General features: G+C 42.7%; 8 protein-coding genes across 10 annotated transcripts; 4 read left to right on the forward strand and 4 right to left on the reverse strand.

Moving 5' to 3' along the window:
- Positions 1-622: 622 nt before the first annotated feature.
- Positions 623-46,346, reverse strand: jak2b (Janus kinase 2b). The gene is made up of 24 exons (XM_024400048.2): positions 46,209-46,346; positions 43,748-43,993; positions 36,798-36,921; positions 36,576-36,693; positions 15,244-15,389; positions 14,664-14,955; positions 13,836-13,955; positions 13,522-13,679; positions 13,302-13,413; positions 12,940-13,126; positions 12,166-12,290; positions 11,843-11,977; positions 11,527-11,614; positions 10,938-11,065; positions 10,556-10,694; positions 10,102-10,253; positions 9,824-9,974; positions 9,336-9,472; positions 8,920-9,109; positions 6,084-6,208; positions 5,696-5,868; positions 4,399-4,516; positions 1,628-1,741; positions 623-1,357 (listed from the first exon to the last, which is right to left on the reverse strand). The coding sequence occupies exons 2-24, from the start codon at positions 43,977-43,979 to the stop codon at positions 1,250-1,252; spliced, it is 3,372 nt and encodes a 1,123-aa protein (XP_024255816.1). The 5' UTR covers positions 43,980-43,993; positions 46,209-46,346; the 3' UTR covers positions 623-1,249.
- Positions 46,347-46,932: 586 nt separating this feature from the next.
- Positions 46,933-74,998, forward strand: LOC112232818 (tetratricopeptide repeat protein 16). 3 transcript variants are annotated; one of them, XM_024400052.2, is made up of 14 exons: positions 66,675-66,767; positions 67,931-68,121; positions 68,247-68,337; positions 68,505-68,648; positions 68,810-68,910; positions 69,485-69,614; positions 69,846-70,060; positions 70,291-70,583; positions 72,282-72,423; positions 72,800-72,965; positions 73,328-73,464; positions 73,677-73,748; positions 73,864-74,023; positions 74,275-74,998. In XM_024400052.2, the coding sequence occupies exons 2-14, from the start codon at positions 67,931-67,933 to the stop codon at positions 74,440-74,442; spliced, it is 2,010 nt and encodes a 669-aa protein (XP_024255820.2). In that variant the 5' UTR covers positions 66,675-66,767; the 3' UTR covers positions 74,443-74,998. The 3 variants fall into 3 exon arrangements, with proteins under 3 accessions (XP_024255821.2, XP_024255820.2, XP_042176392.1); XM_024400053.2 differs by lacking the exons at positions 66,675-66,767; positions 67,931-68,121 and adding an exon at positions 46,933-47,012; XM_042320458.1 differs by lacking the exon at positions 66,675-66,767 and having other exon boundaries at positions 67,365-68,121.
- lcn15 (lipocalin 15) lies at positions 47,747-50,628 on the reverse strand. The gene is made up of 7 exons (XM_024400054.1): positions 50,465-50,628; positions 49,761-49,900; positions 49,363-49,439; positions 48,908-49,018; positions 48,685-48,786; positions 48,482-48,507; positions 47,747-48,374 (listed from the first exon to the last, which is right to left on the reverse strand). Exons 1-6 carry the CDS (start codon positions 50,555-50,557, stop codon positions 48,482-48,484), a joined length of 549 nt encoding a protein of 182 aa, XP_024255822.1. The 5' UTR covers positions 50,558-50,628; the 3' UTR covers positions 47,747-48,374.
- LOC112232817 (solute carrier family 2, facilitated glucose transporter member 8) lies at positions 51,529-66,539 on the reverse strand. The gene is made up of 10 exons (XM_024400049.2): positions 66,155-66,539; positions 65,794-65,956; positions 65,371-65,577; positions 65,041-65,140; positions 64,089-64,300; positions 63,528-63,677; positions 58,357-58,465; positions 57,728-57,895; positions 52,823-52,968; positions 51,529-52,491 (listed from the first exon to the last, which is right to left on the reverse strand). Exons 1-10 carry the CDS (start codon positions 66,244-66,246, stop codon positions 52,348-52,350), a joined length of 1,491 nt encoding a protein of 496 aa, XP_024255817.1. The 5' UTR covers positions 66,247-66,539; the 3' UTR covers positions 51,529-52,347.
- A 9,480-nt stretch (positions 74,999-84,478) lies between the features above and the next one.
- Positions 84,479-111,130, forward strand: LOC112232785 (ADAMTS-like protein 2). Its single transcript, XM_042321272.1, has 19 exons — positions 84,479-84,563; positions 87,950-88,052; positions 88,557-88,699; positions 88,834-88,909; positions 89,993-90,095; positions 90,212-90,357; positions 90,543-90,666; positions 90,960-91,040; positions 91,495-91,670; positions 91,979-92,297; positions 99,432-99,750; positions 107,426-107,529; positions 107,621-107,747; positions 108,066-108,279; positions 108,512-108,667; positions 108,810-108,980; positions 109,184-109,360; positions 109,659-109,803; positions 110,256-111,130. The coding sequence occupies exons 2-19, from the start codon at positions 87,951-87,953 to the stop codon at positions 110,375-110,377; spliced, it is 2,805 nt and encodes a 934-aa protein (XP_042177206.1). The 5' UTR covers positions 84,479-84,563; position 87,950; the 3' UTR covers positions 110,378-111,130.
- Positions 111,131-112,567: 1,437 nt separating this feature from the next.
- On the reverse strand, positions 112,568-120,082 carry LOC112232782 (protein FAM163B-like). Its single transcript, XM_024399997.2, has 3 exons — positions 119,576-120,082; positions 114,022-114,137; positions 112,568-113,881 (listed from the first exon to the last, which is right to left on the reverse strand). The coding sequence occupies exons 2-3, from the start codon at positions 114,112-114,114 to the stop codon at positions 113,465-113,467; spliced, it is 510 nt and encodes a 169-aa protein (XP_024255765.1). The 5' UTR covers positions 114,115-114,137; positions 119,576-120,082; the 3' UTR covers positions 112,568-113,464.
- Positions 120,083-132,132: 12,050 nt separating this feature from the next.
- LOC112232814 (natterin-3-like) lies at positions 132,133-135,154 on the forward strand. The gene is made up of 3 exons (XM_024400046.2): positions 132,133-132,220; positions 132,767-132,881; positions 133,935-135,154. Exons 2-3 carry the CDS (start codon positions 132,767-132,769, stop codon positions 135,029-135,031), a joined length of 1,212 nt encoding a protein of 403 aa, XP_024255814.1. The 5' UTR covers positions 132,133-132,220; the 3' UTR covers positions 135,032-135,154.
- Positions 135,155-135,434: 280 nt separating this feature from the next.
- Positions 135,435-140,470, forward strand: LOC112232815 (probable peptidyl-tRNA hydrolase). Its single transcript, XM_024400047.2, has 5 exons — positions 135,435-135,971; positions 138,997-139,216; positions 139,364-139,463; positions 139,564-139,609; positions 139,842-140,470. Exons 1-5 carry the CDS (start codon positions 135,786-135,788, stop codon positions 140,103-140,105), a joined length of 816 nt encoding a protein of 271 aa, XP_024255815.1. The 5' UTR covers positions 135,435-135,785; the 3' UTR covers positions 140,106-140,470.
- Positions 140,471-144,179: the final 3,709 nt, after the last annotated feature.

Raw genomic sequence — 144,179 nt, forward strand, 5'->3', positions numbered from 1 at the left:
TAGAAGAATCTGTCATAATCTTTGAAAAACGTCAGTAAACCTGTACCTGGGTTTATTCACTGACCAGTTGTGACCCCTGGATTTGATACACTAGTTTGTAACACTCCCATTTTGTAATGACGTGGGGAGAAAATGCATGAGATGTTGCAATTAGTAGCTCTAGGAAAAATAAAGTATCTCTAGGAACTTAAAGGCAAGTGGTGTCAAGTATTTGAAAGGGATTGTGTAGGACTATACACCATAATGTCTTGATAGAGTTCAATGTTAGCTGACAAACCCAACTAGTGAAATTGAAGAGCTCATGTCACACTAATATTATACTGATAGTGTGACCCTATACAAATGAAAGAGATCTTGTGATTTGAGGAGTGATATGATGAGTAGCCTGTTCGGTTGAAGGGATATTTTTAGAATGGACATGGGATATGGAAGGAATGAGTGTCACACACTCTCAACTACTTTTGAACTATCCTCAAGCCGAGTTCTGCCTGTGTACAAAGTATCAGAAGAGTCCTATAATCTGTACTGACCTTGAACATAGTATTATTGACTGTAAGGCCAGCAGAAGAAATTACTGACCCCACTAACGGGTTTTTGAAAAACATTCTACAACCCTTTTTCATATAGCATGGATATATATTTTAATCTTACAACACCTGCTTCACAATGGAATTTTAAATCAATGGATTTTTAAATCTCTAAATGTACTTCATTTACACTGACTTCTTGTCTAACATTTCAAATACAGACTGCAGTGTATTCTTTTCATTTTATAAAATTATAAAATCCTCTTGACATATGTACACAAATATATGTATATACATACATAAAACGACACAAATAAAAAGAACAAACATTCCGTTCCATCAGTCCAGCATACTTTCATTTTTCAGATGGGGGGACAGAAAGGTGAAGGCTAGCCCTGCTAGCTTAGAAAACAAAGGGCTGGAGAAGAAAAGAAAAAAAACACACTCTCAAGAGAAATGAGACCTTGTTTGATACAAGTGTCTCTATAGTGTCCTGGTAGAAGATCTGGTTCTCAATCCAATCTATTGCCACACTGCAAAAGGACAGGGGCGGTCACACACACACACACACACACACACACACACACACACACACACACACACACACACACACACACACACACACACACACACACACACACACACACACACACACACACACACGGCAACCAAGTGAATGCAGAAAAACAGTCTCTTAGAAGAGGGGCACTTAGGGTGTTTGTCTACGTATCCTTGCTGTCACGGAACAGGTCGACACGCAGGGCCAGCTCCTTGAAAGAGGGCCGCAAACATGGGTCTTTATCCCAGCATTCCTGCATTATCTCATGCATCTGAGAGAACGAGAGAGAGAACCAAAGACATGTTTATTTGGGATGGTCACAACTGGTAGCCTTCCTATGGTATATATTCATTGAAATCTGATTGTAACATAAACATGTTACCACTCACTCACATTGCTCAGTTAAGGTACTAAGTTAACTGTGGAAACTGCAACCCCTCTTTTACACATATGACACTGCATCATTAAGGAAGGCAAACGCACTATATAGACTGAACAATGCAAGACAAAACGGACATAATGACTACAACCCAGCCCTTACCTCCATGGGACAGCCCACAGGTTGAGGCAGCCTGCTGCCCGACTTGAGGAGCTCAATGAGATGATAAACAATCAGCTGGCCCTTCTTGTCATTACCCATCATGCCCATGAACATCTGAGGATGTGGAGAAAGGATGGTTGGTCAGGTGTGAACTACAAATGATCAAACAAGTATATGTAAACTAGGTCAGTGTAATGCAGGGATGTTAGCAGTTTTTTTTTAGGTCTCTATTGCACACATACAGTATACTTTCCTTTATGTGCAGGCTCATGTGTATGCAAGTAGACTCAAGTAGAGTCTGTGACAATGTGTCTTAACATACAGTGCCTTCAGAAAGTACTCACACTCCTTTAATTTTTTCTTATTTGGTAGTGTTACAAATTAGGATTAAGATGGATTTCATTGTATTTGTTGGTCAGTGATCTACACAAATTACTCTAATGCCAAAAAAAGCTAATATTTATGAAACATATATGAAAAATAAAACACTTACATATATCTTGATTAGATAAGTATACACCCCCCTGAGACAATACATGTTAGAACCCCCTTTGGCAGTAATTACAACTTTGGCAGTAATTTTGGGGTAAATCTCCAAGAGCTTTGCACACCTGGATTGTACAATATTAACATTCTTTAAGCTTTGTCAAGTTGGTTATTAATCATTGCTTGACAGCCATTTTCAAGTATTGCTATAGATTTTCAAGACGATTTCAGTCAAAACTGTAGCTAGGCCACTAAGGAACATTCAATGTCGTCTCGGTAAGCAACCAGTGTAGATTTGGACTTGTGCTTTAGGTTATTGTCCTGCTGAAAGGTGCAATTTTCTCCAAATGTGTTGGAATTAATTAGACTGATCCAGGTTTTCCTCTAGGATTTTGCCCGTGCTTAGCTGTATTCGTCCCTAACCCGGACGACGCTAGACCAATTGTGCGTCGCCCCACGGACCTCCCGGTCGCGGCCGGCTGCGACAGAGCCTGGGCGCGAACCCAGAGTCTCTGGTGGCCACTGCGCCACCCGGGAGGCCCCCATAGTTTGTTTTAACAGGCTATGTGATCTTAACGTAGCCTGAGGTCAGTAGGCTTTGCATATACAGTGGGGCAAAAAAGTATTTAGTCAGCCACCAATTGTGCAAGTTCTCCAACTTAAAAAGATGAGAGAGGCCTGTAATTTTCATCATAGGTACACTTCAACTGACAGACAAAATGAGAACAAAAAATCCAGAAAAATCACATTGTAGGATTTTTAATGAATTTACTTGCAAATTATGGTGGAAAATAAGTATTTGGTCAATAACAAAAGTTTATCTCAATACTTATATATTATATACCCTTTGTTTGCAATGACAGAGGTCAAACATTTTCTGTAAGTCTTCACAAGGTTTTCACACACTGTTGCTGGTATTTTGACCCATTCCTCCATGAAGATCTCCTCTAGAGCAGTGATGTTTTGGGGCTGTTGCTTGGCAACACGGACTTTCAACTCCCTCCAAAGATTTTCTATGGGGTCGAAATCTGGAGACTGGATAGGCCACTCCAGGACCTTGAAATGCTTCTTACGAAGCCACTCCTTCGTTGCCCGGGTGGTGTGTTTGGGATCATTGCCATGCTGAATGACCCAGCCACGTTTCATCTTCAATGCCCTTGCTGATGGAAAGAGGTTTTCACTCAAAATCTCACGATACATGGCCCCATTCATTCTTTCCTTTGCATTGGTCCCTTTGCAGAAAAACAGCCCCAAAGCATGATGTTTCCACCCCCATGCTTCACAGTAGGTATGGTGTTCTTTGGATGCAACTCAGCATTCTTTGTCCTCCAAACACGACAAGTTTTTCCCAAAAAGTTATATTTTGGTTTCATCTGACCATATGACATTCTCCCAATCTTCTTCTGGATCATCCAAATGCTCTCTAGCAAACTTCAGACGGGCCTGGACATGTACTGGCTTAAGCAGGGGGACACGTCTGGCACTGCAGGATTTGAGTCTCTGGCGGCGTAGCGGCGTAATGTGTTACTGATGGTAGGCTTTGTTACTTTGGTCCCAGCTCTCTGCAGGTCATTCAATAGGTCCCCCCGTGTGGTTCTGGGATTTTTGCTCACCGTTCTTGTGATCATTTTGACCCCACGGGGTGAGATCTTGCGTGGAGCCCCAGTTCGAGGGAGATTATCAGTGGTCTTCCATTTCCTAATAATTGCTCCCACAGTTGATTTCTTCAAACCAAGCTGCTTACCTATTGCAGATTCAGTCATCCCAGCCTGGTGCAGGTCTACAATTTTGTTTCTGGTGTCCTTTGACAGCTCTTTGGTCTTGGCCATAGTGGAGTTTGGAGTGTGACTGTTTGAGGTTGTGGACAGGTGTCTTTTATACTGATAACAATTTCAAACAGGTGCCATTAATACAGGTAACGAGTGGAGGACAGAGGAGCCTCTTAAAGAAGAAGTTACAGGTCTGTGAGAGCCAGAAATCTTGCTTGTTTGTAGGTGACCAAATACTTATTTTCCACCATAATTTGCAAATAAATTCATAAAAAATCCTACAAAGTGATTTTCTGGATTTTTTTCTCTCATTTTGTCTGTCATAGTTGAAGTGTACCTATGATGAAAATTACAGGCCTCTCATCTTTTTAAGTGGGAGAACTTGCACAATTGGTGGCTGACTAAATACTTTTTTGCCCCACTGTACAAGTATCAAGTATTTAATGAGACAACATATTAGCTGTATTTGAAGAAGAAAAAAATAATCAGAGAAGGGAGAGAGAGGGATGAACTCACTGCAGGAGGGCTGCAGTTCTTGTCGCTGTGGGTGAACAGTTCATAGAGCACTACGCCAAAGCTCCAGATGTCAGAAGCCACAGAGAACTTGCTTTCCGTCAGTGACTCTGGGGCATACCTGCACAACAACACAAAAAAGTGTCCCAAATCTCTCTCTTATTCTTCTCTCAAAAAAAGGATGACTAGGAATTACAGTTACACCACATAGGAAGCCAAGGAAATGGGTGAAAACGAACAGCTAAAGCACAAATCTAACACAGGAACTAACAATAAAGTCAGGAACAAGATTGCACAGTTCATAGAACTCTAAACTAGGGCTGGACGATATGTTCAAAATACAGTATCATATCACAATATTATCCACATTTTTTTACAGAATGATGGCATTTGACAGTTGTTTATGTCTTTGAATAATAAAAGTTCTAAATAAGCTTAGAGTAGTGCATGACCCTAGGATGGCAACACAAATTCTAAGTGGATTTAACGGGGCTTTCTCTATTCTGACTGTTTTAAAACAGGGGTGTCAAACTCATTCCATGGCCAAGTGTCTGCTGGTATTTGGTTTCACCTTTCAATTTGTATCCAATTAAGATCTAGACAACCAGGTGAGGGGAGTTCCTAACTAATCAGTGACCCTAATTAATCTAATCGCGTACACGGGAGGAGTGAAAACCTGCAGACACTCGGCCCTCCATGCAATGAGTTTTTACACGTGTTTTAAATTGTTTAGTCAACTTCAAAATAATTTTCAGCATTTACCAATTTTTGCATTTACCAATTTTTGCTATCATTTCCACACTGAGGCTTGTTTGTTTTGATCATCAAAAAGTCACTTTTCCCTTATTTTTCTCTGTAACCATGTTTTCATCCACAGTTTTTATGCGAGTAAAGGCAAACTGTATAAATAATCATCACGACAGCTTTGTTAGAAACAGGAAGTTTCAGTACAATTTTATAAATTCTGGCAGAAGAATTTCTTCATTTGACGTTGCGATCCTTTTGTGTCTGTAAAACCGTGCGAGAAATGGCGGTGGAAATGCCTCAATACCGGTATGTAGTAATTATATGTAAACCGCCTGGTCCTACTTTAAACGATTATGTTGGTTGACTTCAAGAAATACAAAAATAAAAACTTTTCTGCCAGTGACCGAATAAAACTGTCCCTCCAGGATTTGCAGGGTTTTTAAAAATGATTTTCACAATATGCAATGATTTCAATGATGATGATAAGCAGGGAATTGTTAATTTTGCTAAAAAAGATAGCAGAATCCTGGAGGGGCTGCTAAAGGTGTCTAACCAGAAGATGGGGCTCTCTCCAGGCTCCTTGACCATATAGTACTCCTTGTCCTGGGGCAGGACTTTGCTCAGGCCAAAGTCCCCTATCTTCACCCTCAGCTCACTCTCTACCAGGATGTTCCGGGTTGCCAGATCTCTGTGGATGTAGCGCTTGGTTGCCAGGTACTCCATACCCTGCGCACACAAAAGAACAAAGACAAAAACGTTCAGACCTCATACATGCTTTACCTTTACTTCCCACTAGGTTGCAGTCTGTATTAGAATGTTATGAACTATCACCATATGGTAAACATCAGGCATCAGTTGAGGGTAGATATCTGGATATGGAAGAGTAAAACCATTATAATCAAAAGGTTAAAGTTACTTTCATATCTGGTCACTATCAGTACCTTGCATATCTGAGCGGTATAATGCACCAGTTTCATGTGGTCTATTCTCTGCTTGTTCTTGATGAGGTAATCTCTCAGACTCCCATAGGGCAGGTATTCCATGATCAGTCGCAGGTTTCTCCGGCCTGCAGACAACAAACAAATAGAGAAACATTCACCTCTGCACTGACTTAGGATTCTACGAATAACTTGCTGAACTTGTCTTGTCTTCTGACTGAATTAAAAGGATCTGTTGGAGTTACAAGGCAACTACTATTCACCTTCTGTGCACCAGCGACTCCTGTGGCGGGCCGGGCGCAGTGCGCGCTAACCAAGGTTGCCAGGTGCACGGTGTTTCCTCCGACACATTGGTGTGGCTGGCTTCCGGGTTGGATGCGCACTGTGTTAAGAAGCAGTGCGGCTTGGTTGGGTTGTGTATCAGAGGACGCATGACTTTCAACCTTCGTCTCTCCCGAGCCCGTACGGGAGTTGTAGTGATGAGACAAGATAGTAGCTACTAACAATTGGATACCACGAAATTGGGGAGAAAAAGGGGGTACATTTTTTTTTTTAAACACACAAAAAAAACACCAAAAAAGTGTATTCTAGACTTATCTTTTCAGAAGCAAACGGGTTACTAATGATCGGATCCTGGACTAACAGGTTACTGGATCTTCGACTTCGTCCACGACTGTGTGGCCATGCCCGACTATCACCATTATCAAGTTCGCTGACGACACAACGGTGGTAGGCCTGATCACAGGCAACATTGAGTCAGCCTAAAGGGAGGAGGTCAGTGACTGGCAGCGTGGTGCCAGAGGGTTATGCCACAGAGGGTTATGCTACAGAGGGTTATGCGGACAGCCCAGTACATCACTGGGGCCGAGCTCCCTGCCATCCAGGGCCTCTATATCAGGCGGTGTGAAAAGGCGGCCTGGAAAATCGTCAAAGACCCTAACCACCCAAGCCATAGACAATTTTCTCGTCTGCCGCATCGCAAGAGGTACTGGTGCATCAAGTCTGACACCAAAAGGCTCTTGAACATCTTATATCCCCAAGCAATACGACTGAAAAATAGCTACACGGACCGAGTTTACCTTGCATCTTATTGACCTTATATTTCAGTATCTCGACGCACACTTATAGGGCCCTACACACTCACGCCATCATTTGCTCACTCACACAAAATATGAACATACATTTATACACTCTACACACCCACTCACATGCAAGCTGCTGCTACTCTGTTTATTTTATCCTGTTGCCTAGTCCCCTTACCCCTACACATATCTACCTCCATCACTCCAGTATCCCTGCACATTGTAAATATGGTATTGGAACCGACCATGTACATAGTATGTTTACTTACTTATTGTGTTCTTCATATTTCATCTTATTTCTCATGTGTTTTTTTTCTAGTATTACATTGTTATTGATTATTGCATGGTTGGGTTTTGAGTTTGCAAGAAAGACATTTCACTGTACTTGTGCATGTGACATTAAAACTTTAAACTTGAGCCTTAAAAGGGATACTTCAGGGTTTTGGCAATGAAGCGTTAGCGCAATGGCTGGAAGTTTATGGGTATCTGCTAGCATGCTAGTACATTGAACAAAAATATTAAAGCAACATGTAAAGTGTTGGTCCCGTGTTTCATGACCTGAAATAAAAGATCCCAGAAATGTTCCATACGCACAATAAGCTTCTTTCGCTCAAATTTTGTGCACAAATTTGTTTACATCCCTGTTAGTGGGAATTTCTCCTTTGACAAGATAATCCATCCACCTGACAGGTGTGGCATATCAAGAAGCTGATTAAACAGTATCATCATTACACCGGTGCACCTTGTGCTGGGGACAATAAAAGGCCACTCTAAAATGTGCAGTTTTGTCACACAACCTAATGACACAGATGTCTCAAGTTTTGAGGGAGTGTGAAATTAGCATGCTGATTGCAGGAATGTCCACCAGAGCTGTTGCCAGATAATTGAATGTTCATTTCTCTACCATAAGCTACCTCCAACTTCGTTTTAGAGAATTTGGCATTACGTCCAACCGGCCTCACAACCGCAGACCACATTAACCACGCCAGCCCAGGACCTCCACACCCGGATTGTCTGAGAACAGCCACCAGGACAGCTGATTAAACAGAGTATTTCTGTCTGTAATAAAGCCCTTTTGTGGGGAAAAAATGATTCTGATTGACTGGGGCTGGCTCCCCAGTGGGTGGGCCTATGCCCTCCCAGGCCCACCTATGGCTGCGCCCCTGCACAGTCATGTGAATTCCATAGATTAGGGCCTAATTTATTTATTTCAACTGATTGATTTACTCAGTAATATCATTGAAATAGTTGCATGTTGAGTTAATAGTTTTGTTCAGTATAAATACCCATAGACTTCCAGTCATTGCGTTAATGCTAGTTAGCATTGGCTCGCACAACTACTGTACCTCTAACTTCCTTCATACTGGACACAGAGACATAAGTTGTTGCCATATGTAGGACAGTGACTTGTAAAGTGAACTGAGGAGTTTGCTGCTCTCCTCGATTGCCTCCTCCGGCCAAAGATACTCAGGTGTATCTTATTGCAGAATTGTTTTGAAATCCGCCACACCCCCTTTGAATCACCTGTTGTTTTCTCAGAGGAGAAAATCATGCACATGTAAAATGGTATGCTACATATCCATGTATAGATCTATACATGGATGTACCTTACCACTTTACATACGTATTTTGGGATTCCTCTTCTGTAAACGTAATTTGCCTGATGACGCAGTAGTGGAGAGTAATTTCAATTGGACCTTTTTCGAAAGGAGGAGAGGACGCGAGGAATCAAGCCAATCCCACACGTCACACGGTACCTGCGCTGTAAGACACTCCTTTGTATTTGACGATATTCTCATGCTGAAGAGACTTGAGGATCTCGATCTCCCGCTCAAAGTCCCGCATGTGCTCTGCCGTGCTGTGCTGAAGCTTCTTCACAGCCACAACCTCCCCCGTGTTGTCCTGGAGTGGGTCGTACCGGCACATCTCCACACTGCCAAAGTTACCCTGATGGAAGAAACCAACATGATTAAGTAGGACGGAAGAGATGACATTAAATTCAGCTGATTACTTAATGAAGCGCTTTGAGACGGAATCAGACACATCCACAAACGAGAACACTGTGTGGTGTTCAAAGACCATGAATGATCATCTGTGGTCATCATTGTTCATGACAATGAGTGTGATTCCTTAGCTTGTGGCCATCATTGGCTGTGATACTGTGGTTCCTTACCTTGCCTAACTGCTGTAGGAAGATGAGGTGTCTCTCCTCAAACTGGACTGGCTCCTGGTTCTCAAAAGCCCCAGTGACCCATGGTGACGCTGCTGTTCTGTTTGGCAGGAGGTCACTCTCCACAATCAGCTCATATTCTGTGGGCAAAAACAGCACAATGTCAAATCACACAGACATGTTCAAGAATAACAGTATTTTTTGCAGAGACTTGTATTTTTTTCCATGTCTGCTTGGATTCTCCCCATCTCTTTTAAGCCCCTAGCAGCACATGGTCCACCTAAAACACGAACACCGGTAACAGCCTAGATATAATATAGGCTGGTAATATGGCCACCATTACACCCATAATTTCCTCTTCCTATAACAACATGATGTGTGACAATTATAATAATCATGACCTCCTTGAGACAATCAACTCAATGAAGAGACCGTAGGACCCATCAGTATGACCCAGTTTAAATCTGCAATGACTGTAGCAATGCACTGACCAGGTGTGAACAGGCTGTTGAGGTCCCTGATGATGACCCTGAAAGAGGGTCTGAACGTAGGCTCGTAGTCCATGCAGCTGGTGATCAGGTTAGCAAGCTCAGTCCACTTAGGAGCAGGCAGCTGGTGGCGGTCCTCGTAAAATAGGTTTTTCTGAACCAAAGAATCATTAGATGTATGTTTGTTTGTAGTAGGACTGCATATCAAGTTGCATCAGTGTAAACATACTGCTACATATTTCTAAAACATAACCTACTGGTATAGCTGATGTGATCCTCACCTTAGAGTTGTCCAGTGTCGCCAGTGGTTTCTCCCCTCCACTGCAGATCTCCCACAGCGTTGTGCCAAAGCTCCACTTGTCTGCTGCAAGGCTCAGGTTGGTAGAATCCTCAATACATTCAGGAGGCACCCAGGGGATTCGCTCAACCAAAACTGGGCCAGACCATAATATGTAATTAATAATTAATTGACAATCAATTCACACAGCATTTAGTGTTCAATAATCATAACTCTGAAATAGTACAATATGATTTGAATATAATATCTAGGTTGTAATATTTTAAGATGTGAAACGTCGTAAAAACTGAGGTATTCAAGGATTTTTGGAGGTGTGGCTCAGGTCAAAGCTGGGGTAACTTTGTGCACACAACTGAGTTTTGATGGATAAACGTTGCCCCCTTCTGGCAGCCTAGTGGTAACACCGGTGTATCAGAGGAAGAGAGAGGAGAACTCACTATCTTTGGGCAGGACAGTGATGCTGACACCAGGGTCACTCAGCTTGATGAAGGGGGGATTCCCAGTTTTCCGATCCTCTTCCCGGATCAGCAGGACGTTCTTGGCACAGACATTCCCATGAACAAGGTTCTTTTCCTCCTGCGGGATTGAGGGGAGGGGAGGGGACAGTCAGGAGGGAAGGAGACGGGACAGTCAAGAGGGGATGGAACAGTCAGGAGCAGAGGTGCATCACACCAACTAACTAAACATTCACAAACTTCATGCAGGCACTGATGGACTGGTGCAGTCTGTGGCTTGTAACACTGAGAATGTATAATTATCCATAGAGTCCCTTTATCAATGAGCAGCCATGTCTGTAGTACAGGTTGGGTTCAGCCTTACCAGGAAGTGCATGGCCCAGGCAAGCTGCTTGGCCACTTGAAGCTTCCACAAGATGTTGACTGAGTTTTTGTTCTTCTTCAGGTATGTGTCCAGGGAGCCAAACTTCACATACTCCTGCACCATGATATCTGTAAGAGTTAACAGCATTTTTACAGGGGTTAAAACCTTTTTGCAATAAAGCATAAATATCACTATATCAGCTTTCATCGAATCCAGCCCTCCAGTCATATGCAGCACTACATTACATACCAGAGACAACATGGGTCAATCTAAAAGCAGCAGAGGAACACTCATAGGGCACAGAGGCTGGCAGATTAAGAATGGTCAGGTAAGAGGGTTTTGATGAAACAGCTCGGTATTGTAATCCCCCTAAGAATAGCCCACCTTGACTCTGCTGTGGTCTCTTCTTCAGGTTACACAGATTATTACAACGGGTCAGAGGATCATCAGTCACAGTAGGGTAGTGGACATTAAAGGATAATAACCTAAGCTTAAAACGCAGGCAGGTATTATGGATGGAGGGACACACTCATTCACTTGCTTTATCTGTTGTATACATTTCCCAACTGGGACAGATTGATTGACTCACTCTCCTCCCCGCACACACACACGCCGTAGTTCAGCACCAGGTGCTTATGAGATAGCTGGCTCATCATGCTGGCTGCCTCAAAGAAAGACTGTAGAGAAGGAGAGAGATAACCATCATTAATAAACACCGTCATCATTCATTACAGCCCACCATAGACAATGGCTGATTTAAGACAATAACGCCAATAGACATGACCACAGGCAATTAGTCACCTGCTCTTACTTTTTTTGTAGAAAGATTAAGTACTTAATTTTTTGCCAATCAACTCAGGAAACTGTTTAATGTCTTCTATGTGTATATAATCTTAGTTTCTTACATCCGAGTAGTTCCTGTGGGCCTTGTCCAGGACTTTCATGATGACGTCTGTTTGGTGCATCTCCCCATAGTCTCCCAGCTCCTTGCGGACCCCTTTGAAGATCTTTGTGAATGTCCCTTGGCCTTGACTCTCAGTCTAAAAAACACACAAACAAGATAATGTCTACAATAAAAGGATGCATTCCTGAATCTTTCATTGATAAGAAACAGACACTGCATGCTGGTTATCCAAAACTGCACTAAACAGTGAGATGATGACATCTACAATTTTGCTGTATGAATGACAATAAGACTGTGTGTCTGTGTTGAACGTGAAATGCTTACATATTCCAGGTCCTCTTTCCTGATCTTGTGGAACACCATTTGGTTGATGTTGCGTCTCTGTAGGGAGGGAGAGCGCGGCACGTCTGAGCCCTTGTTACTCCTGGATACCAGTAAACTGGACTTGTCTGTCAAGAAAACAAGAGGACCATATAAATCAGCCTTAACCATTGACAGTATATTGAGTTTAAGTGGAGCAATGCCTCAACATGTCAAAGAACTTCTCTGCCGATTTAGAGGCAAAAAAAAATCTAGATTTAAGGTGGCACTCCAGTCTCCTTTTCACCTCATTTATCACCCGATTTACTTAATAGAAGGCTCATTCAATAGCTAGTCTTGGTATGACATGGCACAAGTAGGCAAGCAAGGGGGAGGCCGGTGACATCACATCAGACGAACCCCTTGAATGGCCTACAGCTTGAATTTTCCAGTTTTTATTTTTTAATTTAACCAGGCAAGTCAGTTAAGAACAAATTCTTATTTAAAATGACGGCCAAGGAACAATGGGTTAACTGCCTTGTTCAAGGGCAGAATGACAGATTTTTACCATATCAGCTCGAGGATTCGATCTAGAAACCTTTCGGTGACTGGCCCAACGCTCTAACCACTAGGCTATTTGCCGCCCCAGTTGTGTCTAGAAAATTTATATTTTGCTCAAAACATATATTTTTACCATTAAGTGTGTGTACATTACTGTATTTATGCTTGGGATATAGTTTTTGTTTTTCAATCGGAAAAATTCCAACATAGCTGGAGTGAGTCTTTAAACTCAGTTACCTTTGGATTTGGGTGGGCAACACTTGCTGAACTGGAAAATGATGCCATCAGAGCGCACAGTCTCCTTCTGGTAGCAGCTCAGCAATTCCTGGAGGTTGCTGAAGTTCCTTTTGGTTCCACTCAGATTGAACTCTCCATTAGCAGCCTTAGTGATCTGGCAGTGCTTGTACTCAATGCCATCGTATACCTAAAAGAAAGCACAGGAGCAAGAAATTATACTCAAATCAGTGTTCCTGTGACATGATAGTTAAATATGTTCCAAACTGCTTAAATTCTACACAAAGGTTTTCCAAAATGGCAAAATTCATTAATTTAAAAAAATCTGTTATGTACTAAAAGTATAACTTAAATACATTACATACCCCCACGGTGAAGGTCAAAAAGTATTTGTTAAAGTCCTTAGGGCTGCATCGCAGGATGTACAGACCCCGCTTGTTCCCAGATTTTTGCAGTCTATTAATTGCAAAATCCATTCTGTGGAGAAGCACAGAGTGTATCTATGTATGCATCTCTGTAAGTTATTGATACACAATCAGATGATGCACAGTGCTCTATAAGGGTAGGATTCCAAACTTCACTTACGAAATGGGACCATGACAGTGGCTGGTAATGGCCTCCACCAGTGCAGGGGGTGCCACTTCTTTACAGAGGTAGTGGTGTGCATCTGTCGTCAAACGATAGTAGCCATCAATCAGCGATATAAAGGACAGAGCTTCAGAGAGGCAATTGAACTCCAGCTCCTGAGACAGTGCAAAAAGGATGAGAATACAATTGTCAAAATATTTATCCAATCCAATAAAAACTAAATTTGATAGAATGAGGTTTCAATATTGTGGCTGTTTCAATGTGAATATTAAGAAAGGCTAGTGGAGGTGAGAGGCTGACGTCAGTCTTACCAGAGTCTTGCCGTCTTGTTTATTGATGGTAACCACTCGACTCTCCATCGAGCCCTCCTTATTGGCGTGTTTAATACTGATGTCAGTAATGTCTGGAAAATCACAGTAGGTCTGCAGGTCCTGCCCGGAAAAAGGTGGGAAAACAAGACGTCATTTGACTCAATCTAGAGGATATCATTCTTCTGAAACAAAGTAAAATGTGTTGATTGAATAACCTTTAGTGCCAAGAAGCAGAAAATTGCATGACGCAATTAGTTCTAAGCCAGCAATGAGCCAAGTACAGTATTTGCTTTTGCCCATCCTCACTGGAGAAAATTAAGTCCTTGAACATTTTAAATTGTTAAACACCACAGACTGATCTGATGCAATCCATCGGCATTAGATTCCATTAGCAATGTAAGCCACTGTTGACCTACTGTAACAGCTCTTAAACCCATGAATTACTCAATTATACATTAACACCTCTAACCATGGATTAGGAAAGAATAAAACGGCCAGGCCAAAGCTACAAAATAACATGACATCACCACCCTAAATTCAACTTCACAGTAAAACCCTCCTGACAACAGCATGAAACCATCGTAGCTAGCTAAATCACTGGGATTACTGTATGAAATTATTTCATAGGCTATACTAGGGAACCAGGAGTTCAGTCATGTTTCCACTAAGTAAGAGATTCCACTCAAATCATAGTGTACTAATTTGCTGTATTGATCCTTCCACTTTCAGGGAAATATAGTCAGTGATAAGTCTGATAATTATAACATTTCAGCAAATTCCCCTTAGACAGGTGAACATGAACAACCTGGACAACACTGCTGTGAGTACCTGCTCAGAGTCTTTGTGCCCGTCTCTGCACCACTGGATGCCATGATCAGCCGTCACGATGATGGTGACCTGCCCTGCCGAGGATTCCCTGACCTGGAAGCGTTCTGTGTAGAATGCCTGCTCGAGAGACTCCATGTTGATGAGGTATTTGAGCTTCAGGTCGCGTGCCGTAGCCCGGCACTGGCTGAACTGCTGGATGAACTTCTTGAAGCGGTAGCGGATCCTCTTCCTGGTCACGAAGTTGCAGTCCTGGATGTGAGCCCTCATTTCCTTGGGCAAGAAGGACTTGTAGCTGAGGTGACAGCGGGGAAGAATAGGATAAGTCAAGCCATATGGAATAGGTTAGTATAATTAGGTACCTGTAGAATACCAAGATACACAATAGACCATAAATAATTTACATTGCCAATTCAAGTCATTCTGTTGGCCATACTACTTACAGTATTGTTTTAGGTATGGCCTTATGGCATTGTTGTAAATATGCAGCAGAGACATTTGTCTCTAGCTACAACTGACCCCCCCAGTACTACCAGGTTAAACCACTTAAGTGGTTGGACATGTATTTATCTTTCCTCTGCACCTTATGGAATTGTAGATATCCAGCGGAGACATTTGTCTTTCCTTGGCTGTCCTCATCATGTCCAATACAGCCATGCCAAGGCACTCCTCCTGAGTCTCATGTGTGTTGGCGATCTTCACCCAGCCATTCACAAAGTCACTCCTCCACTAAACACAGAGACAGAGGTGGGCTGGTTAATATATTGTAGTTGTCATGACTCTCCTGTGAGGATGCAAAGATCAGGTTACAACGGCTCAACGACTACAGATCCCTCTCACCCGCAGAGGGGAAGAGGGATTGGTGTGGGGGCTTTATGACACCTCACGCCAATTGTAAATTATATGCAGCAGACAACTCCTTTTGGTCTCTAGTATTGGGATTGGAATGTCCCTGTGTCTCCAGAAGATTTTTCCGCTCAGAAACGCTAATGTCCAAAAGTGAACACTGGGACAATATTTCTAGCATCCGGATGTGGGGAATTATGAGACGGGAAATTAATGTCTATTTTGTGTTGTCATTAAATATGGTCTAAAAATATTGTAACTTGAAGAGTTTTCACATTGTGTATGTCAGGTTAAATCCTTTATGGTGTGTAGGAAATATCAAGGATGAAGATAATATTTTTGTTAAGATAGGAATGTGATTTTAGTTTTCTAACAAGATCATAGCTTGGATGATACTTTGCCAAGTAATTAGCCACACCCGAGGGAGCTCATAGAGCGTGTCAGCATGACGGAAACACCCCCTTTTTTACCTGAGTGTATAAAGGGTGAGTTGAGAATTAACATATCAGACTAGAAGGACTCAAGCTGCAGCTTAGATCTACATTGGTCACAACCCTGAAAATCAACACGAGGTGAAGATGACAAAGTAGCCTCCCTAACAAGCCTCCCTAACAAGTAGCTGTTCTAAGTATCTAAGAAAGTGAATTTAAGTAGGATCATCCTGTTATTCTCTTCGAATCATCGTCAACTACACTGCTCTCATCGACACGGCTGATTAGCTGTCTTTAGAGGATCCCCCCCTTCCTGGGAAGTGAAAGTAAACACCACCCTGTAAGCCTGCTTCAGACTACAGGACAAGGACATTGTGACCTCTTGTGGACAATCAGAGCCTTACACTTGGGAGCTTGGGAGGATGCCCATCAGAGCCCTTTCCACAAAGGCCTGAGCCAACAGAGAGAAACGACGAAGGAAGACCTTGAAACATGTAAATGCATTCATTATTTCTTTCCCAAATGGGCGGCGGTTCGGAGCAAAGTATTAGTATTACTTTGAGCGTAGTTAGAAGTGTATAAGTGTTGCCTCTCTTTCTTTGTCCCCTCTACATCTCTCTCTTCTGATAAACAAGCAGTCATGTTGTCGTTAGTCTACTAGGGACCTGTTTTCATCGTATTAAGTTTCTAATCAATAACCTATACTGTGTGTGTGTGTGTGTGTGTGTGTGTGTGTGTGTGTGTGTGTCCTGTGTTATCATTTAGTTGATAAATAAATAATTACATCAATTTGCGTGGTACGGAATGATCAGTAAGACTCGGGTCCCTAAATCTCGATGCAGTGAAAAGATAGACAAGACAGATGTGTGCAATGTTTTACTTTGAAGCCTGAAGGATGATTCATTTTTTTTTTAAATCAGTTGTGTGTGCTGTTCACGTGAACGGGGCATGTTGAATCCCAACGAATCAATCCTGGATGGTCGCGTTGCAAAAAGCAAAGAAGACTAAAGAGCAGTGACAGCCATGGCTGGCGGAGGAGCTGAAGAACTGGAAAAGCCTCCCGCTTCATTTAAGTCTCATGTATGGGAGCATTTTGGCTTCCCTGTCAAATATGATGACAGAAGAAGGGTGGTGGACAACACCATTACAGTGAGGAGCCATTGTGCTACAAGAAAGCCGTATGATCATGGAAATACATCGAGCATGGCCACACATTTAAAGCGTCATCACTCTGGTGTGTCAGTGATGGGAGGCAACAACTTCTCACCGTGGAATTTAAGCAGCCCTTTGCTGCAGAATCATACCAGGCTAAAGCCATCACCAAATCTATTGGGATGTTTATCACTGCAGCATTAAACTCATATAAAAAACAATGAATCATAATCACTAGTTATAACTACTAATCCAGTTTAGCAAGCAATATTAACAAGGTGAAATTGTGTCATTTCTCTTGCGTTCATTGCACGCAGAGTCAGGGTATATGCAACAGTTTGGGCTGCCTGGCTCATTGCGAACCACTTTGCCAGAATTTTACGTAATTATGACATACATTGAAGGTTGTGCAATGTAACAAGAATATTTAGACTTAGGGATGCCACCCGTTAGATAAAATACCGAATGGTTCCGTATTTCACTGAAATAAACGTTTTTTTCTCTCGAAATGATAGTTTCCGGATTCGATCATATTAATGACCAAAGGCTCGTATTTCTGTGTTATAATTAAGTCTATGATTTGATAGAGCAGTCTGACTGAGCAGCAGCAGGCCCGTAATCATTCATTCAAACAGCACTTTCGTGCGTTTTACCAGCAGTTCTTCGCAAGCACAGTGCTGTTTATGACTTCAAGCCTATCAGCCTAATGGCTGGTGTAACTGATGTGAAATGGCTAGCTAGTTAGCTGGGTGTGCGCTAATACTGTTTGAAACGTCACTCGCTTTTAGATTTGGAGTAGTTATTCCCCTTGCGCTGCAAGGGCCGCGGCTTTTGTGGAGCGATGGTTAACGATGCTTCGAGTGTGGCTGTTGTCGATGTGTTCCTGGTTCGAGCCCAGGTAGGGGCGAGGAGGGGGACGGAAGCTATACTGTTACACTGGCAATACTATAGTGCCTATAAGACCATCCAATAGTCAAAGGTATATGAAATACAAATGGTATTGCACGTGATCAATTTAGCATCTCAAAGGGGAATCTCAGTGAACCAGATGGACCGCCTCCTTGGGAGGATCAGGAAGCACAATAGCCGCTCATGTGCTTAAGACCAACCAAGAAATGCTACAGCTACCGACCCACATCTCATACAAGATGTCACAACAAGATGGAACTCCACTTATGACATGTTGGAGCACCATCTTGAGCAGCAGGCAGCTGTATACTCTGCACTGACAGACAAGACCCTAAAAAAAATAAAGACATCGTCACCTTGTCTGATGATGACGTGAAAGTGTCAGAGGAGTTCCTCCAGGTGCTCAAACCCCTCAAAACGGATACAACCCTATTGAGCGCTGAAACTGCACCGCCTGTGTCCATGATCCTACCTCTGAAAACAAGGATTATACAATCCATGGCCCCAAGTGAGGAAGAAAGCACCATCACTAGATATGTCAAGGCTGCCATTAGAGAGGACCTGAACCCCAGATACCCCCCTAATGCACAGGACTACCTTCATAGATCTACTGCACTGGATCCAAGGTTAAAGTCCCTGTCTCACCTAGACCCTGCCCTATACCGGAGGACATACAGTGATCTCACCACTGAGATTGTGGCCACTGAAGAGGTTAAAAATTAAAAATAATAAAAATAATGAGTGAATTACTTAAATAATACATATAGTGCAGTCTAATCTTAGTCTATGCTATTGCTATTAGAATCATCCACTTTTGATTTGGAATAATAACGGCTTTTATTAAATGTTATTGCCACAATTTTAGTTCTATGAAATATGGAAATAAATAGTTAGTTTAATAGATCAAGTCATTTTTTCTGCAGGGTCAAGCCACAGAGCCGACAGGAGCAGACTCAGAGGCATCTCCTCCACAAAATAAAATAATTTGGCCACGAAGGAGCTTTTCGGGGAGACCTTTGCGAGCAAGGACACAGGCAAGACATTTGCCAACACCATCAAAGAGGAGATGGCATCCTACAAGGCAGCAAGCGGCGTTCCACTGGATGGTGATCCACTGGCATGGTGGAAAAGCAATGAGTGTAAATACCCTCACATTGCCATGATGGCAAGATGCTACCTGGCTGTGCCTGGTACTTCAGTTCCTAGCGTGAGGGTGTTTTCCACGGCAGGGGACATGAAGACTGCAAAGAGGTCTACCCTCTCCCCAGACAATGTAGACATGCTCATATTTTTGAAAAATTATTTGAAGTTATAAGCTCAGGTCTGCTTTGCTTTCTTTCTTTACTTTTTTTAATGATGTTGACACAGGCCATTGTTTCATTCACTATTGTTCAAAGGAAGAAGGTATCATGCCTCATATTACACTTTAAAGAGGTTAAGTAATAAATGGAAAGCAAAGTTGTCAGCCCTTTTTTTTTTTGCTGATCCGAAAAATGATCAAATCCGTGACTCAAAACCGTGATCCGATTCGAACCGTGAGGTTTGTGACCCGTTGCACCACTAAGCACCCAAATTCACATTTTAAAATACAAAAAACACATTGAAACTACACATTGACACACAATAAAATGCACAACAATACACGAAAAGCAAAACACAATCATAAAAACAGACACATTCTTCAGTAGAAAAGTTCCCCTAACAACCATCTGAAATGCCCTAGAGGCACCAATTCCTCCCATTTTAAAGTGTATTGTAGATCATTCCACACATAAGGTGCAAGGATATTAAAGGCTGATTTACCTATTTCTCAATACACCAAAGGAGTGAACGGGTTTGATAACTTGTCATTTTAAATCTTAACAGTGATGTAAGGTAAGTCGGAAGTTTGTGGAGCAGGGCTTTGTAAACAAAAAGAGCGTAATGATGTGATCTACATGATTTCAAAGAGGTCCAGCCAACCTTTTGGTAAAAGAATACATATTGTAGTCATCCCTCTACAAAACAAAGCGACTGATAGGGAAGGCAACAAGTCGGTACAAGGCCAAAGACACACAAATGGTAGAGAAGAATAAACATAAAACATTTAAATAACCCTGTATAATCTTGTCAACAAGCATGAAGGTACAATTCAAGTGATAAATAATTGTATTGGTAAAAAATGCATTTCCTCTCTTGTAAAAGCATAAGTCTTTGTTAGGCTTGACAAGACAGGTTTTATTTCAAAGGTATGTAGAATTAGGAGGGATACCATCTCAGAGAGAGCACTGTATCAACCACTGTATCTACTAACTACTTGTATGGTAATCTGTAAGATTGTTCAGTATCATGTGTTCGATAAGTGTCTACTTGACACAAGCTTAGCAACATATCTAAACCTAGAGATAAAGTGCTGTTGTATGGACTGAAATAACTGTGCCCTCGTGTCCACATCCCCTCCATGGCCATTCTTCAGTCATAGAAATAGCTTTGACTACCGGTCAAAAGTTTTAGATCACTTACTCATTCAAAGGTTTTCTTTATTTTGTTACTATTTTCTACATTGTAGAATAATAGTGAAGACACCAAAACTATGAAACAACACATATGGAGTCATGTAGTAACAAAAAAAGTGGTACATAAATCAAAATATATTTGAGATTTGAGATTCTTCAAATAGCCACCCGTTGCCTTGATGACAGCTTTGCACACTCTTGGCATTCTCTCAACCAGCATCACCTGGAATGCTCTTCCAACTGTCTTGAAGGAGTTCCCACATATGCTAAGCACTTGTTGGCTGCTTTCCTTCACTCTGCAGTCCGACTCATCCCAAACCATCTCAAATTTGGTTGAGGTCGGGGGATTGTGCAGGCCAGATCATCTGATACAGTATTCCATCACACAGGTGTGTTGGGTCATTGTCCTGTTGAAAAACAAATGATAGCGCAAACCAGATGGGATGGCGTATCGCTGCAGAATGCAGTGGTATCCATGCTGTGGTATCCATGCTGGTTAAGTGTGCCTTGAATTATAAATAAATCACTGACAGTGTCACCAGAAAAGCATCCCATACCATAACACCTCCTCTATGCTTTACGATGGGAAATACACATGCGGCGATCATTCGTTCACCCACACCGAGTCTCACAAAGACACGGCGGTTGGAACCAAAAATCTCCAATTTGGACTCGTCAGACCAAAGGACAGATATAATGTCGATTGCTTGTCTTTCTTGGCCCAAGCAAGTCTCTTCTTCTTATTGGTGTCATTTAGTAGTGGTTTCTTTGCAGCAATTCAACTATGAAGGCCTGATTCACACAGTCTCCTCTGAACAGTTGATGTTGAGATGTGTATGTTACTTGAACTCTGAAGCATTTATTTGGGATGCAATTTCTGAGGCTGGTAACTCTAATGAACGTACCCTCTGCAAAGGTAACTCTGGGTCTTCCATTCCTGTGGTGGTCCTCATGAGAGCCAGTTTCATCATAGCACTTGATGGTTTTTGTGACTGCACTTGAAGAAACGTTCAAAGAGCTTGAAATGTTCCGTATAGAATGACCTTCATGTCTTAAAGTAATAATGACTGTCATTTCTCTTTGCTTATTTGAGCTGTTCTTGCCATTATGTGGACTTGGTTTTCCCAAATAGGGCTTTTTTCTGTATACCACCCCTACCTTGTCACAACACAAATGATTGGCTCAAATGCATTTAGAAGGAAAGCAATTCCACAAATGTACTTTTAAGAAGGCACACCTGTTAATTGAGGGGCTACACCAGAGATGAATGGTTATCTGTAGGGGGAAGGTATATGGTGGGTGCAATTAAGCTTGGAATATACTGAATGTAGGGAAAGCGATCACGTGGCAGGCATTGATAAGGGGAGAGAGCCATGGATAAGTGATGAAGGGGATCAAGGTCAGGTCAGGTCACGTTAAGGGAGAAAGAACAGTTTATGGCCCGTGTCACTTAGTTTCCTGCCTAGCAATAAAGATACAATATTTGTTCAGATGTGCAGGAGGAGACTCAGCATAGGAGAAAGAGTTAAATATTAGTGCTTGTGTGAATATGTCTTTGTCGATTCAGCTGTTCGATCCTTTGGGAAGAATAAACTTGGTTTAAGATTTCATAGTGTCCGTTGAGTTCTTACTCAAATAATTAGAACCTAACAGTTGACGTTGTCGACAGGATTCCCAACGATGTTGAATCTAACCAAAGAGTCCAGATCAGTGGAATAGGATCGGCAAAACAAAAAAACGTAGGCACAGTTCCTACACCTGTTACCACTCATTTTGGCATCTTGGGGAGATGAGAATCGTAGGTTGAACAATAATAGAATTCGGACCTAAAAAGCCTGACCTTATTCAGTAGTCCCATTGTGTTATGACTAGTCGTAGATTTATGGTATAGGGTAAGTCCCGGAAGGTAAGACCGGACAGGTTTGTACCTGTAGAGGGTAAGTCCTAGGGGGTAAATCCCGAGTGGGTTAGTTCCTGTGACTAGTATAAAGTATAGGGTGACTCCCGGAAGTTAAGCCTGAGCAGGTTTGAATCTTCAAAAGGGTAAGACCTAGGAGGTAAATCCCGGGCGGCGTTGGTTCCCTGCATAACCTATAACGGGGTTAGAGCCCAGCCACAGTGGCCGTGAAGCCGGAGGTGTGTGTGTGTGTGTGTATGAATGTTTGGACAATGTTAGTCTGTGGTAACAGTAGTAAGAAAGAGAGGAGCTGGTTTAAGCCCTGTTGAGACAGATTAGGTGAATTGATAAACACGATAGTGTAAACCAGCACCAAAAGTCTACAAGTAGTGACCAAATTATTAATAGGCTAAACTGTTATTACTAAACCTAGAGATAACGCCGAATCAATAATAACTGAGATGGCTTCTAGAGGCCAGGATACTCCCGGGGAGGGAGGAGTAGAAAGTGAAACTGTTACCATAGCCTTAGAGGCACTAAAAAGAGCATATGATCAGCACCAAGTACCAAATAAATGGTGGGGAAAACAAGACAAATTGGACAAAGTTGGTACACATTTTCTGGTTGATGGAAAGTTTAAAACCAGCCAAGAGTGTATAGGTGCACGGAGATCAAAGAACGGTCCAAACCACAATACGCAGGCATCCTAACCACAGCATTTTATCAGCAGTGGATAAAACTACAAAAAGAGAAAAATAGAGATCTGCTAAGTAAAATGGAACAGGCAGTAGACAAGAATGAGGCGGCAAATAAAAAAAACTAGGAATATCCGAAGGGCATGCGCATAGATTAGATCAACAGGAATTGGCTAATGAGCTAGAAAAGAGTCAAAACATCAATCAAGAGTTAGAGAAAGACCTTGAGGATAGGCAAAACCAAATTAAACAACTCAGGGTTACGCTTCAACAGTATCAGAATACGTGTGGAGGAGTATATCCAATTGCAACTCCTCCGCCGTTCGCCCCATGCTATAAGGTGAAACGGGTCACAACTGATGGGCCACCATTATACCCATCTCTTAAAAGTGGAAAAAGAGCGATATGGGTTGCGAGAGGCAGGGTGCAAGCACAGTACGAGTCCGGACATAGTTGTACCGGACTGGGTAGTTGATCAGCATGATCCAGGTAATCAGAGAGGTGCAACCAGTACGAACACACGCGACACCTGTTACGTATTACCCGGGACAAATAGAGGTAACATATTTGAGGTGACATTTTTGGGGGTGTTGATTTCTAAAGGCACTAAACACATTACACAGGATCAGGTAGAAACAATGCGTTCTTTGGCTCGGCCAAACACTCCTCGCATACTCAGGAAAACCTTAGGAGTTTTCAATTTTGTGAGACATTTTATTCTGTAATTCTCTGAAATTGCTGAGCCACTTAGACTTGACGAAAGGGGGGATGGGTCCCCATGAAAGGATAAAGTGGAGTCAAGAGTGCGAGGAAGTGTTTGTCGAGCTAAAGAAGTAATTGTGTCAAGCGTCAGCATTGGGATTGCCAAACCTAAAATTACCTTAGGTTTGGCAATCCCAATGAACAGGAAGGACATCATGGGGGTAGAGAAAGACCAGTGATGTACTGGAGTAAATCGCTAGACTTGGTGGCAAGAGGAATGCCATCGTGCCTTAGGGCGGTACCGGCGACAGAAATGGTGTTGCATAAAATGGCTCTCTGATTACAATGGGTCAAAAAGTGGATATGTATGTTCCACACACAGTAGCAACCATAGTTAACAGCACAAAAACACAACATGTTACTGTTGCAAGATGAACAAAATGGGAGTTAACGTTAAATGGGGAGAATCTACAATTACATAAGATTGATGCTTGAATCCTGCATCGTTAATGCTGTTGTCTGGGGAGGGTGAATTGCATACATGTAACCGAGATCAAATTCATCCAAAGCCTAGGCCTGATTTGCAAGAGACAGCATTGGAATTGGGACAAGTATTGTGTTCAGATGGCTCTAGTTACATGACCATAGAAGGGAAGAGAGTAACGGGGTACGCTGTGTGTGATGACAGGGGAATAGTGAAGGCTGGCCCACTGCCAGCCTCAGTGTCAGCCCAAGGGGCGGAGTTACATGCATTGTCCGAGGCTTATAGGCTGTCGGAAGGGGAGAATGTAACAATACACACAGATTCTTGATATGCATTAGGGGTAGTTCATGATTTTGGTATATTGTGGTCACAACGGGGCATGTTAACAGCGACAGGAATACTAACAAAAACATGGACTGGCGGTAGAGGCATTATTAGAAGTTACCCAGTAAATTAGCAGTGGTGAAATGTGAAGCTCATAATAGTCGTACAGATAGAATTGCCATAGGTAATCGCAGAGCAGACAAAATGGCTAAGGCAGCAGCCTTGGTGAGAGAAAGTGATAAGGAACCACATGTAAATATTGTGAAAACGAGGGCTGGGATTCTAAGTCTAATAGATTTACAGCAGCAAACTAACAAGAAAGAAAATGTGGGAGTGGTTAGAACATGGGTGCCAAGTAGACGCTGAAGGGTTGTGGTAGAACACTGCCACTGGAAGGCCGTGGCACCATTCGGGATACATGTTACTCTTTCTGAAATGTATCACGGACCAACACATCAATCAGCTGTGAATCTGTACACTCAGTTCAAGACAACGTGGTGGGGAAAGGGTGTGTTAGGAACATTTCGGGACTGGGTTAAATTGCACCTACAATGCTTCCTCCTGCCCGATAGCAACCCCTGCCGAAAGGGCCATTCACATCATTGCAGATAGACTTTATAGGGCCACTCCCTCGAAGCAGGGGGAAGACCCATGCATTGGTGGTGGTGGAGAGATTTTCCAAATGGACAGAAGTATTTGCAACTTCCTCAGCTTCAGCAAACTTTGAGGCACAAACTTTGTTAAAGGAAGTGATACCGAGATGGGCCTTATTTCGGAAATTAGATTCCGATCAAGGAACGCATTTCACTTCTAAAGTGCTACAGGCGGTATTTAAGGCTTTGGGAATCTCCCATGCTTTTCATTGTCGCATAGGCCGCAAGCGGCGGGGATTATGGAGCGTCAGAATCGTTCTAATAAAGAGAAATTGGCCAAGACTTTAAGCCCCGAAGGAAAAACACTGGGTTGCGAATTTACCCGTGGTACTGATGTCAATGAGGGCGTCAACTAACGCCACTACCGGCTACATGAAGTGGTGACTGCCAGACCAATGAGGGTACCGGGGGCTGTTATTCACATTTCACAAATTAGTGATTTGGCAATAATGGGAAAATCTGTTGTCCTATTGTCAGAAAATGACCCATGCATTGCAGTGTGTATATTCCCAGGTAAAAGGAGCACACGAGGAGCAGGCGCCAGGAGATAACCGAGAACACGGGCTGACTCCTGGAGATCCAAGTGTACATCAAGATCCACCAGGCGGGGGTGTGGGACAGCGTTGGTCAGGACCACACACACAGTACTCCTCACAGCACCCGCAGCGTTAAAGACCACAGCCTCTCCTCGGTGGGTTCACACTTCTCACATGAAACGATTTGCCTAGGCATAATGGGTGAGCTAGAAGTCGCCATGATAGTGGAAGCGGAGCTAAAGAGAGAGAGGAAGAGTAGATTCCACTGTAGACAAGCGGTTGGGTCTGGGAGTTACTTTAACCGCCATAGTTTTGGTGTCGGTTGCTTTAATGGTTACTGAATCATGTAAAGAAGATATGCACGAGAATGCATTAGGGTAGAGTCGGTACTAAAGCTACACATACTTGACAGATCACTAATCACAAAAGGTATGGTGATATGGGAGGAGCCACTTGATAACAGAACTAGCACATTGGACGTAGGTTTTGCTGAACAAGGTGCGGTTTTATGACTGACAGGAGTGTGGAAGGAACGTAATAATACTGAGTCTGAAGACTGAAACTAGATCTTCTCTTTTGCCACAGATGGATTTCATGCTCAGTCAATAACTTTCAGATTAATGCTACCAGAACTCCAAACATTTCAGGAGGTTGATAGCGTGGACACAATCATTGCTGACGATGGAGCAGCAAAGGATAGTGTGGGGGAAGTGCTATCTTGTAAAAGGAGGTTTAATTCACCAGTAATGCCCTTAGTACAGCAACTAGGGGAGTGAAGTGGTCTGGGAAAGTTTTAGCAGAGCAGAATTTAATACGACTGGGGCGGAAGTTTGTGTGGCTAGTAAATGAAGGAAGTGGGTACTAGAGTCGCAGGGGAACGACACAACTCCTCTATGGATATTGTTACAGGAAATATCTCGTAGGAATATCTCGTAGGAAAGGGAGGACAACTAAGTGTACAATAAAGAGACTATTATGAAAATGAATTGAACGTCACACATACCCAGATCATGGTGAAAGTAGCAGAGATAGAGTTGTCATTTCAGACACTTTTCAACTTTCAGTAACAAGTTTATCACAGAAGGCACAACACTTGAATAGATCCCTGGATACAGGAGGCCACATCACCAGAAGGAAAGTTTCTGCAGAGTGTGATTAAGAAACAGGTGACTCAGAGTTTTGTTAGGTTGGACACTCTTCCAACGCCACTAATCTCTCCACCACTCACTGTAGCTGGAGACTCATATCTCCCTCACTAACTTTAAGCATCACTTGTCAGAGCAGCTTACAGATCATTGCACCTCTACATACCAGCCCATCTGTAAATAGCCCACCCAACTACCTCATCCCCATATTTTGTTTTTGCTCCTTTGCACCCCAGCATCTTTACATGCACATTCATCTTCTGCACATCTATCACTCCAGTGTTGAATTGTAATTATTTCGCCACTGTGGCCTATTTATTGCCTTACCTCCCTAATACCTCCCTAATAAAGTGTCAGAAGGTGGCTGCTTATCAACCATTGGGACCCAAAGTCTACACCGTAACAAGGGTGTTCACAAACGGGTGGGGTGTAGATTGTACCTTGGGATGAGCAATGTGTACCTAACTTGAGCACAGGAAAGTATTATCCACAGGTGCCAACTGTAGCAGAACACAGGAGGTCATTGGAGATGTCGGTGGCTAGGGACCAGAGTATGAACTGGGAGACAGGTAGGGAATATCTGAAAGGTTCAGTCCTTGACTTATCAGTAAACCACGGAGACAATAGGAGAGCAGGAGACAGATTCTGTGCAATAGCTATTCTCACGGCAGTCACTGTAGGGACAGTCAATGAAGGGGCAGTACTAGTAGCGAAGGAAGCTATATTAACATCATGGAACTGGACTATGGCGCAAATGAGGGGAATAGTGAGATATGCGTCAGGAGCAGTGTTAGTAATAGCAGGGGTTACTTTCGTGATACTGTAGGGATATCATCTGTGAGGGCATTGATGTTAAAACGACATTACAGCGTTGAGTTATCTCAAGATGAGGTCAAACTGATTAAGGCTACCGCACGTGGCTATGGAGGAAGAAGATGGGGAGCAAAGTGAGAATGACATGGCTTGGGAACACCTCTTGGATCCTGTAGTCTGACGCGGAAGACTGGGCGAAAGCATGAGGCTTTTTAGGGCTTTCATTTTTGCCAAACTCAGCAGAAAAGGATCCTGAAGGCATAGTAAGGCGAAGAGAGTGGGAATTGTCATGTTATCAAACTTTGGGTTGTCATGCATATATAATTGTGCATATCTTAACACATTATTAATGTTATGTTTTGTGTTTCTTTTTGTTTTTCAAGTCTTGTGCTATCAATCTTTTAGGAACCAGAAGGAGAAATGTCAGCTGACTCCTTTCATGTTATTATCAGTGTTCTATGAGAAATGGAAATAAGATTGTGTATGGTGTGATCATAGAACAGAGGCCATAAGTCTGAGTTTGTAAACCTCACGGTGAATGTTCATCATATATAGATTTTGTTTATTGTTCATGTTTTATTATCATTGTTTGTCCATTTATAACTCATTTCCAAGTTTATGTAACGTTCAACAGTATGTCGTCAAATGTTCAAAACGGGGGAACTGAAGGGTTTGGATTTCTGAACTTTAAATGGTATTAATCTTAAGTTATAATAGGGACATGAGGGGTTCCATAGCCGAGGGGCTACACCAGAGATGAATGGTTATCTGTAGGGGGAAGGTATATGGGGGGTGCAATTAGGCTTGGAATATACTGAATGTAGGGAAAGCGATCACGTGGCAGGCATCGATAAGGGGAGAGAGCCATGGATTAGTGATGAAGGGGGTCAAGGTCAGGTCAGGTCACGTTAAGGGAAGAGGTAAATATCAGTGCTGGTGTGAATATGTCTTGGTCGATTCAGCTGTTCGATCCTTTGGGAAGAATAAACTTGGTGTAAGCTTTCAGTGTCGGTGGAGTTCTTACTCTAATAATTAGAACCTAACACTTTTTTGGTTACTTCAAGATTCCATATGTGTTATTTCATAGTTTTGTTCTATTTCACTATTATTCTACAATGTAGAAAATAGTAAAAATAAAGAAAAACCCTTGAATGAGTAGGTGTTCTAAAACTTTTGACCAGTAGTGTATATTTCTACAGGCCCAGAGGCCTCATTTATAAACGCTGAGTAAGCACAAAATATGCCACAACTTGCATGCACCAGTTTTCACTGAAAAGTTGGAGACGTAAGAATGTGCTAGGTAAAAAAATGTCGCTCTGCAAATGAGCAAGGCTGTCAACCCACTGTTCCCCTGGCGCCGAAGACGTGGATGTCAATTCAGGCAGCCCCCCGCACCTCTCTGATTCAGAGGGGTTGGTTTAAATGCGGAAGATATTTCAGTTGAAGGCATTCATTAGTACAACTGACTAGGTATCCCCCTTTCCCTTATCCTCCAGCAAACTTTAGACCATGCCAACGCACAGTAGCTTAGTATTAGCCTTTTGAAAATTGGGAATATATGATGATTTATTCATATTTTTAAAAATGAGGTAGCTAAATATAATAACAAGATGCAATCATTTGCCGTTAGTGAAAAGAGCGAAATTCGATTTAGGCCTATTTTTTCTGTGCATTCTAAAATAATTAGAAATAGGCATATATTTCAGATTATTTATTTCATTTCCATTATCATTGCAGAATAATATCCTCACCCTTTCTGACTGGGATGGTTTCATATGCTACTTGCAAAATAGCCTAAAGGCCTACAACCAGGTAGGATAGGCTACCATTCATCCCATCTATCATTTAACTGGAAACACTTCAGCAACAAAAAAAGTCCTCTCACTGTCAACTGCGTTTATTTTCAACAAACTTAACATGTGTAAATAGTTGTATGAACATAACAAGATTCAACAACTGAGACATAAACTGAACAAGTTTCCCCAGACGTGACTAACAGAAATGGAATAATGTGTCCCTGAACAAAGGGAGGCTCAAAATCAAAAGTAACAGTCAGTATCTGGTGTTGCCACCAGCTTCATTAAGTACTGCAGTGCATCTATTCCTCATGGACTGCACCAGATTTGCCAGTTCATGCTGTGAGACGTTACCCCACTCTTCCACCAAGGCACCTGCAAGTTCCCAGACAATTCTGGGGGGAATGGCCCTACCCCTCACACTCCGATCCAACAGGTCCCAGATGTGCTCAACGGGATTGAGATCCGGGCTCGTCGCTGGCCATGGCAAAACACTGACATTCCTGTCTAGCAGGAAATCACGCACAGAACGAGCAGTATGGCATTGTCATGCTGGAGGGTCATGTCAGGATGAGTCTACAGGAAGGGTACCACGAGGGAGGATGATGTCTTCCCTGTAACACACAGCGTTGAGGTTGCATGCAATGACAACAAGCTCAGTCCAATGATGCTGTGACACACCACCCCAGAACATGACGGACCCTTCACCTCCAAATCGATCCCACTCCAGCCCTCAGTCCAGCCTCTCTCAGCCTATTGCGTGCAGTCTGAGCATGGATGGAGAGATTGTGCGTTCCTGGTGTAACTCGGGCAGTTGTTGCTGCCATCCTGTACCTGTGCCACAGGTGTGATGTTCAGATGTACCGATCCTGTGCAGGTGTTGTTACACGTGGTCTGCCACTGCGAGGATGATCAGCAGTCCGTCGTGTCTCCCTGTAGCGCTGTCTTAGGCGTCTCTCAGTACGGACATTGCAATTTATTGCCCTGGCCACATCTGCAGTCCTCATGCCTCCTTGCAACATGTCTAAGGCACATTCACGCAGATGAGCAGGGACCCCGGGCATCTTTCTTTTGGTGTTTTTCAGAGTCAGTATATACAGTGGGACAAAAAAGTATTTAGTCAGCCACCAATTGTGCAAGTTCTCCCACTTAAAAAGATGAGAGAGGCCTGTAATTCATCATAGGTACACTTCAATGAATTTATTTGCAAATTATGGTGGAAAATAAGTATTTGGTCAATAACAAAAGTTTCTCAATACTTTGTTATATACCCTTTGTTGGCAATGACAGAGGTCAAAAGTTTTCTGTAAGTCTTCACAAGGTTTTCACACACTGTTGCTAGTATTTTGGCCCATTCCTTCATGCAGATCTCCTCTAGAGCAGTGATGCTTTGGGGCTGTTGCTGGGAAACACAGACTTTCAACTCCCTCCAAAGATTTTCTATGGGGTTGAGATCTGGAGACTGGCTAGGCCACTCCAGGACTTTGAAATGCTTCTTACGAAGCCACTCCTTCGTTGCCCGGGCGGTGTGTTTGGGATCATTGTCATGCTGAAAGACCCAGCCACGTTTCATCTCCAATGCCCTTGCTGATGGTAGGCTTTGTTACTTTGGTCACAGCTCTCTGCAGGTCATTCACTAGGTCCCCCCCCTCGTGTGGTTCTGGGATTTTTGCTCACCGTTCTTGTGATCATTTTGACCCCACAGGATGAGATCTTGCGTGGAGCCCCAGATCGAGGGAGATTATCAGTGGTCTTGTATGTCTTCCATTTCCTAATAATTGCTCCCACAGTTGATTTCTTCAAACCAAGCTGCTTACCTATTGCAGATTCAGTCATCCCAGCCTGGTGCAGGTCTACAATTTTGTTTCTGGTGTCCTTTGACAGCTCTTTGGTCTTGGCCATGGTGGAGTTTGGAGTGTGACTGTTTGAGGTTGTGGACAGGTGTCTTTTATACTGATAACAAGTTCAAACAGGTGCCATTAATACAGGTAACGAGTGGAGGACAGAGGAGCCTCTTAAAGAAGAAGTTACAGGTCTGTGAGAGCCAGAAATCTTGCTTGTTTGTAGGTGACCAAATACGTATTTTCCACCATAATTTGCAAATAAATAAATTAAAAATCCTATAAATGTGATTTTCTGGATTTTCCCCCCTCATTTTCTGTCATAGTTGAAGTGTACCTATGATGAAAATTACAGGCCTCTCTCATCTTTTTAAGTGGAGAACTTGCACAATTGGTGGCTGACTAAATACTTTTTTGCCCCACTGTATTAGCAACTGGGACTGAGGAGCAGGCCGTTTACTCTGGGCACCTTTCATCCAAGCTACTCAATACTGCCCCTGCAGCCATAAGAAGTTAAACCCTTTACAATGAAGATCTGTGAAGTTATTTGGATTTTTACAAATTATCTTTGAAAGACAGGGTCCTGAAAAGGGATATTTCTTTTTATGCTGAGTTTATTTTGTATGGGGTAAAAGGGATCTTGAAGAAGGCTATCACTCCATTTTGCACTTAATTGGAGCCAATTTCCTCCTACAATAGGACAATGACCCAAAGCACAGCTCCAAACTATGCAAGAATGATTTAGGGAAGAAGCAGTCAGCTGGTATTCTGTCTATAATGGAGTGGCCAGCACAGTCACTGGATCTCAACCCTATTGAGCTGTTGTGGGAGCAGCTTGATCGTACGGTACGTAAGAAGTGCCCATCCAACTTGTGGGAGGTTCTTCAGGAAGCATGGAGTGAAATCTCTTCAGATTACCTCAACAAATTGACAACTAGAATGCCAAAGGTCTGAAAGGCTGTAATTGCTGCAAATGGTTGATTCTTTGACAAAAGCAATGTTTGAAGGACACAATTATTATTTCAATTAAAATTCATTATTTATAAGCTTATAAACATCTAGACTATATTTCCTATTCATTTTGCAACTAATTTCATGTATGTTTTCATGGAAACCAAGGACATTTCTAAGTGACCCCAAACTGTTGAATGGTAGTGTGTCTCATAACCATTGCATAATAAATTCCTCACCTTTTCTGTCCACGATGAGTTAATATTCCCGAAGTAGCCATTCATCAAATGACCATGCACACCTCATTTAATTGAGCCTATTAGATAGGCCATTATAATTCCAAGTTTTTGCTCTATGCATCTGACAGGGAGCATGGCTTAGAACATCCCGTATCAATTAACAGTTGATATACAGGTGATATTTTGCATTGAAGTGTGTAGGCTGCCACTGTAAGTAAGCCTACTGTAGTTTACAATGTTTCAGAATTGGCTAGCAGTTCAGCATATTAAGGTTCGGGAAAAAGTGAATGCAAAACATAATTGAAATCAAACTGTTTACAGGTCCACAAGAATTTGCAATTGTTTTTGCCTTTCATATACAGCAAATGTCACTGCAGAAAAAAACATTCTGCCAACACCTCTAAACGACATCTCTTACTAGGCTACTTCCTTTACCGTCTTGCCCTAATTCCAATACTTCCAAAGTATACAGCAAATAAGAAAGTTATTGTCACCATAAAAGTTGAATGATGGGCGTTTTTCAGGCGGCGTTATAATGCTCCTTCATGTGCGTAGTTTTATGACAGGTCTAATTTATAGCGGGAAACATGCATATGTATGGTGTGCGCCAAATGTATGAATCTCAATATTTCTGTGCGTGTGCAGTCTTTTCAGAAAAGCAGCATGGAGATATTTAGTGTTAAATTAACCCAACAGTTATAAATGAGGCCCCAGAGCACCGTGTCACTGAAGCAGATTTCCAGGGTATAAATCCATATAATCCTGAGAGTTCAGCCCCAGTCATATCGCAGTCTCAAGATACCTGGGTTCACCTCTCCACTTTTCCATCGAGGCACATGGGAAGTTGCATTGGAGAATCTCCAATCTAATTTGACCCCAGACCTAAAATTAGCTTGGCAAATGTAAGGTGTTAGTCGGTTTATCTCAATGTTATATCCTCTTAAAAATAAACTTTCTATTAAATTGTGGTAATTCATAATTCATGTTTTACAGAATGGGTGGACAGTATGGGCACCTCTAAATGTATTCACTGACTGGACAAATTATATCAAAGGCCTAAAGAAAAGAACAAACAGATCAGGCTACATGAAGAGGTGGTAAATAAATTAAAAATAGCTTTGTGTATGTGTGATCATTTTGAAATGGTCTCTAATAAGAAAAGACACAAATCTATAGATTACAGTAAATCTGTATCCTCAGCGATTAAAATAGTCTCCCTCTCTACTTCCGTGATAAAGACATTCCAATCAGCACTAAACCATACACTGTAGACGTCACTCAACAGTAAACATCCCAAACAAAAATATTGATGGCCAAACAGGCATCGCCCATCAGCAATGTCAGGCGGGTGTAGAAATTCTTCATTTTATCATGCAACTTCCCTAATAGGGGGCCCTTATCAAACGCAGTTGGAACATGCTCACATTCCACGGCTGATGTCTCGATATATACACAGCGCATTTGGAAAGTATTCAGACCCCTTGACTTTTTCCACATTTTGTTACGGTACAGCCCTATTCTAAAATGGATTAAACTGTTTTTTCCCCCCTCAATCTTCACACAATACCCTATAATGACAAAGAAATCACAGGTTGCACATTTTTTTTCGCAAAAAACCCCAGAAATATTACATTTACATATGTATTCAGACATTTCACTCAGTATTTTGTTTTAGCACCTCTGGTAGCAATTACAGCCTCGAGTCGTCTTGGGTGTAGCGCTACAAGCTTGGCACACCTGTATTTGGGGAGTTACTCCCATTCCTCTCAGCAGATCCTCTCAAGCTCTGTCAGGTTGGATGGGGAGCGTCACTGCACAGCTATTTTTAAGTCTCTCCAGAGATGTTTGACCCGGTCCAAGTCCGAGCTCTGGCTGGGTCACTCAAAGACATTCAGAGACTTGTCCCGAAGCCACTCCTGCGTTGTCTTGGCTGTGTGCTTAGTGCCATTGTCCTGTTGGAAGAAGAACCTGGAGCAGGTTTTCATCAAGGATCTCTCTGTACTTTGTTCCATTCATCTTTCCCTTGATCCTGACTTGTCTCCCAGTCCCTGCCACTGAAAAACATCCTTACAGCATGATGCTGCCACCACCATGCTTCACTGTAGGGATGGTGCCAGGTTTCCTCCAGATCTGATGCTTGGCATTCAGGCCAGAGTTCAATATTGGTTTCATCAGACCAGAGAATCTTCTTTCTCATCGTCTGAGCATCCTTTAGATGTATTTTGGCAAACTCCAAGCTGGCTGGCATGTGCCTTTTACTGAGGAGTGGCTTCCGTCTGGCCATTCCACCATAAAGGCCTGATTGGTGGAGTGCTGCAGAGATGGAGGAACCTTCCAGAAGGACAACCATCTCCACAGAGGAACTCTGTCAGAGTGACCATTGGGTTCTTGGTCACCTCCCTGACCAAGGCCCTTCTCCCCCAAATGCTTTGTTTGGCCAGTGGCCAGCTCTAGGAAGAGTCTTGGTGGTATCAAACATCTTCCATTTAAGAATGATGGAGGCCACTGTGTTCTTGGAGACCTTCAATGCTGCAGACATTTTTTGGTACCCTTCCCCAGATCTATTCCTCAACACAATCCTGTCTCAGAGCTCTATGGATAATTCCTTCGAACTCATGGCTTGGTGTTTCCTGACATGCACTGTCAACTGTGGAACCTTACATAGACAGGTGTGTGCCTTTCCAAATCATGTCCAACCAGTTGAATTTACCACAGATGGACTCCAATCAAGTTGTAGAAACATCTCAAGGATGATCAATGGAAACAGGATGCACCTGAGCTCAATTTCAAGTCTCTTATCAAAGCGTCTGAATAATTATGTAATACATTTTAGAATAAGGCTGTTCAATTATTTTATATTTATTTCATCTTTATTTAACCAGGTAGGCCAATTGAGAACAACTCCTCATTTACAACTGTGATCTGGCCAAGATAAAGCAAAGCGACACAAACAATAGAGTTACACATGGAATAAACAAACATACAGTCAGTAACACAATAGAAAAGTCTATATACAGTGTGTGAAAATGAAGTAAGACTAGAGGTAAAGCAATAAATAGACCATAGTGGCAAAACAATTACAACTCAGCAATTAAACACCGGAGTGATAGATGAGCAGAAGACGAATGTGCAAGTAGAGATACTGGAGTGCAAAGGAGCAAAAAATAAACAACAATATGGGGATGGGGTAGTTGGGTGGGCTATTTATAGGTGGGCTATGTACAGGTGCAATGATCGGTAAGCTGCTCTGACAGCTGATGCTTAAAGTTAGTGAGGGAGATATGAGTGATGAGCTTCAGTGATTTTTGCAATTTGTTCCAGCCATTGACAGCAGAGAACTGTAAGGAAAGGTGGCCAAAGGAGGAGTTTGCTTTGGGGGTGACCAGTGAAATATACCTACTGGAGCGCGTGCTACGGGTGGGTGCTGCTATGGTGACCAGTGAGCTGAGAGAAAAAGTGGGGATTTACCTAGCAAAGACTTATAGATGACCTGGAGCCAGTGGGTTTGGCAACGAATATGAAGCGAGGGCCAGCCAACGAGAGCATACAGGTCGCAGTGGATCGGCGATGCTTAATGTTAGTCTGGAAGGAGAGTTTACAGTCTAACCAGACACCTAGGTATTTGTAGTTGTCCATATATTCTAAGTCAGAACCGTCCAGAGTAGCGATGCTAGACGGGCGGGCAGGTGCAGAAAAAGTGAAGTGGTCTGAAAACTTTCCTAAAGCACGATACATACAGACAGTACAACAGTCTGACAGCAATACTGATACTTCCTCAAGGATATAGCTAGTCAATGTTCTGATCTCAGATACCGCTTGGCTACAGTAAATGTCAGCCAATCAATCACCATTGTTTTTCCACAGCATTATTGAAGGAATAAGGCCACATGTGCACCAATGGACAAACGTGTGCTTTAGTGATCAAATCTTAACAAACATCATCACAGTGAAGAGTGAGACAATTTGCTAGATTGCTTGGTTCCATATGTTACAGACTGACTCTTACCTGGGCAAAGAGGTATGCCATGACAAAGTCATCGAGGACAGGACTCTCAGAGCCCTTGGTGACTCCATACCGATATGCCCTCGTAGCTCCACTGCTGTACCAGCCAGGGAAATAGTACCTGAGAGACAGACAGAGAGAGAAATGAATAATGTATAATTAGAGAGCGTGCGATCTAGCGAACAAAAATGCAGAAACCATGAGCACAGAAAACACTACACATACCTTATTCTGAAGACCATGTCTTCATTGGCATATTCATCTAGCTGGAAGACATGGTTCGGGGAGAACCACATGCCGTCTCTCTCTCTGAAGAGCCCAAACAGGCTGCAGTACAGAGGCGACACACCTAAAGAAGAGTGGAGACAGGAGATACATCATGAGATAGCATGCATTGTGCTTATGAAGCACTTCCACAGTACACATTTTTAGTTTCAATAACTAGGTTCCATCCAATTGGCGACAGAATTTCATGTGAATATTCTAAAATCCTCATTAAGAAAATGCGCACATTTTCCCACCAGTGGTGTTTCCAACAAACATACTTGTTGCGGATAAAAATCAGCGTGTGAAGACCAATGCTCCCTCAAATATTTTTCCATTACTGAGCAAATTTCAGGTCTGCTCTAAGTAAAATCTTACATTGTGAAAATTCTGTGCAACTTCCAGCGTTTACTACAAACATTGACACTGTACCCGCTTTAAGTTACCATTTTAATAGTGGCTATTTGATCATCATGTAGGCCTACCAGAGTTGCCTTCCATAAAAAACTATGGAAAATGCACCCCATAACCTTTTAACATGGAAATAGCTGTTCTATCATTCAGCCTACAGTAGCAGCCAATGTGTGGTGTTCAATCTAGGTCTACATTTCATGAGACTTTTGAAAAAGAACATACAGGGCTTGACTGTTTATCCACTTGTCCTTCAGACAAGGAGGTGACTGACAATGCTGTTGTGTTGTTTGATGCAAGAAACCACTTTACAAAATAAAATGCATTATTGTCATACCATTATTACAGAGAATCAGAAAAATTATGCTACCCTCTGCCTATTGGCTACTTAGCATATCTCAAAATACTACACTGCCCCTTTAAGACAAAAAAAAGCTCTTTACCTCTCTCCCTTTTCAAAGGTGTCTAGAAATGTACACGTTTTGTGCTCTTGTAGGAAGCGATCACTCCCCTTTTGCTGACTACAAATGATCTATAACTGGGCTAATAGCTCTCACTAACTAGTAAAAGATATGAATTAAATTTGCACGTGGCTTAATGCAGCTCTCGCTTTGCTCTCAAAACAAGCACATCTACTCACGACCTCTCATGCTGTAAACACAATCCAGTTCCAAGTAAATGGCACAGATCTATATATGGCAACGGTCTATTTGCATAAAAGCTTACTGCAACTCTGATTGTTTATACCGCACCGTCTGTGTAGAGTGTGTCAATACAATAGAATCCTACTCCAATGCTTTCTGCCTGTATGTTGCATTGAAAGTGGCTAATATTGCGTTGATTCGATCACAATTGCCACATTAAAGGGAAACGTTGACAGTGTTAACAGGGCAAACTCTAGAACTGTGGTCACCAACCTTTTCTGACTCAAGATCACTTTGAGTCAAAATGCGAGATCTACAGTGAGGGGGGAAAGTATTTGATCCCCTGCTGATTTTGTACGTTTGCCCACTGACAAAGAAATTATCCGTCTATAATTTTAATGGTAGGTTTATTTGAACAGTGAGAGACAGAATAACAACAAAAAAATCCTGAAAAACGCATGTCAAAAATGTTATAAATTGATTTGCATTTTAATGAGGGAAATAAGTATTGGACTCCCTCTCAATCATAAATATTTCTGGCTCCCAAGTGTGTTTTATACAGGTAATGAGCTGAGATTAGAGCACACTCTTAAAGGGAGTGCCCCTAATTTCAGCTTGTTACCTGTATAAAAGACACCTGTCCACAGAAGCAATCAATCAATCAGATTCCAAACTCTCCGCCATGGCCAAGACCAAAGAGCTCTCCAAGGATGTCAGGGACAAGATTGTAGACCTACACAAGGCTGGAATGGGCTACAAGACCATCGCCAAGCAGCTTGGTGAGAACGTGACAACAGTTGGTGCGATTATTCGCAAATGGAAGAAACACAAAAGAACTGTCAATCTCCCTCGGCCTGGGGCTCCATGCAAGATCTCACCTCGTGGAGTTGCAATGACCATGAGAACGGTGAGGAATCAGCCCAGAACTACAAGGGAGGATCTTGTCAATGATCTCAAGGCAGCTGGGACCATAGTCACCAAGAAAACATTTGGTAACACACTACACCGTGAAGGACTGAAGTCCTGCAGTGCCCGCAAGGTCCCCCTGCTCAAGAAAGCACATATACATGCCCGTCTGAAGTTTGCCAATGAACATGTGAATGATTCAGAGGACAACTGGGTGAAAGTGTTGTGGTCAGATGAGACCAAAATGGAGCTCTTGGCATCAACTCAACTCGTCGTGTTTGTAGGAGGAGGAATGCTGCCTATGACCCCAAGAACACCATCCCCACCGTCAAACATGGAGGTGGAAACATTATGCTTTGGGGGTGTTTTTCTGCTAAGGGGACAGGACAATTTCACCGCATCAAAGGTACGATGGACGGGGCCATGTACTGTCAAATCTTGGGTGAGAACCTCCTTCCCTCAGCCAGGGCATTGACAATGGGTCGTGGATGGGTATTCCAGCATGACAATGACCCAAAACACACGGCCAAGGCAACAAAGGAGTGGCTCAAGAAGAAGCACATTAATGTCCTGGAGTGGCCTAGCCAGTCTCCAGACCTTAATCCCATAGAAAATCTGTGGAGGGACCTGAAGGTTCGAGTTGCCAAACGTCAGCCTCGAAACCTTAACGACTTGGAGAAGATCTGCAAAGAGGAGTGGGAGAAAATCCCTCCTGAGATGTGTGCAAACCTGTTGGCCCACTACAAGAAACGTCTGACCTCTGATTGCCAACACGGGTTTTGCCACCAAGTATTAAGTCATGTTTTGCAGAGGGGTCAAATATTTATTTCCCTCATTAAAATGCAAATGAATTTATAACATTTTTGACATGTGTTTTTCTGGATTGTTTTGTTGTTATTCTGTCTCTCACTGTTCAAATAAACATACCATTAAAATTAGAGAGTGATAAATTCTGTCAGTGAGCAAACGTACAAAATCAGCTAGTAAGCTATAGGCCCAACACATTAACACTGCATATTAGCTTTGCTTGAACTGCCCTGCCAATGCAATGTTGTTTGGGACATTTTTTTAAATTATATTACAAAATTTGAGGTAGGCTATATGATCACACCGGTACTAGACATGTTGTTGTATTACTTGTGAGGCACAGCTGATTGAGCATACATTCAAATGATTTGCTTTTTATTTTACTGGGCTGAGGGTCCACCTCTTAACATCCCTCCGCTCTCCCTTTCCTCCACTGAAACGGACTAAAAAGGAACACCTTCTTCCAGCTGATGGCGAAACACAAGTTTTACTGCATTATTTCTGCCTCATGCACAACTGCATGTTGTTACTTCTATGAACAGAGAAAGTGAAATGTTCCTCGATATTAAAAAATACCCAAGCCGCTAAAAATGTTGAATACAAAGTGTTGTAAGAACTTAAACATTAACTAATTCATAAAAACAGCAACACTTTTCTGTATTCGTTGACTGTCTCTCTCTAGTCATGGTTTTAAACATTTTGAAATCTCACAGTATCAATTTTGCTGTAGCCTGTAACATTACTGTAGACACGGTAATCTGAGCTATCCAATTGGCCAACGGTAAACCTATAGTGCACTTGATTTGCTCTTTGGGCCCGCCGGGAAAAAAGAGATTGTACCTTCAGACACATGAAATTGTTAAAATTGCAACGGTTTGCCTACCCGGCACGCAGCACAGCTGAATCAGGTGCACATACCGCCAACTTCCCGAGACTAATACAAAAAAATAGAAACAAGTCTTTATCGTTGGGTTTTTTACAGAAATGTTTGGCAATTGACTAGGAATGCATTGGATCAACAAGGCGATCGCAATCGACCGGTTGGTGACCACTGCTCTAGAAAGTTGAGAGAAATTCAATCTCAGTGCTTCTTCTCTCTGTGAGCTGATATTTCTGCAAGGGCAGTCTCTGGGCACGTGCGCAGTTTAGAGGGAACATTGGTGATGTAGCGCACACAAAATTTTATTTTTTTGCTAAAAATCTAAAGTTAAGTGTTTCCATTAAATTTTCAACTCTACTGATAGTTTAGTCATAAAGACAGTTATGTTAAATAGCAAATGTGCCAACTCTGTTCTTGGCATGTGTGCCTAATAAACTGCACGGTTTCCAATTTCGAGACGTAGGACCACACTAGAGGTCGACCGATTATGATTTTTCAACGCCGATACGGATTATTGGAGGACCAAAAAAAGACGATATGGATTAAATCGGATGACTTTTATAAATACATTTGTAATAATGACAATTACAACAACACTGAATGAACATTTTTAATTTAACTTAATATAACACATAAATAAAAATCTATTTAGTCTCAAATAAATAATTAAACATGTTCAATTTGGTTTAAATAATGCAAAAACAGTGTTGGAGAAGAAAGTAAAAGTGCAATATGTGCCATGTAAAAAAGCAAACGTTTAGGTTCCTTGCTCAGAACATGAGAACATATGAAAGCTGGTGGTTCCTTTTAACATGAGTCTTCAATATTCCCAGGTAAGAAGTTTTAGTTGTAGTTATTATAGGAATTACAGGACAATTTCTCTCTATATCATTTGTATTTCATATACCTTTGACTATTGGATGTTCTTATAGGCACTATAGTATTGCCAGCCTAATCTCGGGAGTTGATAGACTTGAAGTCATAAACAGCGCTGTGCTTCAAGCATTGTGAAGAGCTGCTGGCAAATGCAAGAAAGTGTTTTTTGAATGAATGCTTACGAGCCTGCTGCTGCCTACCACTGCTCAGTCAGACTGCTCTATCAAATCCTAGACTTAATTATAATAAACACACAGAAATACGAACCTTGGTCATTAATATGGTCAAATCCGGAAACGATCATTTTGAAAACAAAACGTCTATTCTTTCAGTGAAATATAGAATTGTTCCGTATTTTATCGAACAGGTGACATTCATAAGTCTAAATATTGCTGTTACCTTCAATGTTATGTCATAATTATGTAAAATTCTGGCAAATTAATTACGGTCTTTGTTGGAAAGAAATGGTCTTCACACAGTTTGTAACGAGCCAGGTGGCCCAAACTGCTGCATATTCCCTGAATCTGCTTGCACAGAACGCAAGAGAAGTGACACAATTTCCCTGGTTAATATTGCCTGCTAACATGAATTTCTTTTAACTAAATATGCAGGTTTAAAAAATATATATATACTTGTGTATTGATTTTAGGAAAGGCATTGATGTTTATGGTTAGGTACATTGGTGCAACGACAGTGCTTTTTTTCGAGAATGAGCTTGTTAAATTATCACCCGTTTGGCGAAGTAGGCTGTGATTCGATGATAAGGCACCGCAACAGGCACTGCATTGATTATTTGCAATGCAGGACAAGCTAGTTAAACTAGTAATATCATCAACCATGTGTAGTTAACTAGTGATTATGTTAAGATTGATTGTTTTTTATAATATAAAGTTTAATGCTAGCTACTTACCTTGGCTACTTGCTGCACTCGCGTAACAGGTGGTCAGCCTGCCATGCAGTCTCCTCGTGGAGTGCAATGTAATCGGCGCCCAAAAATGCTGATTACCGATTGTTAATCGGCTATGCCGATTAATCGGTCGACCTCTAAACCACACAACATATCAAAGTAAACTTGAAGTCACGTGATGAGATGGTGGTTATTATACGATGGTTTCCACCACCATTTCTCACCAAAAAAATGTACCGACACAAAAAGATCTGACCATGTCGAACGAACAAATGATATTTCAGCATTTATATAAATTGTGCCGAAACGTCCGGTTTACATCACAGTATATAAAAAAGGTCACGACAGCTGTATGACTTTACTCGCATAAAAACTGTGGATGGAAACATGATTCATTTCACAACAACATTGTATCTTTCATCAACATTTAGGAGACCAGATAATGCACTGTGCCATGAGTCTTACTAAAAAGCTTGAAAAGGATTTGAATGTTACGATAATAAAATATTCTACCTACAGGGTCACCAAAAGGTCATTAAACACAAGACCTGTATTTGAGCCATTGGAACTTGGGACATATTCCAACAAACGTACCTGTTGCCGTTTGCTTAAAGGGCAATTGTGAAATGTTTCAACCACATATTCATTATCTCCTGCACCAAACCAGTGTCTACATATGTTAAAACAGCATGTTTGTATGATCTGTGATTAAAAAGATGAGAAGATAGGTCTTAAAAATATGCTTCTCTTTGACATCTCAGGGTAGGATTAAAAAAAAAAATTAAATGTAGAAATGTGCAGTTTTCACATACTGTATGTAGACACGTATTTCCAGCAACTGTTATTGTGCTGGAGATAATGAAAATGAGGTTGAAAAGTGGTTGAATTGTCCTTTAAAATGTCCCTCATGTTTTGCTTTTCAATAAATCTCGTGGGCATTTAAAAACATGCAGGCTAAGTTTCTCCTCGCTGACATTTTTTTGTTGTCGCACATTTTTATTGACCATTGGGAGTGCAGCTTATGTCAGAACTCACTCAACCTTAGTTATTATATTTTACACGTCCATGACAACAGCACATAAAGGTAGACAGGCTGGAACAAAGTGTATAATATAGTTTATTTTTGCAATCAACCAAGACCATAACCTCTGTGTCTAGTCCTCTATGTCTGAGCTAGTACGGAGTACATTAACTCAATGAGCATGTAAGTTACATGGGGATCCTAATAAAATACTGTACCAAAATACCATTCAAACCCAATTCCCTCTATCCCTTTTCAGAGGAAATGCAACAATGCATTTTGGTTCATAAAGGACACCTCATGTCAAACCCACAGGACCTAACCAAAAACTATGATTTTAAGTTATTAAAGTTACAAGTCTACAACTAGAGTCCAGAGGTCTTCTTGGCCAGGTCACTAAGTGAGGACAAACTCATGACCGTTATCATGCTGTTTTGAAAGAATTTGACTGGTACTCACTGCACTCCTTCGCTGCATTGACACACAGTTGCTCGACTACGTAGTCCCCCGGTGGGTAGCTGAGGGGGGTCGAGTCTAGCCCAGCCAGGTTGCTGTGGTAGAGGTGGACCCGCAGCACCGGAGCAGCGGCTGGCCTGGACCCCCGAGGCTCCCGGTGAGCAGTCCCGTTCTGGTGCACAGGGACCGGAGGACATGAAGGCATCTCCATGTCCAATACAGAGACACCGGCCATCCGCAATCAGCTGCCTGCATTGAACAGCAGACGGGGAAAGAAGAAGAAAAGGGAAGGTGATGAGTTCTTTTGTCAGACAATACAAGACAGGTTAGTTAGAGCATTTTGAAAGCAGTACAGCCAGTGTTGTTCCACCATACTGCGGAGCATCTCATGTTTTGATTAGCTTAGCAGGGAAACCGTGAAACAAATGTCTGCAGAGAGCTACAATACAGAGGGGCCCATTGTCAGCGCGTGCTACAACTGTCTGCAATCAAGATCTCAGAATTCATCTCAATGACAGATAGTAGTGGCAGTCAAAGAAATTGAGCATAGAAGCACAACAGGCTAGCACACAACTTTTCAACTGCCCGGCAGGCAATAGAGGGGTTTCATAACAAACAAACATATAACCTTGAAACAAAGATGCCTTAGAGCAGAGGAGCGCCTTCTTCTGTTGATGACTGAATGTTTTGGTCTATTGACTACTGTAAATCCTCCACCAGTACCACCGGAGTTCACACACACTGTACACACACAACCTCCTGACACTGCCTGTGGGCCCGGAGATGAGCAGCTCATGATAGGACTGCCCTACTCAATTAACACAAACACTTCGACCAAAGCAGGAGTTAAGCCCTTGGCAAAGTTTTGAGCCGAGATGAATAACTTCTGATCGGAAGAAGTAAATGACAAAAGCTGCCTCTGGGCAAAAGCTTGTAATATGATTACAGAGAGGAGCACAAGACCTTATAATGGGGCTGAATCAAAATCACAGAAGACTGGTGTATAACACCATCAAGAGTTTGTATAAGGCTATTACTTAGCAACTCATCAAAGAAAAACCTTTGTTAGCAGCTTTGGAGTAACTGTTGAGAAGATGCAGGCCTTATCATTCCTTTACATAATATTACAACTTTCCACAGTATATCTGTGCTGGCTTGGAAGCAATCTGAACTGGCTACCGCCTACAGCTCATCACAGACACAAGGAGCAAATGTTCACCACACTGCAAAGCGAGTGCATGTAATGTGAGCTAAAGGGAGGTTGATTTTTTTAAACCTTTATTTACTAGGCAAGTCAGTTAAGAACAAATTCTTATTTTCAATGACGGCCTAGGAACAGTGGGTTAACTGCCTGTTCAGGGGCAGAACGACAGATTTCAACCTTGTCAGCTCGGGGGTTTGAAATAACGGTCCATTAGAGTTTCAAAACATGGGCAAACCCAAATCCTTATGTGTGCCTATGTTGCCTGAGTACATGCAGAATAGGTAATGTCATTGACTCATGGTCTCTTGGATCTTCATGGTGACAGGGTGGTGTATTGAGTGATTTCAGTGCCAACAGCAACTGTATTAGAATTAAATATTTTCAACGTGTATAAGATATTGCACTTCAATTCAATACATCGATTTTTTAAAACTGAATTGAATGAATATTGCATTCAGTTTTAGTGAAGTGCAAATTATGTTTGAGTGAATTGTAGGCTGTGGCAGTGAGGGTGACCAAGAGACATCACCCAGGCCGACACTGCAAATAATGTGTGGGTGACTCAAGGTGTCCAGATATATATTAATTACCTAATGTTACACCTATTCATTACTAGATGTAAAAAAACAACCAGTCCATACTTTACTGGGTATATACGTAGCTAGCTAGTTATCGCGCAAGAGTTACGCCCCACTTCCGGTAGAAATGGGAGCAATAACCTCTACATCAGCACAGAAAACTTGTGTAGAAACTATTAACCACCATACAATTCAAACAGAAAACACATTATGCATAAAAACAAATGAGAAATGTGTGCGTGACAACTTGCTTTCAAGCTTATTTAGTTGGCTAATGTTAGCGAAACAATTAGTTAACTAGTGTTAGCTATTAGCTAAGTAACCTGTTGACGTCAGCTAGTTAACTACGCAAACTGGGCCTTGATTGCTAGCTACTAGCAAGTATATGCTATTGTAATGACAAATGAGTTACTTTTCTTATGATGTATAGCTAGTGGAACAAATGTCGTCTTGTAATTCAACTTGAATATGGTGACAATATTCGCTTCGACTTTATCGTAACAACGTTAGTCAGCTAGCTTAATGTAGCTTTCTAGCTCGGGTCAACTCAATCTTACGGGCTGCAACTACAACTTAATAAAATACAAATCCATACCATGTAAAGTTACTGTACAGTGCGTGACATTTGTATACCTACTAGCGTTAAAAGTGTTGCGTTAGCGTAACGCGTTATAGAACTTACTCGGTTGTTGACGCCAGTCAGCTACCGTTAGCCCACTTAGCTAGCTAGCAGGGCGAGTTTACAGCTTTCTTGTCAACGCCAGGTCCGATCCAATTCTTGTAAATCAATCTTTGCCAGATGAAAATTCATTTATCAATGTATCTCAAAATAGTATCTCTCTCCATTCTTCCCCTTCACGAAACAAAAAAAGTACAGTAGCGAGGACTAACGTTAAGCTAAGATGTTATGTTCTTGTCGTCAGGCTAACTAGCTATCGAATCCATGTAGCTACACCACAGTTTACCTGAAACGATTTATCTAGCCTTAACAGTTAGCTAGCGAATATAGGTATCTAGTTAACCTGCATTGTTACAGTACCGTTAGCTTGGCCAATAATATTAGCTAGCTGACTGGTAGTAAGTGGCTAGCAAGCCAGCTGGTCAGCTCTCCGAGTCTGATCCCCAGTGCCAACCCCCGACTAGCTAACAGGCTAAGTTTTCAAAAGCAGGCACAACTTGTCAAGCTCCCACAGCGATATCAACCCCGTTATGAAGACAACGTTATGTCGAAAACAGTTTCTAAACTACAATTTAGTTAATACCAGAAAAATAAGAATACGGCATAAGGTAACGTTAATAGCTATCCCAGCAAGTCAGCTAGCAATATTATGTCAGTTCTAGCTACCACCCTTATGGAGATCTGCATAACAATAACACCAGCCAATTGTAGCTTTAAACTAAACTAGCCAGAGAGGACGAAATTGACGAGCTGTGAGTGAAGGCCATCTATGTCAGTTATTTGCCCTGCTTTGAAGACTTCTATCTCGTAAGTTCTACTTTGTTTCGATTATAAACCCTTGCCGTTCAATTTCTATATCTGTGTCAATTTCAATTTAGTTTTTTTCTTAGGCTGGCCAAATGTTGGGACACATTTAGTCCAAAATGTCCATTCAATGGAACTGATACCCATAGGAAGGAACCACAATTTTTCTAAATTGACAAATATTTGATAAAACAGTTTTGTTTTCATTAGCGTTCTGTGCCCTGTATTACTGTGTTATCCACTGACTAACGTTGTAATTGTTTAGTGCAGGTTAGAAAGGGATAGCTAAATGGCCTAATTGAGTTTCACAGTGTAGTTACTGGCCTCTGACATCTAGCATCAACCAAGGTGTCTGGAGTCTAGACCTTTATAGTGTAAACTCAGTCATGCTCTATAACCTCAATGAACTGTTCAAACCCTTATCCCATTCCCAGCTGTTCCCCATAATTTGGTGGAAAGTGCAACATGAGTGTCATCACAGTCACTCTGACCTTGTTGGAAGCCGTTTTGTGTTTGCATTTTCAGCATACCACCTAAAAAGTGAAATAGTTATTAAAAGTGTATTAGCCCATTAGTGCACTTGGTATAACTATGGATTTATTGGTTCAAGCCCTAGAACCAAGTTATTTCCCTTCTACAGGTCCACTCTTTTTCACACAGTGTCTATGGATCTATTATGGGAGGACATTTCTTAAACTAAAATCATGGGCTATACTGAAATTGAATGAACACTGACAAAATTCTTAAATGGCTTTATTAAGACCCACTAGAGGGAGCTGAAATGGTTTGGTAAAATGTGGGGCAGATCTGCTCAAGTAAAATTAGACAAATACACAAGTTCCTTTTTTTGTTTTCACCAGGCAAGAAGTTCCCTCATGGGAAAAATAAAGTTATTCTATTCAAAATCTTGTTTATTGTTGATTTCTGGACCTGTGTATACAGTATAAATTGTGTACATTTGCTTACAGAAAACCTGAGATTTAAATAGAAAGGTTTAACAATGTAAAGCGATGTTGAGTGGTTCAGCAATAATGTTAAGCAGGCCTCTATTTTCCCTCAGGTAATAGGGTTATATTGATAGCTTCCAATGTCAACCTTCAAGACATTTCAACCCACTATCCCATATTAAATACAACAGATTCTTCATGTACAACACGTGAGGCAGTGACGTATATGAGTAATATGACTCAGACTTGTTATAGAGTATGGCAACAGTTCTCTGTGTATTCAATAGTGTTATTGTACAATACATGTATGTAAAGTAGAGAGCGAAACAGAAGACCCAGCATATGTAAGGGTGATGCGCTCCTATCTTTGTCCAGTATGATGGTGTGGAGTTCTTTAACCAATGTTTGCTGTTAGGTCCTTAAAAAGAGAGCAGATTGTATTATATAAAAAGCAGCACACAGAAACACTCAGAAAACCCCATTGCTATAGAAATGTTATTCTCATTTAATGTAATTTCTACTCACTTAATGCCCGCAATCAGAGCAGGGATCTGTATAAGTAGTAGAATGAAAAAATGAAAATAACAAAAGGTGAAATTTTAAAGCATAACATAACACATTTAGTAATTTTTTAAAACTGGGACAATGATTATATACAGTTCAATGGCACCAGTCCAAGTCCTACGCTACAAACACAGTTTGTGCTGTGTTTGATCAGTCATATTTACCTACGAACGATGGGGTCAGAATGGAGTTTGCAGAGAAGCCCAGAGACAGAGAATAGTTTCTAAATCTCTCCACCAATTCTTTTCTCAGCGTTGGAGAGCGACCTTAAGAAAAACAGAGTGGGAAATATTGAGAAAAACATACTTTTTTGATAATGACTAGAATAACTGTAGGAGTAATGGGATCCACATGAAAAAGGCAATTCTGTATGTAAATTATCTTTACCATAAAGAGACACCTGGGAGAATTCTTTCACAATCTTCTTGTATTTCACCACCAGACCATATTCAGTGTAATTGCTCTCTACCACGGTGATGTCCTTCAATATCTGATGGCCTGTCAATTAGGTAATTTGTTAGTTAGAATACTTTATGGTTTGAAATGGTTTATCTTTCAGGCTCAGGACATGATACCATAAAGAGACAAATGAAACCGCACAGCAACAAAAATAGCACAGATAATAGTGGATCAGCAAACTTCATCATACATTGAAACACAAATGGATTATGGGAAGGGTTAGGGTTAGAATCTAACATACATAAGAAACAGATGTCTGTACTCCCCCTCCCACTGCAGTGTCAACATCGGCGTGTCTATTTCTACATTTACCCCATGCTGTACTGTGTCTCCTCCCTCATACCATCTCCTCTAACCAGCTCGAGACAGGAAGCACAACTTACGGTCACTAAAGTAGTTGAACTGGCCTGGGAGGTCAGTCTTCTGGTAGTAGTACACACGACACATGCAACCTTTTAACCTGACAACAGGAAATTGAGAAAGGGGTTATGGGTTTGTGTGCTGCAAGTATTTATAACATGTATTAATAAGTATGAATACACATATTATAGTGTTTACCTTTACTACTTGAGTATTTAAGCATTTATAAACATAAGCATCTATAATCATTTATAAACATTGATAAGCATTTACAATGGCCTATTACTTAAAGTCATAAAGTAGGTATAAAGTTTATCCCAGTGTTAACTTATTGACTAATATATGTAATGTTCCTAATAACTACAATGTTTTTATTTGTTGGAGTGTAGATCTAATTTAAAAGACAAAATAGGGTAAATACCCTGTCCCCCATACGGTTAGGTTGGCATTGCCATCCATATCATAGGTTACATTCCCATTTGAGACCTGCACATAACTTCTCCATGGCACAAATTCTGGCGAGTCATATGCCAGGCCAACACGATACCACTGTCCTGAAAACTGAGCACATCACTAAGAATTTTAATAAAGACAATACATTATTCCCTACAACATTAAATAGGGAAATAAAATCCTTCCATCAAGTATAGTAATAACAATTCAATAACACAATTGTGTGTTTTTAAATATATAGTGACGAGAGAACAGCATTGTTTGAAATGAAAAACAAATAATAATTGCTTTAAAATAATATTTCAGGGTACACGTTACAATAAATGTTCACAAAACAGGATTCAAAACACACAAAAAGACCAATCTTATGTAATGGTCTAAACAAACAACAACAAAGTTGAAATTCCACTGTTCTTTGACCTCACTACTGTTTGTTTTTCAATTCAGTAACTTTTCTGATTCAAACAAGGATTTCCATATACTATGGTTAGACAGACATTTACCATAGATACATTACACTTAGTTAATCAGATTTCAGAAGATAAATAAAATGGTCTAAAGCAGGCATTTAACAAAGAGTAAAACCTGTAAAAAAAGATCAAAGAACCACAGTGCTTTTATCAGAAAAAACAGACTACCACAGCACATTGACAAATATACCATTGTTCTCACCCTTTGTAGATCAAAGTCCTGTTGTGGATGAATATCAGCATTGATACACTGAGTCCATAGCATCACGCTGAAGACAGTCACCACTAAAAACATGATGAACAAATAGAGAAATACAGACCCTGTTGTGAGACCAAGCAGGTAGAATCAAATAGATAAGTGGGAGGTCTCTTGGATGTGGACCTTTATATCTTCCTCTAAGTACTTGGAAATGTTCCTAATGCCGCCTTCACATTCACCTGCCACCAATTAGGTAATTGCACATTCCTGTACCCTGTGGGTAATGCATATTCACTTTTCAAAGGATAAAGTAGTGATGGGAATACTGAAACATACCATATTGTCCAACAAAAAAAGATAAGGTTTATCAGAATGTAACTTCCACATTGTAATGATGCATTACAGTCTTAACAGAGGTGATAAAATATGCTTAACATAATGGAGACTCATTCCTAACGTGAGGTCAGGAAACAAAGAAGCTGACATTTCCATTCAGTTGAAAGGATTTAAAACATGAGACGACATACTGTATAATCTCGGAAAATGTTAATGACATTAAAAGTGTAGAAGTCAAATGGTCTTACAAGTTTATACAAATGTAAGATGGGAAATAAGGCAGATAATTGCAGGTGTAGGCAATCAAAAGACCCACCACAAGTTTGAGAAAAGTCTCTCAAGGGTTAGTCACACACTCATGTCATTGCAATAGCTTATTAAAATCACTTTATTCATCAATTATACACTTAGTCGACTTCTGCTTTTATCCCAACCCCTCCGACAGACACACAGGGTGGAGGGGGGTGCACACTGGGCGCCCATGGAGCAGTTGTGCTCAAGGGCACAACAGCAGGCAATGGCATCTAGGATTTGATACCAGCTCCGGTTGCCAGTTCACTTCGACAGAATTTTCCCATCAGACCTGGGTTTCAAACTGGAAACCCTCTAACAGCTAGGCTTCCATACAGTTGAGTGCCCACTGAATAGACCCCATAACACCTAGAACTATTCAGAATAAGAAAACAAATAGAATGTCTATGGTAAAGAAAAATGTACAGTGCTAATATGGATGAAATAGACAAGTCTTTTATTAACATGATATTATGACCATTCACTACTGTAGCACATTTAATTTCAATGTTTTGGCACCGGTAATAGTATACCACATTATATTACAGTGTGCACTGATACTTCATGTGTAGTCACAGCCATTCTTACCAAAATGACATACTTTTCTCCACCTTTCTAATATGTTTCAGTAAAAACATTTAGTTATTTCAGAAGAAAAACATGACAAATAATACCAACAGGACATTTGTGCACACTTAAAAATGTATACCCCCATGGTACAAAGAGAACATTAAATCAGTAAAGTCTCTAATTATCAATATGGGCCAAATTCTAACTTACATGCACATAGCCTTAATTGTTCTCACATTTGAAAATGTTGTAAACTGTTCTTGTACTTCTACCCCCAAAAATACATAAAACAATGAAATGCAAGCATTGTAAGTTGAATTGACAAATATTTCTGGAGCACACATATTTTGTAAATCTTCAAGTGTGATGTGAGCTAAACTACTCCAGCAATTTTTTGTTGTTGGTAAAAGTACCCTTAAAAAGGGGGCTTAAGAGGTCCAGCATTCATTCAGGATGCCCAAAAGGCCAATGGCTCAGAATGCAAGGCCCACTATTAAGTCTGAGCGTATCAAATAGGCATAAGTCAGCCACAAACATTTATACCTTTTCAAGTCACAGAATGAGATAATCTATCGCTAAGGACCATCCGGATAGGACTACCCAGAAAACTATTGACCACAAAGTATCGTGAGACGCTGTCGTTGATGTTATATTTGGGGTTGGCATTAAGTTTGTCTATTGTAGCTTAATTATTCTGGAGTCCCTTTGAATTGTGTCTGGATCTGCTCCAGAGTTTTGCCTTTGGTCTCCGGGACGAAGAGGATGGTGAAGACTATGTTGAGCGCACAACACCCAGAAAACAGCCAGAAGGTCCCAGCATTGGTTAGAAGGTCCTGAAATAAAACGTATCATGGATTGTTATTACAATTCCCAAATTCATCCTTACAGTTACCAGTATTACCTCAGACATCTTAGCTGATCCTGTAAACTGTGTTTTGTCTTGGACACTGCTCTAAACTACCTTGCTCGACACGTTTACTATCTAAATATATACATAGCAATTTGTGTGTATCTGTAATAAAACATGAAGACATTTGTCTCTATTAGGCTAAGAACATGCAAACCATAACTGCAAAATGGCTTCCTGCCAAGCCCTCTGCCTGCAAAACATCCCTTTATCCCCCCCCGTCTGCCACACGATGCCCCAAATCAGCACCAGCTCACCATCAGGTCCTGGAAGGTCTTGGTGATGATAAAGGCAGAGCCCCAGTTGGTGAGGACACAAACAGAGCTGGCAAACCCCTTTACTCGCGAAGGAAAGATCTCAGACATCACCAGCCAGGGGATGGGACCCCAACCAAGAGAAAAACCTGAACGGACAACAGGTTATGCCGATGAGAAAACATCACAAGGCAAAATGTCAGATCTGAACTTATACTCATTTATATTTTATGGTTAATAGTCATTTCAATATTATAGCCAAAACACATGGAACAACTTATAGGTGACTAAACCGACTATACTCTAAAAACATTACTAAACACCCCTACAGTGCATTCGAAAAGTATTCAAAACCCTCAACTTTTCCCAGATTGGTACTCTGCAGCCTTTCTAAAACGTAATAAATTGTTTTACCCCACAATAATTATAAATGCAAACAGGTTATACATTTTAGCAAAACTGAAATATCACACATTTTCATAAGTATTCAGAGCGAAATGCTTGTTTCTCTAGCGCCGACAGTGCAGTAATATCTAACAATTTCACAACATACACATACACACAAAGTAAAGGAATGGAATTAAGAATATATAAATATATGGACGAGCAATGTCAGAGCAGCATCAACTAAGATACAGTAGAATAGAATTCAATCGTGGCCAAAAGTTGAAAATGACACAAATATTAATTTTCAAAGTCTGCTGCCTCAGTTTGTATGAATTGCACAGTCCCTCTTTGCCATGCAAATGAACTGAATCCCCCCAAAACATTTCCACTGCATTTCAGCCCTGCCACAAAAAGACCAGCTGACATGGTGATTCTCATTAACACAGGAGTGAGTGTTGACGAGGACAAGGCTGGAGATCACTCTGTCATGCTGATTGAGTTCAAATAACAGACTAGAAGCTTCAAAAAGGAGGGTGGTGCTTGGAATCATTGTTCTTCCTCTGTCAATCATGGTTACCTGCAAGGAAACGTGCAGTCATCATTGCTTTGCATAAAAGCTTTACAGGCAAGGATATTGCTGCCAGTAAGATTGCACCTAAATCAACCATTTATCGGATCATCAAGAACTTCGAGAGCGGTTCAATTGTTGTGAAGGCTTCAGGGCGCCCAAGAAAGTCCAGCAAGCGCCAGGACCGTCTCCTAAAGTTGATTCAGCTGCGGGATCGGGGCACCACCAGTACAGAGCTTGCTCAGGAATGGCAGCAGGCAGGTGTGAGTGCATCTGCACGCACAGCGAGGCAAAGACTGAGGATGGCCTGGTGTCAAGAAGGGTAGCAAAGAAGCCACTTTGAGGAAAAACAGACCGACTGATATTCTACAAAAGGGATTGGACTGCTGAGGACTGTTGTAAAGTCATTTTCTCTGATAAATCCCCTTTCCAATTGTTTGGGGAATCCGGAAAAAAGACAAGTTGAGCACTACCATCAGTCCTGTGTCATGCCAACAGTAAAACATCCTGAGACCATTCATGTGTGGGGTTGCTTCTCAGCCAAGGGAGTGGGCTCACTCACAATTTTGCCTAAGAATACAGCCATGAATAAAGAATGCTACCAACACATCTTCCAAGAGCAACTTCTCCCAACCATCCAGGAACAGTTTGGTGATGAACAATGCCTTTTCCAGCATGATGGAGCACCTTGCCATGAGGCAAAAGTGATAATTAAGTGGCTCGGGGAACAAAACATTGATATTTTGGGTCCATGGCCAGGAAACTCCCCAGACCTTAATCCCATTGAGAACTTGGTCAATCCTGAAGAGGCGGGTGAACAAACAAAAACTCAAATTCAGACAAACTCCAAGCATTGATTATGCAAGAATGAGCTGCCATCAGTCAGGATGTAGCCCAGAAGTTAATTGACAGCATGCCGGGGATTGCAGAGGTCTTGAAAAAGGGTCAACACTGCAAATATTGACTCTTTGCATCAACTTCATGTAATTGTCAATAAAAGCCTTTGACACGTATGAAATGGTTGTAATTATACTTATTCCATAGTAACATCTGACAAAAATATCTAAAGACACTGAATTTTTATTTTTTTTAATTTATTTTATTTCACCTTTATTTAACCAGGTAGGCTAGTTGAGAACAAGTTCTCATTTGCAACTGCGACCTGGCCAAGATAAAGCATAGCAGTGTGAGCAGACCACAGAGTTACACATGGAATAAACAATTAACAAGTCAATAACACAGTAGAAAACAAAGGGGGGAGTCTATATACAATGTGTGCAAAAGGCATGAGGAGGTAGGCGAATAATTACAATTTTGCAGATTAACACTGGAGTGATAAATGATCAGATGGTCATGTACAGGTAGAGATATTGGTGTGCAAAAGAGCAGAAAAGTAAATAAATAAAAACAGTATGGGGATGAGGTAGGTGAAAATGGGTGGGCTATTTACCGATAGACTATGTACAGCTGCAGCGATCGGTTAGCTGCTCAGATAGCTGATGTTTGAAGTTGGTGAGGGAGATAAAAGTCTCCAACTTCAGCGATTTTTGCAATTCGTTCCAGTCACAGGCAGCAGAGAACTGGAACGAAAGGCGGCCAAATGAGGTGTTGGCTTTAGGGATGATCAGTGAGATACACCTGCTGGAGCGCGTGCTACGGATGGGTGTTGCCATCGTGACCAGTGAACTGAGATAAGGCGGAGCTTTACCTAGCATGGACTTGTAGATGACCTGGAGCCAGTGGGTCTGGCGATGAATATGTAACGAGGGCCACCCGACTAGAGCATACAAGTCGCAGTGGTGGGTGGTATAAGGTGCTTTAGTGACAAAACGGATGGCACTGTGATAAACTGCATCCAGTTTGCTGAGTAGAGTGTTGGAAGCCATTTTGTAGATGACATCGCCGAAGTCGAGGATCGGTAGGATAGTCAGTTTTACTAGGGTAAGCTTGGCGGCGTGAGTGAAGGAGGCTTTGTTGCGGAATAGAAAGCCGACTCTAGATTTGATTTTCGATTGGAGATGTTTGATATGAGTCTGGAAGGAGAGTTTAGTGCAGTCTAGCCAGACACCTAGGTACTTATAGATGTCCACATATTCAAGGTCAATTAGTAAACTTTGTGAAAATGAATGTCATTCAACTTTTGGTCCATGACTGTACATTATATACATAGATGAGTAATGTAAAATATGTAAACATTAAAGTGACCGGTGTGCAGTTTACTAAAGTGGCCAGTGATTAAGTCTAAGGCATTAGCCTCTAATGTGCTAGGTCTGTCGGTCGGTCCCAGCATTGATGCACCAGTAGTGACCTCGCCTTCTGGATGATAACAAGGTGAACAGGCAGTGACATCAGGCAGCTGATGTCCTTGATTATCTTTTTGGCCTTCCTGTGACATCAGGTGCTGTAGGTGTCCGGGAGGGCAGGTAGTTTGCCCCCGGTGATGCGTTGTGCAGACTGCACCACCCTCTGGAGAGCCCTGTGGTTGCAGGCGGTGCAGTTCCCGTACCAGGCGGCGATACAGCCCGACAGGATGCTCTCAATTGTGCATCTGTAAAAGTTTGAGGGTGCCAAGCCAAATTTCAGCCTCCTGAGGTTGAGGAGGAGAGGAGAGCCAACTGTCGTTGGTAGCAGGCAGTGTCGGTGGCACTGTGTTATCCTCAAAGCGGCCGAAGGTGTTTAGCTTGTCCGGAAGCAAGACGTCAGTGTCAACGAGTCTTCTTGGTTATGACGCTACAAGCGTGTCACCCCTATATTTGGTGAGAGTTTCTCCCATTCTTCTCTGCAGATCCTCAAACGCTGTCAGGTTGGATGGGGATAAATAAAAGTACTACAGGGAAGTGTTAAAGTTATCATTTTTATCCAATCAAGGAGCTTGATCCTAATTTATCTCACGTATAAATGATAATCTACAAAAATAGCTGCACAGCTATTTTCAGGTCTCTCCAGAAATGTTTGATCGTGTTCAAGTCCGAGCCACGCAAGAACATTGAGACCTGTCCCAAAGCCACTCCTGTGTTCGCTTGTTTCATCAGACCAGAGAAGCTTGTTTCTCATGGTCAGAGTCCTTTAGGTGCCTTTTGGCAAACTCCAAGCAGGCCGTCATGTGCCTTTTCCCGAGCGGCTTCTGTGAAACCTCTACCATAAAGGCCTGATTGGTGAGGTGCTGCAGAAATTGTTGTCCTTCTGGAAGGTTCTCCCATCTCCACAGAGGAACTCTGGAGCTCTGTCAGACTGACCATCGGGTTCTTGGTCACCTCCATGACCAAGCCCCTTCTCCCCCGGTTGCTAATTTTGGCCGGGTGGACAGCTCTAGAAGAGTCTTGGTGGTTCCAAACTTCTTCCATTTAAGAACGATTCAGGCCACTGTTTATTGGGTACCTTCAATTCTGTAGAAATGTTTTGGTACCCTTCCTCCAGATCTGTGCCGCTACACAATCCTACAGCAATTCCTTCAACCTCATGGCTTGGATTTTGCTCCAACATGCACTGTGTCAACGGTGGGACCTTAGACAGTTGTGTGCCTTTCCAAATCATATCCAAACAATTGAATTCACCACAGGTGGACGCCAAATCAAGTTGTAGAAACATCTGAAGGATAATCAATGGAAAAAGGATGTACCTGAGCTCAATTTCGAGTCTCACTGCAAAGGGTCTGAATACTTAGGTAAATAACGTTTTTTTTTTACATAAATGTACAAACTTTTTTTTAAACCTGTTTTCGCTTTGTCATTATGGGATAGTGTGTGTACATTGATGAGGTATAAAAAAAAAGTTATACATTTTAGAATAAGGCTGTATGTGGATAAAGGGAAGGGGTCCGAATTCTTTCCAAATGCACTGTACATTGCCAACAATTTGTTTTAAATGTGTTTATTTAGCCAGGATAGTTTGCTGGGCAACAATAGTCACTGTTTTCTAGACTAGACAGAGCCCAATCTAAGTGTGGAGCTCACCAGTGATGAAGAAGCCCATGCTGGCCAGTGCGAGCCAGGACAGCCCAACTGCAGGGTTCTCTGCAAAGGGACTCTCTACTAGGCAAAGTCCTGAGGAGTTACCATGGGTTTCACTGGACAACTTGAAGTAGACACCAAAGGCAGCAGTGCTTAGGCACATAGAAACTCCTTGATATATAAAGGGAGGGAGAAATTGACATTACTTTTAACATTGGTGAACAAGAATAAAGATGGCAGAGTACAGACATGTCATAGTTCTAAAACTATGGCACGTGACATGACTCAATCTTTTTCTTCTTTTTGATTTGCTGGTGTCTTGGAGATATGGATCATATACTGTGCTGATACTGTGCTAATGCCGATACAAAAAATACAAAAAAAAAGTGTAACAGAGAGCAATCTACAATACAGCAAATGAGGCATTTGTAGTAAGTGCATGGAGGCCAACAATTATTTTTAGGGAGTTGGGGCGAGATAATCTGATGTCAAGCTTGACAGTCAGTGCCTTATTTCCACCCCCTACATTTTGAGCGGGATTGCCACAAAAGGACTCAATTGATGCATTATAAATCAATGGTGGAGGAAGTTAAGTATCTGGTATTACACAGACACGCTTGAGACATATGCACCTGAGAGGATGAGGAGAAGTTTTCTTCCAGCGCGGTCCATGACCAATGCTGCTACTGCAGTGAACACTACCTGGATTGCTGCTACTACCACCGTAGCAACATTGCTGTTCTGAAAAACAAAATCACCATCTGCCATTTAATACATTTAACCCAACTGGCATGTCAATATCCATAGTATTGATATTATTTAGATCATATATTACAGCTTATGAATAGTAATGTGTAAAAACCAACAAATTGAACCAATTAAGCGACACTGAACAAAAATATAAAACGCAACATCTAAAGTGTTGGTCCCATGTTTAATGAGCTGAACTAAAAGATGCTCAAAAAGCTGATCTCAAGTTGTGCACAAATTTGTTTACATCCCTGTTAGTGAGTATTTCTACATTTGCCAAGATAATCCATCCACCTGACAGGTGTGGCATACCAAGAAGCTGATTCAACTGCATGACCATTACACAGGTGCACTTTGTGGGGACAATAAAAGGCCACTTAAATTAGCAGTTTTCACACAACACAATTCCACAAATGTCTCAAGTTTAGGGAGCGTGCAATTGGCATGCTGACTGCAGTCATGTTAATCCACCTGGTGTGTTAGATTTCAAAAAAAGCTTTACAGCAAAAGCTATCCAAGCGTTTATGTTAGGACATCTCTCAGACAAAACATTTCAAACAGCTAGCAGCAAAGTTGGTCACGAAAGTCAGAGAAGCAATAAAATTAATCACTTACCTTTGTTGATCTTCGGATGTTGGCACTCACGAGACTCCGTTACACAATAAAATGTTCCTTTTGTTCCATAAAGATTATTTTTATATCCAAAATAACTCCATTTGGTTGGCGTGTTTTGTTCAGAAATCCACAGGCCCGAGCGGTCACGACAGGGCAGACAAATTCCAAATAGTATCCGTAAAGTAGGTAGAAACATGGCAAGTTTAATACTCAATCCTCAGGTTGTTTTTACAATAATCGATATTTCAACCAGACCGTAGCTTTTTCAATAGGAGAGAGAGCAAATGTCTGCTCCAAGCTGTTGCGCATGCAAAACTCTGCTAGCACCCAGCCATCCACTGACGCGATGTGATCCTTCTCGCCCATTTCTCAGAATAGAAGCCTGAAACTACATCTAAAGACAGTTCACACCATGTGGAAGCCATAAGGAAAGGAATCTGGTTGATATCCCTTTAAATGGAGGGAAGGCATGCAATGGAACAGAGAGATTTGTTTCTCTTAGGCACTTCCTTGTTGGATTTTCCATATGCTTTCACCTGCAATATCAGTTCTGTTATACTCAGACAATATTTGGACAGTTTTGGAAACTTGTGTTTTCTATCCTAATCTGACAATAATATGCATATTCTAGATTCTGGGCCTAAGAAATAGGCAGTTTCATTTGGGTACGTTTTTCATCCAAACATCAAAATACTGCCCCCTACACTCAACAGGTTAAACACCGTTTCCCATGCTTGTTCAATGAACCATAAATGAACATGCACCTGTGGAACGGTCGTTAATTGCCTACAGTCTGTAAACTGTTAAAACACTAAGGTCACAGTTATGAAAACGTAGGACACTAAAAGAGACCTACAGTGGGGCAAAAAAGTACTTAGTCAGCCACCAATTGTGCAAGTTCTCCCACTTAAAAAGATGAGGCCTGTAATTTTCATCATATGTACACTTCAACTATGACAGACAAAATAAGAAAAAAAATCCAGAAAATCACATTGTAGGATTTTTAATTTATTTATTTGCAAATTATGGTGGAAAATAAGTATTTGGTCACCTACAAACAAGCAAGATTTCTGGCTCTCACAGACCTTCTTTAAGAGGCTCCTCTGTCCTCCACTCGTTACCTGTATTAATGGCACCGGTTTGAACTTGTTATCAGTATAAAACACACCTGTCCACAATCTCAAACAGTCACACTCCAAACTCCACTATGGCCAAGACCAAAGAGCAAAGACCAAAGACCAAAAGAGACAAAATTGTAGACCTGCACCAGGCTGGGAAGACTGAATCTGCAATAGGTAAGCAGCTTGGTTTGAAGAAAGCAACTGTGGGAGCAATTATTAGGAAATGGAAGACATACAAGACCACTGATAATCTCCCTTGATCTGGGGCTCCATGCAAGATCTCACCCCGTGGGGTCAAAATGATCACAAGAACGGTGAGCAAAAATCCCAGAACCACACGGGGGGGACCTAGTGAATGATCTGCAGAGAGCTGGGACCAAAGTAACAAAGCTTACCATCAGTAACACACTACGCCGCCAGGGACTCAAATCCTGCAGTGCCAGACGTGAACCCTGCTTAAGCCAGTACATGTCCAGGCCCATCTGAAGTTTGCTAGAGAGCATTTGGATGATCCAGAAGAAGATTGGGAGAATGTTATATGGTCAGATGAAACCAAAATATAACTTTTTGGGATAAACTCAACTTGTCGTGTTTGGAGGACAAAGAATGCTGAGTTGCATCCAAAGAACACCATACCTACTGTGAAGCATGGGGGTGGATCCATCATGCTTTGGGGCTGTTTTTCTGCAAAGGGACCAGGACGACTGATCTGTGTAAAGGAAAGAATGAATGGGGCCATGTATCGTGAGATTTTGAGTGAAAACCTCCTTCCATCAGCAAGGGCATTGAAGATGAAACGTGGCTGGGTCATTCAGCATGGCAATGATCCCAAACACACCACCCGGGCAACGAAGGAGTGGCTTCGTAAGAAGCATTTCAAGGTACTGGAGTGGCCTAGCCAGTCTCCAGATTTCAACCCCATAGAAAATATTTCACAGTGTGTGAAAACCTTGTGAAGACTTACAGAAAACGATTGACCTCTGTCATTGCCAAAGGGTATATAAAAGTATTGAGAAACTTTTGTTATTGACCAAATACTTATTTTCCACCATCATTTGCAAATAAATTCATACAAAATGTGATTCTCTGGGGAAAAAAATAATTTTGTCTGTCATAGTTCAAGTGTACCTATGATAAATTACAGGCCTCTCATATTTTTAAGTGGGAGAACTTGCACACTTGGTGGCTGACTAAATACTTTTTTGCCCCACTGTATATACTGACTCTGAAAAACATCAAAAGAAAGATGCCCAGGGTCCCTGCTCATCTGCGTAAACAAGCTTCAGGCATGCTGCAAGGAGACATGAGGACTGCAAATGTGGCCAGGGCAATAAATTGCAAAGTCCGTACTGAGATGCCTAAGACAGCGCTACAAGGATACTGAGAAGACAGCTGACCGTCCTTGCAGTGGCAGACCACGTGTCTGCTCGTGATTTCCTGCAAGTCAGGAATGTCAGTATTCTGCCATGGCCAGCGAAGAGCCCGGATCTCAATCCCATTGAACACGTCTAGGATCAGTTGGATCGGCGGCTGAGGGCTAGGGCCATTCCCTCCAGAGATGTCCAGGAACTTGCAGGTGCCTTTGTGAAAGAGTGGGGTAACATCTCACAGCATGAACTGGCAAATCTGGTGCAGTCCATGAGGAGATGCACTGCAGTGCTTAATGCCGCTGGTGGCCACACCAGAAACTGACTGTTACGTTTGACCCCCCCCCCCTTTGTTCAGGGACACATAATTCCATTTCTGTTAGTCACATGTCTGTGGAACTTGTTCAGTTTATGTCTCAGGTGTTGAATCTTGTTATGTTCTTACAACTATTTACACATGTTAAGTTTGCTGAAAATAAACGCAGGGACGTTTCCTTTTTTGCTGAGTTTATAAGAGAATCTCTATAAACTGCATAACCAGAGAGCATATAAAACTAACGGAATCTTCCCCTTTGGTCAGAATCCCAACAGAAATTAAAATTAGACCGTGAGTTACACGAGCCGTCAGTTACACGAGGTGAAGAAAATACCTCACCTCCCAGACGAGACCAGAACATTGCCAGGTTGCAGCTGTGAGTGTAAAGTGGTCTGAATCCTGAACCCTGAGTATCGACTCGAGGTGTTGGCAAGAAGCTTATCTTCCAGACAATCACTGTACGCTAGTCTCATCACCCAGTGGGAACCATGCTGGCTAGCTAGCTAGCTATCTTCTAGAGTGAACCCAACCAAGCCGCACTGCTTCTTAACACAGCGTGCATCCAACCCGGAAGCCAGCCACACCAATGTGTCAGAGGAAACACTGTGCACCTGGCAACCTTGGTTAGCGTGCACTGCGCCCGGCCCGCCACAGGAGTCGCTGGTGCGCGATGAGACAAGGATATCCCTACCGGCCAAACCCTCCCTAACCCGGACGACGCTATGCCAATTGTGTGTCGCCCCACTGACCTCCCGGTCGCGGCCGGTTACGACAGAGCCTGGGCACGAACCCAGAGTCTCTCGTGGCACAGCTGGCACTGCAGTACAGCGCCCTTAACCACTGTGCCACCCAGGAGGCCCATAGGCTGGGTTTTTTGCTGATGCATGAGATTACAACTGTTTAGAATGATGATGTGAGGTAATAATTAATAAGATTACGGTTTATCGATGTAATAGATATACCATAGACTAATTAAGGAGATGATAACTCTTAATCTCTTCCGTGGTGCCCCAAATTCCTTCTGAGTTAATTGTTAGATGATCATTTTAAATCTGGTAACAATTAAACATAGTTAGTGTATTAAATAAATAAGTCATCAGATTAATGAAAGTAAAGTCACAATGGCCACTGGCAAGCTGGAGAAGTGTGCTCTTCACAGATGAATCCCGGTTCCAATTGTACCGGGCAAATGGCATGTGGGCAAGGGGTTTGCTGAAGTCAACGTTGTGAACAGAATGCCCCATGGTGGCGGTGGGGTTATGGTATGGGCAGGCATAAGCTATGGACAATGAAGACAATTGCATTTTATCAAATGGAGATTTGAATACAAAGAGATAACGTAACGAGATCCTGAGGCCCATTGTTGTACCATTCATCCGCCACCATCACCTCATGTTTCAACATGATAATGCACAGCCCCACATCGCAAGAATATGTACACAATTCCTGGAAGCTGAAAATGTCAGTTTTAATTGATTTAAATTGACTGATTTCCTTATATGAACTGTAACTCAGTCAATTCTGAAATTGTTGCATTTATATTTTTGATCAATGTATTAAAACTGTAATCATAAAAAATAAAATAGCTCATTCCAGCAGCCAAAATACCTCAAATAACACTTCACAATTCTTACCTTAAAATGGGCTTCCTCAAAGATAGTCTCAGCATAGAACATGATGGCATTGATACCAGTGAGCTGTTGGAAGAGCATCAACATGATGCCCACTCCAAGGGGCTTGTATACTCCAGGGTCCTTAAGATCAGCCATCCCCAAACTACCTCCCTGGGTTTAACACAAAGCACACAGTCATCACACCCTCTTATTCCCATTAACATGAGTCAGATGCGTTAGCATGCTTCTTTGTTCCTGATTCTCCTCACACTATATCCACTGAATGGATGACAACCGTTTCTCAGCTCTGCCAAGTTTATCTCTGCTCTGCTTCCCTATAGTAGTGGGGCTGACCAGAATATACTCACTCAGATACAAAACCATGCAAGTAAAGACAGAGTTCCTTCAGCTAAAAGTTTTGGATTTTTCCCACATGTTCTTATTGATTTGGTTAAGTGCAACACAGAGGTGACTCAATATTTCACAATCCATACCTTTGTCCCTTGTGTTACACCATTGCACAATGTCTTTTTCAAAGCAATTCTTATACCTCATGATTATTAGGGAATACACAAAGCTCACCTGGTCGTCAGAAGCATCCTCAATGCGGGCACACTCCCACTCTGCAGGGGCATCTGGCCCCCTCAGAAAGCGCACTGCCTCCTCGGCTTCCCTCCGTTTACCCTGAGACAACAGGAACCTGGGGGTCTCGGGCATGAAACACATGAACACCATCATAATGGTGGGTGGGATGGAGCAGCAGATTGCCAGCCAGCGCCAGTCCAGAAACATCCCTGGGATGTTAGTAGAGTAGGGAATGTGAGAGGACAGTAGTGGGATGACCCTAGTTGGATCCTTCCCAGTGAAAATTAACCACTGACATTCTGGATTCCACATACAGTGGTGTTGATATTATGTAACTCCAGAAGATGAACAATGAAAATCTATAGTGTCGATTATTAGTATCCATCACCCCACTAAATTGAAATATGCACAATTAGAAGAGCATATACAGACAATGGGATAATGAAAAGCCTCTGCCTTACAACATTCCTCAGCCAAAGACCATTCCTTCTAAACATAAGACAATGAGACAAAACAACCTACCACGCCTGCAATAGTACTGTCTATTGAGGAAAGTATCTTAAGAAACAAGCATGTCATGTCAGTAACTTGATTAGGCATAGCGGTGGCTTGGGAGGCTGGCACAAATGAGAGCTCTCAGTTAGCAGGATGGAATCTTGATCATTCCTGGTGATGATCACATGACATGTGTTTATCAAGGTTCGGTTGCCAATACTGATTGGAAAACCTTGCACCACATCAAAACATGAACCTCTACCCGTATGACTACTGTTGTAACCTCTGTCAAAGTTGTACAAAACAGAGAAATCCTTAGTGGAATGGTCAGAAATCCCCTCTGCTGACCAGATACAGTATTAAAAAAAAAAAAAAAAACTTTCTCATGAGATTCAAAACGATAAAGTGATAACATCCAAATACTGCTAACAAACAGACACCTACTGTGGCATACCTGCTATATATGCCCCCATGATTCCTGTGACCACCATGAGTTGAACACAGGAGCCCATTGTCCCACGGACACGCTCATGGGCAATCTCTGAGATGTATAGCTAGAGCACAGAGGAAGAGAAAAGTGAAAAACAATTTTCACAGGAAGAGTATGCAGCATGGCATATCAATATAAATAATTCAACATTTGAGGTGCTATGTAAAATAGAAATGTATGATGAAATAAGATCATTAGAATGCAGGCATTCACATAGTACACTTATCATGGTCAATTGTAACTCCCTCTGACCTTAAACTGATAGCATAAGAGTAGACATTCCATAGTACTTACTGGCACCACGAGTGACGTAACCCCACTTGCCAGTCCTGTGAGTACCCTCCCTAGATACAGCATCCAGACATTCTGAGCAGCAATGACAATAGTAAAACCAAAGATATAAGGTAGAGAGCAGAACATAAGACTCAGCTTCCTCCCGATCTTGTCCACCATCCAACCGCCGAGTAGACCTCCTATAGCAGCTCCTATCGTCACGATAGACTACAAAAGAAAAACAGTCAAATAGCGGCTAATGTCCACTTTCATCCACTCAGGAATGATTAGGGCCCTAAGTCCCCCCCCCCCAAGAGTGGCGTGGCCTGACCAAGAAAAACTCTGGGTCCTTGCATGACAAGGATTCAAAGCATATCCTAGTGAGGTTATGTGAGAGGGGGGGGGAAAAAACATTCTTGTCATGGGGCCCAGAATTTATCTTACCCCAAACCACGAAGCCTCGTCATCGTCTAGTCGTAATCTTGGGTCAGTGATTGTGCTTAGTTCAGGGATGGCAGGGGAACTGTACCCCAATACAAACCCAAAACTCAAGGGACCAAGGACAGCTGCGAGAGTGGCCAGGAACAGCTTTCCATTCTTCACCTTGCTGTTGAAAGACAGAACAGGTGGGGGTTACAAATCAGTATCTATTGTAACAATACATATAAAAGACTTCATCTCAACAACACGAGACCATGGTTTTAGTAAAGAACAACATCATGTTATGTGGTATAGGGCCACCAAAGATATTGGGTTAAAACTTTCCTTGCAGACATGTTTCTAACAATCAATAACACAAACTTACTCAAGATATGCGTCCTGTTCCGACCTCACTCTTGTGTCTTCTCCATCTTCTGTATCAAGCAATCGTCTTGACTCATTTTGGATTTCAATCATGGTTTGTCCTGTTCGCAGTCACTTGACAACCATGAATGTTGAACATGCAGAGACAGCGACAGATAATTTAGCAAACCTGTGCAAAAAATTATACGCGAAGGGAAAACTACCACCGCGCGTGAGACTATAACCACCTAATTCAAATCGACAATGATCAGGAAAAAACGAAAATCATAATTATATTACAATTTTTAAAGCAATATATCCGTTTCAATGTTGTCAACTGACCGACCGACCGACCAACGGATTGTGAAATCTGGTCTTGTGTTTTCATATAATCAGTTGATGCGCACGCTAGCAATTAATTGCAATTTCCGGTTTGGTTTTTCAAAATAAAAGTGCAGCTGTTCCCATGACGTAGTTTCGTTCGTTTCACAGGGAAGGCGTTCCCTAACGGAAATATGCAAATATATGCTACAACGCGCCAATAGGATCTCGCTAGCTCGTACATGGCTTTGCCCACATGCTTAATTTGCTGAAACTGTAAACGACACAGATGAACTATTTGGCGTATACCACGGGTATGACAGAACATGTATTTGTACTGCTCTAATTACGTTGGTAACCAGCTTATAATAGCGATAAAGAACCTCGGGGGTTTGTGATATATGGTCAATATACCACACTCGTGCCTTATTGCTTAAAAATCCTCTATCTAGCTCTGACAACAGGCACACTTCTCATTTCAAGTAATTGTTTTTTTATTGCCTAAATGCCACGTGCGTCCACTCCAGTGTATTTGTAACAACCTAACTATTACGAAACGTATACTCGATTAAATACGCCTAATGTAGGAAATTAGCAAATAATAATTGTTGTTGACCAAATTCACTGTGAAGGGGATTCGATTAATCTGACCCGGGTGGAAGTTGATTGTATTCGCTTCGAACCGGGCCGCCTCCTGGGCGTGTGCCAGGAGCCCCGTTCAAAGACCACGGCAAAATTGCCTCAAAACAAAATGTACGTAATTAAGCACGAGGAGTAATGATAAGGATGCTATTTTCTTTCACCTGATTTCCTTTGGGAAAAAAAAACAACTTCATCTGCCTTCTCAATGAAAACTAGTTTGAAAATTAATTCGAACATTTATGTAATATAAAATAGATATTGTGTGTTTCTGAGCGGAGCAGATTACTGTTCGATTTGAGAAGGGCGCGACTCCCGCTTTTGCACGCCACGAGCGCTATTACAGGGGTCCCCGGAGCTCAGCATAATCGAATCAGCCCACTCTCTCCTTGACTGTCATACAAAAATTCCTCACTTCGTGTGCCTATTTTTATGGACCTATTTTGGGCCGAGTAAAATAAATTGCTTCTCCTTTGCCTTTCGAAGTTCGAAATTCTTCTCAAAACATTACAATTGTAATTATTTATGTAACAAAAGCGTGTGATCAATCAGACAGAATGGGCGTGGTAAATCCACTAGCCGCTCATGCACATGTTGTTCGTTCCCTTGGTTACATGGCGCTCTCAACAGTGACTGAAAGCAAAGAGAGAAAAACAACTGCAGAAACTTTTCGCACTAATAGCTAAGTAGCTAGCTACCCTGTTATATGCAAATACTTTGGTACGTTAGAATTATAAAGTAGGCACTTTTGCGATCCCCTACATTAGCTATGAATGCCAACAAATTGCTAGCTAACGTTAGCTGCATAATATAAGGCATGTCTGTTCCTGCTCTGAAGATGGACCAACAGGTCGACGACGACAGGGTTTTGTTCCCCACTGCTGTGTTGGAGGAAGTGCTCGTGGAGGCGCGGCGTAAACATGCCATCTGCCGGCTCTTTGGGTCCAGCAGCATTTTCCTATCATCTGAAAGCCGGAGAGAGGACCGGCCTGATCTCATTAACATTTTAACAAACAAAGCCATTGAACAGTGAGTTTGACATGGCAACAGGTTGATGCAGCTTCTTTGACAATGTATTACTTTGATCACATGTCAATAGGATCTCTGAAGATGAGTTTGCCAAGGGTCACTCACCTATATTTATCAATTTGCAGCTATGAGAATGGAGAAGAGGCAATGGCAGAGTCCCAATTTTCAAAGGCTGTGACATTCTTCACCAAAGCTATCCATCTTCAGCCGAAACAGGTACAGAACCACATAAATTGACATCAAGTACCAAATGATTCTGAATATCTACAGTAACTGCTGTTGGAAGGAGAACAGATGGGAGTGAGGTTGATTGTTTAACTGAAATATAGTTTGATTTGTCTGAAAGAATTGTCTGAAGTTGTCATACGTCTCCTGACTTCCAGACCCAGCTCTATGTGAGCCAGGCGGAGGCCTATTTACAGTTATGTGACTTCCAGTCTGCAGTCGTCAGCTACAGGCATGCCTGCCTCCTGGAGCCTCAGGCTAAGACCTTACACACACGTCTGGCCTTCATCTATTACCTACAGGTGAGAGTGAGGAGGGAGAATGTCCCCCAAAGCAGCCTGCTGTGTAATGCAAACAGGATGATCATTCCTACACAGTCAAGCAAGCATCCAGCACTATTGAAATACTTCTTGCTTTCACTTGAAAACAGTTTGTAATATATAAAATCTTGTTCACTCCACAGGGCCAATGTTTGTATGATAAGGGCATGTTCCTGGATGCCCTGGAGTCGTTTGCCAAGGCTGCGGAGCTCAAGCCTAGCTGCAGGTCATATCACATGAGGAGGTCAGTGTGAAATACGAGTTATTCACATGGAGAGCTATGTGCATAAAAATAATAGATGTATTACTGTTTCCTCTATTTACAAACACTTTCTTTGGCTTTATCCATATGTTACCTGCCTAACGCCTCGTGCATACCGGTTGCGTCAAACTGTCAAATTCTGTCAAATTCCGGCAGACGTCCATTCATTTAATTGGGAGGCAATCTGCACTCCCGCGACTCATCTGCGGGACTAGGTTGCGGTTCGTGGGACTGCGTGCAGTGTGTCGCATGCGTTGGATTTTTTAAACTTGTGTGTTGCTTTGCCGCGCGGTGTCAGTAGTAAACCACAGAAGAAGTTGCTAATGTGTGGTGTGAATCTTTTTGCTGTGATGCGGCACTTGAATTGTGAAGACTACGTAAAATGTACCGTACGGCAATAACCTGTGTGGACGCAGCATTAGGAGGTCATGTGAGATCCTTTGACCTCAGCGGTCTCTACAGATAGACAGACACCTTGTACAGCCATGTGATGGTGCTATTCACCTAAGATTTAAAGTGTGAAACACTGAAGTGTCCCCCTTTGTTGCTGTTGTAGCCTGGCATGTCTGACGGCCCTGGGCCGCTATACTGACTGTCTGAGGCTGGTCAGTAACTGGCTGGAGGCAGACTCTCAGACCGCAGATCTGTTCACCCTCAGAGCACGGCTCCACAAACAGCTCAACCAGGTCAGTAGTACACTCTCACACTCCGTTACCTCTGTGTTAAACACTGGGCAATATCTGACAATACCATGCTAGAAAGAACAAAGGTGTGGCGATTTCTAGTTTTAACCCTAGGGATAAATAGCGTATGTACTAGCTCAACACGTGACGTCATTGCCACTTTTATCTATATAAATGATCAAAAGTCTAATTTACATGCAATCTAATGTAATGACAGCACAATTCTCTATACAGGTAAAAATGTGCTACCATGATCTGAGGTCCGCTTTGATTCTCAGTCCGTCGTGCCCAGAGGCAGGTGCCCTGCTGGGCCAGCTAGAGGAGGCCAGTGAAAGGGCCAGGCAGCAGGCCGTCAGCAGGGCCCTGGCAGGGGAGCTCACAGAGGCCCTGTCCAAGATCAACACAGCCCTGGAGCATTGCCCTGAGACTGGGCGGCACTACCTCTTCAGGTGTTGATGGCAGAGTATTTATCAGGTTCTGATACACCAAACAAGGTGGTTGATTAGGCCTGTGGTTTATCTGATACATGCCTGACCCCATTTTACCATACCGTTCTCTGCTACCACTGAAGAGATATACATCTACATGTACCTGTTAGGAGAAGCTTCTCTACCAATCTATAGTAAATGAGGATACATACTGTCTATTATCCACTAATATGTAGTATTTTGCACCATAGGGGTATTCTGTACCGCAGGCTGAAAGAGTTTACTGCTGCCATTGAGGACTTGGTCCTGGCTGTGGAGCTGAGTGAGGCTGGAGATGCGGGAGACCAGGGGTCGGAGCTGAGCGGACACACCCAGGAAGACTGGAGGGCCGTGCAGGGAGAGGCCCAGGTCCAGCTGGTGCTCACCTACAATGACTTTGCTGTGCAGTGCTTCTCCCGTAGCTTCTACACAGAGGCAGTCCTGCTGCTCAACAAGGCCATCCAAGAGCAGAAGGAGGAGAGTGGCCTCTACATCAACAGAGGAGGTGAGAAGAAATGAGCGGAGGGGATAATAGAGGAGGGTAAGATCAGGGAAGTGAGGTATGTCTGAGGGGGAGTGTTGGCTGAGGTGAAATTAGGTGAGGAAGGCTGTGGGCTCCCTCTTGAAAAAGGTGCAATTGAAGTCTGGCCCAGTGAAATAACAATATTGTGTAACTATAGATGGTGGGCAGGAGTCTCTGAGATCAAAAGAGAATGTGTTTGAAGTGACTGGTGATGTGATTTTATATCTCCTCATACAACTTGAATACGTTAATGCATAAAGTCAGTACTTATATCCATGTCCATGGGAAGATGTTTAGGGGTGCTGAGAATTTTTTTCTCCCTGCGCTGCTCAGGCTATTTTTGTTCGCTTATACCGGAGTAATAAAGGGCCAGGGCACAAATTTTGTGTATTTAAAAAAAAAAAAAAAAAATGATTATCAGGGGGCGCTGCAGCACCCTCAGCACTCCTACTTTCCGTGGCTATGCCTCTACATCCATAGCATCCAATTTCAGGAATGAGTGCATCTGGGTAGACCGCACACATCACAACTAAATGCATGCTCTTCAACCGATCGCTACCTGCACCTACCCGCCTGCCCAACATCACTACTCTGGACGGCTCTGACTTAGAATACGTGGACAACTACAATTACTTAGGTGTCTGGTTAGACTGTAAACTCTCCTTCCAGACCCATATCAAACATCTCCAATCCAAAGTTAAATCTAGAATTGGCTTCCTATTTCGCAACAAAGCATCCTTCACTCATGCTGCCAAACATACCCTTGTAAAACTGACCATCCTACCAATCCTCGACTTTGGCGATGTCATTTACAAAATAGCCTCCAATACCCTACTCAACAAATTGGATGCAGTCTATCACAGTGCAATCCGTTTTGTCACCAAAGCCCCATATACTACCCACCATTGCGACCTGTACGCTCTCGTTGGCTGGCCCTCGCTTCATACTCGTCGCCAAACCCACTGGCTCCATGTCATCTACAAGACCCTGCTAGGTAAAGTCCCCCTTATCTCAGCTCGCTGGTCACCATAGCATCTCCCACCTGTAGCACACGCTCCAGCAGGTATATCTCTCTAGTCACCCCCAAAACCAATTCTTTCTTTGGCCGCCTCTCCTTCCAGTTCTCTGCTGCCAATGACTGGAACGAACTACAAAAATCTCTGAAACTGGAAACACTTATCTCCCTCACTAGCTTTAAGCACCAACTGTCAGAGCAGCTCACAGATTACTGCACCTGTACATAGCCCACCTATAATTTAGCCCAAACAACTACCTCTTTCCCAACTGTATTTAATTAATTTATTTATTTTGCTCCTTTGCACCCCATTATTTTTATTTCTACTTTGCACATTCTTCCATTACAAAACTACCATTCCAGTGTTTTACTTGCTATATTGTATTTACTTTGCCACCATGGCCTTTTTTGCCTTTACCTCCCTTCTCACCTCATTTGCTCACATTGTATATAGACTTGTTTATACTGTATTATTGACTGTATGTTTGTTTTACACCATGTGTAACTCTGTGTCGTTGTATCTGTCGAACTGCTTTGCTTCATCTTGGCCAGGTCGCAATTGTAAATGAGAACTTGTTCTCAACTTGCCTACCTGGTTAAATAAAGGTGAAATAAAAAAAAATTTAAACTTCAGATATTTATAAAGGTGGTTGTGGTTTGTGCAGACTGTTTCTTCAAGCAGGATGAGTGGGAGTTTGCCCTGGCTGACTACCAGCAGGCGAAGGAGATCTCTCCTGATGACCAGGTCATTAGGATCCGCCTCGCTGTCATCCACAACACCCTGGGAACACACTGCTACCAGGACCGGTGAGTCTCGTCCACAACACCCTGGGAATACACTGAGACCAGGACCGGTGAGTCTCATCCACAACACCTTGGGAATACACTGCGACCAGGACCGGTGAGTCTCATCCACAACACCCTGGAAACACACTGCTACCAGGACCGGTGAGTCTCATCCACAACACCCTGGGAACACACTGCTACCAGGACCGGTGAGTCTCATCCACAACACCCTGGGAACACACTGCTACCAGGACCGGTGAGTCTCATCCACAACACCCTGGGAACACACTGCTACCAGGATCGGTGAGTCTCATCCACAACACCCTGGGAATACACTGTGACCAGGACCGGTGAGTCTGTCTATCATCCACACTACTGTTTCTTGTCTTCACCGCAGGAAGTACCAGGAGGCAGCTGACAAGTTCTCTGAGGCCATCAATTATAACCCTGGAGTTAGCCGGTACTATGAGAACCGAGCCAAAGCCCACAGTAAACTGCCCAACGTTGAGGGGGCCAAGCAGGATGCCATCAGTACCCTCATCCTGGACCCCACTAATGATCAGGCAAGACCCTCAACGCCTATATGTCTCATCCACTCTATCCATAAAACTAACCTTGGCCTCTACAAAAACTATGGACCAGATATTCTGAGCTTTTATGGCAAGGGCTTAACGTGACTTTGTCAGGAAATACGAAGGGCCCTAGTTATGCAAGTACAAAGCTCTCACTACTTGTTTCCTATGCAGTTGGGGGGAAACCAAACATGTTTTTTTATAAATACATGAATGGTTGATTCTTTCTTTTAACCAACCTTTCATTTTATGTAATAAATGTTTCATAAAGTGGTGCGGAACTCCCACGGTGCAGAACTGACTGCTGTAGTAAATCTGTCCATGTGTGTGTGTGTGTGTGTGTTTGTGTGTAGGTGGTCCCTCTGCTGCTGAGTCTATTCCCAGGCTGCTCCGTGTCAGATGTTCTGTCCAGTGAAACGGCCAGGACGGTCAAAGCCCAGCTGATGGACAGCATCCAGGCCTGCAAACAATCTGCATCCTCCGTGTTAAGGTTAGGCTAGCACTGTTTGTCTGCAACCCCTCCCTGTTACTGCTAAACAGGTCAGACCTGAGTCAGAAAGATATATGTCCAATACTTAATCTTCACTTGGTTTAGTTTGCCAGGTACAATATAACCAGTGGAATAGTTCCCAAAGTGCAGAATCCAAGCTAAATTAAGCACACCTCAAGTACTTTAATGTTTTTGACATATTTTGTTTAAAGGGCAGTTGCACAGGTCCAGATGAAGACTTATCCTGGACTACAAATAAGCTTTTTCAACAGAGAGTCTCAATTGTAAGTGATTTGTAGTCCTTTCATAGGCTAAATATGGGTGTGTTCACCGGTCCCAAAGTGTACAAACTAACTGTGGTGGATGCTAATTACAGATTTCCTTAACCTGTTTCCCCAGAATGTGCAGTGAGCTTGACAAGATAACCCTGTCGCATGACGCAGACAGCCAGTCTGACAGCCAATCCTCAGAGGACCAGTTCGACCAGGGGGCGGAGCCTCTTAAAGCCTGTGTGGACCCGCAGGAGGTATACCAGCAGATTGTCAGGATCAACCAGCAGGTACGAGACCAGGAAGACATCCAGACACTGGGACAGACAAACTCATCTAACCTCATCTAATGAGGTCACTCAATAAAGCCCTTCAATTCAAACTCTCTTTTCCATACCTCTTATTCACCAAATCACATAAAACGCTCATGCTTTCCACTCACATTCACCATTGATCAGTATTTGTTTTATTTGGATCTTCCACCCGTTGAGAGCATCTCTCATACTGACCAAAGGTGCACTTCCTGTGTTGGCTGTGCCAGGTGAAGCGAGCAGTGCGATTGGCCCTCGAATGGCGGCAGCCTCTACATTATGACGGGCCCCGTCTGTCCCCCGGCTGCACAGTGGAACAGGAGCAATCTGCACTGGGCTCAAAGGACAGGCCATACCACTGGAGGAAGTTTGGGGGGTTTGGAGTGAATTCCAAATGAGCAGCAACACTATGGTATTTACTACTGTTTGGTTGACATGGTGGAACTGTTGGTCCACTGTTGCTCTTCAGCCCTCTGAGCTTGAGTGTGGCCATAGTAATGTAGAGGTTGTGATGGTACCATATTGTTCTTAATCCAATAGGTGTCAGTAGAGGCACAATGTTCCATAGTTCCACCTCACCTGTTTGGATTTATTTAATTGATCCATTAATCTAGATTGTCAGGGCACAACGATTTTGTTATGGTATTTTCCTCAAGTTTTTGTATTGTTTATGTCCATAGATTAACAGGCATATGGAGACATGTGAAGGGCGTATGACAAAAGGGAATAGGTGGGGCAGTTCATTGATATGACAGACATAAAGGATGGAGATACTGTACTGTAGCTCTATTGTGTCGGTTCTATAAGCTTGAGAATTTAGTTGAATGTTAATACCATTGTCTGTTTAGCAATTTCTTTTAACAGTAAATCTTTATTTTTAACAGATTGTTTTGCGTTGGAAATTTGTCTGAAAAGTATGTTTTGCCAAATTAAAAGATATTTATCCAGACTATAGACAATTGTATAGATTGAATTCATACTGGTCCTGTAAATAAATCTAGAGTTTAAAATATTTCATGCGTGGCAATAAAGTGGTTTACAGTGTGTAATAGTTGGGGATTGTAGCATATTGTACATGGGAGACTGGAGAGAAGTTGTTGTTTTGAGAGCGAAGCAGCTGCACCCTCCCGGCACTGTAGTAACATTGGAGGAGAAAGGAGTTGTGACACTCAACCCTGTAGAAAACAACCCAGCAGTAGCTGATCACATGCACTACATCCATCCATACCAGCTATTTCAATTGCTGAACAAACAATACTTCATTTGGCTTAATTTGTGACCAGAATGAAGGAACAGTACAAAGTCTCCTCAAGCTCCCCTTGCCGGTATAAGAATTTGAGAGCAGTGGCATAGTCACATGCGGAGTGGAACAGCGGAGAAAGTAATATAAAAGTACATGTTCATACACCGTACGCCAGATACCACCCAAATCTTCTCAATGGTGTCTGTCCAATGTTGGTGCAGACGACCACGGAGCCCATGCCCAGACTGATGTCAATCCTCAGATGTGGTGTTGACTTTCAGTCGCTCCATTTGGAGAGCGTGGTCGGGCCGCCGCCTTACAATGTGGTGTCTCAGTGGGGATGGTGCTTGGTGCCTGGTTCAGCTCCCTCAGACAGTGTGTGTGTGTGTGTGTGGGCTGCAGCCCCTGAACAAAGTGGTCTGGGACAGACAGTGGTCGTAAAGGAGCTGAAAAGTGTTTCACACACGCGTAATAAAAGTTTCAGGTTACTGTCCTGTCAGGAATGGGAAATGCGTCCAGGAGATCCAGTGGCCATCAGGTTTTTACCCCAGACAAAAACACCTTTCTCTGGGCACAGGAGCTGGTGGCTTGGCACCCTGTCAAATAATTAATGGTGAACCGGAGAAGTTTCATACACGTTTGGCTGGAATCTGTTTTGTCTTAAGACATTCAGAACACGTTTGAACTCTTTGGGTAGTGTTTGGAGCAGGTGACGTGCAGCTAACGCACGCCACTATGTCGTCCTGAAAGGGAAATGTAGGAGTCTTGCCATTTTATTATGTGTAGGTCTTTAAGTGGATTAGTGCCGCTTCATTTATTTGCCAGTCATGGTGTGTATCAATGGTGGTACAAAATTACTCAGATACAGGTAGTTATTTTCCATTCACATGAGGGGTCTTTGCTCAAGGATGCAGAGTCAGATCAAATGAAGCATCAACATTTTATTTTCAAATATTTCTTACAAAAAATATTTACGTACGTGATAGTGAAACAGTTCATTACAAACCTTCCCATTACAATAAATAAGCATTATATAAAGTATCATTCATCATGGTTAAAGAGAGTGAGGTTGCAAAGTAAAGAAATAAAGTGAAAGTTGCTTGGTCACTCACTTTACTGGAATAAATACCTGCCGCCTCAAAAACATTCTAAAGTTTTGCAGTTGGTTTACAGCCTAGCGTCTGGACCGGATTCCGCTACACTCAAAAGTCTGATGCACCAGATGACATGTTTGGCACCTAGGGGATATATTGAATGTGCTTTCACAATCTTGTAATTTTCATAACCAAATTTAACTGCATATTTTCTTTCTCAGAGAGAGGAGCAGACATTAGGTCCTTCTGAGAAACGTTTGATAGACAATTTATTCATCTTGGAGAGATAAAATGTCTGCCGGTTTGTGCTACTCACAAATTTTCCAGTCAGTTTTACTGGCTTGCCTCAGGAACACTCTCCCTGTCAGTCTCCCCGTGTTTTGAAGTAGAGGGCTGATCGCCTGTTTTCTGTACAGGGGGAAGAGACAGCCATACTCTTCAGGTCCTTGAGGGCACAGTACAGGGCTTGACCTTTGCAGATATGTTTTCCCTGTAACCCTTAATTGTATGACATCTTTCTCTATTTGCTCTCTCTCTGGACATCACCAAGACCAATTGACTTGTAAAAGTGTATCTGTCTTGTGGGGTCACTTCCAGCCATTCTGTTCTTTGAGCATGCTGATGTTCAGTCCTTTGTGAACAGGTTTAGTGCTGCTGAAGTCCAGTCCTTTCTTAACGGGTGTACTAGGTGGGTTGTACAGAGAGAGAGAGTTGGTGAGCTGCAGGCCCGTGTCCAAGGCCGTTCAGTGGGAATGGTCCAAATGGTTAGAGATGGGGTCTTCTTTTCCTTCTCCTTTGTTGAAGCAGGAAAGGGTGGCTGATAGTAAATGACAGAGTGAGAAAAGTTAGAGCATTGTTTCCCAAACTCGATCCTGGTGACGCCTAGGGGTGAACATTTTGTTTTTGCCCTAGCACTGCACAGCTGATTCGATTAATCAAAGCTTAATGATGTGTATTTGAATCTGCTGTGTAGTGCTAGAGCAAAAAACAAAACGTGCACCTCTTGGGGTCCCTGGGACCAAGTTTGTGAAACACTGAGAGAAGTGAATAAGAGACAAGTAATATTTTTCAGTGCTGAGTTTAGAAACAAAGGTGTCTATTGGCGCTTACAGCACATTATATCTGACTAGCAATTTAGCAAGTATGTTTGTTCAACTGTAGACATGGCAGCTCTGGTAAAAGCACCATTGAAGTCACTGTGAATTATTATCTAAGTCAGGGCTCTCCAACCCTGTTCCTGGAGAGCTAAACCCCAGTTGTAACCTGATTCAGCTTATCAACCAGCTAATTATTATCTTAGTGCACTAGATTAGATTTGTGTGTATTAGGTAGTTGTTGTGGAATTGTTAGATTAAATGTTAGATATTGCTGCACTGTTGAAACTAGAAACACAAGCATTTCGCTACACTCACAATAACATCTGCTAACCATGTGTATGTGACTAATAATATTTGATCTGATTTAGATTAGGGTGGGAGTGAAAACCAACTGGACGGTAGCTCTCCAGGAACAGGGTTGGAGAGAACTGATCTAAGTGAAGTATAGGCACAATTCAGCTACTCATTGAACAAGCTGAAATTAACTTGTTCTGTGCTTCCTGCAATATGTTTCCAGCACTGAAACCATGTGCATTGTTGAGGTAAAAAGGATGTAGCAGCTGAGCTTGGCAGGGTCATCTGTCCCTGCATAGCGGTTCATCTTGGGTAGCAGCAACACGAAGGACAAATAGACAGGTGATAGAAACTGTGGACATAGGCATATTCCCACTCGTGTAAAACTAATTCAAATCAATCATTTAAAAAAAAAAACTTTTTGATGTCAATGTGTTCACACTTGTGCAAAGCCGAACACATCTCAACTAGGTTTGACATTTACTCTTGCCTTCATTGTGAATGGAAAGGGGAAGGAGGGAGATTGCGTTGTGATGATACCTGAAAGTAGAAGCGGAGCATCAGAGTCAGGGCACCGAAGCAGCATCCTGGTCCCACCAGTTGGGTATATGCACGTCTCTGGTAGAGGTCCTTTATCTCTTTCATTTTCTGTAACTGAAATATGATACAGTACACAGGATCAGTTTAGAATAACAGGTTCAGTTGAAGAGATAATCAATGCAATGTTGCTAGGCAGTATCTAAAAAACCAGGTCTAAACTTTGGTATACATTTTGCATTGACACGATTATGAGATATCTATTAAATTACTGTAAATATGACCATTTTAGGGCATATTGTATCAGTGTTTGTCATAGTCATATTATAAGTTGTCTTCACACAACCCTGACAGTGATTATGAATACTGCTGATCCTATTGGTCCAGAGTAGATCCCATGGTCCTGGTTGATCCCACAGCAACACCCCCACAGGTCAACACCCCAAACACGGAAGCTAATATAAAAATATATAGTGTGTGTATGTGTGTGTAGCAGAGAATGAGAGACAGACACAGCACATTCTTCCAAACAATTGTTCAGTGATATTGCATGCAGAGCTTACTTGCCCTCTGAACATAGTTTTATGCCACTTAACAACGCACCCTGAGGATGGGCCATTACAGTGTCAGGATACAATGCTGTTTATATTCACCTATCAGTGTGACCCAGATAGAGATGGTTGTTCCGTACACAATGAAGTACTCCAGGACACTTAATGAAGCATATGATGGAGAGGCCTGGCCCATCACATGCATGGTGAATCTAGGTATGTCATGGTGAATCTAGGTATGTCATGGTAAATCTAGGTATGTCATGCTAAATCTAGGTAGGTTATGGTAAATCTAGGTAGGTTATGGTAAATCTAGGTAGGTCATGGTAAATCTAGGTATGTCATGGTAAATCTAGGTAGGTTATGGTAAATCTAGGTATGTCATGCTAAATCTAGGTAGGTTATGGTAAATCTAGGTAGGTTATGGTAAATCTAGGTAGGTCATGGTAAATCTAGGTATGTCATGCTAAATCTAGGTATGTCATGGTAAATCTAGGTAGGTTATGGTAAATCTAGGTATGTCATGCTAAATCTAGGTAGGTTATGGTAAATCTAGGTAGGTTATGGTAAATCTAGGTAGGTCATGGTAAATATAGGTATGTCATGGTAAATCTAGGTATGTCATGGTAAATCTAGGTAGGTTATGGTAAATATAGGTAGGTTATGGTAAATCTAGGTAGGTCATGGTAAATCTAGGTAGGTCAAGGTAAGTCATGGTAAATTTAGGATTAAACAATTCCCATAAATTTTAAGTACCATTGTATTACACAGTAACTTAATTTCTGTCCATTTAAATTCTGACAGGACACAGTGCCATCAACAAATACTGTCTCTGGTAGGTTAGCAGTGATAGAAACGCAACATAAAGGTAGACCCACACTTCAAGTTGTAAACATATGTGCCCCTAATAAATGACACATGACTGTACAAAGGACTGTACAATGCATTTTCTTCAGTATTAAAATGATAATCATAACTTTTTCTTAGTATGTATTGTATGGATCAATGTTTTTCCAGAGGCAGTTGTGAAGTAGTGAATATAAATAGTGCATGAATCTAATTGAGTTGATAGAGAGAGTGGTAGAGAGGGTGAGCCCTTTAATTACGGCAGGGTGCTAAATCAGGGTCACAGAGTGTTTCTTGGAAGGTTTATACAAATCTAATTTCAAACAAAAGTACACCCCTCACACACATGATTATGGGCTTAAAAGAATAAGACACCTGTACCATGTCAGATATAGAGTTTTGAGTTTACAATTTTGAGTTTACATCCGAATATTACACTTTAAATATATCACAGAACACTGAAATATAACCAAAACGTTTGACATAGAAACACCAGATTTTTTTGTCTGTTTTTTTAAGTAATGTTTATTAATTATGAAATGATGAAAAATATTAAACACTCTCCCCCATGAGGCCACTCGAGGACAATTTGGTCATTTGATTGCAGAAAAGGGCTACGCCCTTAGAACTAGCTGGTGGTGGTCCTCATCTCTCCTCAATGGTTGCACTTGCCCTGTGGGGCTGATGAGAGAACACAAAGGGGTGCAGTGTAGTTGGGAACACACCCTCATGCCTCAGATTCCAGGAGGGGATATAACATTCGCACTCAGCACACGACCAGAACGCCACTCAGGCTTAGCTTGGGGACCCCAGTGGGTGTTCAGTGCCACTGGTCTCTGGTCTCTGGCCTCCCCATACCAGCCCATTGTACAGCCTTTGGAATTTGTAATGGCCCCTGGAAAGGGGCTGACCCCAGAATTCTGAGGTTAAAGGTCATGGATTGAGCCTGTTGAGAGGGCAATGTGAGAGGAGGGGGGCAGCAAACAAAATGAAAGTGTATCATGCTTACTTTCACCTCAACAGGCCCATACCCCTGCTCTGTCCCTGTCTAAACATAGTCATGAACAGTAGTGTGGGAATGTGGCTGCCAGGGACTTCCTGTAAGCATCTGAGAAAACACTGGGCTTCCTTTTGATTAGCTCATAAATAGTTCTGCCTTCTGCCCTCCAGTTCTTTTACAAATAATAAAGAAGATGTTTTAGTTGGTCAACTCTGTGAACGCATAATACAAAAAAAAATGTTTTAAAGCTGTGGGAATATATCCAAAGTATATTTGGAAAGTGACTTGGAGATACATAGAGTATACAAAACATTGAGTTGAACCCCCTTTTGCCCTCAGAACAGCCTCAATATGTTGCGGCATGGACTCTACAAGGTGTCGAAAGCATTCCACAGGGATGATGGCCCATGTTGACTCCAATGCCTTCCACAGTTTTGTCAAGTTGGCTGGATGTCCTTTGGGTGGTGGACCATTCTTGATAAACACAGGAAACTGCTGTGTGAAAAACCCAGCAGCGTTGCAGTTCTTGACACACTCAAACCGGTGGACCTGGCACCTACTACCATACCCCGTTCAAAGGCACTTAAATCTTTTGTCTTGACCATTCAACCTCTGTCTCAATTGTCTCAAAGCTTAAAAATCCTTCTTTAACCTGTCTCCTCCCCACGGATTGAAGTGAATTTAACAGGTTACATCAATAAGGGATCATAGCTTTCACCTGGATTCACCTGGTCAGTCTATCTCATGGAAAGAGCAGGTGTTCCTAATATTTTGTACACTCAGTGTACATACTGTATGAGTATAGAATAGTTATCTGTTAAACTCCCATGTAGAGAATATATCCAGGGCACATGCATGCTTTGTGTGTGTGTGTTGGTATGTAGGTATGTAGTTATATTGTGTGTGTGTGCCTGTCTGTCTATGTGCTTGATGATGTGTAGGTCTGCCAATCTGTCTGGCTGTCTGTCTGTGAGCATGAATGTGTCTGTCTAAAGAGCAGTACCAGCTTGAATATACTTGGGCTGTGAGCCAAGAGGACATCAGAGAATGTTATGACAGCTCCTCTCCTGCTGAAGAGGAGCAGTCACTGTGCTTCTAAGCTCAGAGGAAGTAGGTGAGAATTTAAAAAGATAAAACTATAACCATTGAAATGGACTAAAATGAATTTATCAGGTACCTCAATAGCTTACATAATTTTAAGAGAAGTGAGGCAGTTTAAAATAAACTGTTAAAGACACCTCAGAAATAAATAGAGCTTAACAATTCAGATAAAATGTGTTATAATTCAGATTTGATTTCAGACATATAAATGATGACTAAAATGAATGTAAATAAAACCTAAAAAATGCCAGTATTGTTTATATCTCAGTTTAGGAATACACCTTTTTATTCTAGAATCTCTCTCTCACTGAAAGAGCGTCATTGACTGAAACAGTATATATTTATTTTCCAACATCCTGTGGAGGGAAAAAAACTCAAATGTTTTCTCTTGTCTGTGTGTACTAACCATACTGTCTCCAGACCGTTTCTCCACACAACACCAAACCTCAGGGGTATTGTTAGCCCTCCACAACATTTCCTCTGTTTGATGCCTTGTACTTTACACTTTTATAGGAAGGAGAGAGAGAGAAAGAGAGAGAGAGAGAGAATATCACTCAACTTGCAGTATATGCAGTTCTCTCTCTGACCAATGTGTATCACCATATATACACTACATGACCATAAGTAAATTGACACCTTCTTGTTGAACATCTCATTCCAAAATCATGGACATTAATATGGAGTTGGTCTCCCTTCACTGCCACAACAGCCTCCACTCTTCTGGGAAGACTTTCCACTAGATGTTCGATCATTGCTGCAGGGACTTGCTTCCATTCAGCCACAAGAGCATTAGTGAGGTCAGGCACTGATGTTGGGTAATTAGGCCTGGCTCGCAGTCGACTTTCCATTTCATCCCAAAGGTGTTCGATGGGGTTGAGGTCAGGGCTCTGTGCAGGCCAGAGCCCTGACCGATCTCAACAAACCATTTCTGTATGGACGTTACTTTGTGCATGGGGGCATTGTCATGCTGAAACAGGAAAGGGCCTTCCCCAAAATGTTGCCACAAAGTTGAAGCACAGAATCATCTAGAATGTCATTGCATGCTGTAGCATTAAGATTTTCCTTCACTGGAACTAAAGGGCCTAGCCCGAACCATGAAAAAAAGCCCCAGACCATTATTCCTCCTCCACCAAACTTTACATTTGGCACTATGCATTGGGGTAAGTAGTGTTGTCCTAGCATCCGCCAAACCCAGATTTGTCTGTCAGACTGCCAAATGGTGATGCGTGATTCATCCCTCCACAGAACGCGTTTCCACTGCTCTCGAGTCCAATGGTGGCAAGCACTCCAGCCGACGCTTGGCGTTGCGTATGGTGAACTTAGGCTTGTGTGCAGCTGCTCGGCCAAGGAAACCCATTTCATGAAGCCCCCGATGAACAGTTCTTGTGCTAACATTGCTTCCAGGGGCAGTTTGAAACTCGGTAGTGAGTGTAGCAAACGAGGACAGACAATTTTTACACACTACGCGCTTCAGCACTCGGTGGTCCCCTTCTGTGAGCTTGTGTGGCCTTCCACTTTGCGGCTGAGCCGTTGTTGCTCTTAGACGTTTCCACTACACAATAACAGCACTTACAGTTCTAGCAGTGCAGAAGTTTGACGAACTAGAATGATGCCACGTTGAAAGTCACAGAGCTCTTTAGTAAGGCCATTCTACTGCCAATGATTGTCTATGGAGATTGCATGTCTGTGTGCTCGATTTTCTACACCTGTCAGCAACGGGTGTGGCTGAAATAGCCGAATCCACTAATATGAAGGGTTGTCCACATACTTTTGTATATATAGATTATCTGTGTGATTGTATGGAGCATGTGATTGAAGCCTAGCAGTGTAGCGTAGTAGAGGAATCCTAATGCACATAGCAGACACAGAGGCAACGTAGCAGAGAGAACATGTGGCTGCTGGGTGCAGACGTTGTGGGCAGGCATGGTGGTCCTCCCAGTCCCAGTCTCTCACTCTCTCTCTGTGCTGCTCAAGACATTCTAGAGACTCAACCTCTCTTACTTTCTCCATCGTCTTTCTCTTTTTCATTCACTCTCTTCGTATCTGTAACTTTGATATGCATAATGCTTTCTAATTGAAATGTTTGTTTATGTATAGGGCCTTAGATATTCTGGATCCACCTCAGTGATAGGTAGGGTCCTGCTCTGAAACTCATCACAAACTACTTCCTGGTGTGTTCTCTCGACATTGAAACAAGCACACAGGGCAAGATATCAGCGCCTGAAGAGGAAATGGGAGAAAGGATGTTCAGGGACCTGAGAAGATGAGGGGAAGGGGTGATGGGAGGGGAGGTTGGGGGTTTAGGGGAGGGGTAGGGGTAGGGGGTGTCCCACTGTTGGAAACAGCAACATCCTCCTCTGTCTGACCTGCGAGTGGAGTGGAGCGAAGTGGAGTAGAGGGCGAGAGCAGAGAGAGAGTTGAGCTGCCAGGCTTGCGCTGGCCTGTCAATAGGACAGAGTCCCCACCACATACAGCAGCAGCAGAGGCATGCACCCCAGTGCTTGGCACCGTTCGGGAGCCTCCTGTTTGTAGGCGTTCCTCACTCCCTACTGCCACTCTCTTCCTGCTGCTGGGAGGAGAAGGGGGTGGAGGGGAGGAGAGGGAGGAGGGAGGGAGGGGAAGAGGGATGCAAAGCACACACCTTACCTCTCTCCCTCTCTCTCCCTCTGCACACACATCTCCACAGCAGCACCACCACCACACCACCCACTCTGACCCGGCATCACACAACTCGGCGGCCCCTGGACTGCAGCTAGGTGAGTGGGTAAATATTTACACTCCTCCAGCCAGTCTGTGTGTAAAAGTGTGTGTATATAATGTGTGTGTTCATAAGTGATTCTGTGTGTGTGTGTCTACCATGAAGTATGTTTTGTGATGTGGTAGTCGAGCCAATGAGACTTGTCTCCTGTTCCTGGCCAAAACAAGTGTGTGTGTGTGTGTGTGTGTGTGTGTGTGTGTGTGTGTGTGTGTGTGTGTGTGTGTGTGTGTGTGTGTGTGTGTGTGTGTGTGTGTGTGTGTATGGTTGTGAATGTGTGTGTATGGTTGTGAATGTGTGTGTGTGTGGTTGTGAATGCGTGTGTGGTTGTGAATGCGTGTGTGGTTGTGAATGCGTGTGTGGTTGTGAATGTGTGTGTATTGATGGAGAGCTCTACTGCTGTGGGAGAGACTGATGAGGGGGAGGCTCTTTTTCATGCTAATTCAAGTTCTGAAACTGCCCAATGAAAAAGTGATTTGAACAATAAACTATATCATGTGTTATAGCATACTAAATGCATTAGTGTTGATGACGTCTTAGGTATTCTGTTAAACGTGTGAAGATGATCAAATCTAGTTCTCATCAACTGCAGAAGAATTAGGATCTTGAGTAGAAAACTACACAAATTATTACTCAATGATTGTGGATCAATATTGTGAAAAGCACCAGTCTAAGATAGTCAGTGTACATTCTGTAATGATTCTTTCTTAAACAATAGTGAAATTAAGTCAATTGCTTGGCGCTAAGTGTGGTGATTGTAGAGATTGCAGAATTTTGCACTTTCTTACATTAAAAATGTTAGTCATTTAGCAGATGCTCTTGTCCAGAGCGACTTACAGTTAGTGCATTCATCTTAAGCTAGCTAGTGACACAAAGTTTACCTGGTAAAGGAGAAATCCCCACCAGCTGCTCTGAGGATGGTAGGCTCAGCTGTTTGAAAGTGCCTCAGTGTGAAGGAGAAGGATTTGATAGCTAGACCATTACTCACAAAGAACACATCAATTATGGTTATGGTCACTGAGGAAAAACAATGCACACAGAATGAGGCATGGAACAAACTACTTGAAGGCACTCTGGCACAAAGGTGGCGGAGTCCCCAACGTGGTTATTAGAAACAATGTCTAAAGTGTCTCTCATTCCGCAATGACAGACCACATGCACTCTCTCTCCACTCCAAAACGTGAGTGAACTCTACTTAACTTCTCTCAGCCTCTATGTGTCTGTCTGCCTGCGCTCCTCTCTCTGCACTTGGTGTAAGCAGAGCGAGGTTGAGGACTCGTGGAGAGCAGCGGACAATTGAGTTGGATCAACATACCTTTTCCACTTCAAATATGAACGTGAGAAGGCTTGCTAAAGAAAGGATCAAAAAGGATGAGTCTGCCTGGGCCTTCCATCCAGACCAGACAGCCCTGGTCGGAGCAGCCCCAGCTCCCCACAGCCTCCCCAGGGACTGTCCGCTATCTGTCTGCTGCCAATGAAGGAAAAACACCCCTCCTCCCCTCTGTCCCCCTAAGGCCCACTGCTCAGGGGATGCTGGGGGTGTGGCAATGGGGAGACACACAGGGCTGTGTTTACTCTTCTCTGTGGCCCTGGGACGCCTTGTGAGGAGGAAGGCCTGTCTCACGGGCGACAGACAGAGGGGTCTGTGAGAGACTGCGTTGTCTGTGTGGGGAGAGAGAGAGTGAGTGTGTGTTTGGCAGCTGGATGTACTCCAGCTGTGTCTGGGAGGATAATGAACTCCAGGTGTTCCAGTGGGTAGTTTAAGACACCTGTCACCAATACATAGTGCCAGAAAAAGCCAGACTGCAAACAGGGCTAGACGATCTGTTTGCTTATTTTAAGAAGCCTACCTAAGTGGAGCTGTGGGCCTGATGAGGAGGAGAGACGGGACAGGGGGATGTGCAAGGGGGCCTTTCCTAGAATCGGAGCGTGACTGGATGTTTATGTCATTGGTGTGTGTGTGCTTGCATGAATGTATGTGAGTGTGTGTTTGAATGTGTGTGTTTGTGTTACCTTACAGTAAGCACCTGGGCCAGCCGGTGCATTTACACTGAGGTGGAGGAAACAAAGGCCTACCTGTGTGGAAGCCTAGGCCTTGAGTCAGGAAACTTACCTTAGTCAATCCAGCACTGAGACTTGTTTAACTTTTACATGCTGCTTTCATGGTCCAAATCCTATCTCCAACACCTGTGCTCACTCAACAGCCTGCCTGTGTCACCACCTGACTATCTCAAGGATTGAGTGCACTAAAATGTTTCAAGACATTTACGTTGAAGCCCACATGGGTCTGACATAAATATGTTTCCTCTGAAACACCTGTAAGTGCTCTAATTTGGTCTGTTTAACACATTTGCATGGATAGTCGACCCCTGATATATGTGATAGCTAAAGACTGTTATAAAAGCGTGTTTTATACCGCAGCATACGGATATCTGGAGTAAGTAAAAATGTTGTGTTTGAATTGGGACTGGTGAACTTCTGTGAACAGAGTTTGTTCTTATCTTATAGTGCATCAGTACATCATGGTGGCAAGCTTCCTGCCATCCAGGACCAATATACTAGGAGGTGTCAAAGACTCCAGTCACCCAAGTCATAGACTGTTCTCTCTGCTACCACACGGCAAGTGGTACCGGAGTACCAAGTCTCGGTCCAAAAGGCTCCTTAACAGCTTCTACCCCCAAGCCATAAAACCACTGAACAATTCATCAAATGGCCACCCAGACTACATTTACATTGACACCCACCTTTGTTTTTACACTGCTGCTACTCGCTGTTTATTATCGATGCAAAGTCACTTTACCCCTACCTACATGTACAAATTACACTGACTAACCTGTGTCCCCGCACATTGACTCTGTATCGGTACCCCCTGTATATAGTCTCGTTATTGTTATTTTATTGTGTCACTTTTAAAATATATTTTTTTACTTGAGTTTATTTAGTAAATATTTTCTTAACTCTATTTTCTTAAAACTGCATTGTTGGTTAAGGGCTTGTAAGAAAGCATTTCACGGTAAGGTCTTGTATTCGGTGCATGTGACACATAACGATTTGATATGATTGTGCCCTTGTTAAGAGTCGACTGTATCAGATATACCAAGTGTTTATTGAGGATGTCTTTCGAAATCAAAGTGTTTTCCCACTCCGTTTGTCAGTACCTGATGTAGGATCTTAATTTGAGCCAGTCTTATACAGCAGGAATATAAGGAAATTACAAGTATTATGTGTCTTATAACTTTAGAAGCCTTTTTAAACCTCACATGCATGTTAAATGTTCTCCTGCAACAGGGTGATCATATTAAGACCTTACATCTGTAGTTAATGTTTATGGGTGTGAGTCTTCAGCTCTTCACTCTTCTGTCCCATCTGTATATTTTCTCTTGTCAGGATGCGGATCTGGTCGTGGGAACAATGTGGGGAGACTAGCCTGGTGCTACTGGGGTTCCTCACCCTGGGATTGTCTGTAGGGAACCTCTCAACCAGGGGACAGGTACGCTCTCCATCTCTCTCTTACTTTGTCTATGCATATGATGGCCCATCTCTGGCCTCTCGCTACACACACACACACACACACACACACACACACACACACACACACACACACACACACACACACACACACACACACACACACACACACACACACACACACACACACACACACACACACCTCTATCACTGGCCTAATATCAGTCCGTCAGTCACAATGTTTGTTTGTCTTTCTTTCGCTCTGTTTTTCTCTATTTGCCAGTTGTTCACTCTTGCTCCGTCTTTCTGTCCCTCTCATCTTCTGACTGGTCCTTCTTACATGAGTTCTTCTATAAAAACCCACAGCTGTTTTCTCTCACTCCTTTTCCAAGGAGAGCACAGTAGATATAATTTGTCTCCACTTCACTCAGATTGTCAGAGTGGCTAGACATGCTTATAATTAGTCACACTGTGTGTACAGGGCCCTGTTCTGCTGTTGTTCTCTAAGGGTGCTGTATTTGTCTAGGAGGATGGGGCAGCCTCCAACAGTCTGGAGGATGAGCTGGAGTCCACCACATACTGGTGGGGGGAGTGGGCCAAGTGGACCGCCTGCACGCGCACCTGTGGAGGTGGGGTCATGTCCCAGGAGAGGCACTGTCTCAAACAGAGGTCAGTCCACTGAAAGAAATATTCTATTCTATACTGTTCTGTTCTATTGTTATTCTATTCAATTATATTCTAACCTGTTATTTTAGCACATTCATTTAGCACATGTATTAAATGTATGTATTTTCTATCCAAAGAAAGAAAGCAGCCGCTGGTAGAGACAACATGACCTGCACTGGCACTTCGAAAAAATACCTCCTCTGTAACACCAAGGTTAGCATGCATCTAGTACTGCCACCCCTTTTCCTGTCGTTAGCAAAATGCATGTTGACACAATACCCCACAACCCAAAGTATATGATGCAGAAGTTAGCACAGCTCTTTTTCTTATCAATTGAGATACAAATAGATGAAAGGGGTAATCTGCAGGTATTACATACAATTCTAGACTTATAAAGTAATGATATGTACCCACTGATTTTTGAAGAATATAATTCATTATCAGGGCACAAGGTGAGACCTAGATACAGACACAGGAGGCAGATGGTTGGAGTCTTACAATGTTTATTAATCCAAAAAGGGGTAAGCAAGAGAATGGTTGTGTACAGGCAAAAGGTCAAAGCCAGCTCAGTGTCCAATAGGTACCGAAGGGCAGGCAGATTCAAGGTCAGGCAGGATGATCAGGAAGGTGGGAAAGTAGTCCAGAGTCAGGCAGTGGTCAAAACCGGGAGGACTAGCAAAAGACAATAGAAAAGGAGTACAGGGAAAAACATGCTGGTTGACTTGACTAAACATACAAGACGAACTGGCACAGAGAGACAGGAAACACAGGGATAAATACACTGGGGAAAATAAGCGACACCTGGAGGGGGTGGAGACAATCACAGGGACAGGTGAAACAGATCAGGGCGTGACACTGAAATGCTTCAGGAGCTTTGTTCAACTGCAGTACCAATCAGAACCCCAAATATAACATTGTTTAACTCCAATGTTTGTAAACAAAGTAAATGTAAACAAACACTGTCAGCCTATAGCCTCAAAACATGATTAAAACTATAATCTATGAATATAGTCAATGAATTTGAGTGGTTAAATTTTTCCAGACCCATCCCTCAGCCTTTTACTGAAACAGTGGAGGGGAACCCCCTTTGTTATTGTTTCAACAGCAGATTGCCCCTTTAAGGTTTAGTGCTGTGGCCATAAACCCTGGTCCTGAAGAGCAACAGGGTGAACAGGCTTTTGTTCCAGAGTTGCCACACCCTGTCACACCCTTTTATTACATATTGTAAAACCATTATAAAATAAAAAACACATGGAACAGACAGAAAAGTGTGTGTATATTTTCTGTCTTGTGCAGGACTGCCCTTCCTCTGGGAGAAGCTTCAGGGAAGAGCAGTGCTGGTCGTTCAACTCACAGGTCTACAATGGCAGGAACTACCACTGGAAACCCCTGTATCCCGGTAAAACAACCATATTAAACTCACTCAGCTCTGTCATTCCCTCCTGTGTGGCCTGTCCTCGAGGCTCGTTATTACACTGTTAACGCTGACCTTTGTGTCCATCCATCCATCCACAGATGACTATGTCCATATCTCCAGTAACCCATGTGACCTGCACTGCACCACAGCCGACGGCCAGAGACAGCTGATGGTTCCTGCCCGAGACGGAACATCCTGCAAGTACAGCAACTACAGAGGGGTCTGTGTGGACGGCAGATGTGAGGTTAGGGAGCGCTTGTTTCTTCATCTGCCGAGGAAATGGCTTTGCATATTCTGTGAGAATTGCCGAAAGGCTTATTTTCCTGGTCACATGATAAAAGTGTATCAATACTTCTTCAACTGGCTTTGCATGTGCTGAAATGATTCAAGAAGATAATGATCCTGTTTGTGTTAACATCATTTCTGCAGCCAATCGGGTGTGATGGAGTGCTCTTCTCGCCCAATACACTGGATACGTGTGGAGTGTGTCAGGGGGATGGCAGCAGCTGCAGCAGGGTCAATGGAAACTTCCGCCACGAGGCCACCAGTTTGGGTACGAGTGTGTTCAACCTCAACCACAGTCTCAGATAGATTGGGTGTGTGGGTGGGTGGATGTGTGGGCAAGGATAGAGGAGGAGATATGGCTCTCCATCTATTCCAAATCTTGAACACACCTATCAGGGACAAGCCCCCCAAATATGTCACTGAAAGATAACAACAGACAGTTCAGAGCTGAATCTGACAACAAGGTCTATGTGATTCTTAAGCTGACTCCTCTGATATCCAGGCTATTTAGTTGCAGGTAAAATGTAGTCATCATAATGTTTCCTGTTTCCTGTCTCCAAGGTTACTCCTTTATCACAACAATCCCTGAGGGTTCCTGGGACATCCAGATCATTGAGAGGAAGAAGGCAGCTGATGTTTTGGGTGGGTACTTCCTTTTTATCCTGCTCCCTATGCCATGTATACAAACATTTCTAATGTCTCCTGTTGGTATGGTGTGATGTCATTAGGATCCATATAATTTAATGACAAGAAGAAGGTGTAAAACATTTTATTCAAGATTTTCAGCAAATACAAAGGATATTTTCTCTCCCGCAATGGGATAACCATTAATATTGATAGTGGGACAGTGGGAAGTTACTAAAGGAAGTACATTAATCAACTGAAATTAATCAGATCATCTATATACTTTAATTTCCTTCGTGATCTCTTGAAATGACTTTATTGTATTAATTTATGGTCATGTATGGGGAGTAGAAATTCCAGTTTACATTGAACATCAAAGATTTGACCTTTCAATAGAGTCTACCAACTGGTCCTCCTCCAATGGTTCTCCTTCCCCTCAATGAGACTATGTTCTATCCTATCTCCCACACAGCTGTGACTGATCAGGCGGGGAACTTCTTTTTCAATGGAAACTACAAGGTGGACAGCCCCCAGAACTTCCATGCGGCGGGTACCGTCTTCAAGTACCGGCGGCCCATGGATGTGTATGAGACGGGAATCGAGTACATCGTAGCCAAAGGGCCCATCAACCAGGCCATCAATGTTCTGGTATTGTATCCTGCTGAGGTCTGCTCTGCTCCCTCCCCTCGCCGAGCAGCCAGTGCCTCTGGGTAATCTCTAATTTAGAAATAGTGTACACGTATCCAGTAACTTGTAGGTGCAGGGTACAAAATCCCACGTAATTTCAACGAAAAAATTATATGTGATGACGTTTAATCAACGTGGAAGACTGATTGGATTTTCAAAAAGTCATCAAAGTAAGGAATTGCTTCCTTTATATGTGCAATTGACTGAGTTTGGTAGGAGAGAGCAGGAGGGAATGGTGAGCTCTCTTGTGCTATTCTGTCTCCTCATAGGTGTGGAACCAGAATGGTCGTATCCCTTACATTACGTACGAGTACACCGTCCTACGGGAGTCCCTGTCCCCCATCCCTCAACCCCCTGTCTACACCGGCCCCGACAGCACCACCCCTGGGGTTTCCGTGGAGATGGGCAGTATGGTGGCCCCCAACGAGAGCACGTATGACAAGGCGATACCTGAGACTCAGCAGAACCGTTTGTTGAAGAAGGGGGCCGAGATGGCAGAGGCCGAGGGCCAGGAGACCAATGAGGTGTATGAGGAGACAGCAGCCATTGACTGTGACCAGGACAGCCCAACCCTTCCACAATACACAGGTAACAGCAATAACTAGAAACCAATATACCAATACAATAACTTAGAGAGAGAAAAAGCAACACTGAGCTGCTGATGCGGGCCCCCGATGCTCAGGACTATGTGCTATCGCTATCTGTAGCTGATGTGAGTAAGTTATTTAAGCATTTTAACCCTCGCAAGGCTGCCGGGCCATACGGCATCCCAATCCACGTCCTCAGAGCAAGTGCAGACCAGCTGACTAGAGTGTTTACGGACATATTCAATCTCTCCATAACCCAGCCTGTTGTCCCCACTTGCTTCAAGATGTCCACCATTGTTCCTGTACCAAGAAAGTGAAGGTAACTGAGCTGAATGACTATCGCCCCGTAGTGCTCACTTCTTTCATCATGAAATGCTTTGAGAGGCTAGTTAAGGAGAGGCTAGTCATATCACTTCCACCTTACCCCACACCCTAGACCCATTACAATTTGCATATCGCAGCAACTCATCCATGGACTACGCAATTGCCATTGCACTACACACTGCCCCATCCCACCTGAACAAGATAAATACCTATGGAAGAATGCTGTACATCGACTACTGCTCAGTTTTCAACACCATAGTGTCCTCCAAGCTCATCACTAAGCTCAGGGCCATGGGTCTGAACGCCTCCCTGTGCAACTGGGTCCTGGACTTCCTGACAAGCCGACCCCAAGTGGTGAAGCTAGGCAACAACAACTCTGACACGCTGATCCTCAACATGTGGGCCCCGCAGGGGTGCATGCTCAGCCCCCTCCTGTACTCCCTGTTCACCCATGACTGTGTGGCCTCGCACATCTCCAACTCAATCATCAAGTTTCCTGACGACACAACAGTGGTAGGTCTGATTACCAACAACAACGAGACAGTCCACAGGGAGGAAGTAAGAGCCCTGCCGGAGTGGTACCAGGAAAATAACCACTCCCTCAACACCAACAAAACAAAGGAGCTGATCGTGAACTACAGGAGACAGCAGAGAGAGCACGCCCCCATTCACATCGACGGGGCCTCATCGGAGAGGGTCAAAAGCTTCAAGTTCCTCGGCATGCACATCACTGACAACCTGAAATGGTCCATTCACACAAACAGGTGCAACAGCGCCTCTCAAGAGGAGGCTGAAGGAATTATGCCCCTAAGAAACTTAGGGAAACTTTATTCTTTAATCAGCACAACCATTTTCAGCTGTGCTAACATAATTGCAAAAGGGTTTTCTAATGATCAATTAGCCTTTTAAAATTATAAACTTGGATTATCTAACACAACGTGCCATTGGAACACAGGAGTGATGGTTGCTGATAATGGGCCTCCGCACGCCTATATTGATATTCCATAAAAAATCTGCCGTTTCCAGCTACAATAGTCCTTTACAACATTTTTTTTACAATTTTATTTTATTTCACCTTTATTTAACCAGGTAGGCAAGTTGAGAACAAGTTCTCATTTACAATTGCGACCTGGTCAAGATAAAGCAAAGCAGTTCAACACATACAACAACACAGAGTTACACATGGAGTAAAACACACATACAGTCAATAATACAGTAGAAAAATAAGTCTATATGCAATGTGAGCAAATGAGGTGAGATAAGGGAGGTATAGGCAAGAAAAGGCCATGGTGGTGAAGTAAATACAATATAGCAAGTAAAACACTGGAATGGTAGATTTGCAGTGGAAGAATGTGCAAGGTAGGGATAGAAATAATGGGGTGCAAAGGAGCAAAATAAATACAGTAGGGGGAGAGGTAGTTGTTTGGGCTAGATTATAGATGGGCTATGTACAGGTGCAGTAATCTGTGAACTGCTCTGACAGCTGGTGCTTAAAGCTAGTGAGGGAGATAAGTGTTTCCAGTTTCAGAGATTTTTGTAGTTCGTTCCAGTCATTGGCAGCAGATAACTGGAAGGAGAGAAAGAACTGGAAGGAGAGGCAGCCAAAGGATTAATTGGTTTTGGGGGTGACCAGAGAGATATACCTGCTGGAGCGCATGCCACAGGTGGGTGCTGCTATGGTTACCAGCGAGCTGAGATTAGGGGGGACTTTACCTAGCAGGGTCTTGTAGATGACCTGGAGCCAGTACGAGTATGAAGCGAGGGCCAGCAAACGAGAGCGTACAGGTCGCAGTGGTGTGTAGTACATGGGGCTTTGGTGACAAAACGGATTGCACTGTGATGGACTGCATCCAATTTATTGAGTAGGGTATTGAAGGTTATTTTGTAAATGACATCGCCGAAGTTGAGGATCAGTAGGATGGTCAGTTTTACAAGGGTATGTTTGGCAGCATGAGTGAAGGATGCTTTGTTGCGAAATAGGAAGCCAATTCTAGATTTAACTTTGGATTGGAGAGGTTTGATGTGAGTCTGGAAGGAGAGTTTACAGTCCAACCAGACACCTAGGTATTTGTAGTTGTCCACATATTCTAAGTCAGAACCGTCCAGCTTAGTGATGTTGGACAGGCGGGCAGGTGCAGGCAGCGATCGGTTGAAGAGCATGTATTTAGTTTTACTTGTATTTAAGAACAATTGGAGGCCACGGAAGGAGAGTTGTATGGCATTGAAACTCGTCTGGAGGGTTGTTAACACTGTGTCCAAAGAAGGGCCAGAAGTATACAGAATGGTGTCGTCTGCGTAGAGGTGGATCAGAGGCTCACCAGCAGCAAGAGCGACATCATTGATGTATACAGAGAAGAGAGTCGGTCCAAGAATTTAACCCCGATGCACCCCCATAGAGACCGCCAGAGGCCCAGACAACAGGCCCTCCGATTTGACACACTGAACTCTATCAGAGAAGTAGTTGGTGAACCAGGCGAGGCAATCATTTGAGAAACCAAGGCTATCGAGTCTGCCGATGAGGATGTGGTGATTGACAGAGTCGAAAGCCTTGGCCAGATCAATGAACACGGCTGCACAGTATTGTCTCTTATCGATAGCGGTTAAGATATCGTTTAGGACCCTGAGCGTGACTAAGGTGCACCCATGACCAGCTCTGAAACCAGATTGCATAGCAGAGAAGGTATGGTGGGATTGGAAATGGTCGGTAATCTGTTTGTTGACTTGGCTTTCGAAGACCTTAGAAAGGCAGGGTATGATAGATATAGGTCTGTAGCAGTTTGGGTCAAGAGTGTCCCCCCCTTTGAAGAGGGGGATGACCGCAGCTGCTTTCCAATCCTTGGGAATCTCAAACAACACGAAAGAGAGGTTGAACAGGCTAGTAATAGGGGTTGCAACAATTTTGGCAGATAATTTTAGGAAGAAAGGGTCCAGACTGTCTAGCCCGGCTGATTTGTAGGGGTCCAGATTTTGCAGCTCTTTCAGAACATCAGCTGACTGGATTTGGGAGAAGGAGAAATGGGGGAGTTTTGGGCTAGTTGCTGTGGGGGATGCAGTGCTGTTGACTGAGGTAGGGGTAGCCAGGTGGAAAGCATGGCCAGCCGTAGAAAAATGCTTATTGAAATTGTCAATTATAGTGGATTTATCGGTGGTGACAGTGTTTCCTATCCTCAGTGCAGTGGGCAGCTGGGAGGAGGTGTTCTTATTCTCCATGGACTTTACAGTGTCCCAGAACTTTTTTGAGTTTGTGTTGCAGGAAGCAAATTTCTGCTTGAAAAGCTAGCCTTGGTTTTTCTAACTGCCTGTGTATATTGGTTTCTAGCTTCCCTGAAAAGTTGCATATGACGGGTGCTGTTTGATGCTAATGCAGAACACCATAGGATGTTTTTGTGTTGGTTAAGGGCAATCAGGTCTGGAGAGAACCAAGGGCTATATCTGTTCCTGGTTCTACATTTCTTGAATGGGGCATGCTTATTTAAGATGGTGAGGAATGCATTTTTTTAAATAACGAGGTATCCTCTCCTGACGGGATGAGGTCAATATCCTTCCAGGATACCTGGGCCAGGTCGATTAGAAAGGCCTGCTCGCTGAAGTGCTTCAGGGAGCGTTTGATAGTGATGAGTGGAGGTTGTTTGACCTCTGACCCATGACGGATGCAGGCAATGAGGCAGGGATTGCTGAGATCTTGGTTGAAAACAGCAGAGGTGTATTTAGAGGGCAAGTTGGTTAGGATGATATCTATGAGGGTGCCAGTGTTTATGGCTTTGGGGTGGTACCTGGTAGGTTCATTGATAATTTGTGTGAGATTGAGGGCATCAAGCTTAGATTGTAGGATGGCTGGGGTGGTAAGCATGTTCCAGTTTAGGTCAGCTAGCAGCACGAGCTCTGAAGATAGATGGGAGGCAATCAGTTATATGGTGTCCAGAGCACAGCTGGGGGCAGAGGGTGGTCTATAGCAGGCGGCAACGGTGAGAGACTTGTTTTTAGAGAGGTGGATTTTTAAAAGCAGAAGTTCAAATTGTTTGGGTACAGACCTGGATAGTAGGACAGAACTCTGCAGGCTATCTCTGCAGTAGATTGCAACACCGCCTCCTTTGGCCGTTCTATGTTGTTTGAAAATGTTGTAGTTAGGGATGAAGATTTCAGAATTTTTGGTGGTCTTCCTAAGCCAGGATTCAGACACGGCTAGAACATCCGGGTTGGCAGAGTGTGCTAAAGCAGTGAATAAAACAAACTTAGGGAGGAGGCTTAGGGTAATAGGTGCAGGCCTGCCTGCTACCTGCCTGCAGCAAGGTCTCAGACAGCCCCTCTACTCGGACTGTGGGACAGTTCTGCAGGGAGTTTGGCCACTGGGTGAGACTGACACAGAACCCAAACCGTCTGCGCGCGTGATTGTGCATACATTTATTTTGTCCCCCTACACCAAACACGATCACGACACACAGGCTTGCTGTTGCTAGCTAATTTGTCCTGGGATATAAACATTAGGTTTTTATTTTACCTGAAATGCACAGGTCCTCTACTCCGACAATTAATCCATACATAAAAACAGTCAAACGAATCGTTTCTAGTCATCTCTCCTCCTTCCAGGCCTTTTCATCATTTAACTTATATGGTTATTGGCATCTAAACTTTCATAGTATTACCACAACACGTTCATCTTTCAATCACCCACGTGGGTATAACCAATAAGGAGATGACACATGGGTACCTGCTTCTTTAAACCAATGAGGAGATGGGAGAGGCAGGACTTGCAGCGCGATCTGCGTCAGAAATAGAAAGGACTTCTATTTTAGCCCTTGGCAATGCAGACGCACGTTGACGCGCGCGAGCAGTGTGGGTGCAATAATTGAATACCGAGTGGTGTAGTCAGGGTATGAGGCCCTCTATACTACCGTTAGGAATGTGCAGAAAGGCTTTGTGTGTTGTTTTAATGTTGTGTACAAACTGCACATAAAATGTATCTTTACATACTCTATAAAAAGCACCAGGTGTTCTTCTTGACCACCAGACCAGGAAACACCTCTTGTTCGTCTTAGTAAACTCAGCATAAAAAGAAACGTCCTCTCACTGTCAACTGCATTTATATTCAGTAAACTTAACATGTGTAAATATTTGTATGAACATAATATATATATATATTCAATATCTGAGACATAAACTGAACAAGTTCCACAGACATGTGACTAACAGAAATCGAATAATGTGTCCCTGAACAAGGGGGGCAAAATCAAAAGTAACAGCCAGTATCTGGTGTGGCCACCAACTGCATAAAGTACAGCAGTGCATCTCCTCCTCATGGACTGCACCAGATTTGCCAGAGTGTTACCCCACTCTTCCACCAAGAAACCTGCAAGTTCCCTGTCATTTCTGGGGGGACTGGCCCTAGCCCTCATCCCTCCGATCCAACAGGTCCCAGACGTGCTCAATGGGGATTGAGATCCGGGCTCTTGAGATCCTGTGCAGGTGTTGTTACACGTGGTCTGCCACTGCGAGGACGAACAGCTGTCCGTCCTGTTTCCCTGTAGCTCTGTCTTAGGCGCTCTCGCCGATCCAACAGGTCCCAGACTGTTGGTAAAATTATGATTAAATGACTGAACAAATCATTTTAAATGGAACTGTAACTAAGTAAACTTATACTCTGTTTTATTATATCTGATTAACTATATGAGTTCATAAGGAGGGATTGTGAGACACGGACAAGGAGTAATAAAAGTTAATGAACACCATTCCAACTAGGAATAAAACGAATGGGTTGTGGACTGTGTAAACAGATAAGGTCGTTAGCCTATGGTTGACCCTACAGAAACTTAGCTCTGGGGCTTTTAGATAAGACAGTGAGTGCATTCCTAAGTTTTCTGTTAATTAGAACTGTCAGCTCAGTGGTGATTGATAATGTTGAGGGGTCAAAAGTTACCTGGGAGTGTGTTAGTAAGTTAGAATGAACTTTTCACCTCACTTTGTCCCTGTCGAGAGGAGGGGATTCTGTTAAAGCAATGAAATGACGTCATGATCTGTATATAAACTGTTGTTCGTGGTTAAGTGGCAGCGCGCTCCGAGAATAAATTCTGTTATCTATTATTGAAAGACTGGTCTGCGTCTATTTTATGCAAACAAGAATCTTACAAATTCTCATAAAATAGATTAAGGGTTTTCAATTAATGAAAGCACATTGGCATAATTAAATTACATTAACACAGACATGCTCAATGGGATTGAGATCATGGCTCTTCGCTGGCCATGGCAGAACACTGACATTCCTGACTTGCAGGAAATAACGCACAGAGCAAGCAGACACGTGGTCTGCCACTGTGTGAACGATCAGCTGTCCGTCCTGTCTCCCTGTAGTACTGTCTTAGGTGTCTTACAGTACAGAAATTGTAATTTATTGCCCTGGCCACATCTGCAGTCCTCATGCCTCCTTGCAGCATGCCTAAGGCACATTCACACAGATGAGCAGGGACCCTGGGCATCTTTTTTTTGTGTTTTTCAGAGTCAGTAGAAAGGCCTCTTTAGTGTCCTAAGTTTTCATAACTGTGACCTTAATTGCCAACCGTCTGTAAGCTGTTAGTGTCTCAACGACCGTTCCACAGTGGCATGTTCATTAATTGTTTATAGTTCATTGAACAAGCATGGGAAACACTGTTTAAACCCTTTACAATGAAGATCTGTGAAGTTATTTAGATTTTTACGAATAATCTTTGAAAGACAGTGTCCTGAAAAAGGGAGGTTTCTTTTTTTGCTGAGTATATAAGGCTTTCTCCCACTTTAATAATTTCTCTACCTTTCCTCTCCCTTCCTGCCATCCCAACAGATGGCAACAGCAGTCACACAGGCAGTGTAGCAGTCCCTGCCCCGGCAGCCAGCAGGCCTTTAGAGGAGGTGCCAGACCCAGAGAACCTCATCTGGAGAGTCTTGCTGGGCGAGCGGATTGGTCCAGATGTGGGAGAGGGACTGTTCTCGTCAGAGGTGGGGCCATTGGAGGTAGACCATAGCAGTGTGAAGTTCCCCCTCAAAAGCTCACTGGAGGAGTTCAGTCTGGGCCGGCGGAGGAATGATACTGGAGACCTGCTGTTCCCCAACAGGACGTTGCTGACAGGGATGAGGAGCAACAACCATACCAACAGAACCAGGTAGAGTAAGGAGAGATCCACACAATGAGCAGAAGTAAATAGGCACATATCGTTATAGTTATAGAAGATATAGTTGAAAAGGGAAACCCAACACTGAGCCAATGTTGGCCCAACATCAACTTGTTATCAGGTATAGGAACCCATCCAAAAAAAGCACTTCAGAATCCCATCTGATCTTCCTCTTCCATCTACCAGACTCTACCTCTCTTCACTAAGGGATGCTGCTGCTGAGGAGTTAGAGTGAACACTACTCTCTCTAAGTGAGGACCAGAGTGAGTCATTTCAAGGTCCTGAGCAGAGAGGCATTTAAAAGTGCTGTATAGTCTTGCCAGGGACAAGGGCCTGTGCTGCTGGCTAGTGGAATGGAATGTGCTCCATGCTGGCTTCTGGACCGATCCAATGCTAGCTTCTTTTTTCCTTCTGAGACATCCCAAGAATCGCATGGAGAGGAGACAGCTAAAGCTCAGAGCTGGCCGGGATTGCATTCCATCATATTTATAATTCATGTTGGCTTCCCTGCGCTGTGTCCAAACACCGCTTTGCCAGTTCTTCTGCCAGTGCCCCATAAAACACATCACATGACCCGCCCTGTCTTCCCCTGCACTGGGGAGAAGAACGGATTGGACAAGGACAAGGATAGGAGGTGGAGGAGGAGGAGGAAGGGAGTAGAGGAAGTGAAGGACAAGTAGGAGAGGAGGGGGACAGATTATTTGAACATACACAGGAACTTTGAATCATACTTCACCGGCATATCTCAGTGTAACTGTGACTAATTTCTGCACATTTCTCCCAGAGGTGAATACAGTCTGACAGTATGTTTCTTCCCAGTCATATTTTTCATTTTGCCGCAAATACCTAGAATTATTTGTTTAAATGAAAGACTGTATCCATTTTTCTCTTGTTCTCTGCCTCCTCCTCTTTCTTTTCCTCACCCAATCACTTCCTCCTTTTCCTTGTCCTCTTCTTCATGCTCTTCCTCCTCTCCACCTACACCTTCTCATTCTCCTCCTACCTCCCTCTCCTGGTCCCCCTTTTCCTCTAAACATCTCTGCTCTGGTTATAAAAAACAGCCAGTGATATTTTTTTGAATTTATTTTATTAGGATCTCCATTAGCTGTTGCAAAAGCAACAGCTACTCTTGCTGGGATCCACACAAAACATGAAACATGAGATAATACAGAACATTAGTAGACATGGACAGAATTACATCAATAAAAAAATTGTAAAAGGTACGCGTAGCCTACATATCAATACCAATACATACACACAAACTATTGAGGTCAAATAGGGAAGAGGCATTGTGCCCTGAGGTGTTGCTTTATCTGTTTGTTGAAACCAGGTTTGCTGTTCATTTGAGAAATTAGATGGAATGGAGTTCCATGCAATAATGGCTCTATAAAATACTGTACACTTTCTTGAATTTGTTCTGGATTTGGGGACTGTGAAAAGACCCCTGGTGACATGTCTGGTGGTGTAAGTGTATGTGTCAGACCTTTGTGTAAGTTGACTATGCAACAATTTGGGATTTTCAACACATGAATGTTTCTTATAAAAATAAGAAGTGATGCAGTCAGTCTCTCCTCAACTCTTAGCCAAGAGGGACTGGCATAGTATTTATATCAGCCCTCTTATTACAATTGTAATGGTCATCGTTGCATGAGGAAGGATCGGACCAAAGCGCAGCGTGGTACATGTTCATGATTTCTTTATTTAACTCAGAACACTACGAACAAAAATAACAACGAGACAAAACGAAACCGAAACAGTCCTGTCAGGTGCAGAACACTAAACAGAAAATAACTACCCACAAAAACCATGTGGGAAAAAGCTACATAAGTATGGTTCCCAATCAGAGACAACTATAGACAGCTGTCCCTGATTGAGAACCATACCCAGCCAAAACAAAGAAATACAAAACATAGAAAAATGAACATAGAATGCCCACCCAAATCACACCCTGACCAAACCAAAATAGAGACATAAAAAGCTCTCTAAGGTCAGGGCGGGACAACAATGAAAAGCAAGACATACCACTCTGTTCTTGGCCAGCTGCAGCTTAACTAGGTCTTTCCTTGCAGCCCCTGACCACACGACTGGACAATAATCAAGATAAGAGCCTGCAGAACTTGCTTTTTGAAATGCGGGGTCAAAAAAGCAGATAATCTCTTTATTACGGACAGACCCCTCCCCATCTTTACAACCATTGAATCTAAATGTTTTGACCATGACAGTTTACATTCTAAGGTAACGCCAAGTAATTTAGTCTCTTGTACTTGTTCAACAGCCACACCATTCATTACTAGATTCAGCTGAGGTCTAGAACATAGGGAATTATTTGTAGCAAATACAATGCTCTTAGTTTTAGAGATGTTTAGGACCATTTTATTACTGGCCACCCATTTCAAAACAGACTGCAACTCTTTGTTAAGGGTTTCAGTGACTTCATTAGCTGTGGTTGCTGATGCTTATATGGTTGAATCATCAGCATATATGGACACACATGCTTTGTTTAATGCCAGTGGCAGGTCGTTGGTAAAAATAGAAAAGAGTAGCGTGCCTAGAGAGCTGCCCTGCGTTACACCACACTTTACATGTTTGACATTAGAGAAGTTTCCATTAAAGAAAACCCGTTGAGTTCTATTAGATAGATAGCTCTGAATCCATGATATGGCAGAGGTTGAAAACCCATAACGCATACGTTTTTTCAACAACAGCTTATGGTCAATAATATTAAAGGCTGCACTGAAATCTAACAGTACAGCTCCCACAATTTTCTTATTATCAATTTCTTTCAACCAATCATCAGTCATTTGTGTCAGTGCAGTACATGTTGAGTGCCCATCTCTATAAGTCTGTGATGATTTGTTTACAAAGAAATTGCATTGTATTTGGTCAAACACAATTCTTTCCAACAATTTGCTAAGAGCTGGCAGCAAGCTGGTAGGTCTGCTGTTAAAACCAGTAAAGTCCGCTTTACTACTCTTGGGTAGCGGAATTACTTTGGATTCCCTCCAGGCCTGAGGACAAATATATTCCTCGAGGCTCAGATTAAAGATATGACTGATAGGAGTGGCTATAGAGTCAGCTACCATCCTCTGTAGTTTTCCATCTAAGTTGTCAATGCCAGGAGGTTTGACATTATTGATTGTTAGGTTTTTCCACCTCTCCCACACTAACTTTACAAAATTCAAACTTGCAATGCTTTTCTTTCATTATTTGTTTTTTTTATGAATGAATATGATGGCTCACTGTTCGTTGTTGGCATTACCTGCCTAGGTTTGCCCACTTTGCCAATGAAGTAACCATTAAAATAATTGGCAACATCAAATGGTTTTGTGATGAATAAGCCATCTGATTTGATGAAATTGAATTGAATTCTGAGTTGAATTTGTCTTTCTGGCCATAATTTCATTTAAAGTACTCCAGTTGTGTTCCATCATTCTTTGTATCATTGATCTTGGCTTTATAATACAGTTTTTTTTTATTTTTGAGTTTAGTGACATCATTTATCAATTTGCAGCAAGTCAGATGTGCAGCCAGACTTATTAGCCACTCTTTTTGCCCCATCTCTTTCAACCATACAGTTTTTCAATTCCTCATCAATCCATGGAGCCTTAACAATTCTAACAGTCAGTTTCTTATTAACAGGTGCATGTTTATCAATAATTGGAAGAAGCAATTTCATAAATTCATCAAGTGCAGCATCTGGATGCTCCTTATTAATCACATCAGACCAACAAATATTCTTAACATCATCCACATAAAATCTTTTGTATGATCTCTTATACACTATTTTAAGCCCAGCTTTGGAACTTTGGCCTTCCTGGATATAGCCACAATATTGTGCTCACTGCATCCAATGGGTAAGGATACAGCTTTAGAACAAAGTTCTACAGTATTAGTAGAAATGTGATGGATACATGTGGATAATCATGTCCCTGTAGTGTACGTAAACACCCTGGTAGGTTGATTAATAACCTGAACCAGATTACAGGCACTGGTGAGAAGCTTCCTCTTGAGCAGACAGCTTGATGAAAACCAGTCAATATTCAGATCCCCAAGAAAGTAGACATCTGTTTACATCACATACACTATCAAGCATTTCACACACATTATTTAGACACTAACTGTTAGCACTTGGTGGCCTATAGCAACACCCCAAAAGAAAAGGCTTTAGATGTGCCAAGTGAACCTGCAACCACAACACTTGACATAAGATCTTCTCTAAGCCTTACAGGGGATATGGCTCTGAATATATACAGCAACACCCCCCTCAATAGCTTTTCTGTCTCTTCTATAGATGTTGTATCCTTGTAATGCTACTGCTGTATCAACAAATTATTCATCTAAGTAAGTCTCAGAAATATGTATCAATGTTATCTGATGTTAGCAAGTTATTGATTTCATTAACATTATTTCTAAGGCTACATAAATTAATATGGGCTATTTTTTCAGCACTTTCCTGGGTAGCTTATCAGAGATAGACATAATATGGAAAAGAGCAAATAAAGCAATAGCAATATATACATTCAGCAGCCCATTAATCAGTTGATATATGTGTGTGTGTGTGTGTGTGTGTGTGTGTGTGTGTGTGTGTGTGTGTGTGTGTGTGTGCTGCGGGGTTGAAGCTAGGAACCCATAGACTTGGCTCTCATCCCTTCCAGGCTTCTGGGAAGGAGGGTGGACAATGAGCCTGTCAAAGTGGATGTAAGCAATGTCCCCACGTGCTCTGGCAGCTTTCATGGCTGGGATAAGTTCTTTCCTCTTCTGGCGCACAGCTTCAGGATAGTCCTCGTTGAGGAAGATATACGTTCCTCTCAAGTTCTTGGCTCTTTCCAGAACAGCTATCTTGTCCTTGAACCTCAGGAACTTGACCACTATTGGCCTGGGCCTGTCACCTGGGCTGGTGGTATGTTTTCCAGTCCTGTGGGCGCGCTCCACCTCAATCTTCCGGGGCTCCATCTTCAATTTCTCAGATATCAATTCTCTTACTTTGTCCTCAGGCTCTGTCCAGGTCTCATGTGGAGATTCTGCAATTCCATCCACAACCATGTTGTTCTGCATTGATTGCCCCTCGAGTCTGATTTATCCATCATTGTTATCATGGATTCACAGACAGAACTGATGTCCTCTCTCAATGATTTACAGTTTGCTGTCATCTTGCTCTTCTCCTGTTTCAACTCATTGAGCTGACCCTGGGAGAACTGCAAACTGTTCTTCAGGTCCTTTACCTCTCTGGTCAGGTCATCCATTCTTTTATTAGTTGAATCGACCAGTATTTGGACAAAACACGAAGCTATTTTCTAGTTGTTTTAACAACTGCTTGTAAAACTATTTTTGTTTGTTTAAAAGATCCTTCACCTGTGATAGACACCACTGTCCTCAATGGTACTCCCTCCGGCTTTGGTCTTTGTCATAGTAGCTAGCAACGTAGGTTACGCTGTTACTTTTCACAGTTCCAGACAGGGCAGGTCACAGGGAAGATTGAACACAACAAACAGCAAGGATCTAGACAGCCACAAACCCGGCACAACCCGCTGTCCCAGCCACAATGGCTAACCGCGTCGCAGGCTGCGTTCAAGCCTTCAAGAAACCCCCCTAGCTTGATAGGCAGCTAACTAGCAGCTAGGCTAACTGCTACGCCAAATAGCTCCTCAGACCCGGCCTTGGTCAGCAGGATCACTGGACAAAGAGAAGCAGTCCCAGCAACTGATGCCAAATGCGTCGCGGGATCCAAACTAAAAAGTTACCTAGCTAGTAAGAAACTTTCAAAACAACAAACCGAGCTCTCTGGATTGGACACAGCAGTTCCAGTACACGTATGATAAGAATGTCACTTTTATGTGAATGTATAAAAAACAGAATGTCGCTGGTTGTTATGATTTTGATGTTGAGGTTAATCAGCCATAGCAGTGATGCAGCAATGTGTGTGTGGAAGAGAGAGCTGGGGTTCAGTGGGTTCACTGTGAAGGCATGGTTATGTTGTGTTTTACAGGACTAATTGTTTGAGACCTTGTTGTCATGTCATGTTTGACAGGACAAATCATCTGAGACCTTGTTGTCATGTCATGTTTGACAGGACTAATCGTCTGAGACCTTGTTGTCATGTTGTGTTTGACAGGACTAATCATCTGAGACCTTGTTGTCATGTTGTGTTTGACATAACCATTAGTGTGAGACCTTGTTGTCATGTTGTGTTTGACATAACCATTAGTGTGAGACCTTGTTGTCATGTTGTGTTTGACATAACCATTAGTGTGAGACCTTGTTGTCATGTTGTGTTTGACATAACCATTAGTGTGAGACCTTGTTGTCATGTTGTGTTTGACATAACCATTAGTGTGAGACCTTGTTGTCATGTTGTGTTTGACATAACCTTTAGTGTGAGACCTTGTTGTCATGTTGTGTTTGACATAACCATTCCTGTGAGACCTTGTTGTCATGTTGTGTTTGACATAACCATTAGTGTGAGACCTTGTTGTCATGTTGTGTTTGACATAACCATTAGTGTGAGACCTTGTTGTCATGTTGTGTTTGACATAACCTTTAGTGTGAGACCTTGTTGTCATGTTGTGTTTGACATAACCATTAGTGTGAGACCTTGTTGTCATGTTGTGTTTGACATAACCATTAGTGTGAGACCTTGTTGTCATGTTGTGTTTGACATAACCATTAGTGTGAGACCTTGTTGTCATGTTGTGTTTGACATAACCATTAGTGTGAGACCTTGTTGTCATGTTGTGTTTGACATAACCATTAGTGTGAGACCTTGTTGTCATGTTGTGTTTGACATAACCTTTAGTGTGAGACCTTGTTGTCATGTTGTGTTTGACATAACCTTTAGTGTGAGACCTTGTTGTCATGTTGTGTTTGACATAACCATTAGTGTGAGACCTTGTTGTCATGTTGTGTTTGACATAACCTTTAGTGTGAGACCTTGTTGTCATGTTGTGTTTGACATAACCATTAGTGTGAGACCTTGTTGTCATGTTGTGTTTGACATAACCATTAGTGTGAGACCTTGTTGTCATGTTGTGTTTGACATAACCATTAGTGTGAGACCTTGTTGTCATGTTGTGTTTGACATAACCATTAGTGTGAGACCTTGTTGTCATGTTGTGTTTGACATAACCATTAGTGTGAGACCTTGTTGTCATGTTGTGTTTGACATAACCATTAGTGTGAGACCTTGTTGTCATGTTGTGTTTGACATAACCATTAGTGTGAGACCTTGTTGTCATGTTGTGTTTGACATAACCATTAGTGTGAGACCTTGTTGTCATGTTGTGTTTGACATAACCATTCCTGTGAGACCTTGTTGTCATGTTGTGTTTGACATAACCATTAGTGTGAGACCTTGTTGTCATGTTGTGTTTGACATAACCATTCCTGTGAGACCTTGTTGTCATGTTGTGTTTGACATAACCATTAGTGTGAGACCTTGTTGTCATGTTGTGTTTGACATAACCATTCCTGTGAGACCTTGTTGTCATGTTGTGTTTGACATAACCATTCCTGTGAGACCTTGTTGTCATGTTGTGTTTGACATAACCATTAGTGTGAGACCTTGTTGTCATGTTGTGTTTGACATAACCATTAGTGTGAGACCTTGTTGTCATGTTGTGTTTGACATAACCATTAGTGTGAGACCTTGTTGTCATGTTGTGTTTGACAGGACCATTCAGAGGTTCCTGCAGAAGAACTTCAAGCTGAGCCCTGCAGACATGTACCGCTGGAAACTGTCTTCTCAGGAACCCTGCACCTCCACCTGCTCTATAGGTAGACACACACACACACACACACATGTATATGGATAACTTATGACATTTTCAGTTATTCCTTAGTTTGCCTGTAATAATTTCCACTGCAGGAGTGTCAAAGTCCTTTGCCATGTGTGTGCGCTACGATGGAGCTGAGGTAGATGACATGCAGTGTGACAATATGACCCGACCTGAGCCTGTTCATGACTTCTGCATTGGGAGGGAGTGCCAGCCTAGGTATGCACCAGAAAATAACACTCTTACCAGAAAATAACACGCTTTCAGCTTGATTCATTTGGTCAGTCTATGTCATGGAAAGAGCAGCTGTTCTTAATGTTTTATATACTCAGTATATAAGGACTGTTTACCAGTTGGACGATGTGGCAATCAAAGTTCATTGAGAACAATGTTTCTCTTTTCCACACTTAACCAGGAACTATAAACTGGTGTTGGCCACTACCATACCATTTACAGTAATAATATTTGATTTAATTGACTTCAGAAGATCACTAACTATACCTGAACTCTACTCTGTGTGCATTCCCTCACCCTCAGGTGGGAGGCCAGCAGTTGGAGTGAATGTTCTCGTACTTGTGGTGAGGGCTTCCAGTTCCGTCTGGTGCGCTGCTGGAAGATGCTGTCCCCCGGGCTGGACAGCTCTGTGTACAGTGATCTCTGCACCGTGGCAGAACTGGAGAGGCCCCTGGAGCGCCGTGCCTGTAAGAGCCCCACCTGTGGCCCCCAATGGGAGGTGGCCGAGTGGACTGAGGTGGGTGGAGCTATACTGTGGGAGTTAACGTGTGTGTGTGTGTGTGTGTGTGTGTGTATGGTTGTGAATGTGTGTGTATGGTTGTGAATGCGTGTGTGGTTTACATTACAGGAATTACTGCGTGGGAACACTATAGTAAGTACATTGTTGCATCCTACTTACAACTGTTTGGGCAGCTGTAGATGATATTAAAAGTGAGTCTGTCCTGTGCCCTCTCCTCTCTCCTGTCCAGTGTCCAGCCAAGTGTGGCCACAGGGCCCAGGTGACCCGGGAGGTCAGGTGTTCAGACGAAACCAAGTTATGTGATCCCCCGACCCGCCCCCCTAACATTAAGAACTGCACAGGCTCACCCTGCGAACGCCAGTGGACTGTGTCAGAGTGGGGGCCAGTGAGTACACTACTTTCACTACACTACTCCATCTCGTTGGTACATTGATTACGGATAGGAATAGTGATTGCACTGACTGTAAGTTGCTCTTGATCACTAATGCTTTTGCTGTGTCATTCCTGTTAACCTTTGACCTCTGCAGTGCTCGGGGTTGTGCGGCCAGGGGAAGATGGTACGCCACGTGTATTGTAAGACACCAGAGGGCCGTGTGGTGCCTGAATCTCAGTGCTCTCTGGAGAATAAGCCCCTGGCCATCCATCCCTGTGGGGAGAAGGACTGTGCCCCACACTGGCTCACTCAGGACTGGGAGAGGGTAAGGCAACTGGGTCCTTCTGTTGATGTTCTATAAATGCTCTGTTGGTGTTCTATTTATGTTTTATTGATGGTCTGTTGATATTATGATGAGCATTTTGACAATGTTTACTTGATGTTCTCTTGATGTTTTATATACGTTCTCTTGATGTTTTGTTTATGTTAGAGATTCCTTAGCTGAAAGCAGTCTTATTTTCCTCTCAGTGTAACACGACATGTGGCCGCGGTGTGAAGCGGAGGATCGTGCAATGCGCCGGCATCACTGCTGGGAAGTTCCAGACCCACGACAACGAGGACTGTGGTGCCAGTGAGAGGCCAGAGGACGAGAACACCTGCTTTGAGAGGCCCTGTTTCAAGTGGTACACCACACCCTGGTCTGAGGTGAGATACCATTTCAACCATGACATTGTATCTGAAAACATCATGACATGAGCAATACATTGTATTTACACACCTCACATATACGGTGTCCTATCAAATCACAACCGTGAGCAGTGCTGCTGTGTTCAATCCTTGCACTAAGATGTGTGGTGTGTTCATTCCTCAGTGCACTAAGATGTGTGGTGTGTTCATTCCTCAGTGCACTAAGATGTGTGGTGTGTTCATTCCTCAGTGCACTAAGATGTGTGGTGTGTTCATTCCTCAGTGCACTAAGATGTGTGGTGTGTTCATTCCTCAGTGCACTAAGATGTGTGGTGTGGGTGTTAGGATGAGAGATGTAAAGTGCTACCAGGCTAGGGAGATCGTGAGAGGGTGTGACTCCCTGACCAAGCCTGTGGCCAAGCAGACCTGCGCCCTGCAACCCTGTCCCACTGAACCCCCAGGTATGTAAGCAATGGCATGGTCCCAAATAGATATGTTTGTGCTGTCTTCCAACACCAATGACCATAGGAGTTGGCAAGACAGCACAAACAGATCTGAGATCAGGCTATACAAGCAGCACATAACCCCAGCCTCTGGCAACTTTAGGAGAGTTACAGTAGCTTATGTCTAGTCACAGGCAAAAGTAGACCGGAGAACATGGCATTGTCAAAGCACTTGTTTTTAATTGTATTATTTGCAGTACTTTTTTGCTTTTCACAACTGAGATAATTATTAGTGTGGGCAAGCACCTCTTTCTTTCATAACAGCCCAAAGTCTTGAGCGTTTAGATTATGGAGGTAAAAAGGCAGATTGATTGATTAATTGATAGATTTGTCACAACAGTATTTTCTGATTGTGATGAGGCTACTTTTTCCATATGATTGAACATATCATAAATGTCTCTGTCATGCAGATGAGAGCTGTCAGGACCGACCCACCACCAACTGCTCTCTAGCTCTGAAGGTGAACCTGTGCAGTCACTGGTACTACAGCAAGGCCTGCTGCCATTCCTGCAGGGCCCAGCACACCTCTTAGTATTGCCTGACACCCCCAAAGCCTTTCCCCCATAGTAGGCTACTCTACTTCACCACAATAAGTTACACTACCACACCACACTAGGCTACTCTACTACACTACAGTAGACTACTCTACAGTAAGTTACTCTACTACACCACACTAGGCTACTCTACTACACTACAGTAGACTACTCTACAGTAAATTACTCTACTACACCACAGTAGGCTACTCTACTACACCACAGTAGGTTACTCTACTACACCACACTAGGCTACTCTACTGCACCCCAGTAGGCTACTCTACTGCACCCCAGTAGGCTACTCTACTCTACCACACTAGACTACTCTGCTACACCACACTAGGCTACTCTACTACACCACACTAGGCTACTCTACTACACCACAGTAGGCTACTCTACTGCACCCTAGTAGGCTACTCTACTACACCACACTAGGCTACTCTACTACACCACACTAGGCTACTCTACTACACCCCAGTAGGCTACTCTACTGAACCCTAGTAGGCTACTCTACTACAATAGGCTACTCTACTACACCATAGTAGCCTACTCTACTACACCACACTAGGCTTCTCTACTACACCACACTAGGCTACTCTACTACACCACACTAGGCTACTCTACTGCACCCCAGTAGGATACTCTACTACACCACACTAGGCTACTCTATTACACCACACTAGGCTACTCTACTACACCACACTAGGCTACTCTACTACACCACACTAGGCTACTCTACTACACCACACTAGGCTACTCTATTACACCACACTAGGCTACTCTACTACACCACACTAGGCTACTCTATTACACCACACTAGGCTACTCTACTACACCACACTAGGCTACTCTACTGCACCCCAGTAGGCTACTCTACTACACCACACTAGGCTACTCTATTACACCACACTAGGCTACTCTACTACACCACACTAGGCTACTCTACTACACCACACTAGGCTACTCTATTACACCACACTAGGCTACTCTACTACACCACACTAGGCTACTCTACTACAACACACTAGGCTACTCTACTACACCACACTAGGCTACTCTACTACACCACACTAGGCTACTCTACTACACCACACTAGGCTACTCTACTACACCACACTAGGCTACTCTACTACACCACACTAGGCTACTCTACTACACCACACTAGGCTATGGTATATCCAAAGGGATATGATCTAAATAAGGAAAAAACAGTAGAATATGATAAAGGCTTCAGTATGAACCACAACCACATACCTTTCTTTCAGAGGTTGTCAATTGGGCACATGCAAAGACTGAAACCCTGAAGTATTAAGAGTCAAGTGTGGAGACGAGAGAGCAAAGAGTGAACTGGTGCATCTATTTTTGTCTTTTGAAGAGAGAATCCTACATCAGAAATCTCTTAAACCACACAGGGCCATACTTATGTGGAAAGATGCATCAAATTATTTCCTGGTTGACTATACTGCATGTCTAGACTGTATTTAAGGTAAATATTGATTGTATTATTTAATTATATTTTTAATTAGTGTCTGGCACAAGGAAGGTGGCCTTACTGAGTGTTATCCTTGGCTATGCTATAAGAAATAGTACAATATGTCAAAGAAAGGTTTTAAAGAATTTCTCAAGACTCATTTCTGCTTCATCTCTTGTAAGTGTCCCATTTTATTCTGCTCATTCTATTGTTATTATGCCCATACTGCTATTTCTATGTTATTAGTTATTTTTTCAGGACATACAATTTATTTATTGCTCATCACACATGATTTTATCAATCATGGCATATAATTCTTGAAGTTACTAAATGCCAGTTAGCTAAATGTGAATGAGAGAGTGAATTGAGAGGGTAAGACTGAAGACATACAGTATGACCATACAGTTATCCCATTTATGAACTGAAAGATTCCTGACACTTGAGAAGGTTGAAATACATTCAAGAGTGTGTGTCTCATATTGGCAATATCGTTATCTAGTTTACTGGTTTTGTTAACTGATGCCTCTTTGTCCAAAAAAGTTATCATTGACATTTTGTACTGTTATCAACTGAAATGCTCAATGTATCTACCTGTATTTCCATTAAAAGGTCTACATTATAGCTGTTTCTTTGATTGCTATGTTGGGTTCAGAATATCAGGCACACAAAAAAACATACACTTATTTTTCCAACAGTTTATTGTTGACACTATTTCACATATGGTTAATCCAAAGTAGTAGTATCGATGATGGGAAAAGCATGGATTAGGACCTGATGCCACCTGCTGGTTTCTGTGTGTCGTTTTCCTTCTCACATTTACTGCTGAAATAACAAACAAATATCCTATACACTAAGAAGACAAAACCCTGTTAAAGCAAACAAGACATGTTACGTATCGTCACAAAACAAAAAGGGCTGTGCCTCCCATACTTGCCAAGTGAACATTACACACATTACTGGAGAAACCAACTCAGTTGACGTATGTCAAATGTATTGTGGAACTTGAAGTATATGACTTGACAATGAACGACCTGAAAATCCCTTCAAATACATATTTAAGCATATTTTCCCTTTAAATTGTCACCAAATTAGCTCTTAAAATATTTCAATGTCCACACTCTTAAGAAGCTGTTATGAGGACACTCAGAACTTTAACCAAAACACTTCAGAATATTGGGGAATCAGGTCATTTTCTGTCTACTCTAAAATATTACTTAGGGGTCTGGACTTATTTTAGCAGCTTACAGTAGCTTATGTGTCATCACCTGCATAAACCCAAAGATAATGTATAGTACAGGTATCACACAACATACACAGTACCAAAGTTATTCATCTGCCTGCTTAAGCTTCTCTTGAGAAAAAATGTCTCCCTCATAATCACAGATCCTATATGCCTATGATATTAAGCCATTTAAAAAAAACTGTTCATGTGAATTCAGGAGTAGGTGTCCATATATCTGCATGTGACACCAAAAAACCTCTCTACATCATGTGAGCGAGTGAACGTATCCATCGGTTTGGTGAGGTGGAAAATATCTACAGTAAGTAAGAGTGCAATAAAATTCCCTTCAGCCAGGTCAGGTCCCTAACATTAGTCCTCCCAGCCACCATGGGGCTACACATCAGTGCTGACACCGTGGCTGTGAGTGACCACCTCCCTCATGGTGACAGAGCGGATGAGGTTGAGCTTGTGGTTGAAGCTGGGCAGGTCCATTGGCAGGTCCAGCTCCTGCTGCTGCACAGTCCTGTAGCTGATGCGGCCGCCACCGTTATGCAGTCTCTCAGAGGAGTGCTGCAGGTAGAAGGGCAAGGAGTAGCGAGTGCAGGATGGGCAAAACCTATGGGAGTGTGTCATTGGTTTGCGGGTCAGGGAAGGAGTGTAGACAAAGGCGGGCCCGTTGGGCTCAGAGGGGGGCGTGGTCATCATGTCCTGGTCATCAGCCGTGTGCACTGGTGTGGGGAGAGAGGACATGATGGTGAGGTCCGGTTGCTCCTCCTCCATCTCTGGCTCCTCCTTCTTACAGCAATAATACTGCCAATGGAGCAGAGAGAAACATGTGACAGAGTGATCAAGCTGGTCACCGTAAAACCTTATGCACTCATCACAGCTAAGGTATAAAAAACATGGCTACTTCACAAAATCGAATTCTTCATGGCAAGACTTTAGCCTACCTGCAACCTACAGTAGCACAGTACTGCAACGATAGTCAGTAAGATGACTGTAGCTAGAATTCCACCACAGATAACCACTGTCCCGGCTGACATTCGAAGTCCTCTCCATCAACACTCTACAGAGACAAAAGAATAGATAGGCATAGTGCAGTAATTGCAAATTCCTTCAAATCATCAGGTAATTTCACAAAAATATGTACATTAGAGGGAAATTGAAAAGCCATCGATTTACTTGTTTTGGAGAGAAAATTCAAGCTCAAGTAAAATGAATTTCAAAAGAATCTACTGGTCTATGCAGTGACATGGTAAAAGAGACAAATTAACTGCAGAGGACATGATGGACACATTGTATGGTTTTTAAATCAAAAGCTTCCGAATAGGTTGAGTCCATCTTAGTTTGCTTTCCTTCTTGTTGAGACTGTTTGGTACTGTAGGAAAGGTCCCAGGAACGTGTCATTCAGTGTAGGACCATACTGGAATAATGCATGGGAGTTACACAACAGACATGACATCAAACCCAGAAATAGCCTCAACACTAAGGCAGAGACAGACTTCCAGTGAATTTCAAGTAGAAAGTGGAAAGTAAAAGTATGTGAACCCTTATGAAATACCTGGATTTCTGCATAAATTGGTCATAAAATTTGATCTGAACTTCATCTAGGTCACAACAATAGACAAACAGTCTGCTTAAAATAATAACACACACAAAACATTAATTTTCATGTCTTTATTGAACACACCGTGTAAACATTCACAGTGCAGGGTGGAAAAAAGTATGTGAACCCTTGGATTTAATAACTGGTTGACCCTCCTTTGGCAGCAATAACCTCAAACAAACGTTTTCTGTAGTTGCGGATCAGGCCTACAGTACACAACGGTCTGGAGGAATTTTGGACCATTCCTCTTTACAAAACTGTTTCAGTTCAGCAATATTGTTGGGATGTCTGGTGTGAACAACTCTCTTGAGGTCAGGACTCTGACTGGGCCACTCCAGAAGGTGTATTTTCTTCTGTTGAAGCCATTGTGTTGTTGATTTACTTCTGTGTTTTGAGTCGTTGTCCTGTTGCATCACACAGCTTCTGTTGAGCTTCAATTGGCAGATAGATAGCCTAACATTCTCCTGCAAAAGTCTTGATAAACTTGGGATTTCAGTTTTCCATCACTGATAGCAAGCTGTGCAGGCCCTGAGGCAGCAAAACAGCCCCAAACCGTGATGCTCCCGCCACCATACTTTACAGTTGGGATGAGGTTTTGATGTTGGTGTGCTGTGCCTTTTTTTCTCCACACATAGTGTTGTGTGTTCCTTCCAAACAACTACACAGTAGTTTCATCTGTCCACAGAATATTTTGCCAGTAGCGCTGTGGAACATCCAGGTGCACTTTTGCAAACTTCAGACGTGCAGCATGAACACCATTCTTGTTTCTTGTTTTACGTGTAGTAGACTCGTCAACAGAGAGGTTAGCATGTTCCAGAGATTTGTGTAAGTCTTTAGCTGACACTCTAGGATTCTTCTTAACCTCATTGAGCATTCTGCCCTTTGCTCTTGGGGTCATCTTTGCAGGACAGCCACACCTAGGGAGAGTAGCAACAGTGCTGAACTTTCTCCATTAATAGACAATTTGTCTTACTGTGAACTGATGAACATCAAGGCTTTTAGAGATACTTTTGTAACCCTTTCCAGCTTTATGCAAGTCAACAATTATTAACCTGTCACGCCCTGAACATAGAGAGCTTTTTATTCTCTATGTTGGTTAGGTAGGGGTGTGACTAGGGTGGGTCATCTAGGTAATTATATTTCTATGTTGGCCAGGTATGGTTCCCAATCAGAGGCCGCTGTTTGTCGTTGTCTCTGATTGGGGATCATATTTAGGCAGCCATTTCCCCTTTGTGTTTTGTGGGATCTTGACTTTGTATAGCTTCAAGCTTCGGTTTGTGCATTTATTGCTTTCTTTGAGTTTCACTTCATAATAAAGAGGATGGAACCATACCACGCTGCATCTTGGTCCACTCATTCTAACGAACGTGACATAACCTTAGGTCTTCTGAGATCTCTTTTGTTCGAGGCATGGTTCACATCAGGTAATGCTTCTAGTAAATAGCAAACAAACATTTTGTGAGTGTTTTTTAGAGGGCAGGGCAGCTAAAACCGACATCTCCAATCTCATCTCATTGATTGGACTCCACATTGGCTGACTCCTGACTCCAATTAGCTTTTGGAGAAGTCATTAGCCTAGGGGTTCACATACTTTTTCCAACCTACACTGTGAATGTTTAAATGATATATTCAATATAAAAAATATAATCGTGTGTGTTATTAGTTTAAGCACACTATGAATAATATTGCAGAATATATCATCAGACCAAAGTAGATACATATTGATGCTGTAGACGTCCACTAAATAAGGCAGGAAGTAACCAGGTGTCTGGAATGTTCTATTAAAAGTCCCATGCTCCCGCAAAGGCTAATGGAATTGTCCATTCCAAAGCAGTTAGAATTGATGTGTGATAGGTTTAGATAGTCACATCTGAATGGCTATGAAAGACTAGCTTGCATGAAGAGCTGCGCAATTTCTCACAATGACCCCCCAGTTACGGTATTCTGTAACAGCAAAACGTCTAACTGAGCTGAAGCTATCTTGTGGCAGAAAGGGAAAATGGAGGCCACCACAAACACTCAGACCATTACTTATCCTGTCCTTATCCTTATCCTGTAGCTGCCACACACAGGGAGGACAGGAGAAGTAATGGTCGGAGTGTTTGTGGTGGCCTCCATTTTCCTTTTCTGCCACAAGATAGCTTCAGCTCAACATATTGCATTCTGTTCCCATGACGACCTGGTCTGGCATCAGTGTCCCTGCAGGAAGGGAGTCATTTACACCGACTGCTGTGATTCATCATAATGTGATTCATGTGATTCATCATAATACACAAATCACTGGCCATCCACATGCAGCCAGGATTTAAAAGTTCATCATGATCCATATTGGGGTTACAACTCTCCATGGCAGGCTGTCCTCTAGATCTACATAATGATCAAATCAAATCACATTTTATTTGTCACATGCACTGAATACAACAGGTGTAGACCTTACAGTGAAATGCTTACTTACGAGCCCCTAACCGAGAGTGCAGTTTATAAAAATATGGATAAGAATAAGAGATAAAAGTAACAAGTAATTAAAGAGGAGCAGTAGAAAATAACAATATATACAGGGGGGTGCCGGTACAGAGTCAATGTGCGGGGGCACCGGTTAGTTGAGGTAGTATGTACATGTAGGTAGAGTTAAAGTGACTATGCATAGATGACAACAGAGAGTGGCAGTGGTGTGGAGAGGGGAGGGGGGGCAATGTGAATAAGTCCAGAACCCTACATTTGACTAGATGTTCAGTAGTCTTATGGCTTGGGGGTAGAAGCTGTTTAGAAGCCTCTTGGACCTAGACTTGGCACTCCGGTACCGCTTGCCATGTGGTAGCAGAGAGAACAGTCTATGACTAGAGTGGCTGGAGTCTTTGACAATTTTCAGGGCCTTCCTCTGACACCACCTTGTATAGAGGTCCTGGATGGCAGGAAGCTTGGCCCCAGTGATGTACTGGGCCGTTCACACTACCCTCTGTAGTGCCTTGCAGTCAGAGGCTGATTTGTTGCCATACCAGGCAGTGATGCAACCAGCTCTTGATGGTCTTTTCAGTCTCCTGAGGGACAATAGGTATTTTCATGTCCGCTTCACGACTGTTATGGTGTGCTTGGACCATGTTAGTTTGTTGGTGATGTGAACACCAAGGAACTTCAAGCTCTCAATCTGCTCCACTGCAGCCCGGTCGATGAGAATGGGGGCGTGCTCAGTCCTCCTTTTCCTGTAGTCCACAATCACCTCCTTTGTCTTGATCATGTTGAGGGAGAGGATGTTGTCTTGGCACCACATGGCCAGGTCTCTGACCTCCTCCCTATAGGCTGTCTTGTTGTTGTCAGTGATCAGGCCTACCACTGGTGTGTCATCGGCAAATTTAATGATGGTGTTGGAGTCGTGCCTGGCCGTGCAGTCATTAGTGAACAGGGAGTACTGGAGGGGGATGAGCACGCACCCCAGCATGGCGGATGTGTTGTTACCTACCCTTACCACCTGGGGGAGGCCCGTCAGGAAGTCCAGGATCCAGTTGCAGAGGGAGGTGTTTAGTCCCAGGGTCCTTAGCTTATTGATGAGCTTTGAGGACACTTTGGTGTTGAACGCTGAGCTGTAGTCAATGAATAGTATTCTCACATTGGTGTACCTTCCACCTTACTAGTTTATTTTGTATCTATTAAAAAATAAATTGAATATCACTTTGGTTACATTACACACAGGCACACAGACAGGCACACAGACAGGCACACAGACAGGCACACAGACAGGCACACAGACAGGCACACAGACAGACAGACAGACAGACAGACAGACAGACAGACAGACAGACAGACAGACAGACAGACAGACAGACAGACAGACAGACAGACAGACAGACAGACAGACAGACAGACAGACAGACAGACAGACAGACAGACAGACAGACAGACAGACAGACAGAGCGCCCATGATGCATCCTAAACAAGAACTGCAAAGGATATTCGTTAGACTATCGTTAGACTATAGCATTAGAGTACTGGCTCTCAGGTTAAAATCTATCTCTCAGAGAACAATGTCTGACATGACCTCTTGAGGCTCTAAAGGCATTGGGCCAACTCTCAAAGTCAATGGACAGGCCATTAGACGTGGTATTCTATCATCAACAAACCATTAAAGTTTCCCTAGACTTACAGAATGCTATTTGTTTGGAGAGAGTTCAAATATTTTTTCGTTTAACACATTTTTACAAGGCATCTAACCATACTAAATAATTGCTGTTTTGACCCATTGATATCAAAATTGCAAAAATCTCCACAGCACATTACACATCACATCATACATCACATCATATAATCGCTGGGTCCAAGACAGAGATGCCTATCCCCCTCACGAACGACCAAAAAAACATAGGCTATGTACTGTAGCCAATCTACCCATTTGCACAAATCACACAGGCTACAATTGTCTCAGGTTTCAACCACCCCGCCGCATGGAGAGCATATCAGCACCATGGACAGCCGCTCAGTGCCAAGAGCAAGCGACAAGTGTACTGAATTTATAAAAACATGTCATAGGTATTCAATTATCATGCAGACTGTCTCACTTTCAATCTCATGACACATTTAACTTCCTGTAACTGTCTCATCGGATCTCTTTATCTATCCAGTTTCATAATCGAACATTTCTGTCTTCAGTCTTTGCTCCCCTTAGACCACGTCCATCGATTTAAAAAAACGCTCATAGTCAGCAAAATATGAGAGATACATGAAATAAAAACTTTTATCAATATCTAATAAACTAAATTAAGCATATAGGGTTTTATAATAGGCCTACATTAACCAAGCCTAGCCTACATTCAGGAGTACGAGCAATACTCTAAATGACTTGTGTGAAAGCAAAAACACAAAACTACTTAAACAATAAACGACTTGCACGCAGGTTATAATCTTACCTCTATAAGTATTTGAATCGTCCCATGTCGCGTCCCGGGTGCCTCCGGCTCGCGCAGCCCCGGTTCTGGGCATCCGTGTTGCAGCCACGTGACGCTCAAAGGCAGCAGCGCCTGAAGGTGATTAATAGGCTTTCATTGTAGACTAATGGGATTATCATCAGGTTCGCTACTCTTTAGAGCAAACATTTGTTTTGTACCTTAAAATACCGAAAACGACAAAAGTGACTATCCCTGTAGCTATTCTGTGGTAAAGCACTTGTTTCCTTGGAAAAAACGTGTTGAATCTAAAAGAAACCAAACACTTCAATTAAATTCCCATCACAATTTCCCAAGTGTATCTCCATCTGTTTTCACTTCGAAAAGGCGTTAAAAGGAGTTTAAAAAAGATGGGTCCTTGCAAGCACAATTTGAATATTACTGAAGTAGTCCTACAAGTTGCTCTGTTTATTTTGACGCTTATACGATGGTATTGCCAGCTGAATTGTTTCCCGCGCTCCCAAATTACCTTTCTCCTTCCCGCTCAATTCTATCATGTAGTCAACATTTGATAGGGGGACGCTGAAGTCTGGCACTAATGATGCAAAACACATTACTCCAAATATATATATTCAAAGAAAAAACCCTCGTTACATTCCTAATGTAATGTGTGGCCTTATCCTGGCAAAAAAAAAGAATAAGAAAAATGTCTCCCCAAAATTAGAAAAAAAGATTGGTGATTGGTACAGTGGATACAACGTTTTTATTATATTTTCCGAGCCCGTTGTCCTGTCCGGTCCCCTCTGTATTGCACCTGAGCATGACAGCGGACCTCCACGCGCGCATTAATTTTCTCTGCTGATCTGACGAAATGTGGCCATGTGGCAAAGCAGCGGTGAGTCGTCGCGCTTTTACTGAAGGGCATACAGTTGACTTTCACGATAGAATAACCGTATATCTACTGTCATCGTTCTTGCCAGACAACGATATGGAGTAGCATGTAATTGATTAAAGCATCCTTGGTCGGTTTCCCAGAAAAAAAAATCCTTGAGTTGAACAGTTATTAGAGCCACTGGAAGAGTTGTGGGCTACAAAAATAGGACAGTTCACCTTAGTACAGTAGTGAAACATTTACAAAAATAATATAAAATATATAAATACCAAATCCCTTATGATTATTAATCATAGAAACCCTTCAATATCTGTAATGATTTGAACTTGATTTGAACTTTGTAATGATCTCAATAGCAGAGAAAGCAGCAAACACTGCCATCATGGAGTCTGATATTGACTATGCAATTCATCAAATTGTCAGCCTTGACAAGCACTGAGTCATGGACTTATTTTCCACAAGTATTATCTAACCTGTTTCTATAACCCCCCCCCCCACACACACACACACACACACCCTTCAGTCGCTTTCTCCTCCACTATCCTCCAGCTCTTTGCCTGGCTCTGAAGTCCTGTTCCCCACTGCTACCAGTACAGCCAAGAAAATGAGGGAAGCGAAAAAAACAGATTGTCTTGCATTAATTATTCAGCTGTTGAAGGAGGCTGAGATTCTACTGTATTATACAGACAAGGTCGTGTAATATTTATTAGTGGAGATGTGGTGCGATGATGGTTGGGTTATTTTCCTTCTTTTTCTGTTCTGGGTTGTCTTCCATTCAGGTGTGTTGGAGATGTATAACTGTATAGTGTCTTAGGCCTTGGTTTCAGCGATATGATTTGACATGTTAGAACAGTGTAGGCATGCAGAGACTGCCGATACTAAAATCTGATGAACATGGTCCCTGTCAAATAAACAAATACAATAAATACACTGCTTTGAGGGTCAGGGGTCAGGGCAAGCAGGCAACCAATCAAGGGGTCTGTGTTTAGAAGTTGTCAGCCATTTCCAGTCAAGGAACACTTTTCTACTCCTGCCCTAATGAATTCAACCCTAACATTAAATACAGAAACTAGTCTCTTACTGTTCACTTGACTTCCTTTCCCTCCTTTTTTCCTCTCCTCCTCATCTGTCTGTACTTGCGAATAGCCCTCCATGTTCGGGCGTCTATCCACCGCATACCCCGTTCCTCTTTCCCCCACCCCCCTCTCTTCCCGTTACCTTTTATTTGATTGCATGTCTGATACTGTTGGCTGTGCTGTTAACAGTTCAATACCACAAACATGGCTCCAGTGTTGTCATCTACTTAGCACTGATTCAACCGGTAATGTCGTACATTGGGACACTTGTTGTCAAGTTCACCTAACAAGTTCAGTTGACAGATAGCAACCCTGTCTACTATGTGGTTCACTAACTAACCATCTCCTCTGAATTTAATAGATACACAGTATCAATGGCTGTTCACTCAATCTGAAATTGGAGGTTGGAGTTGTTTGTGGAATGTTACTTCTATAGAGAGCCAGTTTGACCCTTTTGACTTAAGCCTTTTTTCGAAGGTTTGTAAAACTGTTAAATTGTTCAATGCAAACTATTAGTGTCACTATTTTTTACATTACTCTTTCTCAAACTACATTGTTTCCTTATGATTTCCTTTCTCTGCTGCCTATGAAAATGTGAGGTTCAAAAGAGCTCCCTCCATCTGGGTTTGTGTCATTCCAAAGCTCATATTTATGCGTGACTTACCTAACTTACTAAAATGGAGAAGAAAGATAGAAAGGCATGAACAAGCTGGTGAATGCTGAGTGTGGCTTGGTATGATGATACCCACCAACTGTTATTGTGCTTCCTGCATCTCTCATTCTGACAAGTCCCCTGTTCCAAAGCACTGCTGTGGTTGTACAAGCATGGGCTCATTAAGAGTGACATGTACAACAGGATTTTAAACCCAAAGCATCTCTGAATTCTCATACAAGAGACAAGAGCAACAGCAGGCTTGCTACAGTAGAGTAGCCTACAAACACAGCTGAAAGCAGGATGCTTCAATCCATCGCCTCCCTGTGCATCTGTGCAGCTGCAGTTGAGGGTTATTTTCCATAACTATAGCAATAAACACTTATGCATAATCCATCATTATAGATAGTGGGTGCTTAATATGCGCTTGACAGAACCCTACACTGAACCCTCTCCCTGTGGCAGCTTTTGATTTGCGGAGCTGCGGTGCTGAGTCTATGGACACCGGGGGCTCATAAAACTTTCCTCTGGGTAATGACTGCCCATCCCACCTGATCACTCATACTGAATGACTGAATGAGAGGAGCTCCTGGGACTGGTAGATGTTGACTAAGAAGCCCAAGGCAGCCTCTACAAACTGCAGCTTTGTGACAGATTAACATCCAGATAACCAATGCATGAGGCATATGGAAAAATGGCATATTGGAATATATTTCAATAAAATATAAATATATTTATATATTTATCAACTATATAAATAATTAAAATACACACTCACACCTCACAACCTTCTCTACTCTGTTGATAATGTTGAGACTCTATTGACTTCTGGTATTGTAGCATTCCCAAAGTACCATTTTACATGTAAAAGTTGAATCATTGAGTTGTTGAAAATGTATCTGCTGCTATTGAGGTATTGCCTACCTGCCACTTATATTATGAAAAATAGTCCAAATAAATGAGGTGTTTATTTCGAAAAGAAACTTGAACGTAGAACATACAAACCTGGTTCAGTCTGTTTTCCACCAGACACTGGGAGACAAATTCACCTTTCAGCAGGACAATAACCTAAAACACAAGGTCAAATATACACTGGAGTTGCTTACCAAGATGAGTGGCCTAGTTACAGTTTTGTGATAAATCGGCTTGAACATCTATGTCAAGATTTGAAAATGGCTGTCTAGTAAGGATCAACGAAAAACTTGACAGAGCTTGAAGAATTTTGTGCAAATAATGTGCAAATATTGTACAATCTAGGTGTGCAAAGCTCTTAGAGATTTACCCTGAAAGACTCAAAGCTGTAATCGCTGCCAAAGGTGATCCTAACATGTATTGACTCAGAGGGTTGAATACATATCTAATGAAGATATATTACATTTGCTACAAATGTGAGAATTCTTCTTCCACTTTGACATTACAGAGTATTTTGTGTATATCGTTGACAAAATTTGACAATTAAATCCATTTGAATCCCACTTTGTAACACAACATTTTTTGGAAAAAGTAAAGGGATGTGAATACTTTCTGAAGGAACTGTAGGTCTTTGAAGAGAGAGGTCACATTGCATGGACAACCAGACCAAATGGCCTTTTCAGATAGAAGTCATATACTTCAATCTGAAATCTCCATGGGTTGATTTTACTGGTGCATTGATGCATAGATTTGGAAAATAGGCCATTATGTTTTATTACATTACATTTTAGTCATTTAGCAGACGATCTTACCTAGACAAAGTTTCAGGAATAAATAGGGCTAAGTGCCTTGCTCAAGGGCACATTGACAGATTTTTCAGCTAGTCGGTTCAGTGATTCCAACCAGTGACCTTTCGGTTTCTGGCCCAACGCTTTTAAGCACTACTATACCTGCAACCCATTGTATGTTTGCTATGTACATTTTCCTGATTGACTGAATCCATACAGATGTCAACTAGTGCCTTAGAAAGTTCAATATAAGAAGTTCAGGGACCAACACTGACCTGCTGGAAGTTCTTAGAGATCTTTATCTTTTTGTTACCTTCAGGGGGATAGGAGTAAGTCCATTAAAGGTCAGGCTCTTGGCTAGACAGTGCCTTTAGTGTGAAGGTTTCAGTATTGTGGATGAATAAGACTTTAGCTGAATTCGACAAAAGTGCTGCGGGCAAGGAAATGTGATGTTAGAATGATCCAGTGCATTAGCCTTAGTCGCGGCTCTCTACCAAACCTCATAGCTGCCCCCAAAACCCCAAACCCCAATGTTTATAAAATATATAGAGTTAGCCTCGAGTTACTACCTCTGATGTCAGAATGCACGGGAGGCTACCACTTAGCTCCCGCTCCATGCGTCACCAATGGGTCTGGGTATGAGGGTTCAGAATCTGGATTCATTCAAACATCTCTCAGCTCTTGGACATTAGAAAAACACTCTCACCTTTAGACAAAACAAAGTAAGAGCCTGTCTTCTGCCTGTCTTTGGGGATAAGGGTGGGGTTCTTTTTTCCTTCCTTCTTTTCATTTATTTCCAGTCATTTTCTAGGTCTTCATCTTCAGGACCACTCAACATGCTTTTCCGTTTTGGGTCAACAGTTTCAATTCACTGACTGGAGTAAATTCAACACTGCAAGTGCGCTGTCTCTGACTTCACCCTGAATGGCCTTGGAGAACTTCACTTCGAGCAGGACAATGACATTTGACCCTCACTTACTTAAATAATACGTACTTACAAAGCAACCCTAAATACAGTGTGCATGTTGGTTTGTAGTTTTTACTTTATAATCGATGATATACTGTAAACAAGCTGGAACAGCTACTCAGAAATGGGCGAAATGCATGCTTTTGAAACACATGTACCATAACAGCCAGATGAACAAACACAGCTTTTGAATCCATGAGTTACATGCCGAGCTACATGAATTTAGTCAATCTACTATACCATCAATGTCCCAACTGATTACAAATACCCCAAACCCACTCAGAGCACATACAGTTTCTTGCAAAAGTATTCATCCCCCTTGGCATTTTCCTATTTTGTTGCATTACAACCTGTAATTGAATTGATTTTTATTTGGATTTCATGTAATGGACATACACAAAATAGTCCAAATTGGTGAAGTGAAAAAAAAAAAAAACTTGTTTCAAAAAATTATAAAAAATAAAAAACAGAAACGTGGTGCGTGCATATGTGGTCACCCCCTTCGCTATGAAGCCCCTAAGTAAGACCTGGTGCAAACAATTACCTTCAGAAGTCACATAATTAGTTAAATAAAGTCCACCTGTGTGCAATCTAAGTGTCACATGATCTGTCACATGATCTCAGTAAATATACTGTAAACCTGTTCTGAAAGGCCCCAGAGTCTGCAACACCACTAAGCAAGGGGTACCACCAAGCAAGTGGCACCATGAAGACCAAGGAGCTCTCCAAACAGGTCAGGGACAAAGTTGTGGAGAAGTACAGATCAGGGTTGGGTTATAAAAAAATATCTGAAACTTTGAACATCCCACAGAGCACCATTAAATCCATTATACAAAAAAGGAAAGAATATGGCACCACAAAAAACCTGCCAAGAGATGACCGCCCACCAAAACTCATGGACCAGACAAGGAGGGCATTAATCAGAGAGGCAACAAAGCGACCAAAGATAACCCTGAAGGAGCTGCAAAGCTCCACATCGGAGATTGGAATATCTGTCCATAGGACCAATTTAAGCCGTACACTCTACAGAGCTGGGCTTTATGGAAGAGTGTCCAGAAAAACGGCAATGCTTAAAGAAAAAAACAAGCGAACACATTTGGTGTTTGCCAAAAGGCATGTGGGAGACTCCCCAAACACATGGAAGAAGGTACTCTAGTCAGATGAGACTCAAATTTAGCTTTTTGGCCATCAAGGAAAACACTATGTCTGGTGCAAACCCAACACCTCTCATCACCCCGAGGATCATCCCCACAGTGAAGCATGGTGGTGGAAGCATCATGCTGTGGGGATGTTTTTCATCGGCAGGGACTTGGGAAACTGGTCAGAATTGAAAGAATGATGGATGGCGCTAAATACAGGTAAATACTTGAGGGAAACCTGTTTCAATCTTCCAGAGATTTGAGACTGGGACGGAGGTTCACCTTCCAGCAGGACAATGACCCAAAGCACACTGCTAAAGCAACACTCGAGTGGTTTAAGGGGAAACATTTAAATGTCTTGGAATGGCCTAGTCAAAGCCCAGACCTCAATCCAATTGAAAATCTGTGGTATGACTTGAAGATTGCTGTACACCAGCGGAACCCATCCAACTTGAAAGAGCTGGAGCAGTTTTGCCTTGAAGAATGGGCAAAAATCCCAGTGGCTAGATGTGCCAAACTAATAGAGACATACCCCAAGAGACTTGCAGCTGTAATTGTTGCAAAAGGTGGCTCTACAATGTATTGCTTTTGGGGGGGTGAATAGTTATGCACACTCAAGTTTTCAGTATTTTTATCTTATTTCTTGTTTGTTTCTCAAGAAAAATAATTTTGCATCTTCAAAGTGGTAGGCATGTTGAGTAAATCAAATGTTACAAACCCCCCAAAAATCTATTTTATTTCCAGGTTGTAATAGGAAAAATGCAAAGGGGTGAATAATTTCACAAGCCACTGTAACTAGGAACCAACAAGAGATAAATAATGAATCAAAATGTTTTTGTTTGAGGGTGCATTCCTCCAAGTTGTTCTGCGACCCCACTTTGAGAAGAGGCTTTTTCAAAGAATTCAGGCCAGTATCCATTGAAGCACATCAGAAAGCATCCCAGGAGTAACCTTTCTTTGGAGAGGAGGAACTGGAAGTCTATTAAAGGGTACAGAGCTTAAAAGCACCGGGCCTATAGTACACAGCCTCGATCACCACTACATACATCTCAGTACCAATAACATGCTTTCTATGACTTACATACACCATTCCATACATTGCTATGTACTTACTTATATGTGTGTGTGTGTGCGAGTTTGTGTGTGTATGTATTGAGAGGGACCAGAGTATGTGAGCGGAGCGGAGCTGGAGTGGAGCAAAGACCGGAGCGTGCCCAATTTGACTGGAGGATGGAGCGAGATTCCCAATGGCTGGAGCGTCCGCCTTCTCGCCCACTTCCAATTTCACTCCAGTAGTAGTATTTCTCTAGTAGCGCTCACTTCACAAGCTCAGGGCATGCCTGCCCCAGCATGCATTTGTAGTCTACTTGTGTACTGCTATTGCCCCTTGCTTACGCTTCTGTCATGTGGTTCGCTAAATATCAAGCTAAGTGAAATCCATGGGCACTTGGATCATTCAGAGCTACTGTTATGGTCTCATTAAAACTAGCATGGATTTATAAGTTATACAGTAATGAAGAAGTCTGAAGAAGCCTTCTGCCTTGTCCCTGCCACCCTGCACACAATTATATGGTCATCCAGCTGAAATGTCACCTATTTTGGAGCTTTATCTGGCCTATCAGACCACACTACTCGTTGATGGACAGAGATTCACATAGGAAACTAAAAGAGTGTTAGAGCAAGACACGAGTCAATTCCAAAACAACTTTGAGTTTATTGAGAAATTCTCTAATCTACATTCTGATCTTTGGAAAATCTAGAAAATACAAAAAAGTATCAATTTCAAAAGGATTGAGAGTGCACTATTTTCAGGAATCACCTCAAATCTATAGTTCTGAGTTACAGTGGTAGCATTACGTCAGACAAGCAGCACACATCCGAATCACAGCATCATTCCCATTCCAACGACTGCAGAGTCCAGACCTGGCCCCCCCTTACAAAATCAATGAGGGGAGAGGATGCAGAGTGATACAGAGCACACCTTGGCCATTATTTCACATGAAGGAGAATTACTGGAGCGTCTCATCTCAGCCATGAGATAGAGGGAGAACAGAGGGCATACAGTAGAACATATTTTATTCATCTCACTGGTAAGTGCAGTCACAGTGAAGGGAGGCTGCAGGTCTACTCCTCTAGACTAGAGGTTTTATACTGAGAGACAGAGACTGTCCGTCACATTAACAACAATCCCAGTCCTCTCTACTGTATGGACCATCTCTAAGAAAGCACTAATAGTCTATAACTGTCATTAACTGTCAATAGCAACATTGCGATGGGGGCAGCTGAATACACAGCTTTCATGTAGAACCCTGATCCATCTCTCTTCTCAGACATAGCATATGGCCGCAGTAAAAAGTTAGTGCTTATTGATACTGTAATAGAACGAGCGAAGACAGTCAGATCTCTTTGGAGAGGATACACACGCACACACTTCCAAGCCCTCACGCACGCACACACACACACACCTCCAAGCACACACACACTTATCCGCACGCACACACACACTTACACTCACACACACACACACACTTCCAAGCACGCACGCACGCACTCACACGCACACACATGCACACACTCACACACACACAAACTTCAAAACACACACACACACTTCCAAGCACGCACGCACACACTCACACGCACACACATGCACACACACTCACACACACACAAACTTCAAAACACACACACACACACACACAGGTCTACTCCTCCTCTCTGAAAGCCGCTGTTTTACTGTTGCTGCCCCTTACTGTTCTATTATAGTAATGGAAATGGAGGCAATGTTATGAGCTGTTATGTGACCAAAAATAAAGGCTTGTTCAATCACACACAACCATATAAACACACATGCACACACACACGCACACACGCACACATCCAAGCACGCACGCACGTACACACACACACACACACACACTCACACACACACACACACTTCCAAGCACGCACACACACACACACACACACACACACACACACACACTCACACACACACACACACACACACTTCCAACACACACACACACACACACACACACACACACACACACACACACACACACACACACACACACACACACACACACACACACACACACACACACACACACACACACACACACACACAGGTCTACTCCTTCTCTCTGAAAGCCGTTGCTTTGCTGTTGCTGCCCCCTACTGTTCTATTATAGTAATGGCAATGGAGGCGATGTTATGAGATGTTATGAGACCACAAATAAAGTTTTTTCTTTGGTACATTTTTCAGATGTGGTATATTTTCATAACTCTGACTACAAAATTCTAAACTGAAAACAAATGCCCCCTATCTTATGTTCAGAATCTTTGATTGTGCAAAAAAAACATGAATTCATTCACCATTTTATCCAATAGCAAAAAACACAACATACACATTTCAAAACTGTTCTTTTTGAAGTGCTGAAAAGAAAAATAGTACATGGTAATATCATTTTCCATACAGTATTTGACTGGGGTAGTGGAATATTTCCACCTCATCGATGCCGTACTTGACGTAGGAGATGTGCTGGCTGTAGGCGTCCCTGTTGATGGTCAGGACCTGGTAGCTCTTGTACCAGCACTCATCGCCCTCCCAGGGCAGGAAGAAGGCCTCGAACTGAGGGACCACCTCCCCAAGCCATACTTGTTCTTCTCCATGTAGATGCCCACTCCGGGGCACGTTCCGACTGAGTCTTTGGTCCAACACTCTAACCACTAGGCTACCTGCCACCCCCTGACATTGTCCCCGAACATGAATGTAGCAGGCTTCTGTTCGTCCTCAAACTCAGGAGGGGTCAGTGGGGCCTGGACTGGACCTATACTGTTCAGTGGGGGGGACCCTACCTTCCAGTACTGGGTTCAAGAGGGACACTAGAAGACAGAATAAAACAGTGTCACAATATGCACCTACATTTGTTGCGTTGAAACAACTTGCATTGAATGACCTTTTGAATGTTTTCTGTTTTCCTTTCTAAGAGGTCAAAAGCAGGGATTGACTGAATAAAAGGAGTATATCAAATTAGAGAAGTATACAAATGTAGTTTAATTTACCCTTCCGTCTCAGGGAGCTCTTCCTCACTACAGTATGTCCCGGAGGCTGCGTGCAGGGGGGTCTGCAGCCTGGGCACAGGCAGCAGTGAGACAACCACCAAGACCGGCAGCTTCATCTGAGAAAGACCAGGGAAAGGAGGAATATTAGGAAACATTCAAGGACTATAGTTATAACTATAATGTTACACACATTTACATTAACTCAACATGACATTGCTGTCAAACTCCCATTCCTTATTGTTTCTGCCAGTTTTGATGTAGGCTCCATTGAACAGCAACACACTGTATAATTTCAAATAGTGAAATAGTGCCCTAAATGCACACACCCTCACAGTGTCCCCCCAGGGAGCAGTGAACCTGTTGGTTCTCCAGGCTTATATAGCTCCTTTATGACACTCATAAATTACAACACTCACTCTAACTCTCTCGGGGCTGTCATGGACTGGCATGGTAGAAGAAAGAGGAGGAATGTGGAGGTGTCACTTTCTCTTCTTTTCATTTGTATTATTGTTTGATTATTATAATCGTCTGAAATGTAAGCCAGTCTTTCTCTCTCTCTTGTATGCATTCTTTCTCTCTCCCTCTCTCTCTCTCTCTCTCTCTCTCTCTCTCTCTCTCTCTCTCTCTCTCTCTCTCTCTCTCTCTCTGTCTCTCTCCCTCTGTCTCTGTCTCTCTCTCTCTCTCTCTCGTCCTTGACAGTCAACATCCCACTATGACAATCTACACGATGACAAAATAATCCACATTGGACATAGTTCAGGAGCTTCTTGTTGTTGTGCACTTTTCTTGTTGTTGTGCATCCCATCATCTTACCAGTAGGGAAGAACAGATATATTGAAGATAAGATGAGGATTATTAACCTGATTAAGCTAACAGAGATTAAAAAAAAAGGTTCTAGAACTGCGCAGACTGTCCTGAAACATCAGACAGCCTTATCTCAGTGACCTCCAGTCCTGTGAAATGATACACAGACACAGCACAAACATGGCCTTTCCATCATTTGATTAGGAAGCACTATTTAGTTGTGAGCATAATAGCATGATTTCTTTCAATAAATCTTTATTGTCCCAGAAGAGCAGTTCATGTGTAATTGATATAAATGTGTCGACAAGTGCGGTGATAATGAATTATCAAAGACATATTCTATCAATGTAAAGACCTTTACACTGTCTGTCCTATTTTGTTATCTGCAGAGGAACATTGAGTCTTTTCAATCTACCATGATAATGGAATTGATAATAGCTATCTGTTCAAGGACTTATAGAGATGGCCTTGACCCTTGTGATCATCAGTTAGGTTTTACCAATCAGAGCAATTCCACGTTTTTGGCCTTCATCCGGACAGGGTCAACAATATTATCTCTGTGTTGCTGCGAGGTAATAGTTATTGTGATAATGGCGATAGTCTCTGAAATAATCGATAACGGAGGACTCTAAAGGATATTACCACTGGGTTCTTTGTCTTTGCTTACCAAGAACAACCTCACTTGCATCACAATACCAAAGACATTCTTATGCAATGTGATTTTGTTCTTAGATATTGTACATGATTCCCGGTAGATCCTGTCCAGTGATATAAAAGCTCATATTGACTGCTGTAATGGGGTAGAAAGGTATCCTCTCAAGCATTACTTACACAACCACTGCAAGAGCACCAAAACTACATAGTCAAATGATTATTATCATCATCATCGGCGATCACTCGAGTCGAGTATGACTGTCCTCAATGAGGTCTTCTATTTGTGGGTCTTCAGGTGGCTGTAGAGGCCAATCCGGCAGCCACATATGTTGGTGCAGTGTGGGTAGGGGTGAGTGGTGGTTGGGCCTTTTTGGTGTTGTCTCTCCTTGCGTAGCTGCCCCTTGTCCTTTGTGGCACGTTGGAGATCTGTTTTGTGTTGACCAGCTCCCTCTTGAATGTTTTTTCTCTAGTTGTATCTGTTTAGTGCAGTGTCCTTCACTTTACTTTTTGAATCACTAAACAATAAGCACTGTACACCAAAAGTAATGGGGCAGAAGCAGCAGCAGAGGACTCTTATATAGTAAGAGTACTAGACCAATGGGAATGGGGCCACTCACTGTAGCACTGGCTATTTTATTGGGGGCAATTATCCTGCAGGGAGGTTTAAAACATAGCAAGGGGCTGCAGATCACACCACTGGAGTAGGAACCTGTCAAGGTAAAACAGCTTCTTTACATCAACCTATGTGTATAAAATGTTCTATTACTGTTAATTCTGTGCTGAATACTAATATCAGGATTTACTGTATTGTGCATCTGCTTCATGGAACATAAAACAATCAATGCCATTTCAAATGTTGGATTTGTTTACTAAGCTGGAGAGGCAGTTTTTTGTGATTTCAGAAGCCAATTCTCTTTAGTAAATAATAGGCAAGACCTACAAATGAGCATCTTAATGTATTCAGTCCATCAGCAATATACTGAAGTATATTCAATGAAGTGTTTGAAATACTGTAGATGGGGGAACGCATGGATATTTATATGGAAATGCCAGCAACAAGGAACACTTAGCATTTTCCAGATTGAAGGTGGTGAATGTTAAAAAAGCACAGGGTAGCTCTCTGCTAATGTCATCTGAGATAGGTAAACTGATGTGACTGTGGTGTGTGTGTGTGTGTGTGTGTGTGTGTGTGTGTGTGTGTGTGTGTGTGTGTGTGTGTGTGTGTGTGTGTGTGTGTGTGTGTGTGTGCACGCTTGTTGCTAGATGAGGCTGACTTTCCTGGTCATCCTGGCAGTGCTGCAGCTCTGCAGCCCAGTCTTCCTCTCTGACCCCCTGCTCTACACCTCTCAGCTGGAGGAGGGGCAGGATGCACCAAGCAGTGAGTCTGATTATATTACACCAGAGGCGGCTGGGGGGAGGAGCTATAAGAGGACAGGCTCAGTTTAATGGCTGGAATGGAATAAGTGGAACGGTATCAAACATTTGGAAACTACACATGTTAGACTCTGTTCCATTAATTCCATTCCAGCCATTACAATGAGCTCGTCCTGCTATAGCTCCTCCCACCACTCTCCCCTGTATTACAGCCTATTACACAAACACGTTGATCAAAAACCTTCAATTGGGTCTCAGAGTGTAAACATTTTGTCTGAATATTCTCTATCAATCTAAAGAATTGTATTTATTTGATTTATTTCACCTTTATTTTATCAGGGAGTCATACTGAGACCAAGGTCTATTTTACAGATGAGCTCTGAATTACATAAATTACAGAAAATTCACACATCAATATAAATACAAAATACATCAATATAAATACAAAATATAAATACAAAAGAGGCACCAAAACATCAAATTTAAGAACATGTTGAAGATTGTTCCACAAATAAGCTGCAAGAAAACTAGTAGCTGATTTATCTAACTCAGTAGAGACCAAAAACTTTTCCAGAGTTAATCATCCCAGGCGTGGTAACTCGTATGTTTAAAGTTTAGTAAAGATGTTCTGTAGAGTGGGACTTTTTGTAAAAGGGCTTTATAAATGAAAACATAGCAATGTATCAACCTACATGACATCAAAGAGGACCAACCAACTTTCTGGTAGAGAATACAGTGATGACTACTAAAATTGCCACTGGTAATAAAGCTCAGTGGGTTATGCTAAACTGCATCTAATGGCTTTAATGAAGTGGCAGTTGCGCTCAAATAGATAATGTTGCCATAGTCTAGGACCGATAGGAATGTCGACTGAATAATCTGCTTTCTACTATTCAGCGAGAGGCAGGACCTTTTTCTCTAGAAGCCCCATTTTTATTCTCAGCTTCTTAACTAACTCATCAATAATGAGTGAATGAATCCAAATACGTTAGATTTCAACTCCACAAAAGATACTCCATTGCAACCTATGACCTTTGCTTTCTGTACCTCATCACAGAGCCCTGGCTCAACCCTCTGCTGGAAGATGTGGTCCCTGATCTGGACATCCACAGTCCATCCACACTGGCAGAGACCTCAGATCTAGAGCCCCAGTTCCCCGATTCCCTGTTTATGTATGGGGAGAACGCCAACCTTAAATGGGTTAAATGGGAAGGGTCCCTCCCTAATGGTGCTGTGGGCATCTACAACGGTTACACCGAACGACATGATTACATCTGCAAAGTCAACTGCGAAGCTGGCTTCTATACCACAAGCAAAGGCAGTTTCTGCCAGTACCCCTACGCTGACAAGGAGCATTCATCCTCCAAGTTCGAAGTGCTGGTCAATGTGGACAACTTTGAGTTTGTGGAGTGGATCGAAGAGGAATACGGTGCTGTCCCCCAACATGCTGTCAAGACCTGCCAAGGTGTTGAGATATATGTCGGCAAGAACAAATACGGTCTGGGAAAGGTTGTGACCCAACATAAAGCCTTCTTCCTGCCTTGGGAGGGCGATGAGTACTGGTACAAGAGATACCAGGTTCTGGCCATCAACAGGGACACCTACAGCCAGCACATCTCTCACGTGGAGTACGCCATCGACCAGATCGAGTTGTTCAACCACCCTCCTGAGGCCATGCAGTTTGCCAGGGTCACCAACCTGGAGTGCAGCAGTGTGGAGAAGAAGGTCTTGCTGGAGAAGACCAGCAGAGTGGAGAAGACCTGGGACATCGGCAGGGAGAGCCGCAACAGCTCCACCACCATGACGGCCAAGGTGCCCATTATCAGCCCAGGCACCGTGGACTTCACCAAGGAGCAGACGGTGAGCTTCTCAGAGGGAACCACCATGGTGGAGTCTATCAGCCACTCCATCTCTGTGGTGCTGCTGGTCCCTCCCAACCACTCCTGTGCCGTGCAGATGGAGGGCAGGAAGATGACCGCCGACATCCCCTTCACGGGTAGGCTGAGCCGCACCTACCATAACGGAGACACCCACTGGACCACCATCACAGGGACTTATGATGGTGTGAAGGTGGGGGAGATCAATGCTGTGGTGGAGAGATGCCAGCCTGTCCCTGATGCCATACCCTGCTACCCCGTTGAGACAGACCCCTGAGACAGAAGAACTCTAGATGTGAGAATTCCAATGTGCATGTGGTCTATCCCTCCAGACACAACCTGAACAAATTATAACCTTTGTGTTACAATACATTGTCATCAATAAACTGATGTAACTTCATATTCAGATAAAAGAGCCAGTCAATTTAGTTTTGTGATCAAGAAAAGCATTTTCCAGACAAAAAATAAGATTTTGGTGCAACATTTTGTTGAACTTTTTTTGATTTACTTCATGTAGGCATCATCATCATCATCATCATCATCATCATCATCATCATTTGTTTCAATGGCCTAGAAGTGAAATATAATTCCAGTACATAAAATTACACAAGGCTGAAATGTAAAAAAAAATCACTATTACACTGTGCATTTTCTATGAGCGTGTAGGCGTGTATACGTGCATGTATAAACCTCCTAGCTAGGTGGCGGTACGCTTAAAAAGACCAGACGTTGGTCACAATGAACCCTCTCACTTTTCTGGCCACCAGTCTCTTTGACTAATGTCGAAGTTGCATGGCAGGTCTAGTTCAGTAAAATATGTACTCTTTTCCAACGTTTCTTATTTTGTTTTCACAATTGTATTGATAAATCCAAAGCTATACACATTTCAAATAGGTTTGTTTATAACTGAAGTGAAATGTCAGGAGTACATTATTTAATCTGAGATGTTGATGGTCACAGACAGTAGGCTATTAACACAACAATGAAGTTATGAAGATTCAAGTGTTTATGACGTTCCCTTTTTTGCACTCATGAGACACGTCACTGTTGCTGGTAAACTTTGGTATTGTGTGTCACAGTTTTTCAAGACGCTGTTGAACTTTGTTACAATGAGACGACTTTTATCGAAACTGATAAACCGAGCGTTGCTGACTGAACCCTTTGCACCAATAATGGACATTGGAGCAGGAGTCCACACAAATGCTCGTCGGAGGCTGGTAAGTGAAATATTCAGGAAAGACATTGCTGCACAAATGTCTTCTGGTCTAGTGCACTGCAACCACTTGTCTTGCTCACAGAGTTTGATATGTAATAATCGTAGGTCTACTACTAGTTACAATGTTGCTGTTGGCATAGCAGCCCATCACTACAATATAATAATGTAACAATACTCGTAACGTTGTAGGCGACAATGTAGTACCACAGCGGACAGTGTGTCAGTAAGGCGCATCAGATGCTGTACACGATGTTGTTCACATTAGCCTACAGTTTGCAAACATCGCATTATTAACTGTTTATAAATATTTGCGAAAATTATTATTACAATTTATCTAAATGGAAATTAAATGTAGTGGTTTACCTAGTCAAAATATGTACTATTATTTCTTAATCTGATGCAGCACTCCACCACTCTCCTTGGTCAAATAGCCCTTACACAGCCTGGAGGTGGGTTTTGGGTCATTGTCCTGTTGAAAAACAAATGATAGTCCCACTAAGCGCAAACCAGATGGGATGGCATATCACTGCAGAATGCTGTGGTAACCATGCTGGATAAGTGTGCCTTGAATTCTAAATAAATCACAGACAGTGTCACCAGTAAAGTACCATCACACCTCCTCCTCCATGCTTCACGGTGGGAACCACACATGCAGACAATACGTTCACCTACTCTGTGTCTCACAGAGTTGAGTCCAGAGTTGAGTTTGAGAAAACTGGGCTATATTTTGTCATGACTAGACTATTTAAATCCCTGAGTGATTTTATTTCTTCTACCAGGTTATATTGGGTTGGCCAAAGAAACAGAACACTGTTTCTATTGTAAAGTAAATAGATCATGTCAATGCTATTATGACATCCTTTTTGGTCCCCAGGCAAAGCCTATAAAAGCGTGGGTCCAGCCACTCATTGGGTATAACAATAATCCTGGCCAGATGCAGACAATCCACCTCTCACCCAGTCCACAGGAGGTGTAGAACCACTCTGGCTGTGGGGCGCTGTAGGTGAGTTGGCAAGAGGAGACGTTAGGTACCTTAACCCAACTCGGTCCTGCCCCCCCACTATCAGCTGTGTAGTGCTAGGGCAAAAACCAAAACGTGCACCCAGGGGGGGCCCCAGGGTTGAGTTTGGGAAACCCTGCCTTAGCCTACTAGCTATCACCACCTCTATATTTAACTAGGCAAGTCAGTTAAGAACAAATTCTTATTTACAATGACGGCCTAGGAACAGTGGGTTAACTGCCTTGTTCAGGGGCAGAACGACAGATTTTTACCTTGTCAGCTCGGGGATTCAATCTAGTAACCTTTCGGTTACTGGCCCAACGCTCTAACCACTAGGCTACCTGTCGCCCCTGTGTGAAAAAGTAATTGCCCCCTTACACTCAATAACTGGTTGTGCCACCTTCAGCTGCAGGTCAGGGCTCTGTGCAGGCCAGTCAAGTTCTTCCACACAGATCTCAACAAACCATTTCTGTATGGGCCTCACTTTGTGCACAGGGGCATTGTCATGCTGAAACAGGAAAGGGCCTTCCCCAAACTGTTGCCACAAAGTTGGAAGCACAGAATTGTCTAGAATGTCATTCATTGTATGCTGTAGCATTAAGATTTCCCTTCACTGGAACTAAGGGGCCTAGCCCGAACCATGAAAAACAGCCCCAGACCATTATTCCTCCTCCACCAAACTTTACAGTTGGCACTATGCATTGGGGCAGTTAGCATTCTCCTGGCATCCGCCAAACCCAGATTGTTCCGTCGAACTGCTAGATGGTGAAGCGTGATTCATTACTCCAGAGAACGTGTTTTCACTGCTCCAGAGTCCAATGGCTGTGAGCTTTACACCACTCCAGCCGACGCTTGGCATTGCACATTGTGATCTTAGGCTTGTGTGCGGCTGCTTGGCCATGGAAACCCATTTCATGAAGCTCCCGACTAACAGTTCTTGTGCTGATGTTGCTTCGAGAGGCAGTTTGGAACTCGGTAGTGAGTGTTGCAACTGAGGACAGACAATTTTTACACACTACACACTTTAGCACTCTGCAATCCTGTTCTGTGAACAGCTGTATCTCCTACACAGTTCCACTTCACAATAACAGCACTTACAGTTGACCGGAGCAGCTCTAGCAGGGAAGAAATTTGTTGAACTGACTAGTTGGAAAGGTGGCATCCTATGACTGTGCCACAATGAGTCACTGAGCTCTTCAGTAAGGCCATTCTACTGCCAATGTTTGTCTATGGTGATTGCGTGGCTGTGTGCTCGATTTTATACACCTGTCCACATACTTTTGTATATATAGTGTATTTGACAGCCTCCACTCTTCTGGGAAGGCTTTCCACTAGATGTTGGAACATTGCTGCAGGGACTTGCTTCCATTCAGCCACAAGAGCATTAGCACTGATGTTGGGCAATTAGGCCTGGCTCGCAGTTGGCGTTCAGATCTTGCTACCGCACAGCAATCGGTACTGGTGTGCCAAGTCTAGGTCCAAGAGGCTTCTAAACAGCTTCTACCCCCTAGCCATAAGACTCCTGAAAAGCTAATCAAATGGCTATTTGCGTTGCCCCCCCCCCCTCCATGCTGCTGCTACTCTATTACTATCTATGCTTAGCCACTTTAATAACTCTACCTACATGTACATAATTACCTCGACACCGGTGCCCCCGCACATTGGCACATTAACTCTGTACCGGTATCCCCTGTATATAGCCCCGCTATTGTTATTTACTGCTGCTCCTTAGTTATTTCTTTTTCTTATCTCTTACTTTTTTAGGTATTTTCTAAAAACTGCATTGTTAGTTAAGGGCTTGTAAGTAAGCGTTTCACTGTAAGGTTCACTTAGACCTGTTGTATTCGGGGCATGTGACAGGATTTTTTATTATTGTTAGTTAATACCCTCATATCAGGTCAAATGTGTGGCTAAATGTACACAAATCAGTCCATTCTTGTGAGAGGAGATCACTGCACTGTCCAGTGGCGTTTAGAGAAATATAATATGCAAAGGTGGAAAATAAGTATTTATTTTCCTTGTGCAGATTGTGGGACTGGGCAACCCTGGAATGAATGGTTCGCGCCACAGTGTGGGCATGGCTGTGCTGGAAGCACTTGCTGCCCGGCTGAGGTTAGCTGAAAGCTGGCATGGCGATAGGCACGTTTCCGGTGAGGTCATCGTATCTGACATCCAGGACACCCAAATTGTGCTTCTCCGACCACGACTACCGATGAACATAAACGGTGTATCCGTGGCCAAAGCAGGTGAGGATTCTTGTGTCTTCTTGATGTCTTTTGACATTTTATGAATTTTCAGTTTTGACTGTCAGAGGAATTATGACAAAAGTGAGCTATTCCTACTGTAAATGAATTGTTCATGATATTGTTTTGTTTTCATGACCTTGGATCAAGCGGTCAAATACAGCATCAAGCCTGAGCACATCCTCCTGGTTCATGATGACTTGGACAAGCCCCTTGGGAAGCTTGCTATGAAACAAGGAGGGAGCGCCAGGTGAGTTGATTCCCTGCCAGTTATCGGCATTACTAATGATGCTATCTGACAACGTGATCCTCCCAACTTTGTCATCCTTCTATATGTTGTTGATTGACAGGGGTCACAATGGTGTGCGGTCCTGTGTTGAGTGTCTGCAAACAGATGTAAGTAGCTTTCCAAACAGACAAATACTCTCCCTTCCCACATTAGGAGGAATTGAGTGATGAGAGATGACGTTTCCCTTTGACAAATTTGGGGAAAGTGTTATACAGTCCAGAGCAATGTCATGTTTGTCAAAGGTAACTGGTGGGGGGGGGGGAGGGGGGTGAGAGCAGGGTAAAAATACACATTTATTTCTCAAGATAGAGTAGTACTTTTCTATCTTGTGCCCTCCAGGTGATGCCCAGACTCCGTGTTGGGATTGGCAGACCATCGGGTGAAACATTAGTGAACCGGCATGTTCTGGGGCGCTTCTCTCAGGAGGAGCAGAAGATTCTCAGCGGGGTTCTAGAGCAGAGTGTGGACATTCTCCTCTCCCAGCTCACTGACGAGGATGTGCAGTCCCCACTGTTGCCACCAGGAGGCAGACTGGCATTACAGACTGGGAAACGGAGGGTTTGCTCAATTTCTCCAGCAAAGGACACAACCTGCCAGACATGAGACTGACCAGAGACTTTGACAGAGCCAGTGAAGCTATGACGGCACTCTGGGATAGTAGCTTTGCTGCTGCTGCTAAAACAAAGCTGCCTCTTACAGAAGCATGAAAATGTGAACATGTTTTTATTTATTGGGACTTTATTTATTATCTGGTTGGGGATGTATGTGAAATGAATACAAAGTAAGCACACTGCATTTCAAAGACCAAAAGTGTAGATATGCATAAGATAATCATTGCATATCTCCTAGAATAGTATGCATTCTTTGTTTTTTAGGCCTAATCTACAATTATGTAAAAGGTCCAAGAAGTGACCAAGACATGATATTAGAATGATTAAACAATAAAACCATCATACCAATAGCATTGAGAAAAAATGTAACTAGTGGTGAATGAACTGAGGTATTACCAGTGGGTTTCCTGATAACAGAACCTGCTCCACTCGTGTTGTAGCCACTCTTGAAAGCTTCCAAGTGCCTCACATCTTTTAAGCTCATTCTCTTTGCTGTATTTACTGGTTCAACATATTGATTCCATCCTTTAATTCTCAGCCTATAACCATGCTTCATCAACAAGTGTTTTTAATGAGAAGTAGCAATTGGTCAAGAAGTGTAGCATTCTCACCACAGTGAATATCGGAGCTCACAAAAACTGAGAAAAGAGCATATAAAAAGTAGGTAAAGAGACAGTGAGAGAAAGGAAAACCCATAAGTATATGGGCCTAATATATAACGATGCAGGGCGAAAGAAAGGGAGGGAAAGAAAATAATGGGGGACAAACATTGTAGGATAGTGCTGTTTGAAGCCTTCTGTTTGGACCCAGCTCAGAGTCACAACAAAGCATCAGGGCCACACTTGTAGATGTGGGGAATAGGACTCGAAGGGAATCTCTCCACTCATGACAGACCCCCACCTCTCTACCCCGTTTGCTTTCTCTTGTGTGACCCCCCCTTCAGCCAGCCCCTCTCCCACCAGGGCACTTTCCCAGCCCCTCTGAGTGGTCAGCCTGGGAGAGTGCAGTGGTATCCTCAATAACTTTTCTCTGAAAGGTCAGAGGTCACTCATAAACCTGGACAGTAGGCAAATTTATTCAGGAATGGTTTCCCCTCCTCAGCAGCTATAGGCTAAGCTTCACTAGCCCAAAGCGCAGTGGGAGGTCTTCCCCTAAGCACACAGATGTGCTAAGACCAGGGATACACAAAAAGGCAGAGAGGGGGGATGGACACACACACACACAAACTGCATTCTCGACACCAATTGTGGACCCTCAGAGATTTCTTTAGGTTGAGGTGAGTTTAAAGTGGATTCGTTATTCACCATGATCCCCAATAGACAGTGATGGGGAGTAGTGAACAACATGTAGTTCATCTAGTAATTGAATTACATGTTGCAGTAGCTTAGTGGTAGTTTAACTCTAGGCAGTGTTTTCTGTAGTTAACAACTTTTTTGTTTGACATGTACTGGTGTAGCTATAACTACTGGAACTACACACTCATGTTCTTTGAAAAAATAAAATATTTGGACTTTTTCTAGCTTCAACGCGAAAGTGATCTGTTCCTGCAATTTGTAGTCTATGACATTTCATATTTACATATGATAGTTCTTCACAAAGTATTTTTTCTTAAGGGTAGCTTTAGTGTAGCTTAACTTCTTCCAGTGTGAAGTAATTGGTAGCTTGGCAAACTATATTTTCAGAGTAGCTTCCCAACACTGACCTGGGAACAATAAGAACTCAATATGGACATGATCAGTACAGGAATCTGGATTAAATTGACTGCTTGTAAAAGTAAAGATGAACTTTCTCAACAATGTCCTTTGTAATTATCAAGAAGGATACTGTCTGTCTTCCCACTCCTTGGGATAGGACTGTGAAGCTAAGCCTAATGGTTTAGTGCAGGGCCTTATATTGAGGATCCTGTTTTGGGATGCCATATGTCACAGCCAGCCAACCTCACCTAGCTTATTGTGGCCCCTATACCCTCGTCACCTAGCAACTGTGCAGCATTGGCATGCTGTTTTAAGTCCAGAGAGAGGCGAATATGACAAGAGGAGTGAAAACAAGACGATTCCCTCGTTTTACTGACTCCCAGAGACGCTTGGAGACTAAATGTGTTAACACATTCAACTAATGTCTGAAGGTTTCTCCCTATATCAACAAATGAACACAGTCGGTCACAGAAAATACACTGTCGATGTGATAACTTGATGAGTTAGGCTACACTGAGATGAACTGAACAGATCATGGGCCAGGTTTGTACATTATTACAGCATCTGTTGTAGGCCTACAAAACAGGATGAAAAGTAAGGGAGCGTAAAGAGAATATATTTCCAATAAAAGTGCCGAACGTTGGGGCCTATCCTAAACTTTGAAGGTTTACGAAAACGCTTCCTACAGCCTAAATATTACATTCAGACCTTGAAAAATGGGCTAGGCCTATTCAAATCTGCACTGCACTGGGGAAAGAGTGCCCTTATGTGTGTTCCATGTAGTGGGGACTGGTGGTGACAAACTTGGAAGCATCAGCTATCATTGGAACTTTTGAAATGCCAATGTTGACTACAGGACATTAACAAAAAAGGTGTGAAAGGAGAGTCAATCTCTTAAACTGGAAATTAAGTAAATGAAATTGACCTGCATATTACCATAGGACTCTGTTAATACAGGATAGGTTTTTTGCTGTCACAAAACCCAAGGAGACCAATTTATAAGCTCACAGAAACGTAGATGTCCATGATGTGCTAAACTACAGCAGAAAACTTGCATGCTTATCTGAGAAATATAATTATATTTCTTCCCAATGCAGATCATTTTAGTCTATGACTTCCATAAGTGGGTTCATGATGTATTTTCTTTCTCTCCAATGAACTGAATGGGTTGAGTGAATCACAGTGAAGTCCTCACTCGCTTTAACGCGTCCTTTCCCTCTCTTTAGCCATAATCTCCAGTGATCTGCGGCCTCCTGCACTAAATTATTCTGACATGGCGGTGAAAAGGAAGCAGCGGGCAGGCCTTTTAAGAAGCAAATGAGCTTCGAAAGTGAGAAGATGTTCCCAGCAAAGGAAATGTTAACTGATTAAACCAACTGAGGTGCCTTTAAAGGGGAAAGGAGAGCCCAACCCCGAAGGCGGTCACTGTTTAATAATTTATCAGAGAGGGGTAGCCTATAAACCCAAACTATAGGCCTAAAGCATCAGAGTGTGAAGCGCAAGTAGTATGCCTTTTTGGCTTGGTTTACCTACCTCGACAGCATGCGATGGATATTCGAAGGGAAGTGATAAAGCAATCGAACGTATCAAATCATTCTACCCATTCGATCGAATTGCCAGTTGAAAAATATGTTTTATTCGGGAAACTAGAAGAATAGTAGTAGTGAGAATAGTTGCAGATCTTCTGAGCGCCTGGACAGTTACTGGTAAATTTGTATCATCAGAATGAGGTCACAATTTTAGAACCATAAGCATCTCATCACCCTTGCGATTTGTGGTCTACCTGTCAATCACCTTTGCCATGGAGACAATTCTAGTCTATGTCTTGAAGATTTTCCCAAGAACTGCTGCAATAGCCTTATTTGAGAAATTAGGCATAGGCCTAAACTACACAAGTTTATATTCCCCCGTAGCCTAATTATAGTATTTCTCGTATGGTCTGATAAAGGCTCTACTAATTATTATGTAATTATTATTAACAACCAAAACAATTGCCAAAATGCCATTCATTAATCATTTTAAATAAACTAATGAACAAACAAGTTGACTTGTTAGTACCTGGTCAGGCCTCCTAGGCTAAATTGTATGAATACCTCTGGTTAGTTTTTCTGAAACAAGTGAGGGAGAGGACACGTCATTTCGTCTATTAACAATATACGTTTTGCAAGGATAACAGTGTTTTGATTGTAATTGCCCTGGATAGGCAAAATAGGACTGTTGTATCTTTAAAAGGTTGCTGGTCCTTCATTCGCAGCTGCTGGCTTGTGTGTGCTAGGAGAATCATTACTTATTCAGCACAATGGACATTAATCAACCCGTGGTGTTATTCAAATTCAGTACCAAGCGAAGACCATCCCCACTCCCTCCGCCGT

This window comes from Oncorhynchus tshawytscha, linkage group LG04, assembly GCF_018296145.1.
Source record: "Oncorhynchus tshawytscha isolate Ot180627B linkage group LG04, Otsh_v2.0, whole genome shotgun sequence".
Classification (NCBI taxonomy): Eukaryota; Metazoa; Chordata; class Actinopteri; order Salmoniformes; family Salmonidae; genus Oncorhynchus; species Oncorhynchus tshawytscha.

Bases quoted from the DNA above. Each gene is read 5' to 3' on its own strand.
- jak2b (XM_024400048.2), bottom strand. From the start codon at position 43,979: ATGGCCGGTGTCTCTGTATTGGACATGGAGATGCCTTCATGTCCTCCG. The intron at 11,066-11,526 runs GTGAGTCAATCA...TAACTCTTACAG, and splicing joins GTGTGTGTGCGGGGAGGAGA to ATATCATGGTGCAGGAGTAT. The intron at 10,695-10,937 runs GTAAGGCTGAAC...TCAATCCCGCAG, and splicing joins CCTGGGCCATGCACTTCCTG to GAGGAAAAGAACCTTGTTCA.
- lcn15 (XM_024400054.1), bottom strand. From the start codon at position 50,557: ATGTTTTTAGTGGTGACTGTCTTCAGCGTGATGCTATGGACTCAGTGT. The intron at 49,440-49,760 runs GTATTTACCCTA...TCCTGTTGTCAG, and splicing joins CTAACCGTATGGGGGACAGG to GTTAAAAGGTTGCATGTGTC. The intron at 49,019-49,362 runs GTAAGTTGTGCT...CCTAATTGACAG, and splicing joins GTTCAACTACTTTAGTGACC to GCCATCAGATATTGAAGGAC.
- LOC112232817 (XM_024400049.2), bottom strand. From the start codon at position 66,246: ATGATTGAAATCCAAAATGAGTCAAGACGATTGCTTGATACAGAAGAT. The intron at 65,141-65,370 runs GTAAGTACTATG...TCTGTGCTCTAG, and splicing joins TTACGTCACTCGTGGTGCCA to CTATACATCTCAGAGATTGC. The intron at 63,678-64,088 runs GTGAGCTTTGTG...TGTTAAACCCAG, and splicing joins AGGATGCTTCTGACGACCAG to GGAGGTAGTTTGGGGATGGC.
- LOC112232818 (XM_042320458.1), top strand. From the start codon at position 67,910: ATGTCTGTTCCTGCTCTGAAGATGGACCAACAGGTCGACGACGACAGG. The intron at 68,649-68,809 runs GTGAGAGTGAGG...TTCACTCCACAG, and splicing joins CCTTCATCTATTACCTACAG to GGCCAATGTTTGTATGATAA. The intron at 73,465-73,676 runs GTTAGGCTAGCA...TTTTGTTTAAAG, and splicing joins TCTGCATCCTCCGTGTTAAG to GGCAGTTGCACAGGTCCAGA.
- LOC112232785 (XM_042321272.1), top strand. From the start codon at position 87,951: ATGCGGATCTGGTCGTGGGAACAATGTGGGGAGACTAGCCTGGTGCTA. The intron at 90,358-90,542 runs GTTAGGGAGCGC...TCATTTCTGCAG, and splicing joins GTGTGGACGGCAGATGTGAG to CCAATCGGGTGTGATGGAGT. The intron at 107,530-107,620 runs GTAGACACACAC...TTTCCACTGCAG, and splicing joins CACCTCCACCTGCTCTATAG to GAGTGTCAAAGTCCTTTGCC.
- LOC112232782 (XM_024399997.2), bottom strand. From the start codon at position 114,114: ATGTCAGCCGGGACAGTGGTTATCTGTGGTGGAATTCTAGCTACAGTC. The intron at 113,882-114,021 runs GTAGGCTAAAGT...CTCCATTGGCAG, and splicing joins TGTGCTACTGTAGGTTGCAG to TATTATTGCTGTAAGAAGGA.
- LOC112232814 (XM_024400046.2), top strand. From the start codon at position 132,767: ATGAGGCTGACTTTCCTGGTCATCCTGGCAGTGCTGCAGCTCTGCAGC. The intron at 132,882-133,934 runs GTGAGTCTGATT...ACCTCATCACAG, and splicing joins GGGGCAGGATGCACCAAGCA to AGCCCTGGCTCAACCCTCTG.
- LOC112232815 (XM_024400047.2), top strand. From the start codon at position 135,786: ATGAGACACGTCACTGTTGCTGGTAAACTTTGGTATTGTGTGTCACAG. The intron at 135,972-138,996 runs GTAAGTGAAATA...TTCCTTGTGCAG, and splicing joins CAAATGCTCGTCGGAGGCTG to ATTGTGGGACTGGGCAACCC. The intron at 139,217-139,363 runs GTGAGGATTCTT...CCTTGGATCAAG, and splicing joins TGTATCCGTGGCCAAAGCAG to CGGTCAAATACAGCATCAAG.